This window comes from Heptranchias perlo, chromosome 35 (assembly GCF_035084215.1).
Source record: "Heptranchias perlo isolate sHepPer1 chromosome 35, sHepPer1.hap1, whole genome shotgun sequence".
Lineage (NCBI taxonomy): Eukaryota > Metazoa > Chordata > Chondrichthyes > Hexanchiformes > Hexanchidae > Heptranchias > Heptranchias perlo.
Genome location: NC_090359.1, coordinates 26,687,073 through 26,829,950, shown reverse-complemented (window position 1 = coordinate 26,829,950; position 142,878 = coordinate 26,687,073). Strand labels below are relative to the sequence as shown.

Genomic DNA, 142,878 nt, shown 5'->3' with positions numbered 1-142,878 from the left:
GCATATGGGATCCTTGGCTTTATTAATAGAGGCATAGAGTACAAAAGCAAGGAAGTTATGCTAAACCCTTTATAAAACACTGGTTAGGCCTCAACTAGAGTACTGTGTCCAATTCTGGGCACCGCACTTTAGGAAGGATGTCAAGACCTTAGAGAGGATACGGAGGAGATTTACTGGAAGGGTACCAGGGATGAGAGACTTCAGTTACGTGGAGAGACCGGAGAAGCTGGGATTGTTCTCCTTAGAGCAGAGAAGGTTAAGGGGAGATTTAATCGAGGTGTTCAAAATCATGAACGGTTTTGATAGAGTAAATAAGGAGAAACTGTTTCCAGTGGCAGAAGGGTCGGTAACCAGAGGATACAGATTTAAGGTAATTGACAAAAGAACCAGAGGGGAGATGAGGAAACACCTTTTTTTATGCAGTGAGTTGAGATGATCTGGAATGCGCTGCCTGAAAGGGCGGTGGAAGCAGATTCAATAATAACTTTCAAAAGGGAATTGGATAAATATTTGAAGGGAAAACATTTACAGGGCTATAGGGAAAGAGCGGGGGAGTGGGACTAATTGGATAGCTCTTTCAAAGAGTTGGTATAGGCACGATGTGCCGAATGGCCTCCTTCTGTGCTGCATCATTCTATGATACTATAAAATTCGTTATGGTCTGTTTCCCGCCACTTCTGGCGAGCGCTCGAACTCAGGGAGGCCCGAGTACAGTCCTAAATTGGTCCATTTCCTACATGACAACAGTGACTACACTTCAAAAGTACTTCATCGGCTGTAAAGCGCTTTGGGACGTCCTGAGGTGGTGAAAGACGCTGGAGAAATTCAAGTTCTTTCTCGTTTTTTTTCACTTTGTTGTAACAGTGCTAATTTCACTCCCATTCCACGCGATTGTTTTTCAAAAAAAGATAAAACTTCAAAACATTTAACCAAAAAAATAGAATGGTTTCCAGGGACAACGTGGCCTACTAGGCCTGAGGTGGGCAAGGGGTCAGAGTGCGAATGAAACGGTTTCCCGCCAATCAGAAACTCTGTCTCATATTTTCACCTCTAATCTAAGGCACAGGCAATTGTGGCCTTGAGCCAACCAGGTATTCCGCAAGACAATGAGTTTTGGTGGCTCCCTGGTCATGGGGCAGTTTGAAGGGGGCACTTTATTGCCCGCTTTTCCAGTCCCCTTTGACAGAACGAGAATGAAATCGTCTGTTGACTGGGCTGACTTCGAGTTCCTACGCCTGTGGTTACCTCCACTTCCTGTCTGCTTTTATCGTTCCCTACCATCAATCAACCTAGCACGGCTGGCTTCCTGTTGTCACAGCCGTTGCCTGGCGATGCATCACGATAGTGTGTGGTAAGGGCCTAGGCCGGGCTGCTTATTCAAATGAAGGCAGTGCAGTGCTCTGACATAGTTCCATTGAGCTGCGATGTCAGAGTGTGCCTTTGAAATTAAAACAGCTTTTGCAAACTTACGGTGTCACCTACTCACTGTACCTTTCATTTCTGCTTCTAACCATACAGAATCTCAACCAGTGAAGCACAAAAGGGAACTTCAAAAACGATGTTAATTATGCTCACTTCTGAGGTTGAAGATGAGGAACATGCTTCAGACAGTGTAGAGGGAGCTTTACTCTGTACCCAACCCGTGCTGTACCTGCCCTGGGAGTGTTTGATGGGACAGTGTAGAGGGAGCTTTACTCTGTATCTAACCCGTGCTGTACCTGCCCTGGGAGTGTTTGATGGGACAGTGTAGAGGGAGCTTTACTCTGTATCTAACCCGTGCTGTACCTGCCCTGGGAGTGTTTGATGGGACAGTGTAGAGGGAGCTTTACTCTGTATCTAACCCGTGCTGTACCTGCCCTGGGAGTGTTTGATGGGACAGTGTAGAGGGAGCTTTACTCTGTATCTAACCCGTGCTGTACCTGCCCTGGGAGTGTTTGATGGGACAGTGTAGAGGGAGTTTTACTCTGTATCGAACTCCTTTCTATTCCTCCGATGGGAACATGTGATGTCGAGACCAGAGGTAAAAATGAAAGAAAAATCTCGGCCACAGAAAACAAAACACATTTTAATGACAAATCGATACAGAGAATCAGAGGGAGAGAAGGGTGTCTATTGAATGGCAAACTCTGCCTCCTGTTCTCACAGCGTGATGAGTACACCAATTGTAATTAGGACAAAATTAGCATTAGGTGAAAACCGCGAGTGAATCAAGGCCTCGTCGACAGGAAATCATAATGACTGTGGCTGCCTTAATGTGAGACAGCTCAGACACACACCGATCGAGTATGGCCCCTGGACAGGCTCGGTGTAAAATGTAATCATCCTATGCCTTAGATTGGTGCTGTGCCCTGGGGCTGAGACACACCACAAGCCAGCAAGGCCCCAGGCTTGGTCTCCCGGTCAGTGCAGATTCTGATCTCAGCCTGGGCAATCGTTCCACTGCTACAGTTGCACTCAGAGCCTCTTTGCACACCTCAGGAGAATCAGCTGTGGGACTGGGCCCTTCCCTCTTCACTTGGCGCCCTGCCCTGTGGGAGTGGGCCTTCCCCTGGTGCCCTGACCTGAGATTTGAGAGGTTATGGAATTCACTTCCAAGGTTTGTGGTTGAGGCAAAACCGATGTCAACATTCAAGATTAGAAAGAACTTGTATTTCAACAGCACCTTTCACCACCTCAGGACGTCCCAAAGCGTTTCACAGTCAATGAAATACTTTATGAAGTGTAGTCACTGTTGTAATGTAGGAGATGTGGCAGCCAATTTGCGCACAGCAAGATCCCACAAACAGCAATGTGATAATGACCAGATAATCTGGTTTTTAGTGATATTGGTTGAGGGATAAATATTGGCCCCAGGAGAACTCCCCTGCTCTTGTTCAAATAGTGCCATAGGATCTTTTACGTCCACCTGAGAGGGCAGACGGGGCCTCGGTTTAAAGTCTCATCTGAAAGGTGGCACTGAGTGTGTCAGCCTGGATTTTGTGCTCAAGTCTCTGGAGTGGGACTTGAACCCACGACCTTCTGACTCCAAGGCAAAGAGTGCTACCCACTGAGCCACTGGAGTGGGAGGCCGTGTAAAGCGATGGGTTAATTTCTCTCCATTAGATCGAAAAGCCAGCATGGAAAAAAAAAAATCAAAATTGGGCAAGGAGCCCAAACAAAGTCCTCAGGGCACCCGGGGGCTAGAGGCAAGCCCAGGGAACACTCAGGCTAAATTTAAAGAGAGATGGAATTGTTCACCAAAAGGAGCAGAACATGGACAAGTGCCAGTCAGAAGACATTCACAGCGCCTGCATTTGTGGAAACAAAGGCACAACTCCCACAGCTTGTGTCACAGGCTGTAGAACTCAACCAAGGCAGCCTGTGGTTTTTCTGCTTAAGTACTGCAGTGCATCTCGCAATATCCTGTGCTAGAATCTGCACGGGGCCAAGAGTACAGCTTCCAGGCCACGCTCAGTTAACTGCAGGCCATGGCAGTTTCCCACCTGCGCACAGCTGCTCCCGGGCTGACTCTCAACCAGGCCGAAAGGGCAGCGATCGGGAGGCTGGGCAAACATCACTCAATCTCATCTTGGTTTCCGCTAATTGTGCCCCTTCCTCTCCTCTCCAGAAGGTGTTCATTCCTTGTTGGGGTCTGGGCACTGGGCACCTTCTGCCATCTCCCCAACTGTCCATTCTTCATGGTTCAACTATTTGACTGTAAGGGGCATCACAGCTGAGCCCAAACCTGTTCTCACCACACACACCTTTTTGCAAGGCTCTCTGGATGGTGATTAGAGGCAGGAAGCCCGGCTGATTTTTCCTCCCTCCCTAGCCCAGGAGAGCTGTGTCCCTGCCTCAGCTGTGCTCAGGTAACTGCACCCAGACCAGGGACTGCATCTAGGACCTTCAAGTCTATACAGGGGTCGCCAACCCCTCCAGGATTGGCCTGGAGTCTCCAGGAATTGAAGATTAATCTCCAGGACACTGCTGCCAGCAACAGCCGGGAGAAATATCGTAGGGGCGTTAAAAGAAATTGTTTTTCATTTCCTTTGAACACTTTCATTTATTAGTTATTATAGAAATATTGGAGTCGGGGAAAAGGTTGTTTGACAGTCAATAATTATCCCATTGAGTCATGAAGAGTCTGTTCGCTTTCCAATTGGCCTTGGGAAGATGGTGTGCCGTGACGATGGACGTGTTGGGTGACCAATGGCAGGAGTGTGGGGGTGGGGCAGTGGGAGGTGGGAGGTCATGCGCTGAAACCTCCAGGAATACATCCGACCAGAGTTGGCAACCTCAAGTCATACCTGGCACAAAGGAAGATGGTAGTGGTTGTTGGAGGCCAATCATCTCAGCCCCAGGGCATTGCTGCAGGAGTTCCTCATGGCAGTGTCCTAGGCCCAACCATCTTCAGCTGCTTCATCAATGACCTTCCCTCCATCATAAGGTCAGAAATGGGGATGTTCGCTGATGACTGCACAGTTTTCAGTTCCATTCACAACCCCTCAGATAATGAAGCAGTCCGTGCCCGCATGCAGCAAGACCTGGACAACATCCAGGCTTGGGCTCATAAGTGGCAAGTAACATTCGCGCCAGATAAGTGCCAGGCAATGACCATCTCCAACAAGAGAGAGTCTAACCACCTCCCCTTGACATTCAACGGCATTACCATCGCCGAATCCCCCACCATCAACATCCTGGGGGTCACCATTGACCAGAAACTTAACTGGACCAGCCATATAAATACTGTGGCTACGAGAGCAGGTCAGAGGCTGGGTATTCTGCGGCGAGTGACTCACCTCCTAACTCCCCAAAGCCTTTCCACCATCTACAAGGCACAAGTCAGGAGTGTGATGGAATACTCTCCACTTGCCTGGATGAGTGCAGCTCCAACAACACTCAAGAAGCTCGACACCATCCAAGATAAAGCAGCCCGCTTGATTGGCACCCCATCCACCACCCTAAACATTCACTCCCTTCACCACCGGCGCACTGTGGCTGCAGTGTGCACCATCCACAGGATGCACTGCAGCAACTCGCCAAGGCTTCTTCGACAGCACCTCCCAAACCCGCGACCTCTACCACCTAGAAGGACAAGAGCAGCAGGCGCATGGGAACAACACCACCTGCACGTTCCCCTCCAAGTCACACACCATCCCGACTTGGAAATATATCGCCGTTCCTTCATTGTCGCTGGGTCAAAATCCTGGAACTCCCTTCCTAACAGCACTGTGGGAGAACCGTCACCACACGGACTGCAGCAGTTCAAGAAGGCGGCTCACCACCACCTTCTCGAGGGCAATTAGGGATTGGCAATAAATGCCGGCCTTGCCAGCGACGCCCACATCCCGTGAACGAATAAAAAAAAAAGAAGTCCATAGCACATTACATTAGGCAGTGCACTAAACCACAACATTTAAGGAGGCTTCACTTGTACCAAACGTTAGTTAGGCCACAGTTAGAGTACTGAGCACTCCATTGTAGAAAGGACATTAAAGCCATAAGACAGCATACAGTGTAGATTCACAAGGATGATGCCAGGGATTTGAAACTCTATTTATGAGGTTGTGAGAGCATAGAAAATTGGATAAATATTTCAAATGCAGAGTCAAGGGGAACAGTGGGATTAGTTTGGGATTGATACAGGGCTATGGGGAGAGAATGGGGCAGTGGGATTAGTTTGGGATTGATACAGGGCTATGGGGAGAGAATGGGGCAGTGGGATTAGTTTTGGATTGATACAGGGCTATAGGGAGAGAGTGGGGCAGTGGGATTAGTTTTGGATTGATACAGGGCTATAGGGAGAGAGTGGGGCAGTGGGATTAGTTTGGGATTGATACAGGGCTATGGGGAGAGAGTGGGGCAGTGGGATGAGTTTGGGATTGATACAGGGCTATGGGGAGAGAGCAGAGCAGTGGGATTAGTTTGGGATTGATACAGGGCTATGGGGAGAGAGCAGAGCAGTGGGATTAGTTTGGGATTGATACAGGGCTATAGGGAGAGAGTGGGGCAGTGGGATTAGTGTGGGATTGATACAGGGCTATGGGGAGAGAGTGGGGCAGTGGGATTAGTGTGGGATTGATACAGGGCTATGGGGAGAGAGTGGGGCAGTGGGATGAGTTTGGGATTGATACAGGGCTATGGGGAGAGAGCAGAGCAGTGGGATTAGTTTGGAATTGATACAGGGCTATGGGGAGAGAGTGGGGCAGTGGGATTAGTTTTGGATTGATACAGGGCTATAGGGAGAGAGTGGGGCAGTGGGATTAGTTTGGGATTGATACAGGGCTATAGGGAGAGAGTGGGGCAGTGGGATTAGTTTGGGATTGATACAGGGCTATGGGGAGAGAGCAGAGCAGTGGGATTAGTTTGGGATTGATACAGGGCTATAGGGAGAGAGTGGGGCAGTGGGATTAGTGTGGGATTGATACAGGGCTATGGGGAGAGAGTGGGGCAGTGGGATTTGTTTGGGATTGATACAGGGCTATGGGGAGAGAGCAGAGCAGTGGGATTAGTTTGGGATTGATACAGGGCTATGGGGAGAGAGCAGAGCAGTGGGATTAGTTTGGGATTGATACAGGGCTATGGGGAGAGAGTGGGGCAGTGGGATTAGTTTGGGATTGATACAGGGCTATAGGGAGAGAGTGGGGCAGTGGGATTAGTTTGGGATTGATACAGGGCTATAGGGAGAGAACGGGGCAGTGGGATTTGTTTGGGATTGATACAGGGCTATGGGGAGAGAGTGGCCCAATATTTATCTGTCAACCAACATCACTAAACAGACTAACTGGTCATTTATTTCATTGCTGTTTGTGGGAGCTAACAGTCCTCAGGAAGGATAGATTGGCTTTGGAGGGGGTGCAGCACAGATTCACCAGAATAATACTGGGGCTAAAAATGTTAAATTATGAGGACAGGTTGCATCAACTTGATTTGTATTCTCTTGAGTATAGAAGATTAAGGGGTGATTTAATTGAGGTGTTTAAAATGTTAAAATGATTAGATAGGCTAGATAAAGAGAAACAATTTCCTCTGTTGGGGAAATCCAGAACAAGGGGACATAACCTTAAAATTAGAGCCAGGCCGTTCAGGAGGGAAATCAGGAAGCACTTTTTTCACAGAATGGGTAGTGGAAATCTGGAACTCTCTCCCCCAAAAGGCTGTGGATGCTGGGTGTTAACTGAAATTTTCAAGAATGAGATGGATAGTGTTTTGTTGGGTAAGGGTATCGAGGGATATGGAGCTAAGGCGGGTGAATGGGGTTGAGGTGCAGATCAGCCACGATTGAATTGAATGGCAGAGCAGGCCCGAGGGGCTGATGGCCTCCTCCTGTTCTGATTCCTATAATCTTCAATCAAATGCGTTTACCAGATATTGCTTCCAGTCTAAAGGCGATAACCAAAAGAACATTAACTGGTTTAGGTGAGAGTTCATTCACCTAACCACTGCTTCTCTAGCTGTGAGCCTAGACAGGCTGGATATTCAACCATAGAAGGCATCACAGCACAGACACAAATGTCCTCCTTCTGTGCTGTAAATTTTTATGCTCACAGTGAGAACAGAGAGAACTCTCCTGCTCTTCTTCAAAATAGTGGCCACAGAACATTTTAACTCTACCTGAGAGGGTCTTGGTTTAATGTCTCATCTGGCCAACAGTGCAGCACTCCCTTAGTACTGGGAGTGTCAGCCTGGATCTTGTGCTCAAGTCTCTGGAGTGGGACTTGAACCCATGACCTTCTAACTCAGAGGCATGAGTGCTACCCACTGAACCACGGCCGACACACTCGAGGAATTGGAAGAGTGAGGGAGGTGAGGAGTTGCACCTGGGAAAGGATGAGCTGGAGTCGAAGATGGTGCAGTAGTGGGGAAGAGTGTGTAGGATGGGATGTTTGGACTGCAGAAAGAACAAGAGAAGAAAGTTCAGAGCAGTGCTGACCAGGAGTATCATCGATCAAATCAGGAAAGAAGAAAGGTTAAAAAAAAGAGGAACAAACTTGTATTTCTATCGGGCCTTTCACAGCCTCAGGACCTCCCAAGATGCTTTACAGCCAATGAAATACTTTTTGAAGTCAAAATCAAAATACTGTGGATGCTGGAAATCTGAATACTTTTTGAAGTGTAGTCACTGTTGTAATGTAGGAAACGCGGCAGCCAATTTGTGCACAGCAAGATCCCACAAACAGCAATGTGATAATGACCCAGATAATCTGATTTCTTTTTAGCGATGTTGGTTAAGGGCAAAATAATGAAGAAATCCCCCTGCTTTTCTTCAAATAGTGGCCATGGGATCTTTCACGCCCACCCGAGAGGGCAGACGGGGCCTTGGTTTAATGTCTCATCTGAAGGACGACACCTGTGACAGTGCAGCACCCCAGAGAGGAACGGCCCACGAGGCGATGAGCAGCTCTTGGCCGACAGTACAATCACCGTCTGCTTCGCTAATCAGAGATTAGGTCAATTCTGTGGCACTTCCGTCACTTCCTTCAGACAAACCCAATGCGATGCAAAGTACCAGACAACAAAAACAGGCAGGCCGAGGTTTGGGGAACGTATCTTCCTGCATCTGCCACACAATGCAGCAAATTCACTTTGTTGATACTTAATCTTCAGGTCAGAGGGGCAATGGTTAAGATGTTCTTAACTCCCTTTCCTGGTTGAGCATCCTGAACTGAAGTGAGGTTTTTCTAAGTGGTTCGTTTGAAAATAAAATGTTGTCAGATTGAAACACAGACACCTGTGAAATATTTGATTTCATTTTTGTTATAATTCGGAGGGTCGGGGCAGGGAGGGATGCAATGATTTTAAGAGTATTGTACCATGAAAAGAGAAGAGTGAAGCAGACAGAAGGGAGAGTGGGCGAGGCTACAACGTACTTCTCCTGAGCTGTTAGCCTGATGCTTAATACGGCACGGTCCTACCTGAACTTTGGGGAGTCCTTCAAACACTCGTCGAAGTCCACAGAGATGGTCATCTTGGCCAGTGTACGTGGGACAAAGAGGTAATGGGAGAGGTCTTATCTTCAACAGTCCATCTTCTCCAGAGAGAGGTTGTAGAGTGTGGGTTCTGGGCGGTTGAATAGTTTCTTGCAAGAGGAAGGGTAGTGTGGGCGGGACAGGACTGGTTACCACATCCTGGAAATACAGAATCAATTTAGTCAAACTACGGAACAAAAGTCAACATTTTCAGATAGTACAAAGACAGTGCCATCTACCGAAGCCGTCTCAGAAATCCGTCACGCAGTGTGGAGCTTGTGTCTAGTCGGTCGACGTTCAAAGCTACAAAACTGCAGTTTTGGACAATCTGTTTCTGAGCTCAAGGTGAAGGAAGTCAGTACTGGAGAACAGAACAGAAGGAAGAAAGAAAGAACTTGCATTTATATAGCGCCTTTCATGACCTCAGGACATCCCAAAGCACTTCACAGCCAATGAAATACTTTTAAAGTGCAGTCACTGTTGGAATGCGGCAGCCAATTTGCGCACAGCAAGATCCCACAAACAGCAATGTGATATTGACCAGATAATCGGTTTTTAATGTTGTTGGTTGAGGGATAAATATTGGCCCCAGGAAACCGGGGAGAACTCCCCAGCTCTTCTTCCAATAGTGCCATTGGGTCTTCTACGTCCACCTCAGAGGGCAGACGGGGGCCTCGGTTTAATGTCTCATCCGAAAGACGGCACCTCCGACAGGATTAACGGTGAGCATTTCCAGGGCAGGTACAGCACGGGTTAGATACAGAGTAAAGCTCCCTCTACACTGTCCCATCAAACACTCCCAGGGCAGGTACAGGGTTAGATACAGAGTAAAGCTCCCTCTACACTGTCCCATCAAACACTCCCAGAGCAGGTACAGGGTTAGATACAGAGTAAAGCTCCCTCCACACTGTCCCATCAAACACTCCCAGGGCAGGTACAGCACGGGTTAGATACAGAGTAAAGCTCCCTCCACACTGTCCCATCAAACACTCCCAGAGCAGGTACAGGGTTAGATACAGAGTAAAGCTCCCTCCACACTGTCCCATCAAACACTCCCAGGGCAGGTACAGCACGGGTTAGATACAGAGTAAAGCTCCCTCCTCACTGTCCCATCAAACACTCCCAGGGCAGGTACAGCACAGGTTAGATACAGAGTAAAGCTCCCTCCACACTGTCCCATCAAACACTCCCAGGGCAGGTACAGCACGGGTTAGATACAGAGTAAAGCTCCCTCTACACTGTCCCATCAAACACTCCCAGGGCAGGTACAGCACGGGTTAGATACAGAGTAAAGCTCCCTCTACACTGTCCCATCAAACACTCCCAGGGCAGGTACAGCACAGGTTAGATACAGAGTAAAGCTCCCTCCACACTGTCCCATCAAACACTCCCAGGGCAGGTACAGCACGGGTTAGATACAGAGTAAAGCTCCCTCTACACTGTCCCATCAAACACTCCCAGAGCAGGTACAGCACAGGTTACATACAGAGTAAAGCTCCCTCCTCACTGTCCCATCAAACGCTCCCAGAGCAGGTACAGGGTTAGATACAGAGTAAAGCTCCCTCCTCACTGTCCCATCAAACACAACGAGTCTAATTATGGATGATTCTCTGTGTCTGTCTGTCTGTCAGACTACCCACTTTACACACTCTCAGCAGCAGAGTGACATTAGCAGGACAGACAGTCTGACTCACCAATGATGTTGGGGCTTTTGATTGGAGTAATTGGCTCTATTGGCCTGGGAGTTGTTTCGAAGCCTCCTATTGGACAGGGCCTAAGGGGATTCTATTGCTGGAGGCTGATCTGATAATATAAGGGAGTTTGGAGATTGCTGGGGCTGTTTGTTGGTTACATTTAGCAGTGTGGGGGTTGGGGGAACTGGTGGGGAGGAGAGATGCAGTCTCTAGTTTCAGTGCTGCTGTTAGTTGGAGCTGTTTGCTCTGATAATTGGGAGCACTTGAAGCATCAGGAGTTTCTGAAGAGCAGGTTCCCTGCCTGGACTCCTGTCTCTATCCCAGGGAGTGCCTCCTTGTGGACTGTCACTGCCCAGTGTGGGGAAGGGCAGATGCTGGTGGTCGCCAGGCTGGACCTGTTTGGAACTGGCTGCCTGCTCCAGGCGGCAGACCTGACCCTGGGGCCTGCAGGCTGTCCCTTCACTGAGCTTGACCCTTGGACAAACACAGTCACCTTTCACTGTGGGCTCTCTGACTGTGGCACTGCTGTAATGGTGAGGCGAGTGAGTGGGACTGGTGGAACACCCTGCTCTATCAGGGAGTGTACTCCCTTTCTCCCCTTTCCCCTCCCCCTGCACCACCCCCCCCCCCCCCCCTTGGCTTTCTTCTCTTTCCTCTTTCACCCCCCCTGCCCTTCTTCCCCCTCCCCCCACCCTTATTAGAGAGTTCTACCTGTATGTGATGATGAATACTTTTCAGGTGACTGCAGACCACCTTCTCTACACCACCCACCTGTACTACACCCCAAGGCCATCTGGATCGGTCATTGTGAGAACCACATCAGCCGTTGTCCTCATCGAGTGCCGTTACCCCAGGTAATCTCTCCGGCCTCTCTCTGTGTGCATGTTGCTTTCCAGTATCTCAGTAGTGATGTGGGAAATTGATGGTCTTTCAACTCTTCTGGCAGGAAGAATGATGTCAATAGCCAGGCTGTCTGGCCCACCTGGGCCCCACTCATCTCTACACAGAATGGAGGAGGATTTGTGTTGTACTCTTTGCACCAGATGAATGGTAAGGACTGAAACCAATGTGAAGTGTAGCTGGAATTTGTCTAGTTGCTGGTTAAGGAGGTTTAACTAGTTCAGTAGTTCTCTGCTTTACTCATCTCCATTCCAGATGACTGGGATGCAGAGCGTGCCTCCAATGTCTATTATTTGGGCGAGTCGATCCACATTGAGGCCTCTGCCGTGACCATGCACCGTGGGCCAGTGAGGCTTTACGTCGACCTCTGTGTTGCGACACCGACTCCAGACCAGGACTCCACCCCCAGATACCAGCTCATTGACTTCAACGGGTGAGGGACTGTCTAGTTGGGCTGTGTGGCTCCAGTAATGGTAGCAGCACATTCTTGTAATGCCACAGACAGGATATGGGAGGAGAGTACTTGCCCAAGTTCTCTGGAATGTGTAATTTGATGGTCATTGTCAGGAAGGCTAGAGTTCAGATAAGGCAGAGTGCTGATACTACTGAGTTCGGAGAGCATGGGATGAGGTCCTGGAGGGATTTCAACATGATAATTTCATAATCAAGGTGCTGGTGGATTGGCAGCCAGGGGGTGATGGCTGAACAAGACTTACCCTGAGTTAGGATATAGGCAAGGGTTTTGGATGAGCTCAGTATGTTGAAGGTGCAAGATGGGAGGCTGGCCAGGAGAGCATTGGAATAGTCAAGTCTAGAAATAACAAAGGCATGGATGAGGGTTTCAGCAGCAGATGAGCTGAGGTAGGGGCGGAGACAGGCGATGTTACGGAGATGGAAGTAGGCGGTCTTAGTGATGGAGCTGATATGGGGTCGGAAGCTCATCTCAGGGTCAAATAGGACGCCAAGGTTGCGAATAGTCTGGTTCAGCCTCAGACTGTGGCCAGGAAGAGGAATGGAGTTGGTGACTAGGGAATGGAGTTTGTGGTGGGGACTGAAGACAATGGCTTTGGTCTTCCCAATATTTAGTTGGAGGAAATATTTGATGCAAGTTCAGGGCTAGGGCAGGGGGAACCATAGAAGTTTGGCTTGGTGGGCTAGGGGAGGGAGGGAAACAGCAGAGGCAGCTGAATGGATGATCTCAATCTTAGTGACAAAGTAGTCCATGAGTTCCTTGCACTTGGAGTTGAGGGTGGGGAGGGTGGCTTAAGAAGATTGTTTGTAGTGAAGAGAAGACGGGGGTTATCTTTGCAATCCAGGATGATCCTGGAATAGTGAGCAGTTTTGGCAGAGGAGAGCAGGACCCGATAGTGCTTTATGTGGTCCAACCAGATCTGGTGATGAATGGCTAAACCAGTTGTCTGCCATAAATGTTCAAGTCTGCATCTCTTGGACTTAATGGAATAGAGATGAGGGTGAAAGTAATGGTTTTAATGGGGATAAAAGCATCAAAGGTGGAGATGAGGGTGTGATTGAGCAGATCGGTAGCTGCAGAAATATCAGTGAATGGACGGCCAAAGGATAGACAGTTGGGAATTAGAAAGTGCTGTTGTAAGTGACTTGGAGTTTTTTGGTCCGGGGTGGACACAGAAGGGAGCCGGGATGTGGGAGGAGAGGGATACAAGGAAGTGATCAGAAGGCCTCATCAGTGATTGACCTGATGGAGTAGAGAGGCCACTTGAGGTGGCCAGGTCGAGGGGGTGGCCATGAATATGGGTAGGGGAGTTTATATGGAGGGTGAGATTAAGGGAGGATAGTAGGGCAGTGAACTCGAGAGGGGGTATGATGAGTTGAGATGGAGGTTGAAATCAGGAGAAGTTGCTTGGTGCTGAGGGAGAAAAGCAGAAGTTGTGGTCCATGTGGGTCCCTATGACATAGGAAAGAAAAGGGGTGAGGTCCTGTGGGCATCAATTCAGGAGCTAGGGAGGAAGTTATAAAGCAGGACCTTTTGGATTGCTCCCAGTGCCATGTGCTAGTGAGTACAGAAATAGGAAGATAAGGCAGGTTAATGTGAGGCTACAGACATGGTGCAAGAGGGAGGGCTTCAGATTCTTGGGACATTGGGACCTGTTCTGGGGCAGGAGGGACCTGTTCAAGATGGATAGTTTGCACCTCAACAGAGCTGGGACCAATGTCTTTGTGGGGAGGTTCAGTAGAACATAGAACATAAGAAATAGGAGCAGGAGTAGGCCACATGGCCCCTCGAGCCTGTTCTGTCATTCAATAAGATCATGGCTGATCTTTGACCTCAACTCCACTTTCCTGCCTGATTCCCATAATCCCTTGATGTGCTGTGTGTTGGGGGGTTTAAACTAATTTAGCAGGGGGATGGGCACCAGGATGTAGCATTAGAAAGGAGAAACAAGTGCACAAAGGATTGGGAGAGACAGAAAGCACAGGGTAAGAAACAGTACAGTATTAGGTGGGATCAGACTGAGACAATGAGAAGATCTAAGATAGGTTTAGAGTGTGTGTGTGTACACACCAAGTGTGGTAAATAAGGTTGGTGAGCTGCAGGCACAAATAGCCACATGGGAATATGTAGTGGTGAAAAGAACATAATAGGAGTAGGCCATATAGCCCCTTGAACCTGCTCTGCCATTCAATAAGATCATGGCTGATCTTCAATCTCAACTCCACTTTCCCACCTGATCCCCTGATAAACCTGATCGCCTGATTCCCTTGGTCCAAAAATCTATTGATTTCAGCCTTGAATATGCTCAAAGATCCTCAGCATCCACAGCCCTTGGGTAGAGAATTCAAAATATTCACAACCCTGAGTGAAAAAATGTTTCCTCATCTTGGTCCTAAATGGCTGACCCCTTATCCTGCAGCTGTGCCCCCTAGTTTTAGACTCTTCAGCCAGGGGAAACAGCCTCATCTACCCTGTCAAGCCCTCTAAGAATTTTATAGATTTCAATGAGATCAGCTCATTCTTAGAAACTCTGGAGAATATAGGTCCATTTTACTCAATCTTTCCTCATAGGAAAACATTCTCATCCCAGGAATCAATCTAGTGAACCTTTGTTGCACCCCCTCTAAGGCAAGTATATCCTTCCTTGGGTAAGGAGACCAAAACTGTACCCAGTACTCCAGGTGTGGTCTCTCCAAAGCCCTGTACAATTGCAGCAAGACTTCCTTACTCTTGTTACACCCTTGTTCAAAAAAGGAGTAAGGATAATCTTGGCAACTATAGGCCAGTCAGTTTGACCTTGGTGGTGGGGAAGCTTCTAGAAATGATAATCTGGGACAAAATTAAGTCACTTGGACAAGTGTGGAGTTACAAAGGAAAGCCAGCATGGATTTGTTAAAGGCAAATTGTTTAACTAACCTGATTGAGTTTTTTGATGAGGTAACAGAGGGGGTTGATCTGTATATGAACTTTCAAAAGGTGTTTGATGAAGTGCCACACAACAGGCTTGTCGGCAAAATTGAAGCCCATGGAATAAAAGGGGGCAGTGGCAGCATGGAAATGAAATTGGCTAAGTGACAGGAAACAGTAGTGGTGAATTTTTGGACTGGAGGGAGGTGTACAGTAGTGTTTCCCAGGGGTTGGTGCTGGGACCACTGCTTTTCTTGATATATATTAATGACTTGGAGTTGGGTGTACAGGGCACAATTTCAAAAATTTGCAGATGATGCAAAACTTGGAAATGCAGTGAACTGTGAGGAGGATAGTGATAGACTTCAAGAGGACATAGACAGGCTGGTGGAATGGGCAGATGTGTGGCAGATGAAATTTAATGCAGAGAAGTGCAAAGTGATGCATTTTGGTAGGAAGAATGAGGGTCAATATAAACTAAATGGTATCATTCTAAAGGGGGTGCAGGAACAGACCCCTGAGTATATTGGTTCACTAATGTCCTTTAGGGAAGGAAACCTGTTGCCTTTACCTGGTCTGGCCTATATGTGACTCCAGACCCACAGCAATGTGGCTGATTCTTAATGGCCTAGGAAGCCACTCAGTTGTTCAAGAACACAGCTCACCACCACTTTCTTGAGGGCAATTAGGGATGGGCAATAAATGCCAGCCTTGCCAGTGATGTCCACATCTCATGAACAAATAAAAAAAAGTGTGCAAATTTTTGAAGGTGGTGGAACAGGGTGAGCAAGCAGTTCAAAAAGCATATGGGATCATGGGTGATGGAGTTCAAAAGCAAGGTTATGTTGAATCTTTATAAAACACTGGATTGGCCCCAGCTGGAGTATTGTCCAATTCTAGGCACTGCACTTTAGTAAGGATGTGAAGGCCTTAGAGAGGGTACAGAGCAAATTTACTAGAATGGTACCAGGGATGAGGGACTTCAGTTATGTGGAGAGACTGGATAAGCTGGGGTTGTTCTCCTTAGAGCAGAGAAGGTTAAGGGGAGATTTGATAGTATTTAAAAGCATGAAGGATTTAGATAAAGTAAATAACGAGACTGTTCCCATTGGCAGAAAGGTTGAGAACCAGAGGACACTGATTTAAGGTGATTGGCAAAAGAACCAAAGGCAACATAAGGAAACATTTTTTATGCAGCAAGTTATGATCTGGAATGTGCTGCCTGAAAGGGTGGTGGAAGCAGATTCAATCATGGCTTTCAGAAAGGAATTGGATGACATCTTGAAGGAAAAAATTTGCAGGGCTACAGGGAAAGAGTGGGGGAATGGGACTAACTGGATTGCTCTTACATGGGCTGAATGGCCTCCTTTTTATGCTGTAACCATTCTGATATGCTCAAAGGAAGAGAAGGGGACAGATCCCCAAGGTGTGATTTGGTGATAAGGGCCACACCACCACTGGCAGTCTGGGCGGGGCAAGTGGTGGAAGATATAGGCAAGGAGGGAGGCTTCATTAAGGGGGAAGATATCATCGCCCGTCAACCAGCTTTGTGGCAAGGCCATGATGTTGTGCAATCATCCACAATAAGCTCATGGATGGCAAGGGCCTTGTTCACAAGTGAACGTACATTCTGGAGGGAGATGCGGAGAGGGGCGGTGATAGCTGGCCCGCTGGCAGTCCACAGTGTCAGCGCTGGGAGGGGTGAGTGGGACCTTGAAGGAGTTTGGAGAGATTAGCCTCTAGTGGGTGTGCTATGCAGAAAGGTTGGTGAGTAGGGTGGGGCAGTTGGGGTTGCTGCTCATAGAGGCAGTGACTCATGCCTCATAGAACCTTTGCGTAGGCTGCACTTTGCTTCAATGTGTCCCACAGCATGTACTCCTGGACCTTGGAGTGTGCCAGTCAGCAACACTCGGTTGTAGACAGCTCCTTCAGCTGGAAGACCAGCAGGGTTTGGGCGGACCAAAAGGCCTCCTTCACCGAGTTGATAGTCTTCCAGCTGCAGGTGATATCTGTCTTGGTGTGCGTCCTGGGGAACAGCCCGTAGAGCAGTGTCCTGTCACCGAACTGTTTGGGATGAACCAGAACAGATACCAACGCATCTCTCTCCGCACCCTCTGCGTGAGGGGGCAGCCCATCAGGAGGTGGACGACTGCCTCCTCCCTGCTGCAGCTTCGTGGGCATCTCGCGGTGGCGCTGAGATTCTGTATGTTGGGAGGGCCCTTCTCACCACCATCCAGGCTACATCCTGATGCCTGTTGGTCAGTTCTCAGGGTGAGATGTTTTGCCAAATGGCATAAACCCCCCCCCACCTAGTGCAAGGCCTGTTTAAGTTGCTCATTGGTAATTTGACATTCTCTCTCCAATCCCTTACTGAATAGCAAGGAGTGTCGTTGATACTGATGCAGTGAGCAATGCATGTCAAGAATTTGCCACATTTCTCACTACAGGTGTAGTTGCCTCAGCTTTTGGGCTGCCTATAATTTTTGGCTCCATACAGTGTCACTGGTAATGGCAGTAGCACAATCTTGTAAAGCCAATGACAGGACGTGGTCCAGTCATTCAGGCAGGCTATTGAGTTCAGAGACCGCCCAATTGCGGATGCACGGACTGGAGTTTCCTGTCGTGGACCTAGCTGTGTTTCTGATGCAAATTAAAAACGACAAAATGTATACTAAATTACAACAAATTCTAGTGACTTTCTGATAACAGTACATAATCTGTTTTCAAGCCAAATGTCAGTGCCATTGTAAAATTAAACAATTGCTAAATAAGATTCCTTTGAATTGCTTGCTCTATGCTGCTTTAATGACTTTACAAAAAAATGGTGTGTATCACAATACCAAGGAACTCTGGAGTTGACATCTTTAATTAGTGTCCGTCATGGTGGCACTATACAGTGGTCTCGGGCTCTGGGGACATGACCTGCTAACTGGTCTTGTTAATGTCTGGTTAATGCACTGACATATCCTGTGCCCCCCCCCTTCTTTCTAGCTGCCTGATGGACAGCAGAGCCAGTGACTCTGGCTCATCCTTTGTGACTCCAAGGACTCATCAGAACAAACTCCAGATCAAGCTGGGTGCTTTCCGCTTCTTGGATGCCGGGAGTGCGGTAAGAAGGGGGTCTGATTGATAGGGTGGCTGGAGCTGTTAAATAAACCAACATATTGCTGGGTTTGTTCTCAGCAGAGGAGGATGAGGGGAGGTTTAATAGAGGTCTTCAAAATTGAGGGGTTTCAATAGAAAATAAGGAGACTGTTTCCATTGGCAGGAGGGTCAGTAACCAGAGGACACAGATTAGGGTAATTGGCAAACAGAACCAGGGGGGAGGTGAGAATTTTTTTTACACAGTGAGTTATGACCTGGAATTCACTGCCTGAAAGGGTGTTGGAAGCAGATTCAATAGTAACTTTCAAAAGGGAATTGGATAAATATGTGAAAAGGAAACATTTGCAGGGCTATGGGGGGGGTAAAAGCTGGGGGGGGGGAAGAAGAGTGGGATTTTCGGAGCTGGCACAGGCACGATGGGCCGAATGGCTTTCTTCTGGATTCTATGAATTGAAGATTCTGTCTCTTGCAGATTTTCATCACCTGCCACTTGAAAGTTGCTGCAATAGATGGAAGACCAGATCCTGTCAACAAGGCTTGTTTCTTCCAGAAGCCAGCTAATGAGTAAGTGCCTCTCTCTGCTATTGCTGCAGATCACTGGTAGCAATTTCTCAGGCCTTAATCTTCTTTCAGGTGGGCTCCAGTAGAGGGACCTGGTGGGATTTGTTTGTGCTGTGGCCGGGGAAACTGCAGAGGTGGCAGGAGAGGGAGGAGCGTTGACTTCAGGCGGAGAGCAGCGGGTAGGTACCTCTGGGGGTAGGACATGTTTTGAGTTAATGTAGAACAAATGATCTGTGCTCGCTAACCTACATTGGCTCCTGGTCCAGCGATACCTCACATTTAAATTTCTTAATGTCTTCAAATCCCTCCGTGGCCTCTCCCTTCCCTATCTCTGTAACCGCCTCCTCCAACCTGGCAAGAACTCTACATTCCTCCAATTCTGGCCTCTTGTCCAACCCTGATTTCCATCGCTCCACCATTGGTGACCGTGCCTTCAGCTACCTGGGCCCTAAGCTCTGGAATTCCCTCCCTAAACCCCTCCACCCCTCTCTCCTCCTTTAAGACGCTCCTTAAAACCTCCCTCTTTGACCAAGCTTTTGGTCACCTATCCTTATGTGGCTTGGTGTTAATTTTTCTGATTTACACTCCTGTGGGATGTTTTACTGTGTTAAAGGTGCTATATAAATGCAAGTTGTTGTTGATTATAGTGTCTCAATTTGAGGATGACCAATTAAGGAAGGAAGGTGAGATCCAGATGGGACCCCTGGTAATCCTGGCTGCTGAGCCTGGGGACCAGGCTCCTACAGTGCGAATCGAAAGCCAGAATGCAACCAACAGGCCGGAGGCTCCTGAGCACAGTAAGGATGGAGAACCATCTGGCTTGTTCCAATCATCCCTCTACCCAAGGACTAACCAGCCTCTCTTTTGTTTACTTTCTCAGCTCATGTGCAGATGAAGACTGTGCTGATCCTGGTGGGGCTGGTGGGGGCTGTGGCTCTAATGCTGTCTGGGCTGATGGTGGGGGGGGTTGTGATCTGTGGGGCATTGACCATCTTCAATCTGTACAACAAGCTGACCTAACGCCCCAAGTGTGAAATCTTGCCTGGGATGTATTGTTTGATCCAGTCTGGCTTCATGTAGAGTGGCAATGCTGTACTGAGGCTTGATATAAAATATTTACCAAACTATATGGCTTGCTCTCCTTCCTGGCATTGTGGGTGACCAATCCAGATCAACTCAAATCTGATGGATGTGGTCTGCAACTTGATGGTTTTTATAGCTTAATCACAGGGCTGCTTCTTTTTCTCTCCCTCAATTCCCTCCATCCCCCTCTCCTTCAGTGCCCCTTCCCCTGTTCTGGCAATCCCACTCTGGGATTAGGAGGAGGGATCAAGAGGATGAAATAGGGGAGGCTTGCTCACATCCATCCCAACCCTCCCAATAAAGTGTACAGGCCCAGCACAATGTACCTGCAGTTCTGAAGAGCAGTGCATTTGGAGGCTGTTCTAGGATTGTCACCACCTACAGCAAGATCTGCAACCTACTGCCACAGTTAGCACTGGCAGTGTTAGTCAAGGTTGCTGCAGGCCTGAACCTCTTTGCCTCCAGCACCTTCCAGGGAATATCAGTAACATCAGTCAATCTGCCAAAAATGTGTTAAGCAGGTGACTGTTGCAATGTTTGCTAGAGCATCACTTCCTTCCCTACCATGGACAACTGGAAGCAGCAGGATTTCCCCCCAGGTCTAGGGCCTCATTGCCTTTGTGAATCACAAGGGTTTCCACTCTATTAATGTGCCACCTGGTGTGCAATTACCAGTATCACATCATGCAGCTGTGTACTATCCAGCTGCAGATATCTTGCACCAATCCTCCATTTGTCACCTCAGCCCCCCATTCCTTGCCCCTCTGCAGTGGGAGAGGCTGGCCTCTTAGAACAAGGGCCATCCCCAGCACACTTTGTTCATGACCCCTCAGGAACCCATGCTTGGCAGCTGAACCATGCTACAATCAGATACATGGATCAACCAGAGTCCTCACTGGACTGTACATTGGAAGTATTGAGCAATGATTCAGCTACCTGGTCATGGTGGCTTCCTGCAATACAGCCCCAGAGGCAGTGATGGTGGTTTGTTGCATAACTCTGCTCTGCAAAGGGGGTAACCTATGGAGGGCCCCATTGGGTAAGTATCTACAACATGATGAGGGAGAGGGCATTGACATAGAATAGCAAGGAAACAAGAGAGCTCCAATATGACTGTTAATGCAGCTCAGGAGCTCACTGAAGAGTGCTTCATCTGAACAATCCCTGCTCCCTTATATTAACATCTCTCACTCCTTCCCTTTTTTTGTTCATGGAATGTGGGTGTCACTGGTGAGGCCAGCATTTATTGCCCATCCCTAATTGCCCTTGAGAAGGTGGTGGTGAGCCACCTTGAACTGCTGCAGTCAGTGTGGTGAAGGTTCTCCCACAGTGCTGTTAGGTGGGGAGTTCCAGGATTTTGACCCAGCGATGATGAAGGAACGGCGATATATTTTGAAGTTGGGATGGTGTGTGACTTGAAGGGGAACATGCAGGTGGTGGTTTTCCCATGTGCCTGCTGCCCTTATCCTTCTAGGTGGTAGAGGTTGCGGGTTTGGGAGGTGCTGTCGAAGAAGCCTTGGCGAGTTGCTGCAGTGCATCCTGTGGATGGTACACACTGCAGCCACAGTGTGCTGGTGGTGAAGGGAGTGAATGTTTAGGGTGGTGGATGGGGTGCCAATCAAGCGGGCTGCTTTGTCTTGGATGGTGTTGAGCTTCTTGTATTGTTGGAGCTGCACTCATCCAGGCAAGTGGAGTATTCCATCCCACTCCTGACTTGTGCCTTGTAGATGGTGGAAAGGCTTTGGGGAGTCAGGAGGTGAGTCACTCACTGCAGAATCCCCAGTCTCTGACCTGCTCTTGTAGCCACAGTATTTACATGGCTGGTTCATTTAAGTTTCTGGTCAATGGTGACCCCCAATAAATTGAATGAGCCCAAGGAGCAGCATTGATATTTCAACTGACAGGTGGCAGCTGTGGCTCAGTGGGTAGCACTCTTGCCTGAGTCAGAAGGCCATGGGTTCAAGTCCCACTCCAGGGCCTTGAGCCCACAATCCAGGCTGACACTCCCAGTGCAGTACTGAGGAAGTGTTGCCCTGGTTGAGGTGCTGTCTTTTGGATGAGATGCTAAACTGATTCCCATCTGCCCCCTCAGGTGGATGTAAAAGATCCTAAAGCTCTATGTTGAAGAGCAGGAGAGTTCTCCCTGGTGTCCTGGGGCCAATATTTATCCCTCAACCAACATCACTAAAATCAGATGATCTGGTCATTATCATATTGCTGTTTGTGGGATCTTGCTGTGTGCAAATTGGCTGCCATGTTTCCTACATTACAACAGTGACTACACCTCAAAAGTATTTTGCTGTAAAGTACTTGCACCATTGGGAAAGGTGCTATAGAAACGCAAGCTTTCTTTCATACATGAGGACCAATATGATGGTGGCCATGCCATTGGTACAGGACATCATGCCCAGTGATTGGTTTACATTGTGCCCTTTTATGCCCAAAACAAGGTGAAATGTGCACCAATTTCTACCCATGTCCCCAAATAACTTTTGTTGAATATGGCCCATGCCAAGTGCCAGTAGGTCTGATCAGGCCCACTGTAAATGGAGTTTAACACCCTTGCTGTAAGCTCATCGCACTGTAATTGTATGGCATCAAAACTGATTTGTAACTTAGCTTCCTCCTGTACCTCACACACCGCTCTGTCAATCCAAGCCTCTGCATAGATAACACTGCTCACTCTACTCTGGGCTATTAGTGCCTTTACTTTCTCTCCCTTCCCTTTCTCATTTTACTCTTTCCACCTTATCCTTTTAATTCTAACTCTTCTCTCTCTCCCCCTCCTTCCTCATTTAACCCTTTCTCTCTCATTCTCCTCACTTAACTTTCCTCCTTCTGTTGCTTATTCAACTCCTTTAACCACTTGCGTTTCTTCCCGAGACCTTTGTTGGTATCTCGTTTGTAGCCACGGTGAACGGTTTCTGTCCTACCACAACTTCAGTCCTAAGCTTCTTTGGCTTATTCAGAAAACCCTGTTTAAGGATCTGGGCTAATTCCCTACATGGATCAGCTTTTCCCATCAGATCTCCTGTCTTCAGAGATTGTCCCACCAAGTGTGGGTCTACATATTACCCCAGGTCCTCCATACTAGTGTGCTGCTTGATTAGAGACGGCCAGTCCCAAACCAAAAGTGCTATTATTTCTGGTCCTTCTGTGGTCACTAATGTTTGGGTTTTTAGGATACTAGTTATCATTCCTCAATGCAGTTTCAAGGACCAGGAAATATTGATGCTTGATAAACACACATTACATCCCATTACATGTAGTGCCCATGAGACTGGTCCATGAGTGATATCAACTACTTAGGGACAATGAGTGCAACAATGTAACCTGTACTTATGGCATTAATTGCTTGGTCCAATATGCCATTACCATCTGTGTACATGTTATGTGGAGCTTCTATCATTCAATCTGCACATCAGTGACTGACTTGTAGGTTAATTGCACTCTGGGCATTCCCCAGGTATGAATACTCTTCCGATCTTTATTGCAAAAGGCATCTATTTCTGATTTACACGAGTCTGTTCAGCGATTGACATTCTATTCTCACTCCCTGCCAACCCCTGCTATGATGAGCCTGGTACATCTGTCTGGTGTTTTAACCTAACTAACCCCACAGTGCTCTCGCTCAACATGTATAATTCTATATAGTACGAACTAGATTATTGTATCCTTACATTCCCCTACAATCCTCCCTATCTCTAACCCCCTACAACCCTCCGAGATCTCTGCGTTCCTCCAACTCTGGCCTCTTGTGCATCCCCGATTTTAATCGCTCCGCCATTGGCAGCCGTCCCTTCAGCTGCCTAGGCCCTAAGCTCCAGAATCCCCACCCCCCCCCCCCCAAACCTCTCCGCCTCTCTCTCCTCCTTTAAGATGCTCCTTAAAACCTACCTCTTTGACCAAGCTTTTGTCACCTGTTCTAATATCTCCGTTTGTGGCTCGGTGTGAAATTTTGTCTGATGATCGTTCCTGTGAAGCGCCTTCAGATGTTTTATTATGGTGAAGGCGCTATATAAATGCAAATTGCTGTTGGAGACTGCCCTAAGGGGCTTCAGTGCACTTTTTATAGGGTTAATTGTCTCCCTAACATGACCTATTACATTGTGTCCGAGGTACATTTAATGAATACATTTACCTGACACATCTACCTGACACATCACCAGGTCCAGTGATGTTCCCTTAACATGCCTGTTCAATGCCTTTGATCTCTCGGGTGCAATCAAAGGGTGTCTTACTCTTGTACGAGGCAACCTTTCCTGGGATTGCCATCGAAATCAGGTACTTTCAAAATCCAATCTTTCCCTGACTCTTCAACTACCTCCTTCAGCATAGAATCATAGAATGATGCAGCGCAGAGGGAGGCCATTCAGCCCATCATACCTGTGCTGGCTTTTTGATAGCTGTCCAATCAGTCCTATTCCCCCTGCTCTTTCCCCGTAGCCCTGCAAACTTTTCCCCTTCAAGTATTTATCCAATTCTCTTTTGAAAGTTATTATTGAATCTGCTTCCACCGCCCTTTCAGGCAGTGAATTCCAGATCGTAATAACTCGCTGAGTAAATTTTTTTTTCCTCATGACTCCTTTGGTTCTTTTGCCAATCTGTGTCCTCTGGTTACTGACCCTTCTGTCACTGGAAACTGTTTCTCCTTATTTACTCATCAAAACCTTTCATGATTTTGAACACCTATTAAATCTCCCCTTAACTAAGGAGAACAACCCCAGCTTCTCCAGTCTCTCCACATAACTGAAGTCCCTCATCCCTGGGACCATTCCAGTAAATCTCCTCCACACCCTCTAAGGCTTTGACATCCTTCCTAACATGTAGTGCCTAGAATTGGGACACAATATTCCAGCATCGGGTACGGGCATAGTGGTAAACATGGACTGTTACATGTATAGGAATTGTTGATGGTACGGTAGCATAGTGGTTATGTTATTGGACTAGTAATCCAGAGGCCTGGACTAATAATCTGGATCATGAGTTCAAATCCTGCCACGGCAGCTGGGGAATTTAAATTCAATTAATTAAATAAAATCTGGAATTAAAAATACTAGTATCAGTAATGGTGGCCATGAAACTACCGGATTGTCGTAAAAACCCACCTGGTTCACTAATGTCCTTCAGGGAAGGAAACCTGCTGTCCTTACCCGGTCTGGCCTATATGTGACTCCAGACCCACAGCAATGTGGTTGATTCTTAATTGCCTTCTGAAATGGCCTAGCAAGCCACTCAGTTGTACAATCTCACCTTTTTAAAAAAAAGTCATAAAGAAACCAGGCGAACCACTAGGCACCGGACACGACAAAGGCAAAACAAGCCCAGTCGACCCTGCAAAGTCCTCCTCACTAACATCTGGGGACTTGTGCCAAAATGGGGAGAGCTGTCCCACAGACTAGTCCAGCAACAGCCTGACATAGCCATACTCACAGAATCATACCTTTCAGGCAACATCCCAGACTCTTCCATCACCATCCCTGAGTATGTCCTGTCCCATGGGCAGGACAGACTGACTAGAGGTGGTGGTACAGTGACATAGTCAGGAGGGAGTTGCCCTGGGAGTCCTCAACATTGACTCCAGACCTCATGGCATCAGGTCAAACATAGCCAAGGAAACCTCCTGCTGATTACCACCTACTATCCTCCCTCAGCAGATGAATCAGTCCTCCTCCATATTGAGCACCACTTGGAGGAAGCACTGAGGGTAGCAAGGGCATAGAACGTATCTGGGTGGGGGAACGTCAATGTCCATCACCAAGAGTGGCTCGGTAGCACCACTACTGACCGAGCTGGCCGAGTCCTGAAGGACATAGCTGCCAGACTGGGCCTGCGGCAGGTGGTGAGCGAACCAACACGAGGGAGAAACCTACTTGACCTCACCAATCTACCTGTCGCAGATGCATCTGTCCATGACAGTATTGGTAGGAGTGACCACTGCACAGTCCTCGTGGAGACGAAGTCCCGTCTTCGCACTGAGGACACCATCCAACATGTGTGGCACTAGCAGCTCAAAACTGGGCATCCATGAGGTGCTGTGGGCCATCAGCAGCAGAATTGTATTCCAGCACAATCTGTAACCTCATGGCCTGGCATATTCCTCACTCTACTAACAAGCCAGGGGATCAACCCTGGTTCAATGAGGAGTGTAGAAGAGCATGCCAGGAGCAGCACCAGGCGTACCTAAAAATGAGGTGCCAACCTGGTGAAGCTACAACTCAGGACTACATGCATGATAAACAGCGGAAGCAACATGCTATCGAAAGAGCTAAGCGATTCCACAACCAACGGATCAGATCAAAGCTCTGCAGTCCTGCCACATCCAGTTGTGAATGGTGGTGGACAATTAAACAACTAAGGGGAGGAGGAGGGTCTGTAAACTTTCCCATCCTCAATGATGGCAGAGTCCAGCACATGAGTGCAAAAGACATGGCTGAAGCGTTTGCAATCATCTTCAGCCAGAAGTGCTGAGTGGATGATCCATCTCTGCCTCCTCCCGATATCCCCACCATCACAGAAGCCAGTCTTCAGCCAATTCGATTCACTCCACGTGATATCAAGAAATGGCTGAGTGCACTGGATACAGCAAAGGCTATGGGCCCCGACAACATCCCGGCTGTCGTGCTGAAGACTTGTGCTCCAGAATTAGTCGTGCCTCTAGCCAAGCTGTTCCAGTACAGCTACAACACTGGCATCTACCCGACAATGTGGAAAATTGCCCAGGTATGTCCTGTCCACAAAAAGCAGGACAAATCCAATCCGGCCAATTACCGCCCCATCAGTCTACTCTCGATCATCAGCAAAGTGATGGAAGGTGTCGTCGACAGTGCTATCAAGTGGCACTTACTCACCAATAACCTGCTCACCGATGCTCAGTTTGGGTTCCGCCAGGACCACTCGGCTCCAGACCTCATTACAACCTTGGTCCAAACATGGACAAAAGAGCTGACTTCCAGAGGTGAGGTGAGAATGACTGCCCTTGACATCAAGGCAGCATTTGACCGAGTGTGGCACCAAGGAGCCCTCGTAAAATTGAAGTTAATGTGAATCAGGGGGAAAACTCTCCAGTGGCTGGAGTCATACCGAGCACAAAGGAAGATGGTAGTGGTTGTTGGAGGCCAATCATCTCAGCCCCAGGACATTGTTGCAGGAGTTGCTCAGGCCAGTGTCCTCGGCCCAACCATCTTCAGCTGCTTCATCAATGACCTTCCCTCCATCATAAGGTCAAAAATGGGGATGTTCGCTGATGATTGCACAGTGTTCAGTTCCATTCGCAACCCCTCAAATAATGAAGCAGTCCAAGCCCGCATGCAGCAAGACCTGGACAACATCCAGGCTTGGGCTCATAAGTGGCAAGTAACATTCGCGCCAGATAAGTGCCAGACAATGACCATCTCCAACACGAGAGAATCTAACCACCTCCCTTTGACATTCAACGGCAATACCATCGCCGAATCCCCCACCATCAACATCCTGGGGGTCACCATTGACCAGAAACTTAACTGGACCAGCCATATAAATACTGTGGCTACGAGAGCAGGTCAGAGGCTGGGTATTCTGTGGCGAGTGACTCACCTCCTGACTCCCCAAAGCCTTTCCACCATCTACAAGGCACAAGTCAGGAGTGTGATGGAATACTCTCCACTTGCCTGGATGAGTGCAGCTCCAACAACACTCAAGATGCTTGACACCATCCAGGACAAAGCAGCCCGCTTAATTGGCACCCCATCCACCACCCTAAACATTCACTCCCTTCACCACCGGCGCACTGTGGCTGCAGTGTGTACCATCCACAGGATGCACTGCAGCAACTCGCCAAGGCTTCTTCGACAGCTCCTCCCAACCCCATGACCTACAACACCTAGAAGGACAAGAGCAGCAGGCACATGGGAACAACACCACCTGCACGTTCCCCTCCAAGTCACACACCATTCCGACTTGGAAATATATCGCCGTTCCTTCATCGTCGCTGGGTCAAAATCCTGGAACTCCCTTCCTAACAGCACTGTGGGAGAACCTTCACCACACAGACTGCAGCAGTTCAAGAAGGCGGCTCACCACCACCTTCTCAAGGGCAATTAGGGATGGGCAATAAATGCTGGCCTCGCCAGCGACACCCACATCCCATGAACGAATAAAAAAAAAGCTGTGGCCCAAACAGTGTTTTATAAAGGTTGAGCATAACTTCCTTGTTTTTGTACTCTACGCCTCTATTAAATGTGCCTGACATTTAACTGTAAACAATTTTACAACACCAAGTTATAGTCCAGCAATTTTATTTTAAATTCACAAGCTTTCGGAGGCTACCTCCTTCCTCAGGTGAACGATGTGGAAGGAGGTAGCCTCCGAAAGCTTGTGAATTTAAAATAAAATTGCTGGACTATAACTTGGTGTTGTAAAATTGTTTACAATTGTCAACCCCAGTCCATCACCGGCATCTCCACAAGTGGATTGTGATATTTTGGCGTATCCCAAGATTCATGCTAATCGCAATCATCACCTGACTGATTGTGAAGATAACCTACCTCAAAAGAACTTGTTCAACAAGTACTTTCCCAATCGTCAGATCTGAGCTGGCAGAATAGCTTTGATCCCTTCAATGAAGGATTTGACACTACGGAAGTCTTTGTTGGCTGGGCCAGTTTAAGGGAGCTCGGTTGGCTGAAGATTAAGGCTCAGTTCACAGGGAACAGGGTTCAGGTAAGTGCAGCAAAGGCATAGGTTTAAGGTGATTGGCAAAAGAACCAAAGGTGACATGAGGTAAAAATGTTTTTACAGGATCTGGAATGCACCATCTGAGGGGCTGATGGAGGCAGATTCAATCATGGCCTTCAAAAGGGAACTGGATAAGTACTTGAAATGAAAAAATGTGCAGGGCTACGGGGATAGGGCAGGGCAGTGGGACTAGCTGGATTGCTCGTGCACGGAGCTGGCGCGGACTCGATGGGCCGAATGGCCTCCTTCCATGCTGTAACCTTCTATGATTCTAATTGTCAAGATAGGATCTCACATCATCCTCCACTGAGGCCACTAAGCCTCTTTTTAAAATTTATTCTCGGGATGTGGAGGTCACTGGCATGTCCGCCATTTGTTGCCCATCCCTAGTTGTCCTTTGAGAAGGTGGTGGTGAGCCGCCTTCTTGAACACTGCAGTCCGTGTGGTGAAGTTGCTCCCACAGTGTTAGGTTGGGAGTTCCAGGATTTTGACCCAGTGACTCTATGACTAGGTCAGGATGGTGTGTGACTTGGATAGGGAATTTGGTGTTCCCATGCACCTGCTGCCCTTGTCCCTCTAGGTGGTAGAGGTCGCGGGTTTGGGAGGTGCTGTCGAAGTAGCCTTGGCGAGTTGCTGCATTGCATCTTGTAGATGGTACACACTGCAGCCACGGTGCGCCGGTAGTGGAGGGAGTTTAAGCTGGTGGCTGGGCTGCCAATCAAGCGGGCTGCTTTGTCCTGGATAGTGTCGAGCTTCTTGAGTGTTGTTAGAGCTGCACTCATCCAGGGGAGTGGAGAGTATTCCATGCTTGGAGGCAATCAATGGACAGAATATCACAGCGCAAGTAAGCTGGTGACGGAGAGCGGAGGGTCTAGGATGGGCAAAGAGGTCGTCCTGATCCGAATTGAGGGATAAGGCGACTGAGCTGACTTTGACTGACCGATTTTCGTAGTTGGGAACGCCACACTTAGAGACTGTAATGCCAGGAGAGCAAAGATACCTTTTTAATGAAGAACAGAAAATCCATTTTGGCTGTTCTGGGGAGCCCTTGAATGGGTTAACCAGCACAGCATGCGTTTGTTAATTCTCCGCTTTCTCTCTGATCACCATGGATTTGGTAAAGATCCACTCAAAGTGCGGACAGTTAACATTTAAAATAATCTTTACGCTTAGCAGCGGAACTCAGCAAAAAGTTGTTTTCTAATGAACGTAAAGCAGATGCTCGGAAACATTTAAATCACACTGCCTGTGGAAGTAAAGAGTTTAACTTCTTGACAGCCCTGACTGTACAGAGACGGCCGGAGCCGGTTCATGGCAGGCAGCTTTCAAATTGAAAAGGAAACAATTGATTTAGATCCCTAATCTCAGACATAGGATAGGACATAGCCCACAACCGTGTATCCAAACTCCCCTTATTCTTGACTTTTTTTTCCCCTCTCTTTTGCACTTAACTTGAATATATCAATGGAAGATATCAGTGGACTGGTCAGGTGGGCAGAAAAGTGGCAAATGGAATTCAATCTGGAGAAGTGTGAGGTAATGCATTTGGGGAGGGCAAACAAGGCAAGGGAATACACAATAAATGGGAGGATACTGAGAGATGTGGAGGAACAGAGGGACCTGGGAGTGCATGTCCACATATCCTTGAAGGTAGCAGGTAGACAAAGTGGTTAAAAAGGCATGTGGATACTTTCCCTTATTATGCTAGAACTGTATAAAACATTGGTTAGGCCACAGCTTGAGTACTGCCTACAGTTCTGGTCACCACATTACAGAAAATATGTGATTGCACTAGAGACGGTGCAGAAGAGATTTAAGTTGCCAGGGCTGGAGAATTTTAGCTATGAGAAAAGATTGGATAGGCTGGGGTTGTTTGGAACAAAGGAAGCTGAGGGGAGATTTAATTGACATATATAAAAATTATGACTGGACTAGATAGAGTGGACAGGAGGACAGTGATCAGGGGGCATAGATTGTAAAGTAATTGGCAGAAGGATTAGAGGGGAGCTGAGGAGAAATGTTTTCAGCTGGAGGGTGGTGGGGGTCTGGAACTCACTGCCTGAAAGGGTGGTAGAGGCAGAAACCCTCAACTCATTTAAAAAGTACCTGGATGTGCACTTGAAGAGCTGTAACCTACAGGACTATGGACCAAGTGCTGGAAAGTGGGATTAAGCTGGATAGCTCTTTTTCGGCCAGCACGGTCACGATGGGCTGAGTGGCCTCCTTCTGTGCCGTAACTTTCTATGATTCTATGAACAGGGGGATAATGTGATTTATAAAAACCTACTGCAATCAATTTATTGTCAAAAAAATTTGCACAACAACAACTTGCATTTATATAGCGCCTATAACGTATTAAAATGTCCCAAGGTGCTTCACAGGAGTGATTATCAAACAAAATTTGACACCAAGCCACATAAGGAGATATTAGGACAGGTGACCAAAAGCTTGGTCACAGAGGGAGGTTTTAAGGAGCGTCTTATAGGAGGAGAGAGAGGGGGAGAGGTTTAGGGAGGGAATTCCAGAGCTTAGGGCCGAGGCAGATGAAGGCACGGCCGCCAATGGTGGAGCGATGAAAATCGGGGATGTGCAAGAGGCCAGACTTGGAGGAGCACAGAGATCTCGGAGGGTTGTTGGGCTGGAGGAGGTTCCAGAGATAAGGAGGGGCGAGGTCATGGAGGGATTTGAATGCGAGGGTGAGAATTTTAAAATCGAGGAGTTGCTGGACCGGGAGCCAATGTAGGTCAGCGAGCACAGGGGGTGATGGGTGAACGGGACTCGGTGCGAGTTAGGATACGGGCAGTAGAGTTTTGGATGAGCTGAAGTTTAGGGAGGGTGAAAGATCGGAGGCCGTCCAGGAGAGGACAAAGATCCTAATACTCTAAAGTCGCTGGTACGATTTATCCAATCAAATGCCTAAGAATTCATCCAAATACATTTCAGCCTCAATAAATCAGCCTAAAGTATGACTGACTTTCAAATACTTTTAGTGAAAACACTAGTTTTCCCAGTAGATTACATCTTATCTTCTTTCTTTATGAGCTGCCTTTGTCGAATAGCCTCCAAATCAACTGAATATAACTGAGGAAAATTTAGCGCTTGCAGGAAAAACAAAGATTGAAATATTCATGTTAACTAAACTAAGGTTTATGAAAGGGTCAATGCTGGAAAATGGGCAGGGCCAGCTGCAGCCACTGATCATTCACACATTTTTAAAGAGACAGTACACAGGAAAGAAAAGAATTCCTGTAGCTTTGTTAGCGTAAAATTTGGGCTGTTGGGTTAAAGGCAACGATGAAGTGACTATTGGGTACATGGCGGTGGTCTTTACCCTAAAACCACACTGAAATGCGCTTTGTGTAGATTAGACTAACCCTAATTAAAGCTTAAACATAACACTTGACTACTAACAAAATGGACACTACTAAACAAAATGGATTCTGTGACTGTGGGAAAGACAGTTAGAAGCGCTGAGTTTGTACATTCCAAAACTGGCTTACAGTCTGGGAATACAAAAGACATTTCACAACGAACTGATAAAACTATAGAACCAGACTGCGTGAAACAAAGGCATACTGTCTTAAGGTGATAACAGTTGTTTTAATTTGATTGGTTAATATGTAAGCAGTCCGTTGTTGCTATGCGAACTTAATTGGTTAATGTGTGTAATCAAGATTAATGATGTAAAAGCTACTGAAAATCTGTATTTCAAAGGTATAAAAAAGCATGACAACCATTTTAAAGTTGAGAAAGATGACTGCGTGCACTGCGGAGTGTCCAGCTGTTCTCCCAAAGCTTTGTCCAATAAACTGCATGTTGAATCTTTAAGTCTGACTCCGAGTGGTGATTTTTTCCCACAACAAATTGGCGTAGTCGGCAGGATCTCACTACTGGTGAGCTGATCGGTTGGCCTCGATCAGCGAACTGGAGTAGAGATCATTGAACTGTGGGAGTCAGACTAAGCCAACAGTGCAGTTAACACGGGGGGGGGGGGGGGTAAGTTAAGAGAATTTATGGGACTGTTGGGTATAACTAAGAGCTGGTTGCTTGTGCTGATCGACTAATTGTGAAGCACGAGTAACCAGAACCATCCGGTACCAAACTCTGTAGTGGCGAACAAACGCAGAGATTAGAGCATAAGTTAAAGCATAAGTTAATTTACGATGTGTATTGTCTGATCATATAACCTAGAACCGAACTCCATGGGAGGAAGCACATTACCAAACTGGTAATTGTGACCGTGAGTATATAGTTGCAGCTAAAAGTAAAATCTGGAGTGGAGTTCGGGCTGGGATTTCAGAAAGTTTTAGAAAGTTTGGGAGGGAAAAGTAAGTCTGGCGTGACCGGCAGTGCCCGGTGATTAAGGCTGGGTGTATAGATACACCAGCAATACCGACAGTGCCCGGTGATTAAGGCTGGGTGTACAGATACACCAGCAATACCGACAGTGCCCGGTGATTAAGGCTGGGTGTACAGATACACCAGCAATACCGGCAGTGCCCGGTGATTAAGGCTGGGTGTATAGATACACCAGCAATACCGACAGTGATCGGTGATTAGTATCCGGCGAAGTCCCGGGGCCAGGACCCGAAAGTTTGAGAGAAAAGAAAGTCCGGCGAGAGGCCGGGACCCGAAGGAGAGATATAGCGAGAGGCTGATATATCAGAAAAGAAAATCCGGTGTGAGACCGGGGCCCGAAAGTTTGAGAGAAAAGAAAGCCCGGTGGGTAGACCGTGACCCGAAGGATATAGCGAGAGCAGAGCACGATAATAAAGATGGCAAGTGAACAACCTAGATGGGGACCTGCAGGTTCCCTTATCGAGAAGTATATGACAGACAGACACTCGTTGATTAAGCAGATGCAAAAGGATGGCTGGGATATTTCTCAGACCTTAGAACAACAGAGAAAGTGGATAGACGGGGAAAAGAAGGATAAAACAAAAAAGGCAGGAGTATTACTAGTCCACCAACTACCTGGACTAATAGAACAAGTAGGCACCTCCACTAGAAAGTGGAGCGAAGATAAGGATAAAATTAGGGAATTAGAAACTAGGATAAGGGAATTAGAAAAAAGAATCAATTAAAATGTTTAAAAGACAGAGACCCGGAAAAGAAAGGGTGTACTGACTCTTTAAAAAGCCTGTCCTGATTGTGAGTGGTTTTCTTTCGGTGTTGTGGGCCATGCCCCCTTCTTACTGCGTCTTACGTGTTTATGTATTTGTTTTGTCTTGTGTTTAATTCTGAGATTGCTGAACTAAAATTGGAGTTATTGAGGCTAAGTGACCGATTAAATTCTGATTCTTATAAAATGTGAGCATGTCAAATTCCAGACATGGGATCTTCTAAAAATTGGCATTTTGAATTTTATCTTGTGATTGGCTGTGGTTAAAAAAAAATAATGGGACAGATACAAAAAAAAAAGCTATCTGGTATCACCGTGATAGGAAAAGTCGGAAACCTGGAACAGCTCAGAGAGTTGGTTATAATCAAACCCACTAAAACTATGTGAAAAAAAAAATGAATTGGAAAGCTATAGTTGTGTATGACGAGCAAATTATAAAACTTACGAAGACTAACTATAAACTAAAATGTACAATGGGAGATGTTGTTTCCCGGTATGAATTTAAAAAAAAAGAATTTGTGAAAATTATGTTGACGTATGCTTAGAAAAGTTTAACCTTTCCAAGGACACCGATATCTGTTTCCAATTCACCAAGACAAAATGAGGTTTTAATTGTAAAGAAAGATAAAGTGCAGATTTAAAGAATTACAAGTTACAATTGCAGGATGATCTCTAGTTATAAATTAAACTGATCTTTGAAGCATTTTGTGCTATTGTGATTGATTAAACACTATGATTGAAATAAATCCCAAAAATAGTGTGAAAAAGATAAAGTGAAAGCAATCCACAAATGTGAGAAGTGAAAAAAAAAATCAGTCAAACCTGTGTGAAGAGAAATTTTGATTGTGCAAACTTAATCTCAGAGGGAGTAGTATCAAATTACTCCTACCACAAGAGCAAGTTAATGTTAACCCCTTCCATCCTAAGAAGCCAGACTGTGATGCCAAGAGCAGTTCAAACAGATAGAAATGACCCAGTCGGTTGAGAACTGTCTGAGGCTAACCATTACACAGATGAACATGAGGTAACAATTGATATAGGTTATATTATTAAAGTTGACCCAATTACTCGGAAATGCCAAAGGCACCCAGACAATGCTACAGTGAAAAAAAAATTGATAAGAAAGAAATGTAAAACAAATCGGATCAAAAGAAAGCATAGGTTAGACAATTGGAAGTCCATTACTTGAGCTATGTACTGACACAGGGTACTAAACGCCTATCAGTTTTACCCCACCACAGTATGATAAGAAAGTTCGACAAGTTCGGGGGCTATTCACGAATAGTAGATACAATTCACCAAAATCTGACCAACGAGGGGAGACCTTCCCTGACAAATTATATAACTCGCGTTGAGAATGCTAAGAAAATTCAACAATTATATCAACACCTCCTAATTCAAGTATTAAAACAAAGCGAGACATGGAATGGAGGTGGATAATCGTAAAAGAGATAGATTTGGACATCTTGAAAACCCAGAGATTAGGACTTGGAGTTAGAAATTCCAGTCCGCAGTCCCACGTACATCTGTATGTGGGAGAGACAGGGTTTATTTCAGACAGGCTGCGTGCTCCAGAGAGAGAGAGAGAAAGAGAAAGAGACTAGGCAATTCCTCTCTCCTGTTTTGTTTTCTGATTTGGTTTCGGGTAAAGGGATTATTCCTTTGGACAAAATAAATAATAAAAAGATGATTTGACAAATTAACCCCTTGGGCTCTCAAGAAGAGCCGCAATGGATTTTCTGTGTTTCTTTTAAAACAGGTGACCCTGGTTTTTGGGACCACGTGAGTGTTGATGGTGCAGGATTACCAGGAGTAGTTCTTTGACATAAAATGGCTTTACAAAGTTACGGTGCAACCTTTGCTGGAGAGATTTGGTGCAGGAAACGATCCAGTGGTGTTAAAAATTTAAGACTTTAGCTGCAGACATCAGCAGATACCAAATGTCACAGCGTGGTGATATCAACCTGATTCTCTTCTTTTGAAAACATTTTGATTTGTTTTGTTTTAACCCATTTATTGTCTTCCAAGACAGAGTGCTCGAAGTGGGAAGATATGGGAGTTACATCCAAAAGTAATTACAAGTACTTCTGTCTCTACTATAAAACCACAAAGCCTGGACATAATATGTTTCTGAAATTGGAATTGATAAGAAAAATTTATATGAGTTGCTATTCAAGCACTCGAGAAAGGAAAGATTTACTTGTAATTTAAGGGGATAATCAAATTATATTTAAAATAAAAGAAGTCCAGTCTAAATGGTTCCTATTGAATGCTGTGTATCAAGGAAGAATTCTTTTCGAGAGGGAAGAAAAATTTTACATTGACAAGTCCTGTCAGTCCAACAATACTGCTCTCAAGTTGGGATAATTGTGAAATGATAGAAGGGACTCGGGCACAATATAATGGGATATTTTGGGAAATGAAAAGCGATTCAAGAAGAAATTACGTAAAATAAATAAATTTTGGGATATTGGAGCTGACTGTAAATATTGTATCGGACAGTAACAGTGATGAGTGGTGATTTTTTTCCCACAACAAATTGGCGTAAAATCACCACTCGGAGTCAGACTTAAAGATTCAACATGCAGTTTATTGGACAAAGCTTTGGGAGAACAGCTGGACACTCCGCAGTGCACGCAGTCATCTTTCTCAACTTTAAAATGGTTGTCATGCTTTTTTATACCTTTGAAATACAGATTTTCAGTAGCTTTTACATCATTAATCTTGATTACACACATTAACCAATTAAGTTCGCATAGCAACAACGGACTGCTTACATATTAACCAATCAAATTAAAACAACTGTTATCACCTTAAGACAGTATGCCTTTGTTTCACGCAGTCTGGTTCTATAGTTTTATCAGTTCGTTGTGAAATGTCTTTTGTATTCCCAGACTGTAAGCCAGTTTTGGAATGTACAAACTCAGCGCTTCTAACTGTCTTTCCCACAGTCACAGAATCCATTTTGTTTAGTAGTGTCCATTTTGTTAGTAGTCAAGTGTTATGTTTAAGCTTTAATTAGGGTTAGTCTAATCTACACAAAGCGCATTTCAGTGTGGTTTTAGGGTAAAGACCACCGCCATGTACCCAATAGTCACTTCATCGTTGCCTTTAACCCAACAGCCCAAATTTTACGCTAACAGCTTGTAACAGTGCAGAGTTACATAGGGTTACATAGAGTTACATAGGGTTACATAGGGTTACATAGAGTTACATAGAGTTACATAGGGTTACATAGAGTTACATAGAGTTACATAGAGTTACATAGGGTTACATAGGGTTACATAGAGTTACATAGGGTTACATAGGGTTACATAGAGTTACATAGGGTTACATAGGGTTACATAGGGTTACATAGAGTTACATAGGGTTACATAGGGTTACATAGAGTTACATAGGGTTACATAGAGTTACATAGGGTTACATAGAGTTACATAGGGTTACATAGAGTTACATAGGATTACATAGGGTTACATAGAGTTACATAGGGTTACATAGAGTTACATAGGGTTACATAGGATTACATAGAGTTACATAGGGTTACATAGAGTTACATAGGATTACATAGGATTACATAGAGTTACATAGGGTTACATAGAGTTACATAGGATTACATAGGGTTACATAGGATTACATAGGATTACATAGAGTTACATAGGATTACATAGAGTTACATAGGGTTACATAGAGTTACATAGGGTTACATAGGATTACATAGAGTTACATAGGGTTACATAGAGTTACATAGGGTTACATAGAGTTACATAGGGTTACATAGGGTTACATAGAGTTTCTGTGCTGTATTCTCGATCAGCATATCCGTCACCTTCATGTGTTTATTGAGCTTCCCCTTAAATGCATCTATTCTATTCACCTCAACTACTGCTTGTGGGAGCGAGTTCCACATTCTCACCACTCTCTGGGTAAAGATTTTTCTCCTGAATTCCCTATTGGTGACTATCTTATATTTATGACCTGTAGTTCTGGTCTCCCCCACAAGTGGAAACATTTTCTCTACGTCTACCCTATCAAACCTTTTCATTATCTTAAAGACCTCTGTCCGGTCACCCCTCAGTCTTCTCTTTTCTGGAGAAAAGGGACAGAATCTTCCCCTTTCTCCTCCTTTATTCCATCATTTATCCTCTTGTCTCTCATCTCACTTTTCAATCTCTGATGCCTGCGACTTAACCCAGTTTCACACTAATTTAAAATCTCATGTGGGAAAGACCCCTTCTCAAACGTGTATTGGCCCTTCCTGTTTAAATGTTTCCTCCACACTGATTCCTATCTCCTGACTCAATTCCTCCTCAATCAAATCTGAGGAGTTATCGCTGACTCTGAACCCACTGACCCCACCTCATAAAATGAGCACCACCCACGCCTTTCACCAGGAACATCCTGGACTGTCTGGTGACGAGGCGACTCCGAGGCCCCCTCCAGGTGTTAGCCATGGCTCAGTGGGTTGCACTCTTGAGTCTGAGTCGGAGGGTTGTGAGACCCATCCTAGAGACTTGAGCATAGTCCAGGCCGACACCCCCAGTGAAGTACTGAGGGAATGCTGCACTGTCGGGAGGGGCCGTCTTTCAGATGAGATGTTAAACTGAGGCCCTCTCAGGTGGAGGTAAAAGGTCCCTTTTTTGAAGAAGAGCAGGGCAGTTCACCCGGTGTCCTGGAGCCAATATTTATCCCTCAACCAACATCACCAAAAACAGACTCTCTGGACAGCAAGTCAGAGGCAGTTAATAATTAACAGACAATCAGCTATAAAGTTTCCCAACTAGGTGTTAATTACCGCAGCTGGAAGTTGAGTTCCCAATTGTAACTAGGCGCTGTCAGAGAGGTACAAAGTTCTTTGCAAAAGCACAGAACGTGAGCACAGAGGTTGTTAAAGGCAGAGAGTGAATCTTTAATGGAGGAATTGTGAACAGACTGAGGACTTTCAACTGGGAATTGGGTGAGTGAGGGGGAAGGAGGTGCTGAGCGATTTAAACCAAGGAATTATAAAGTAATCTTTCAACTTTTAAGACTTAAATTAAAAAAAATACACAAAATTAAAAAAAAAGACTATGTAATTAATTATTTTCAAATCAAACTAAATCCATTTACTAAATATAATCTACATCCCAAGTGATTCTAATAGTCCTACAAATAAACTACTGATTAAATAAAAACTAGAAATGGCAGTACAGGCTGTGTCGAGACTGTAATGTGTGGGAGTTTGTGGACAGCGAGACTGGCCCGATTGTCACATCTGCAGTAAATGTCTCCGGCTGGAGACAGTCCAGCTCAGAGAATTGGAACTGGAGTGCGAGTTAGAGACATTCCGACACAAAAGGGAGGGGGAGGTAGAGAAGGCAGTCCTGCCAACACTGGTCCTGTCCAACAGGCACGAGGTACTTGATACCCATGAGGATAAGGATGAAGGCTGCAGGGAGGATGCCCAGAATGCTAACCATGGCATCGTGGAGCATGAGGCAGTCCAAGGGGGATAGGATCAGAATAGAAAGATTGTAGTCATAGGGGATTCTATAATCAGGGGGATAGATAGTGTCCTTTGCTGTTGCGACCGAAAGTCCAGGAGTGTCGCCTACCTGGTGCAAGGGTAAAGGACATCTCGGAGCAAGTGGAGAGGAACTTGGAAAGGGAGGGGGAGGGTCCGGTTGTCATGGTCTATGTTGGCACCAATGACATAAGGAAGAACAAGACGGTGGTCCTGCTAAGGGGATATCAGAAGCTAGGAACTAAATTATAAAGCAGGATCTCACGGGTGGTAATCTCAGGTTTCCTACCTGAGCCATGTGCTATTTGGCATAGGGATAGGCAGATCAGAAAGGTGAATACGTGGCTGAAAGAGTGGTGTGGGAGGGATACCATTTTTTTTATTTGTTCATAGAATCATAGAAGTTTACAACATGGAAACAGGCCCTTCGGCCCAACATGTCCATGTCGCCCAGTTTATACCACTAAGTTAGTCCCAATTGCCTGCACTTGGCCCATATCCCTCTATACCCATCTTACCCATGTAACTGTCCAAATGCTTTTTAAAAGACAAAATTGTACCCGCCTCTACTACTGCCTCTGGCAGCTCGTTCCAGACACTCACCACCCTTTGAGTGAAAAAATTGCCCCTCTGGACCCTTTTGTATCTCTCCCCTCTCACCTTAAATCTATGCCCCCTCGTTATAGACTCCCCTACCTTTGGGAAAAGATTTTGACTATCTACCTTATCTATGCCCCTCATTATTTTATAGACTTCTATAAGATCACCCCTTAACCTCCTACTCTCCAGGGAAAAAAGTCTCAGTCTATCCAACCTCTCCCTATAAGTCAAACCATCAAGTCCCGGTAGCATCCTAGTAAATCTTTTCTGCACTCTTTCCAGTTTAATAATATCCTTTCTATAATAGGGTGACCAGAACTGTACACAGTATTCCAAGTGTGGCCTTACTAATGTCTTGTACAACTTCAACAAGACATCCCAACTCCTGTATTCAGTGTTCTGACCAATGAAACCAAGCATGCTGAATGCCTTCTTCACCACCCTATCCACCTGTGACTCTACTTTCAAGGAGCTATGAACCTGTACTCCTAGATCTCTTTGTTCTATAACTCTCCCCAACGCCCTACCATTAACGGAGTAGGTCCTGGCCCGATTCGATCTACCAAAATGCATCACCTCATATTTATCTAAATTAAACTCCATCTGCCATTCATTGGCCCACTGGCCCAATTTATCAAGATCCCGTTGCAATCCTAGATAACCTTCTTGACTGTCCACAATGACACCAATCTTGGTGTCATCTGCAAACTTACGAACCATGCCTCCTAAATTCTCATCCAAATCATTAATATAAATAACAAATAACAGCGGACCCAGCACCGATCCCTGAGGCACACCGCTGGTCACAGGCCTCCAGTTTGAAAAACAACCCTCTACAACCACCCTCTGTCTTCTGTCGTCAATCCAATTTTGTATCCAATTGACTACCTCACCTTGGATCCCGTGAGATTTAACCTTATGTAACAACCTACCATGCGGTACCTTGTCAAAGGCTTTGCTGAAGTCCATGTAGACCACGTCTACTGCACAGCCCTCATCTATCTTCTTAGTTACCTCTTCAAAAAACTCAATCAAATTCGTGAGACATGATTTTCCTCTCACAAAACCATGCTGACTGTTCCTAATCAGTCCCTGCCTCTCCAAATGCCTGTAGATCCTGTCTCTCAGAATACCCTCTAACAACTTACCCACTACAGATGTCTGTAGTTCCCAGGCTTTTCCCTGCCGCCCTTCTTAAACAAAGGCACAACATTTGCTACCCTCCAATCTTCAGGCACCTCACCTGTAGCTGTCGATGATTCAAATATCTCTGCTAAGGGACCCGCAATTTCCTCCCTAACCTCCCATAACGTCCTGGGATACATTTCATCAGGTCCCGGAGATTTATCTACCTTGATGCGCGTTAAGACTTCCAGCACCTCCCTCTCTGTAATATATACACTCCTCAAGACATCACTATTTATTTCCCCAAGTTCCCTAACATCCATGCCTTTCTCAACCGTAAATATCGATGTGAAATATTCATTTAGGATCTCACCCATCTCTTGTGGTTCTGCACATAGATGACCTTGTTGATCCTTAAGAGGCCCTACTCTCTCCCTAGTTACTCTTTTGCCCTTTATGTATTTGTAGAAGCTCTTTGGATTCTCCTTTGCCTTATCTGCCAAAGCAATCTCATGTCCCCTTTTTGCCCTCCTGATTTCTCTCTTAACTCTACTCTGGCAATCTCTATACTCTTCAAGGGATCCACTTGACCAGCTGCCTATGCATGTCATATGCCTCCTTCTTCTTTTTGACTAGGGCCACAATCTCCCGAGTCATCCAAGGTTCCCTACTTCTACCAGCCTTGCCCTTCACTTTATAAGGAATGTGCTTACCCTGAACGCTGGTTAACACAATTTTGAAAGCCTCCCACTTACCAGACATCCCTTTGCCTGCCAACAGACTCTCCCAATCAACTTCTGAAAGTTCCTGTCTAATACCATCAAAATTGGCCTTTCCCCAATTTAGAATTTTAACTTTTGAGCCAGACCTATCATTCTCCATAGCTATCTTAACTGGGATGTGGGCATTGCTGGCGTGGCCGGCATTTATTGCCCATCCCTAATTGCCCTTGAGAAGGTGGTGGTGAGCCACCTTCTTAAACCGCTGCAGTCCGTGTGGTGAAGGTTCTCCCACAGTACTGTTAGGAAGGGAGTTCCAGGATTTTGACCCAGTGACGATGAAGGAACGGCGATATATTTCCAAGTCGGGATGGTGTGTGACTTGGAGGGGAACGTGCAGGTGGTGTTGTTCCCATGTGCCTGCTGCTCTTGTCCTTCTAGGTGCTGTCGAAGAAACCTTGGCGCGTTGCTGCAGTGCATCCTGTGGATGGTACACACTGCAGCCACAGTGCGCCGGTGGTGAAGGGAGTGAATGTTTAGGGTGGTGGATGGGGTGCCAAACAAGCAGGCTGCTTTGTCTTGGATGGTGTCGAGCTTCTTGAGTGTTGTTGGAGCTGCACTCATCCAGGCAAGTGGAGAGTATTCCATCACACTCCTAACTTGTGCCTTGTAGATTGTGGAAAGGCTTTGGGGAGTCAGGAGATGAGTCACTCGCCGCAGAATCCCCAGCCTCTGACCTGCTCTTGTAGCCACAGTATTTATATGGCTGGTCCAGTTAAGTTTCTGGTCAATGGTGACCCCCAGGATGCTGATGGTGGGGGATTCGGCGATGGTAATGCCGTTGAATGTCAAGGGGAGGTGGTTAGACTCTCTCTTGTTGGAGATGGTCATTGCCTGGCACTTGTCTGGCATGAATGTTACTTGCCACTTATGAGCCCAAGCCTGGATGTTGTCCAGGTCTTGCTGCATGCAGGCTCGGACGGCTTCATTATCTGAGGGGTTGCGAATGGAACTGAACACTGTGCAATCATCAGCGAACATCCTCATTCCTGACCTTATGTTGGAGGGAAGGTCATTGATGAAGCAGCTGAAAATGGTTGGGCCTAGGACACTGCTCTGAGGAACTCCTGCAGTAATAATGATGATTGGCCTCCAACAACCACTACCATCTTCCTTTGTGCTCGGTATGACTCCAGCCACTGGAGAGTTTTCCCCCTGATTACCATTGACTTCAATTTTACTAGGGCTCCTTGATGCCACACTCGGTCAAATGCTGCCTTGATGTCAAGGGCAGTCACTCTCACCTCACCTCACCTCTGGAATTCAGCTCTTTTGTCCATGTTTGGACCAAGGCTGTAATGAGGTCTGGAACCGAGTGGTCCTGGCAGAACCCAAACTGAGCATCGGTGAGCAGGTTATTGGTGAGTAAGTGCCACTTGATAGCACTGTCGATGACACCTTCCATCACTTTGCTGATGATTGAGAGTAGACTGATGGGGCGGTAATTGGCCGGATTGGATTTGTCCTGCTTTTTGTGGACAGGACATACCTGGGCAATTTTCCACATTGTCGGGTAGATGCCAGTGTTGTAGCTGTACTGGAACAGTTTGGCTGGAGGCGCGGCTAGTTCTGGAGCACAAGTCTTCAGCACTACAGCCGGGATGTTGTCGGGCTCATAGCCTCTGCTGTATCCAGTGCACTCAGCCATTTCTTGATATCACGTGGAGTGAATCGAATTGGCTGAAGACTGGCTTCTGTGATGGTGGGGATATCGGGAGGAGGCCGAGATGGATCATCCACTCGGCACTTCTGGCTGAAGATGGTTGCAAACGCTTCAGCCTTGTCTTTTGCACTCACATGCTGGACTCCGCCATCATTGAGGATGGGGATGTTTACAGAGCCTCCTCCTCCCGTTAGTTGTTTAATTGTCCACCACCATTCATGAATGGATGTGGCAGGACCGCAGAGCTTTGATCTGATTTATTGGTTGTGGAATCGCTTAGCTCTGTCTATAGCATGTTGCTTCCGCTGTTTAGCATGCATGTAGTCCTGAGTTATAACTTCACAGGTTGGCACCTCATTTTTAGGTACGCCTGGTGCTGCTCCTGGCATGCTCTTCTACAATCCTCATTGAACCCTGGCTTGTTGGTAATGGTAGAGTGAGGAATATGCCGGGCCATGAGGTTACAGATTGTGGTGGAATACAATTCTGCTGCTGCTGATGGCCCACAGCGCCTCATGGATGCCCAATTTTGAGCTGCTAGATCCGTTCTGAATCTATCCCATTTAGCACGGTGGTAGTGCCACACAACACGTTGGATGGTGTCCTCAGTGTGAAGACGGGACTTCATCTCCACGAGGACTGTGCGGTGGTCACTCCTACCAATACTGTCATGGACAGATGCATTTGCGACAGGGAGATTGGTGAGGACAAGGTCAAGTAAGTTTTTCCCTCGTGTTGGTTCGCTCACCACCTGCCGCAGGCCCAGCCTAGCAGCTATGTCCTTCAGGACTCGGCCAGCTCGGTCAGTCGTGGTGTTACCGAGCCGCTCTTGGTGATGGACATTGAAGTCCCCCACCCAGAATACATTCTGTGCCCTTGCTACCCTCAATGCTTCCTCCAAGTGCCAAAAGAACCAAAGGCGACATGAGGAAAAACGTTTTTTACACAGCGAGTGGTTAGGATCTGGAATGCACTGCCCGAGAGGGTGGTAGAGGCAGATTCAATCATGGCTTCCAAAAGGGAACTGGATAAAGACTTGAAGGGAAAAAATTTGCAGGGCTATGGGGATAGGGTGGGGGAGTAAGACTAGCTGGATTGCTCTTGCAGAGAGCCGGCACGGATTCGATGGGCCGAACGGCCTCCTTCCGTGCTTTAACCATTCTATGATTCTATGTAATATATTTGGATTTTCAAAAGGCCTTCTATGAGGCACCACATAGTAGACTCATGACTAAGGTCAGAACATATGGAGTCAGGGGACAAGTAGCAGAATGGATAGCAAGATGGCTACAAAACAGAGAACAGAGAGTAGGGGGTAAAGGTAGTTACTCAGACTGGCAAATGGTGGGAAGTGGTGTTCCACAAGGATCGGTGCTGGGACCACTGTTATTCACCATTTACATAAATGATTTGGACTTGGGAATCGGAAGTACAATTTCAAAATTTGCGGACAACACCAAACTGGGGGGTGTAGTTAATACTGAGGAGGACTGTGACAAAATACAGGAAGACATTAATAAACTTGCAGAATGGGTGGGTAATTGGCAAATGAATTTCAATTTAGATAAGTGTGAGGTATTACATTTTGGTAGGAAGAATGAGGAGGCCACATACTGCTTGGATAATAAGAGTCTAAATGGGGTTGAGGAGCAAAGGGATCTGGGGATATAGATACACAAATCACTAAAAGTAGCAACACTGGTTAATAAGGCCATAAAAAAGGCAAACCAAGTACAGGGTTCATTTCTAGAGGGATAGAATTGAAAAGCAGTGAAGTTATGTTAAACTTGTATCGAACCTTGGTTAAACCACACTTGGAGTATTGTGCACAGTTCTGGTCTTCATCTTATAAAAAGATATAGAGGCATTGGAGAGGGTGCAAAAAAAAATTACTAGGATGATACCAGAACTGAGAGGATATAACCATCAGGAAAGATTGAAGAGACTGGGGCTGTTTTCTCTCGAAAAGAGAAGACTGAGGGGTGACCTGATAGAGGTCTTTAAGATTATGAAAGGGTTTGATAGGGTAGACGTAGAGAAGATGTTTCCACTTGTGGGGGAGACCAGAACTTGGGGCCATAAATATAAGATAGTCACTAATAAATCCAATAGGGAATTCAGGAGAAACTTCTTTACCCAGAGAGTGGTGAGAATGTGGAACTCGCTCCCATAAGGAGTAGTTGAGGCGAATAGTGTAGATGCCTTTAAGGGGAAGCTGGATAAACACATGAGGGAGAAAGGAATAGAAGGATATGCTGATAGGGTGAGATGAAGTTGGGAGGGAGGAGCCCCGTGTGAAGCATGAACACTGGCATGGACCTATTGGGCTGAATAGCCTGTTTCTGTGCTGTACATTCTAGGTAAGGACAGAGGTGGGTTTTAAGGAGCCTCTTCATGGAGGGAAGGAAGGCGGAGAGGTTTAGGGAGGGAATTGCAGAGATTAGCATCTAGACAACTGAAGGCACGGCCGCCAATGGTGGGGTAAAGGAAATCGGGGACATGCAGGATGCCAGAAATGGACGAATGCAGATTTCTCGGAGGGTTGTAGGGCTGGAGGAGGTTACAGAGAAAGAGAGGGGCGAGGTGTCAGGTTGAGAGACCTAGGGGAAGGGCCAAATCACATAGTGTAGGACACCATGTTACTCAGAGGTCTGGACCAATAAGCCAGAAAATGTGAATTCAAATCGCACCTTGGGCAGTTTCAGATTTTGAATTCAGTTTTTAAAAAAATCTGGAAATAAAAACCTGGTCTCAGTAAAAGTGACCATGAAGCTGCCGGATTGTCGTAAAAACCCAACTGGTTCATTGATGTCCCTTTAGGGAAGGAAACCTGCCGTCCTCACCTGGTCTGGGCCTATATGTGACTCCAGTCCCACACCAACGTGGCTGACTCTTAACTGCCCTCTGGAGTGGCCTAACCAGCCCCTCAATTGTATCACCACCTTCTCAGGGCAACTAGGGAGGGGCCGTGAATGCCAGCCTGGCCAATGATGCCCACATCCTGAGAATGAATTTTAAAAAAACATTACCAAGGTTGAAAAGGAAAGAAGTGTTTAAAGTGCACCAGAAATCAGACCTGTGAACAATGATCCCAGCTCAGAAACTGAAGATTATTTTCAGTGTTTCATCAATTAAGAAATAACATTCCAGTAAATGGAGCAAATTTACACACTGGAAATGTGGAGATTTTATTCCCGTCCCGCTGCTGCCATTGGGAAATTCACCTACGTTTGCATTAATTTTCTGATTGTCAATTTGGGTTCTGCTTTCCAGGTGGAAGAACTGATCATTGTCAGCTCCAACTTTCACATCACACTGACAGAGAGGGAAAGAACCGCAGCACGTAGACAATCAGGAAGTGGAGAAAAGTCATTGAAGGCCTGGAGCCAGGGCGAGAAACAGAATGTGGTCGGTGGATTTAACTGTTGGGAGGGTTGGTTGGTTAGTTGGTAGATTTGGTTGGTAGGTGGGTTTGGTGAGTTGGTGGGTTTGGTTGGTTCCATGGGTTTGGTGAGTTGGTGGGTTTGGTTAGTTGGTGGATTTGGTTGGTAGGTGGGTTTGGTTGGTTCGATGGATTTGTTTAGTAGGTGGGTTTGGTTAGTTGGTTGGTTTGGTTGGTTCCATGGGTTTGGTTAGTTGGTGGGTTTGGTTGATTCCGTGGGTTTGGGTGGTTGATGGGTTTGGTTAGTTGGTGGGTTTGGTTGGGTCCATGGGTTTGGTTAGTTGGTGGGTTTGGTTGGTTCCGTGGGTTTAGTTAGTTGGTGGGTTTGGTTGATTCCGTGGGTTTGGTTAGTTGGTGGGTTTGGTTGGTTCCGTGGGTTTGGGTGGTTGATGGGTTTGGTTAGTTGGTGGGTTTGGTTGATTCCGTGGGTTTGGTTAGTTGGTGGGTTTGGTTGGTTCCGTGGGTTTGGTTGGTTGGTGGGTTTGGTTAGTTCCATGGGTTTGGTTGGTTCCGTGGGTTTGGTTGGTTGGTGGGTTTGGTTGGTTCCATGGGTTTGGTTAGTTGGTGGGTTTGGTTGGTTCCGTGGGTTTAGTTAGTTGGTGGGTTTGGTTGATTCTGTGGGTTTGGTTAGTTGGTGGGTTTGGTTGGTTCCGTGGGTTTGGTTGGTTGGTGGGTTTGGTTAGTTGATGGGTTTGGTTAGTTCCATGGGTTTGGTTGGTTCCGTGGGTTTGGTTGGTTGGTGGGTTTGGTTAGTTGGTGGGTTTGGTTAGTTGATGTGTTTGGTTGGTTCCATGGGTTTAGTTAGTTGGTGGGTTTGGTTGATTCCATGGGATTAGTTAGTTGGTGGGTTTGGTTGGTTCCATGGGTTGGTTGATTCCGTGGGTTTGGTTAGTTGGTTCCGTGGGTTTGGTTGGTTCTGTGGGTTTGGTTGGTTGGTGGGTTGGGTTAGTTGGTGGGTTTGGTTAGTTGATAGGTTTGGTTGGTTCCGTGGGTTTGGTAGGTTCCGTTGGTTTGGTTAGTTGGTGGGTTTGGTTAGTTCCATGGGTTTGGTTAGTTGGTGGGTTTGGTTGGTTCCGTGGGTTTGGTTGATTCCATGGGTTGGTTAGTTGGTGGGTTGGTTAGTTGGTGGGTTTGTTTAGTTGGTGGGTTTGGTTGGTTCCATGGGTTGGTTAGTTGGTGGGTTTGGTTGGTTCAATGGATTTGATTAGTTGTTGGGTTTGGTTGGTTCCCTGGGTTTGGTTAGTTGGTGGGTTTGATTTGTTCTGTGGGTTTGGTTAGTTGGTGGGTTTGGTTGCTTCCATGGGTTTGGTTAGTTGGTGGGTTTGGTTAGTTGGTGGGTTTGTTTAGTTGGTGGGTTTGGTTGGTTCCATGGGTTTGGTTAGTTGGTGGGTTTGGTTGGTTCCATGGGTTGGTTAGTTGGTGGGTTTGGTTGGTTCCATGGGTTGGTTAGTTGGTGGATTTGGTTGGTTCCATGGGTTTGGTTAGTTGGTGGGTTTGGTTGGTTCCATGGGTTGGTTAGTTGGTGGGTTTGGTTGGTTAGTTGGTGGGTTTGGTTGGTTAGTTGGTGGGTTTGTTTAGTTGGTGGGTTTGGTTGGTTCCATGGATTTGGTTAGTTGGTGGGTTTGGTTGGTTTCATGGGTTGGTTAGTTGGTGGGTTTGGTTGGTTAGTTGGTGGGTTTGGTTGGTTCCATGGGTTGGTTAGTTGGTGAGTTTGGTTGGTTAGTTGGTGGGTTTGGTTGGTTAGTTGGTGTGTTTGGTTGGTTCCATGGGTTGGTTAGTTGGTGGGTTTGGTTGGTTAGTTGGTGGGTTTGGTTGGTTATTTGGTGGGTTTGGTTGGTCATGCGACAATGATCAAGAAGAGGAACCTTGGCCAAATTTCCTCTCCCCATCTGTGGGTTGAGACCAATTGCGATTCCCCAACTTCCTGGGATCTGACTGAATAAATCTGAGATGATAGAGGATCAAATCTGGGACCTTCAGGTCCATGTGATATGGTGCTACACCAGAAGGTGCCTTTACACACCAAGCCATACATTGTCCAATATCTCCTACTCCAGTATTCATGGCCGATTCACTGTCCTGATGGCCCTGCTAGAAGGGGCAGGTGAATGGCGCTTGAATCTGATTCCTTGCAAATGTATGGGAGAGGAAACTGACGAGTCCCTCAGATGTTTTTTTCTGGTCACCACTTGGACTCTGCTGTCATTGCCATGTGGAGTGGTACTGAATGCAGCCTGTCTCTTGCTCCAAGGGGTAGTGCAGCAAGGACCCCTAGCACTAGCCAGTTGACTGCCTCGTCCGCACTACAACCTAAAACACCACAGCAAGGACTTAAATTTATAAAGCGGCCTGAATGTAGAAACACAAGCCAAGGTGCTTCAGAGCTGGAATGAAAGCAAGAAGCCAAATCAAAGCAGGAGACATTAGGAAGGTTGACCAAACGTTATGTCAAAGAGTTGGGTTTTAAGTACGGTGTTAAAGGAGGTAGAGAGGCAAAGGGTTTTAGGGAGGGACTACCAGCGCCTAGTGACTGAAGGCACAGCCGCCAATGGTGGGGCAAAGGGAGGTGGGGACGGACAAGAGCCAGAATCGGAGGAATGGAGAGGTCAGGAGGTGTTGTAGGTTACAGAGGTAGGGGCAAGGCCGTGAAGGGGTTTAAGCCCAATTTGAGGTGTTGGGACTCTGGGAGTCAATGTAGGTCAGCAAGATCAGGGTTGATGGGTGAGTGGAATTTGGTGCTTGATAGGATACGGGCTGCAGAGTTTTGGATGAGCTTATGGTGAGTGGAGGACAGGAGGGTAGCCAGAAGAGCATTGGAATAGTCAGCTCTGGGAGTGACAAAGACATGGATGAGGGTTTCAGCAGCAGATGGGTTGAGGTGGGGCAGAGATGGGCGATGTTACAGAGGTGGAAGTGGGCGTTCTTTTTGATGGAGAGGATATGGGGTCGGAAGTTCAGCTTGGGGTCGGATAGGACGCCAAGGTTACAAACAACCTGGTTCAGCCTGAGATAATGGCCAGGGATGGGGATGGAATCGGTGGCAATGTTATGGACTTTGTGGCGGGGGGGCTGAAGACAATGGCTTTGGTCTTCCCAATGTTTAGCTGGAAGAAATTGCAGCTTATCAAAGACAGGATATTGAACAAGTATTAACGGTATGGGAATGGGAAGAGAATCCATTGCTGGAAATGCTCTGACTATAATTGGATCGATAAGAGTGGAGCCCAGCGAGATCTGTCCCTCTGAGCTGAAAGAGAATGGTGTGGTGGACCATGTTAAAGACTGCAGAGAGTTCATGAAGGAGGAGAAGAGATAACACACCATAGTCACAGTCACAGGGGATTCCAGCTGTGAATTTTGCTTGGGGCTATTTTAGTGCTGTGAGAGGGGTGGAAATCTGATGGGAGAGATACAAATTAGGGAGCTGAGGGAAGAATGGGCATAGATTTGGAAGGTGACAACACATCCAAGGGAGAGTGGAGATGGGGCGGTGGTTTGCAAAGATAGAAGGGTCAAGGGTGATCTTTTTGAGAAATGTAATGATGACGACTTTCTAAGTCGTCATCAATAGATCTCCCGCGCAACAATCGCCAAACAGGAGGGTTCCCTCCCAGTCGGGGAACACTTCAGCAGTCATGGACATTCATCCACCGACCTTCGGGTAAGCGTACTCCAAGGCGGCCTTCGAGACACACGACAACGCAAAATCGTCGAGCAGAAATTGATAGCCAAGTTCCGCACCCATGAGGACGGCCTCAACCGGGATCTTGGGATCATGTCACGCTACACGTTACCCCACCAGCGAACAAATGTTATCTGTTTTTAATATAACGGGTCAGTTGCTGTCTTTTCTATGTTTCTACCTCTCTATCTCTGTTTTTTTTTGTTTGTTGTTTTTTTTTGGTGATTTGTATATTCTGTGAGACCTGGCAGGTAACACCTGTCTGTCTGCACACTGATTGCCTTGGCAACAGGCAGTTGAAAAAACTGTCTGTACTCACCAAGCATTGTTCTGTGAATTATAAATGCGACTTCATTTCGAGGATTTCATTTTCACATCGTTCACCTGACGAAGGAGGAAGCCTCCGAAAGCTTGTGAATTTAAAATAAAATTGCTGGACTATAACTTGGTGTTGTAAAATTGTTTACAATTGTCAACCCCAGTCCATCCGGTACCGGCATCTCCACATTATGACTTTCTAAGGGAGGGGGGAGAGTAGCTGAGGAGAAGCATTTACTGTGTACCATGGAGGTCAGGAGGAGAAGTTGGGTGGTCAGCAGTTTTGTGGGAATGGAGTCAAAGGAACAGGAGGTGGGTCTCATGGATAAGATGAGCTCGGAGAGGGCATGAGTGGAGATAGGAGGTCTGGAGTGAGGGCAGAGTGGAACCTGGGGGGAATGGGGAAGCAGCAGTCCACTGATTGGGGGGTGTTTCTCTCAGTTTACTTGCAGCACTCTATTCCCATCAAAGTTAACCTCCTAGTTGGTCCTTTGTAGAGCATTGTACTGTACTCCTGGCTCGTCCCTAGGATATTCTAACTCCTTTGTGAGTCATTTACCTGATGATCTGTTTGCTTTCCCTTCTTGTACATCTAGGAAGACAGGATTTGTAACTTGTCTGATGATAGTGGTTGGTGTTGGAGTTTTGCAATTCTACTCTTTCAAATCCAAACCTTTCAAGAATTCTCTTCGTTATCCAAAAAAAGTGGACAAAATACCATATGCGCCCAAAGCAATCTATCGCAGACAATCCGTAAATCTGATTGACGGCAAGTACACATTCTCACTGAACCTGACCCGCTACCAAGAGGTATATCCCTACATGCAGCATTACAACTGCAAATTCAACACGAGTGAGGCTAAAACCTGCCCATCACTAAAGTCCGGCTCGCTGCTTATAATCGCTACAAACTCCCAACCGACTTCATTTTACAGGCGGTCAGCCCTGCGACGGAGCTGGGCACAAAGCCAACAACTAAAGGACTACATGGTCATCACGTTTTTTATGGTGGCGATGACCAGGAATGAGAAGTTGATGGCGTTGGTTGCTTACGAGTCACGTGAATACGGAGACATAATTCTTTGGGATTTCGAAGAACAGCGTGCCAATTTAACCCTGAAGATAAGGTGTCTCCTGCAGTGGTTGAATGATGAATGTACATCAGCAGACTTTGTACTTAAAGGTGAGTGCACTGATTGGTTCGCTGCTAGGTTGATGGGTTTGTCGGGTGGTGAGTCCATTGGTTGGTGATGGATTGAATGGGTGGGTAATTGTTGGTGGCGACTCTTGATGAATGGATTGAATGGGCGAATTTTTTTTTGGCGAATGGATGGATACAGTCTTTTTTCCCTAACTCCTACCCTGTATTATCCATGTTGGCATCCTTCACCTTCCTTCTTCAGTTCATGGAGCTCCTCTTCCCTGATTCAACCCAGCTTTAAGCTGAGGCAACTTGGATCAGGTACTGAACTGTGCTGCACATTGCGGAGTGGAATTTCCAACTTCTTCACCCACTGCCTCCCGTTCAGTAACGGCCAGGACTAGCTCCTTGGAGACAGTAAGGGCTCTGATGTACCACGGGGGTAGGAACAGCTGCCAAGATCCGTCTGCGTCAGTGTCCATCTGCAGCCCGCCCCCCCCAACCCCGCCCATGACTGTGACTGTCTGTCTGTGACTGCCTGCCTGTCTGTCTTGTCTGTCTCTGCGTCGGTCTGTCTTGTCTGTCTCTGTGTCCGCCTGTCTGGTCTGTCTCTCTGTCTGTCTGTCTCTGTCTTTGTGTGCACCTGTGACTCTGTCTGTCTCTGTCTCTCTGTGTCCGTCTGTCTCTCTGTGTCCGTCTGTCTCTCTGTGTCTGAGTTTACTTGGATTCTCTTTGTTCTCTTGAAGTTGACGACGATGAATTCGTCAATCCTGAGGCGGTCGTGAACTATATCAATGGAGACAAAAATGCAACAACGGCCATTTCGGGCAATGTCCACCGGCACCCCATGGTTTACCGAATCGGCAGCAACAAAGTGAGCACGTACCTCCATCCCAGCGACATCTACCCAGACTTTGCATCCGGTGGAGGATACCTGGTGCCCAGAGCATTCATTCCTGAGCTTTACCGACAATCCAAGCGTTTGCCCGTTTTCCCCGTGGATGATGTCGACATGGGATATTTGGTGCTGGCCAGCAAGATCCCACTGAGACACCAGAATCAATTTCATATGTGGGGCCTCGAGTACACGGTGAAGAAGTTTAAGGAAGCCTTTGTTGTACACAGTTTAGCTCCGCAACAGGTGATAGAAATGTGGAATAACCTACAGAAGGAAAAAGAGGAAAAGAAACAATAGTTGGAAAGAGGTCTTGTTTGGGGGAGGGCCGGGGTTTGGGTGAGAGGGGAACCTCCACCTTTACGTATTGGTATCAGGGTTCCCAACCCTCCAGGATTGCCCTGGAGTCTCCAGGAATTAACAATTAATCTACCGCACATGGCTGCGAATAACCTGGGAGAAAAATCATTAAAATTGTGTGTTTTTTTAACACTTCCGTTCATTAGTTATAAAAAAACATCAGAGATGGAGGGGAAAAGAAGGCTGTCTGACTGACAGTCAAAGATCATCCAAAATCGGGTAACAAAGAATCTGTTCGCTTTCCAATTGGGCGTGGGAAGGAGGTTGGGGGAGGGGCGCTGTGAGGATGAACGTGTCAGCTGATCGATGGCGGGTTCATGGGGGCGGGGCGATTGGAGGTGGGAGATCATGTGACGAGATCTCCAGGAATACATCCAGCCAGAGTTGGCAAACCCTCTGGTTAGACACATTCCAGTTGCCGGAAAATGCCAATTACAACAACAACTTGCATTTATGAGGTGCTTTTAACGTAGTCAAATGTCCCGAGGCTCTTCGCAGGTGGGATTATCAAACAAAGTTTGACACCGAGCCACATGAGGAGATATTAGGACAGGTCTTGGTCAAAGAGGTAGGTTTAGAGGAGCGCCTTAAAGGAGGAGGGAGAGAGCGAGAGAGGTGGAGAGTTTTAAGGAGGGAATTCCAGAGCTTAGGGCCTAGGCAGCTGAAGGCACGGCGATGGTGGAGCGAAAAAAACCGGGGAAGCACAAGAGGCCAGAATTAGAGGAGCGCAGAGATCTCGGAGGATTGTGGTTCAGGGACCAGCCTGTTTCTGTGCTGTACATTCTATGTAATTGGTATCTATTGACAACTGAACTGCGTCAAACTCACCCCACCCAGCCCCATTCCAACACCAGGCACTTTGCTGGTGGCTAATCAGAAAATCACTGGAAGAACTCAGCAGGTCAGGCAACATTCCACGCAGAGAGGAAAGTAGGATTAAACTGCCAGGTTGGTGACCTTGTTTCTGATGAAAGGTCATCGACCTGAAACACCAAGCCCCTCTTTACCTTCTTTTTTTCCCACAGATGCTGCCTGACCTGCTGAGTGCTTCCAGCATGATCTGGTTTTATTTCCGATTTCCCGTATCTGCCATCTTTTGCTGATTTGATTATCCTGACCACTGATTCTTGGAGACATGCCAGTTACAAATGAGGAAATGATTAGTCACTAGGTGGGGAGGGAGAGTGTGGGGAACTCTGGGTTTCACTGCAGACAGATTCCAGAATGTAATGTCTTGGGGTGCAACTAGACCACAGAACGCAGACAATCCTTTACGGCTAAACGGTTTCAAGCTGCTACTTGGGTCTGACTGGGTATCAAGGTCCCATATTGCATTGGCCGTATAACTAGCCCAGTAGGGACTGTTACAGACCCCACGGCCCCAGTCTCCCACCTTGTGTGTAGGGTTACCAACCCTCCAGGATTGATCTGGAGTCTCCAGGAATTAAGGGGTAACCTCCTGGACAATGCTGTCAGCAACACCTGGGAGAGAAATCATGGGGCCATTTAAAAAAAAATTGTGAGTTGTTTACATTTCCTTTGAACACTTTTGTTTATTAGTTATTGAGATGTTGGAGATGGGGGGGAAAAGAAGGCTGTTTGATTGGGTGAGGTGGAAGGACATGTGATGGAGCCCGAGGAATATGTCCTACTACAGATGGCAAATCCTACCTGGGTGTTACATAGAAACATAGAAAATAGGAGCAGGAGTAGGCCATTCGGCCATTCGAGCCTGCTCCGCCATTCAATATGATCATGGCTGATCCTCTATCATCTCAATACCATATTCCTGCTCTCTCCCCATATCCCTTGATGCCTTTTGTGTCTAGAAATCTATGTAGCTCCTTCTTAAATATATTCAGTGACTTGGCCTCCACAGCCTTCTGTGGTAGAGAATTCCACAGGTTCACCACCCTCTGAGTGAAGTTTTAAATGTCCTGCCCCGTATCCTGAGACTGTGACCCCTTGTTCTGGACCCCCCAGCTAAGGGAAACATCCTCCCTGCATCCAGTCTGTCTAGCCCTATCAGAATTTTATATGTTTCAATGAGATCCCCTCTCATTCTTCTAAACAACGAGTGAATACAGGCTTAGTCGACCCAATCTCCCCTCATACAACAGTCCTGCCATCCCAGGAATCAGTCTGGTGAACCTTCGCTGCACTCCCTCTATGGCAAGTATATCCTTTCTTAGGTAAGGAGACCAAAACTGCACACAATACTCCAGGTGTGGTCTCACCAAGGCCCCGTATAACTGCAGTAAGACATCCTTGCTCCTGTACTTAAATCCTCTTGCAATTAAGGCCAACATACCATTTGCCTTCCTAACTGCTTGCTGCACCTGCATGTTTGCTTTCAGTGACTGGTGTACAAGGACACCCAGGTCCCTTTGTACATCAACATTCCCCAATCTGTGTTGATTTATACCCAACACGGGTAAAAAAAAATATATTCCAATCGGGAAAAACACTCCAGGGTCATCTCCTACGGTTAGCTCGTGTCGTCTGGCCCGGCAACCAGGGGGACTGCTGTACTCCTCATTCGGGGGGGGGGGGTCCCCAGATCTCCACTCGCTTCAATCAGACACAGAGGGGCAGGGAGTCTGTAAATTTCCCTCATTTCAGAATGACTTGGTGTTGTTTTGATCAGATTCTACCTCCGCTGTTGGATGTTTTGTTATCACTGTTTGGCACTTGTTGGAATATTGGATTTATTCGATTTGTAACTTTGACTTATTAAAATCTTTCAAAACTATTTGTCATTCAGTTTATGAACAGTCGCCAATTCCACCAACTGATGCACCATAGTAAACAATTTTACAACACCAAGTTATAGTCCAGCAATTTTATTTTAAATTCACAAGCTTTCGGAGGCTTCCTCCTTCCTCAGGTGAACGATGTGAAAATGAAAACCTCGAAATGAAATCGCATTTATAATTCACAGAACAATGCTTGGTGAGTACAGACAGTTTTTTCAACTGCCCGTTGCCAAGGCAATCAGTGTGCAGACAGACAGGTGTTACCTGCCGGGTCTCACAGAATATACAAATCACCAAAAAAAAACAACCAACAAACAAAAAGCTCCTGAACATTTACCTGAGGAAGGAGGAAGCCTCCGAAAGCTTGTGAATTTAAAATAAAATTGCTGGACTATAACTTGGTGTTGTAAAATTGTTTACAAAAAAAAAGAGATAGAGAGGTAGAAACATAGAAAAGACAGCAACTGACCCGTTATATTAAAAACAGATAACATTTGTTCGCTGGTGGGGTAACGTGTAGCGTGACATGATCCCAAGATCCCGGTTGAGGCCGTCCTCATGGGTGCGGAACTTGGCTATCAATTTCTGCTCGACGATTTTGCGTTGTCGTGTGTCTTGAAGGCCGCCTTGGAATACGCTTACCCGAAGGTCGGTGGATGAATGTCCATGACTGCTGAAGTGTTCCCCGACTGGGAGGGAACCCTCCTGTTTGGCGATTGTTGCGCGGTGTCCGTTCATCCGTTGTCGCAGCGTCTGCATGGTCTCGCCAATGTACCATGCTCTGGGGCATCCTTTCCTGCAACGTATGAGGTAGACAACGTTGGCCGAGTCACAGGAGTATGAACCATGCACCTGGTGGGTGGTGTCCTCTCGTGTGATGGTGGTATCTGTGTCGATGATCTGGCATGTCTTGCAGAGGTTACCGTGGCAGGGTTGTGTGGTGTCGTGGACGCTGTTCTCTTGAAAGCTAGGTAATTTGCTGCGAACGATGGTCTGTTTGAGGTTGGGTGGCTGTTTAAAGGCGAGTAGTGGAGGTGTGGGGATGGCCATAGCGAGGTGTTTGTCCTCATTGATGACATGTTGAAGGCTGCGGAGAACATGGCGTAGTTTCTCCGCTCCGGGGAAGTACTGGACGACAAAGGGTACTCTGTTGGTTGCGTCCCGTGTTAGTCTCCTGAGGAGGTCTATGCGATTTTTTGCTGTGGCCCGTCGGAACTGTCGATCGATGAGTCGAGCGTCATATCCCGTTCTTACTAGGGCGTCTTTCAGCATCTGTAGGTGTCCATCGCGTTCCTCCTCGTCTGAGCAGACCCTGTGTATTCACAGGGCCTGTCCATAGGGGATGGCCTCTTTGACGTGGTTAGGGTGGAAGCTGGAAAAGTGGAGCATCGTGAGGTTGTCCGTGGGCTTGCGGTAGAGTGAGGTGCTGAGGTGCCCGTCTTTGATGGAGATTCGTGTGTCCAAGAAAGAAACTGATTCTGAGGAGTAGTCCATGATGAGCTTGATGGTGGGATGGAACTTGTTGATGTTATCGTGTAGTCTCTTTAGTGATTCCTTGCCGTGGGTCCATAGAAAGAAAATGTCGTCGATGTATCTGGTGTATAGTGTTGGTTGGAGGTCTTGTGCAGTGAAGAAGTCCTGCTCGAACTTGTGCATGAAAATGTTGGCGTATTGGGGTGCGAATTTGGTCCCCATGGCTGTTCCGTGTGTTTGGGTAAAGAACTGGTTATCGAAGGTGAAGACATTGTGATCCAGGATGAAGCGGATGAGTTGTAGGATGGCGTCTGGAGATTGGCTGTTGTTGGTGTTGAGTATTGATGCTGTCGCAGCGATGCCGTCATCGTGGGGGATACTGTTGTATAGTGCCGAGACGTCCATCGTGGTGAGAAGTGTTCCTGGTTCAACTGGTCCATGGGTACTGAGTTTTTGTAGGAAGTCTGTAGTGTCGCGACAGAAGCTGGGGGTTCCCTGTACGATGGGTTTCAGGATGCCCTCGATGTATCCAGAGAGGTTCTCACACAGGGTTCCGTTGCCTGATACGATAGGACGTCCGGGTGTGTTGGCTTTGTGTATCTTTGGGAGGCAGTAGAAGTCTCCCACGCGGGGAGTACGTGGGATGAGAGTGCGTAGGATGCTTTGAAGGTCTGGATCGAAGGTCTTGATCAGTTTGTTGAGCTGGTGGGTGTGTTCTTTGGTCGGATCTGCGGGTAACCGTCTGTAGTGTTCCTGGTTGTCCAGTTGTCGGTATGCTTCTTTGCAATAGTCCGTTCTGTTCTGTATGACTATGGCTCCTCCTTTGTCCGCTGGTTTGATGACGATGTTGCGGTTGGTCTTGAGAGCGTTGATGGCGTTGCGTTGTGCTCGGGTGACATTCTGGACTGTCTTCTGAGTGCGGCTGATGAATCTGGCATTGACGCATTTCCTGACAGCTTGAGCATACATGTCCAGCTGAGGGCAGCGACCCTCCGGAGGAGTCCAGTTTGACTCTTTCCTCTTCGGTTGCTGTACCGCGGATCCCTCTGTCTGCTGTTCCGGATCGTCGATTGTCTCATTGGGTTCGCTGCTGAAATCTTGGGGTTTGTGGTAGAATTCCCGGAGCCTCACGATGCTCCACGATGCTTCACGGACAACCTCACGATGCTCCACTTTTCCAGCTTCCACCCTAACCACGTCAAAGAGGCCATCCCCTATGGACAGGCCCTGCGAATACACAGGGTCTGCTCAGACGAGGAGGAACGCGATGGACACCTACAGACGCTGAAAGACGCCCTAGTAAGAACGGGATATGACGCTCGACTCATCGATCGACAGTTCCGACGGGCCACAGCAAAAAATCGCATAGACCTCCTCAGGAGACTAACACGGGACGCAACCAACAGAGTACCCTTTGTCGTCCAGTACTTCCCCGGAGCGGAGAAACTACGCCATGTTCTCCGCAGCCTTCAACATGTCATCAATGAGGACAAACACCTCGCTATGGCCATCCCCACACCTCCACTACTCGCCTTTAAACAGCCACCCAACCTCAAACAGACCATCGTTCGCAGCAAATTACCTAGCTTTCAAGAGAACAGCGTCCACGACACCACACAACCCTGCCACGGTAACCTCTGCAAGACATGCCAGATCATCGACACAGATACCACCATCACACGAGAGGACACCACCCACCAGGTGCATGGTTCATACTCCTGTGACTCGGCCAACGTTGTCTACCTCATACGTTGCAGGAAAGGATGCCCCAGAGCATGGTACATTGGCGAGACCATGCAGACACTGCGACAACGGATGAACTGACACCACGCAACAATCGCCAAACAGGAGGGTTCCCTCCCAGTCGGGGAACACTTCAGCAGTCATGGACATTCAGCCACCGACCTTCGGGTAAGCGTACTCCAAGGCGGCCTTCGAGACACACGACAACGCAAAATCGTCGAGCAGAAATTGATAGCCAAGTTCCGCACCCATGAGGACGGCCTCAACCGGGATCTTGGGTTCATGTCACGCTACACGTTACCCCACCAGCGAACAAATGTTATCTGTTTTTAATATAACGGGTCAGTTGCTGTCTTTTCTATGTTTCTACCTCTCTATCTCTGTTTTATTTTGTTTGTTGGTTGTTTTTTTTTGGTGATTTGTATATTCGGTGGCCCTGTGGGTAACACCTGTCTGTCTGCACACTGATTGCCTTGGCAACGGGCAGTTGAAAAAACTGTCTGTACTCACCAAGCATTGTTCTGTGAATTATAAATGCGATTTCATTTCGAGGATTTCATTTTCACATCGTTCACCTGAGGAAGGAGGAAGCCTCCGAAAGCTTGTGAATTTAAAATAAAATTGCTGGACTGTAACTTGGTGTTGTAAAATTGTTTACAATTGTCAACCCCAGTCCATCACCGGCATCTCCACACCATGGAGACCACCAGAGACTCAGGGACTCAGTGAAAGGTGTCTAGACACGGCCTGATTGGCTGGCGGGAGGGGGCCGCTGATTGGCTGGCGGGCGGGCAGGGGGCCGCTGATTGATTGGCTGGCGGGGGCCTCTGATTGGCTGGCGGGCGGGCAGGGGGCCGCTGATTGATTGGCTGGCGGGGGCCTCTGATTGGCTGGCTGGCGGGGGCCGCTGATTGGCTGGCGGGCGGGGGTCGATGATTGGCTGGCTGGTGGGCGGGGGCCGCTGATTGGCGGGTCCTTGCTGCAGTTCCTCCTCCGGCCGCGGGCGCCGCTGCGGGGAGCCGGAAGTGTCACCCGTTCAAGGTTCCCCCACGGGGGGGGGTAACACTGAAATGTTTCCCCCGGGGAGGCCGCCAAGATGGTGGAGAAGAAGCGCGAGAGCTCGGGTAAGAGGGAGGGGAGAGACCGCGGCCCGGCCTCGATTCTAGCCGGGACTCGTATCGGAGCCGCACCGCCAGTGAGGGCCCGGCCTACGCTCCGGTCCCGGGTTGTGGGCCTCAGCCCCGGAGCAGCCTGACGCCACTGGCCGAGGGCCTGGGCGCTGCCTCCGACTCCACTCACCGAACCCCTCTTGTGTTCAGGCAGATCCCAAGATGCCGGACAGCGGCGGGTCCTGGACCAGGCCACCCGGCAGCGGCGGCTTAACCGGCAGCTCGACGCCCTGGAGAAGGACAACTTCCAGGACGACCCGCACGCCAACCTCCCGCAGCTGAAGCGCCTGCCGCAGTTTGACGACCACACGGAGTCCGGTAAGGTGGAAGGGAGAGCTCTGAGTGAGGAGGAGGGGGAGTGAGGAGGAGGGGGAGGGAGGAGGAGGAGGGGGAGGGAGGAGGAGGGGGAGGGAGGAGGAGGAGGGGGTGAGAGGGAGGGAGATGGGAAGAGGAGGGGGGGTGAGGGGAAGAGGAGGGGGGGTGAGGGGAAGAGGAGGGGGGGTGAGAGGGAGGGAGAGAGGAAGAGGAGGGGGGGTGAGAGGGAGGGAGAGAGGAAGAGGAGGGAGAGGGGAAGAGGAGGGGGGGTGAGAGGGAGGGAGAGAGGAAGAGGAGGGAGAGGGGAAGAGGAGGGGGGGTGAGAGGGAGGGAGAGAGGAAGAGGAGGGAGAGGGGAAGAGGAGGGGGGGTGAGAGGGAGGGAGAGAGGAAGAGGAGGGAGAGGGGAAGAGGAGGGGGGGTGAGAGGGAGGGAGAGAGGAAGAGGAGGGGGGGTGAGAGGGAGGGAGAGAGGAAGAGGAGGGGGGGTGAGAGGGAGGGAGAGAGGAAGAGGAGGGGGGGTGAGAGGAGGGAGAGAGGAAGAGGAGGGAGAGAGGAAGAGGAGGGAGAGGGGAAGAGGAGGGGGGGTGAGAGGGAGGGAGAGAGGAAGAGGAGGGGGGGGTGAGAGGGAGGGAGAGAGGAAGAGGAGGGGGGGTGAGAGGAGGGAGAGAGGAAGAGGAGGGGGGGTGAGAGGGAGGGAGAGAGGAAGAGGAGGGGGGGTGAGAGGGAGAGAGGAAGAGGAGGGGGGGTGAGAGGGAGGGAGAGAGGAAGAGGAGGGGGGTGTGAGAGGGAGGGGGAGAGGAAGAGGAGGGAGAGGGGAAGAGGAGGGGGGGTGAGAGGGAGGGAGAGAGGAGGAGGAGGGGGGTGGGAGAGAGGAAGAGGAGGAGGGGGGTGGGAGAGAGGAGAGGAGGAGGTGGGGTGAGAGGCAGGGAGAGGAGGAGGGGGGGGGTGAGAGGGAGGGAGAGAGGAGGAGGAGGGGGGTGGGAGGGAGAGAGGAGGAGAAGGGGGGTGGGAGGGAGAGAGGAGGAGAAGGGGGGTGGGAGGGGAGAGAGGAGGAGAAGGGGGGTGGGAGGGAGAGAGGAAGAGGAGGAGGAGGGGGGTGGGAGGGAGAGAGGAAGAGGAGGAGGGGGGTGGGAGGGAGAGAGGAAGAGGAGGAGGAGGAGGGGGGTGGGAGAGAGGAAGAGGAGGAGGTGGGGTGAGAGGGAGGGAGAGAGGAAGAGGAGGGGGTGTGAGGGGGGGAGGGAGGAAGAGGAGGGGGGGAGAGAGGAAGAGGAGGGGGGGTGAGGAGGGGAGGAGAGAGGAAGAGGAGGGGGGGTGAGGAGGGGAGGGAGAGAGGAAGAGGAGGGGGTGAGAGGGAGGGAGAGGAGGGGGGGGGTGAGAGGGAGGGAGAGGGGAAGAGGAAGGAGGGAGAGAGGAAGAGGAGGGGGGGTGAGAGGGAGGGAGAGAGGAAGAGGAGGGGGGAGGGAGGAAGAGGAGGGGGGTGAGAGGGAGGGAGAGGGGAAGAGGAGGAGGGGGGGTGGGAGGGAGAGGGGAAGAGGAGGGGGGGTGGGAGGGAGAGAGGAAGAGGAGGGGGGGTGGGAGGGAGAGAGGAAGAGGAGGGGGGGTGGGAGGAGAGAGGAAGAGGAGGGGGGGTGGGAGGGAGAGAGGAAGAGGAGGGGGGGGTGAGAGGAGAGGGGAAGAGGAGGGGGGGTGAGAGGGAGAGGGGAAGAAGAGGGGGGGTGAGGGAGAGGGGAAGAGGAGGGGGGGTGAGAGGGAGGGTGAGAGGAAGAGGAGGAGGAGGGGGGTGGGAGGGTGAGAGGAGGAGGAGGGGGTGGGAGGGAGAGTGGAAGAGGAGGAGGAGGGGGGTGGGAGGGAGAGAGGAAGAGGAGGAGGAGGAGGGGGGTGGAGGGAGAGAGGAAGAGGAGGAGGAGGGGGTGGAGGGAGGGATGAGAGGTGGAGGGGGGAGGGAGAGGAGAGGAGGAGGTGGGGTGTGAGGGAGGGAGAGGAGGAGGGGGGGTGAGAGGGTGGGTGAGAGGAAGAGGTGGTGGGGGGGTGAGAGGGAGGGTGAGAGGAAGAGGAGGAGGGGGGTGAGAGGGAGGGAGAGAGGAAGAGGAGGAGGGGGGTGAGAGGGAGGGAGAGAGGAAGAGGAGGAGGGGGTGTGAGAGGGAGGGAGAGGTGAGGAGGAGGGGGTTGAGACGGAGGGAGAGAGGAAGAGGAGGAGGGGGGTGGGAGGGAGAGAGGACGAGGAGGAGGGGGTTGAGACGGAGGGAGAGAGGAAGAGGAGGAGGGGGGGTGAGAGGGAGGAGAGGAGAGAGGAGGAGGGGGGTGAGAGGGAGGGAGAGAGGAAGAGGAGGAGGAGGGAGAGAGGAAGAGGAGGAGGGGGGGGAGGGAGGGAGAGAGGAAGAGAGGAGGGGGGGTGAGAGGGAGAGTGGAAGTGGAGGGGGTGGGGAGGGAGTGGGGAAGAGGAAGGAGGGAGAGAGGAAGAGGAGGGGGGGGTGTGAGGGAGGGAGTGAGGAAGAGGAGGGGGTGAGAGGGAGAGAGGAAGAGGAGGGGGTGAGAGGGAGGGAGAGGGAAGAGGAAGGAGGGAGAGAGGAAGAGGAGGGAGGAAGAGGAGGAGGGGGGAGGGAGGAAGAGAGGAAGAGGAGGGGGTGAGAGGGAGGGGAGGGGAAGGGAGGGGGGTGGGGGGGGAGAGGGGAAGAGGAGGGGGGTGAGAGGGAGGGAGTGGGGAAGAGGAGGGGGGATGAGGGAGGGAGTGGGGAAGAGGAGGGGGGATGAGGGAGGGAGTGGGAAGAGGAGAGGGGAAGAGGAGGGGGGTGAGAGGGAGGGAGGGGGGAGGGAGAGGGGAGAGGAGGGGGGTGAGAGGGAGAGGAGGAGGGGGGGGAGGGAGAGGGGAGAGGAGGGGGGTGAGAGGGAGAGGAGGAGGGGGGAGGGAGAGGGGAGAAGGAAGGGGGGCAGAGAGAGAGAGAGGGGGGGAGAGGGGAGAAGGAAGGGGGGCAGAGAGAGAGGGGGGGAGAGGGGAGAAGGAAGGGGGGCAGAGAGAGAGGGGGGGGAGAGGGGAGAAGGAAGGGGGGGAGAGGGGAGAAGGAAGGGGGGCAGAGAGAGAGGGGGGAGGAAGGGAGTGGGGATGAGAGGAGGTGGAGGGGGTCAGAGAAGGGACGGTGAGAGGTCGGACGGGGAGAGAAGGGCGGAGGGGGATAGAGTGAGAAGGGGAGGGAGGGGGCGGAGAGGGATGTGGAGGGAGACATGAATGAGGGAGGGAGAGGGTGAAGAGAGGATGGGAGGGGGCAGAGAGGGAGAGAGCGAAGGGAGGGAGGTGATTATTGACTTGCCAGAGTGCTGGTGACGACTGTCAATGTGTTTCAGCAAAGAAGAAGAAAAAACCCGAGGGGATCACTTCAAGCTGCGATTCAGAAAGAATTTCCAATCCCTGTTAGAGGAACAGGTAGAATTTAATGCCAGTTTGTATCCCATCCGCGCCTGTGTGGGGAGTGGGGACGTCCATCTGGGGGGGGGGAGGGGGGAGGGATGGGTGTGTGTGTGTGTGTGTGTGTGTGTGTGTGTGTGTGTGTGATGGGTTTATGGGCTAGTCATATATCCTTACCTTTAATATAATTCGAGGACAAGGAATACTGCGATGATCTGATTGATATCTTTTATTTATCAAAATATTGATACAACTCATTACACGCACTGCACATGAGACTGGCACTGAAAGATCTCACGTGCAATGGGCTCCTCGGGGGTCATTAGCGACTTGTCTTAACTGCACACGCTAGCTTAAGCAAGAGTAGGTAAAAGTCCCACAGGGGTTCTGGTGCACCGTATCTTTATAGGGTTCATAACCTCTCCCTAACGTGATGCTATTACATTGGTGCATCTTATTTACATCTAGTGAATGGGTGGGTGCGTTTACCTTGCATGTCGTTGCGTCAACTACAGTTTCCTTAACACACCTGCACAATGCCATCGATCTAGGGGTCTAGGAGCAGGAATAACCTGTAACCACACCTGCCATAACATTGTTGATTATATTTCACTGGCAGCTCTAGTCATGCATCACAATTCCTACCATTGCCTGCACATCTGACATGCCCATTCAAGAATATTCCTTTCTCATCTCTTCCTACATGCTCTTACTGAATCATGCCTGTCGCAACATTCAGTCACTGACTGTCTTCTGATTCACCCCTACAACTACTGCCGAGTTAGTATAATGTGTACACCTGCTTATAGCTCGCATGCCTACAGTTACAGGGGGCAGTGCCCTCCCGTGCCCGTGTGGGGAGTGTCCCACCCGGGCCAACGGAGGGGATGGGGTGTCTGTGTGTGGGGAGGGATCGTGTCTGTGTGGGGGAGCCATAAATCTGTGTATCAGGGCCCCCGGCTGGATTCCATCCTGACCCAGACTACAGCTGCTAGCTCAGGCCAATCCTGCCCGGTTCCCATCCTCTGTCCAGGCTGCTGGATAGATTGTAATCTACAGATTTGTGAAGAAATTAACATTAATTTAATTTCCGTTGAAACAGAACCTGAGTGCGAGTGACGGGCCGAACTACCTGACCACCTGCACCCCTCCCTCCAAACTGCCCCAGCGTCATTTCTGTGCAGTCTGCGGCTTTCCATCCAACTACACCTGTGCATCGTGTGGGGCCCGCTACTGCTGTGTCAAGTGCCTGGGGACGCACCAGGAAACCAGGTACGGTCCAGAGGTGGATCTCTCTCTCCGGTGGCCACACCCCCAAGACACTCTGTCTGCATCAGAGCGCGGGTTAGATACAGAGTAAAGCTCCCTCTACACTGTCCCATCAAACACTCCCAGGGCAGGTACAGCACGGGTTAGATACAGAGTAAAGCTCCCTCTACACTGTCCCATCAAACACTCCCAGGGCAGGTACAGCACGGGTTAGATACAGAGTAAAGCTCCCTCTACACTGTCCCATCAAACACTCCCAGGGCAGGTACAGCACGAGTTAGATACAGAGTAAAGCTCCCTCTACACTGTCCCATCAAACACTCCCAGAGCAGGTACAGCACGGGTTAGATACAGAGTAAAGCTCCCTCTACACTGTCCCATCAAACACTCCCAGGGCAGGTACAGCACGGGTTAGATACAGAGTAAAGCTCCCTCTACACTGTCCCATCAAACACTCCCAGGGCAGGTACAGCATGGGTTAGATACAGAGTAAAGCTCCCTCTACACTGTCCCATCAAACACTCCCAGAGCAGGTAGAGCACGGGTTAGATACAGAGTAAAGCTCCCTCTACACTGTCCCATCAAACACTCCCAGAGCAGGTACAGCACGGGTTAGATACAGAGTAAAGCTCCCTCTACACTGTCCCATCAAACACTCCCAGGGCAGGTACAGCACGAGTTAGATACAGAGTAAAGCTCCCTCTACACTGTCCCATCAAACACTCCCAGGGCAGGTACAGCACGGGTTAGATACAGAGTAAAGCTCCCTCTACACTGTCCCATCAAACACTCCCAGGGCAGGTACAGCACGAGTTAGATACAGAGTAAAGCTCCCTCTACACTGTCCCATCAAACACTCCCAGAGCAGGTACAGCACGGGTTAGATACAGAGTAAAGCTCCCTCTACACTGTCCCATCAAACACTCCCAGGGCAGGTACAGCACGGGTTAGATACAGAGTAAAGCTCCCTCTACACTGTCCCATCAAACACTCCCAGGGCAGGTACAGCATGGGTTAGATACAGAGTAAAGCTCCCTCTACACTGTCCCATCAAACACTCCCAGAGCAGGTAGAGCACGGGTTAGATACAGAGTAAAGTTATTTCCTTCACTGACCATGCTTTGCCTCTCTGTGAGGGCCATTTTAATGCTAAGTTACAACCTGGTTCATACTGTGGACCCATTCCCTCTTGGGACAGGACTGAAACTGCCTGACCCTTCCATTTACTCAATGCAGACGCCCGTGAAGCCTTCAGTCAGACCTGGCTTTGAGCCGAGCTCCCGGAGTTGGCCGGTCAGTAAGAGGTCCCACCCAGCTGTCAGTGTGGATTGATGGGCGAATGAGGACACTGATTGCTGGCAGGTCATTCAGCGCCAGGGGTCATCAGACCTCACCTGACCTCAAATGGCTTTGGGGTCAAGGGTCGCTGGCTAGATATAAACCCCTGAAATCCTGGCTGGTCATTTTCCCAGCCTGTAGTCCAGGGACAGTTTGTGTGCCCGCTGTCGCCCAGACAGACCAGCTGACCCCTTTGCAAAACCAGGCGTCGACAGTTGGCACTGCTCCGATACTCGAGCCCCATTCTCCGCCGAGCCAGCAGGGGGACGTGGCTGTTCCCAACGTTTGAATGGTGATTTAAGATAACCAACAGTGGTATCCTGCAGCTTAACAAGGACTCGATTTCATGATCTTCTCTGGTGTAGGTGCCTGAAGTGGACGGTGTGAAGTCGGAGACCTGGAGCTTTTCTGCAGCCAGAGTCCAGCAGAACGTGACAAGTGGCCGTTGCCTGAATTATGGAACTGACTGTCCTCATAATCGCATCCACCTTTCAGGGCTGGTTTCAACTTGACTGCAGCCCAGGGGCCCAGGAAATGCCTCATGTGATGTTGCTCACATCTGTACAGAGGCTGCAGACGGACGATTGTCTCTTACAAATATATGGGTTTGGATGACGAAACCTCGGGTAACGTACCAACCCTGCCGGCTTCAGGTTACAGCTTCAGCACCGACCTGAACAGGCAGACGGGGCCTCGGTTTAACATCTCATCCAAAGATAGTGCAGTACCGCCCCTCAGTACTGCATTGAAATATCAGCTAAGGTTACGACCCCCCCGACCCGGACTGGGGCCCGAGCCCGCGGCCCCCCCCCGACCCGGGCCGGGGCCTGAGCCCGCGGCCCCCCCCCGACCCGGGCCGGGGCCCGAGCCCGCGGCCCCCCCCGACCCGGGCCGGGGCCCGAGCCCGCGGCCCCCCCCGACCCGGGCCGGGGCCCGAGCCCGCGGCCCCCCCCGACCCGGGCCGGGGCCCGAGCCCGCGGCCCCCCCCCGACCCGGGCCGGGGCCCGAGCCCGCGGCCCCCCCCCGACCCGGGCCGGGGCCCGAGCCCGCGGCCCCCCCCCGACCCGGGCCGGGGCCCGAGCCCGCGGCCCCCCCCCCCGACCCGGGCCGGGGCCCGAGCCCGCGGCCCCCCCCGACCCGGGCCGGGGCCCGAGCCCGCGGCCCCCCCCCGACCCGGGCCGGGGCCCGAGCCCGCGGCCCCCCCCCGACCCGGGCCGGGGCCCGAGCCCGCGGCCCCCCCCCGACCCGGGCCGGGGCCCGAGCCCGCGGCCCCCCCCGACCCGGGCCGGGGCCCGAGCCCGCGGCCCCCCCCCGACCCGGGCCGGGGCCCGAGCCCGCGGCCCCCCCCGACCCGGGCCGGGGCCCGAGCCCGCGGCCCCCCCCGACCCGGGCCGGGGCCCGAGCCCGCGGCCCCCCCCCGACCCGGGCCGGGGCCCGAGCCCGCGGCCCCCCCCGACCCGGGCCGGGGCCCGAGCCCGCGGCCCCCCCCGACCCGGGCCGGGGCCCGAGCCCGCGGCCCCCCCCGACCCGGGCCGGGGCCCGAGCCCGCGGCCCCCCCCGACCCGGGCCGGGGCCCGAGCCCGCGGCCCCCCCCCCCCCGACCCGGGCCGGGGCCCGAGCCCGCGGCCCCCCCCCCCGACCCGGGCCGGGGCCCGAGCCCGCGGCCCCCCCCCCCCGACCCGGGCCGGGGCCCGAGCCCGCGGCCCCCCCCCCCCGACCCGGGCCGGGGCCCGAGCCCGCGGCCCCCCCCCCCCCGACCCGGGCCGGGGCCCGAGCCCGCGGCCCCCCCCCCCGACCCGGGCCGGGGCCCGAGCCCGCGGCCCCCCCCCCCCGACCCGGGCCGGGGCCCGAGCCCGCGGCCCCCCCCCCCCCGACCCGGGCCGGGGCCCGAGCCCGCGGCCCCCCCCCCCCGACCCGGGCCGGGGCCCGAGCCCGCGGCCCCCCCCCCCCGACCCGGGCCGGGGCCCGAGCCCGCGGCCCCCCCGACCCAGACGTGAGCCACAATCAACTGAACCAAGTTAACACTTCCTTTGGAGTGGCTGATTGAACTCCTGATCTCTCTCTCTCTCTCTCTCTCTCTCCTCACACACATGATAGTTTCAGAAGGGAGAGGCTCGGGCGTCTGGTACCAGCTGTCTCTTTGCTACTATTTGTAGTCACAAGCAAGCTGTAAAGGATTAGTTGCATTTACCTTCAGTGATGGTTGCAGCCCTCACTTGTCACGTGATTGTACTCCAGCCTTCTGTGTCCATACACTTTATTTTGTTTTTAAAGAAGTGTTTCCCTCTTGGTGCAGACTAGCGATGGAATCTTGGACCTCGGAGGCTGCTTGACTCTGTGCCTCTCTGTGCAGTGTTTTGTCCACTAGTGGCAAGGCTAATCTGCTTGGTTAACTGAGTAGAGTTTACCTGAATAAAGTTCACCAGACCCAATACAATGCAGTTAAGTGGGATCTGTTGTATCTGAGGTCTGCATTCACACTTGGTGTAAGACGTAATGTGTGTAAAAGATTCCTGTTTGCGCACACTGATCAACTCTTGTGTGTTTTTAGGTTACTGTCAATTTGTCCTGTGTTTTTGTTCATCACTCTAGAGGACCCTAATATGAGTGACAGATGCAGAAATTCAGCCAAATGAGCAGATGATATCAAACTAGGAGGGGCAGTGGAATTGGTGGAGGCAGCTCCGATATTACAGAACGTGTTTGGACAAAGTGTGGAAGTAGACAGAACAATGGCGGATGAAATGTAATGCAGACAACTGTAAAAGTTCCACATGTGAGAGAGAAAAATGGGCAATGTTCGTATCTCAGGAATGGTGTTGAATTCGCTAAAAGAGACTTTCTCCAGGGCCTTTCACGACCTCAGGACGCCCCGAAGAACCTTACAGCCAATTAAATACTTTTGAAGTGTGGTCACTGCTGTAATGTAGGAAACGCAGCAGACAATTTGTGCACAGCAAGATCCCACAAACAGCAATGAGATAAATGACCAGATAATGTTTTTTTTAGTGATGTTGGTTGAGGGATAAATATTGGCCCAGGACACGGGGAGAACTTCTCCTGCTCTTCTTTGAAATACTGCCATGGGATCTTTTATGTCCACCCAAGAGGGCAGACGGGGCCTCGGTTTAACATCTTATCCGAAAGACGGCACCTCCAACAGTGCAGCATTCCCTCGGTACTACACTGGGACTATCGGCCTGGATTATGGGCTCAAGTCTGTGGAGGGGGGCTTGAACCCATGACCTTCTGACTCTGAGGCGAGAGAGAGCTCCCCACTGAGCCCCGGCTGACACCTTTTTGTAACGATCTTCTGATCTTGTGAAAGGATTTCTTATTTACAAGCAGCAAATCACCAGCGAGTATTCAACAACGACAATAACCTGCATTTATACAGTGCCTTTAACGTAGTAAAACGTCCCAAGGGGCTTCACAGGAGCGATTATCAAACAAAGGTTGACACTGAGCCACATAAGGAGATATTAGGACAGGTGACCAAAAGCTTGGTCAAAGAGGTAGGTTTTAAGGACCGTCTTAAAGGAGGAGAGAGAGGCGGAGAGGTTTAGGGAGGGAATTCCAGAGCTTAGGGCCCAGGCAGCTGAAGGCACGGCCGCCAATGGTGGAGCGATGGAAATCGGGGATGTGCAAAAGGCCAGAATTGGAGGAGAGCAGAGATCTCGGAGGGTTTTAGGGATGGAGGAGGTTACAGAGAGAGAGGGAGGGAGCGAGGGCCATGGAGGGATTTGAAGACAAGGATGAGAATTTTAAAATTGAATCGTTGCTGGACGGGGAGCCAATGTAGGTCAGCGAGCACGGGGTGATGGGTGAACGGGACTTGGTGCGAGTTAGGATACGGGGCAGCAGAGTTTTGGATGAGTCAAGGTCTGTGCAGGACGGAAGATGGGAGGCTGGCCAGGAGAGCATTGGAATAGTCGAGTCTGGAGGTAATAAAAGCATGGATGAGGGTTTCTGCAGCAGATGAGCTGAGGCAGGGGCGGAGACGGCCGATGTTACGGAGGTGGAAGTAGGTGGTCTTGGTGATGGAGCAGATATGTGATCAGAAGCTCATCTCAGGGTCAGATAGGACGCCAAGGTTGCAAACGGTCTGGTTCAACCTCAGACATTCAGCTGATTTGTCCATGTTTGGACCAAGGTCTGGAGCCGAGTGGTCCTGGCGGAACCCAAACTGAGCATCGGTGAGCAGGTTATTGGTGAGTAAGTGCCGCTTGATAGCACTGTCGACGACACCTTCCATCACTTTGCTGATGATTGAGAGTAGACTGATGGGGCGGTAATTGGCCGGATTGGATTTACTATTAAAACATTCAGTGTTTCATTGTGGGCAGGCACATCAGAGCAGCCATTTTCGGTTTCATTATGGGAGGGAGCTCGGGGGTTGCCAACTCTCCAGGAATTAAAGATTAATCTTCGGGACACTGCTGCGAGCAACAATTCCTGAAAGAAACATCACGGGTGTTTTTAAAAAAAAAAAATTGTTTTTTAAAAAAAATTTGCTTTGAACACTTTGGTTATTGGTTATATCTGAGGTGGGAAAAGAGGGTAACAGTCTGTCCACTTTCCGATTGGCCGTGCTCCGCAAGGATTAACACGTTGGGCGACCGATGGCGGGAGTGTGGGGGCGGGGTGGTTGGAGGTGGAAGGTCATGTCATATGACACCTCCAGGAATACGTCCAATCAGAGTTGGCAACCCCATGGTGAGCGCATCTCTTTGCCCATCTCCAGTGAGGGCATGGGGGGGTCAGCATGTGAGCCCGACTGGGTAAAGGTGGCAGGTTTCCTTCTCCGGGCATCAGTGGGGCAGTTGGGTTTTAACGGCAGTTCTTGTGGCAGTTTTTCTGGTGCCAACCCACAACGTGCCCAGATTTATTGAGTTATAATTTCACGACTTGCCATAAATTCAAAACTCAGGAAGGATAGATTGGCCTTGGAGGGGGAGCAGTGCAGATTCACCAGAATGATATCAAGGCTTAAAGGGTTAAATTACGAGGACAGGTTGCACAGACTGGGCTTGTATTCCCTCGAGTGTCGAAGATTAAGGGCTGATCTAATTGACATTTGATGGGATAGATAGAAACTATTTCCTCTGGTGGGAGAGTCCAGAACAAGTGGGGCATAACCTTAAAATTAGAGCCAGGCCGTTCAGGGGTGATGTCAGGAAACACTTCTTCACACAAAGGGGAGTGGAAAGCTGGAACACTCTCCCCCAAAAAGCTGTTGAGGCTGGGGGTCAATTGAAAATTTCAGGACTGAGATTGATAGATTTTTGTCAGGCCAGGGTAGGGTATTAAGGGTTATGGAACCAAGTCGGGTAGATGGAGTTAAGAGAGAGATCAGCCATGATCTAATTGAATGATGGAACAGACCCGAGGGGCTGAATGGCCTCCTCCTGTTCCTAACTGCTGAAATACAGGAGGGGCATTTATACAGCGCCTTTCATGACCTCAGGACATCCCAAAGCGTTTTACAGCCAATGATGTACTTTTGAAATGTGGTCACTGTTATAATGTAGGAAACGCAGCAGCCAATTTGTGCACAGCAAGATTCCATAAACAGCAATGAGGTAAATGACCAGATTATCTGTGTTAGTGATGTTGGTTGAGGGACAGATATTGTCAGGATCCCGGGCTGTTCTTCGAATAGTGTCACGGGATCTTTTACGTTCACCTGAAAGAGCAGACGAGGCCTTGGTTTAACGTCTCATCCGAAAGACGGCACCTCCGACAGTGCAGCACTCCCTCAGTACTGACCCTCCGACAGCGCAGCGCTCCCTCAGTACTGACCCTCCGACAGCGCAGCGCTCCCTCAGTACTGACCCTCCGACAGTGCAGCGCTCCCTCAGTACTGACCCTCCGACAGCGCAGCGCTCCCTCAGTACTGACCCTCCGACAGCGCAGCGCTCCCTCAGTACTGACCCTCCGACAGCGCAGCGCTCCCTCAGGACTGACCCTCCGACAGCGCAGCGCTCCCTCAGTACGGACCCTCCGACAGCGCAGCGCTCCCTCAGTACGGACCCTCCGACAGCGCAGCGCTCCCTCAGTAGAGCACTAGGAGTGTCGGCCTGGATTCTGGACTCAAGCCTCTGGAGTGGGGCTCGAACCCACGACTTTTGGACTCGGGCGCGAATGATACCCACTGAGCCAATTGAAAGACGAGGTTGCCTGATTCACAACCAGACGGGTCACAACTCAAGAAAAGTACTGCCTGTACAGAGATCAAAATGTCAAGTCTGTTGAAGAAAAGCCCATCAGTTTATTAGAGATATAATTAAATTTATTGAAAAGTGCACAGATTATTTCATCATGACAATATACATTCACTTTACATGCGTAATATACAACGCTTCTGAACTGAATACTTCAATGGTGAAGAGGCATTGTCTGATGTGGTGTCAGTGGATTCTCACTGGCAAGATTCCTGTACTCCAGTGCACCTCCCAAACCAGTGACCTCCACCACCTAGAAGGACAAGAGCAGCAGGCGCATGGGAACAACATCACCTGCACGTTCCCCTCCAAATCACACACCATCCCGACTTGGAAATATATCGCCGTTCCTTCATCGTCGCTGGGTCAAAATCCTGGGACTCCCCACCTAACAGCACAGTGGGAGAACCTTCACCTCACGGACTGCAGCGGTTCAAGGGGCAACTAGGGATGGGCAATAAATGCCGGCCTTGCCAGTGACGCCCACAGCCCCGAGAATGAATTATAAAGAAAGATTGAGTTGGTACTGTGGGAAGCAAACGTAGTGGGAGTGACCATCACAGGACTGTCTGAAATTTACACTACCATTTCTAAATGACTTCCGTATTTTTTTTCGAGTCGCTGTCAGATCCCCTGTGGCGTTGCTCACGTTAAGTGTGACAGCATAGTTGTGTTATAACGACAGGAGGGTCACACCCCATGTTACGCACAAGGTGGTATTCTGCTGCTCTGGTGCAGCTGTGCTTAAAGTGGCCTCGCCCCCTTTAAGGCCACAACGCCTCGTCGTTGTAGGTAAACACAGCCTGAGGACAGCTAGAGGCTAATTGCCGTTGCTGAGGGAAGTTTCTGTGGATTGGCGCCTGCTTGTAAACCCCCACACCGCCCCTTGGGGAGAGGCCTGGTTAGCAGGAGGTGAGTGAGTTTCTTTCCCTTGATATTGAAAATGCTATTTCTTCATTACTAGCTTCCTTATATGTTCATTTGCTGTTTTATGAATGTTATTGGAGCTAATTAGATTCAAGTGTGACACTTTCAAATATGACAGATATACACTAGGACTCAAGCCAGTTGTGTGCACATCTATTTATCTCTAAGTATGTATAAGATAGAAAGAAGGACTTGCATTTATATAGCATCTTTCACATCCTCAAGATGTCCTAAAGCGCTTCACAGTCAATTAAATACTTTAAGTGTAGTCACTGTTGTGATGTAGGAAACACGGCAACAAAATTTCACAGTGAGGTCCCACGCATAGCAACGAGAGAATTACCAGATCTGTTTGGCAGTGGTGATTGGGGGATAAATGTTGGGCAGACCACTGAGATAACACATCAGTTCCTCTTTGAAATAGTCGCCTTGGGATCTTTTGTGCCCATCTGAGAGGGCAGACGGGGCCTCGGTTTAACGTCACATCCGAAAAACTGCACCTCCGTCGGCGCAGCGCTCCCTCGGTACCGCCCCTCCGTCGGCGCAGCGCGCCCTCGGTACCGCCCCTCCGTCGGCGCAGCGCGCCCTCGGTACCGCCCCTCCGTCGGCGCAGCGCTCCCTCGGTACCGCCCCTCCGTCGGCGCAGCGCTCCCTCGGTACCGCCCCTCCGTCGGCGCAGCGCTCCCTCGGAACCGCCCCTCCGTCGCGCAGCGCTCCCTCGGAACCGCCCCTCCGTCGGCGCAGCGCTCCCTCGGTACCGCCCCTCCGTCGGCGCAGCGCTCCCTCGGTACCCCCCCCTCCGTCGGCGCAGCGCTCCCTCGGTACCCCCCCTCCGTCGGCGCAGCGCTCCCTCGGTACCCCCCCTCCGTCGGCGCAGCGCTCCCTCGGTACCGCCCCTCCGTCGGCGCAGCGCTCCCTCGGTACCGCCCCTCCGTCGGCGCAGCGCTCCCTCGGTACCGCCCCTCCGTCGGCGCAGCGCTCCCTCGGTACCGCCCCTCCGTCGGCGCAGCGCTCCCTCGGTACCGCCCCTCCGTCGGCGCAGCGCTCCCTCGGAACCGCCCCTCAGTCGGCGCAGCGCTCCCTCGGAACCGCCCCTCCGTCGGCGCAGCGCTCCCTCAGTACTGCCCCTCCGTCAGTGTCAGCCTGGATTTCGTACTCAAGTGTCTGGAGTGGGGGCTCGAACCCAGACCTTCTGATTCAGAGGTGAGAGTGCTGAGACCACACACACGCACACATCAACCTCCCGTGACATTGCACATGGGCAGTCAAGTCTAAGTGTAGTCTTCCATCTAGTGTAGGGTTTGGGGACCATTGGATCGGGGGCACAGATGTGATTCAGTCCCCATTTTAGAGTCACACATTGTATCCTTGTTTTCAGATAACCCCATTATAAATTCTTTTGTCCCCATTTATAATGGGAGCTGCTCATACAAACTCGTCACACTGTAACCCCAGTGTTGTTACCATGTTAAAAATCCCAAAATGTATCAGACACTGCCTCTTCAAAAAAGCACAAAAAACACTTAAATAAATAACTTTACAATATATATCTCGGAGAAGAATATCTTTCACAGGAAAGTTCAGGGGACAGAGAGTTTCATTTCAGTGTTATAATGAGGGGGGGAACACAGCTGTACCGGTTAGTGTGCTCGTGCCCAAGCTACCTTGCACTACTCTAGTGAGTGGGGGTGGTGTAAGCATATGCAAAGACATTTAGACACGATGCGTTGGTGGCTAATGAAATGGTGCTAAACCCACCAGGGATCAGCTTTCTCACTAATGGTCTTGCGTTACAGGATCCCCATAACCTTATCCTCAAGTTATACTGAGACGAGATTTCCTTTTGGAAATGTACATTTAAGGATGTATTCCTCCCAAACTCAACGGTGATTGGGTAATGGCCAGATTCGGGGACGGGGGGGGGGAGAGGAATGTGAGGCAAGGGTCCTTCCCAGAGTGCTTTCGTGCACCCCCAGCTGACTGGTTTAAGAACAGCACCAATGGAATCTGGGGGCGGGTTGCTGACTGCAGATATCGGGAACTTGCATTTCTATAGAGCCTTTCACCACCTCAGGACGTCCCAAAGTGCTTTACAGCCAATGAAATACTTTGAAGTGTAGTCACTGTTGTAATGTAGGAAACGCGGCAGCCAATTTGCGCACAGCAAGATCCCACAAATGGCGATGAGATGATGACCAGATCATCTGTTTTTAGTGATGTTGGTTGAGGGATAAATATTGGCCCCAGGACACCGGGGAGAACTCCCCCTGATCTTCTTTGAATAGTGGCTGTGGGATTTTTGTTACATGCACCCAGATGGGGCCTCAGTTTAACATCTCATCCGACAGACGGCACCTGCTCAGTACTGGCACTGGGAGCGTCAGCCCGGATTAATGTACTTAAATCTCTGGAGCGGAACTTGAACCCACAATCTTCTGACTCAGATGCAAGAAATGCTACCCACTGAGCCACAGCTAACACGGCCCAGATTTTACAGTTCCGGGTGGATTTTTAAACTTAAATAAATCAGCCAGTAAAACACAAAATGCTGGAAATACGCAGAGACTCGATTAGTCAATAAGCGGGGAATTGTTCAGCTGACACCCTGTCTGAAAGCTCCTTTTATGATATTTTTGAGAAGGATGTCAGTGCTGGGGAATGAAAACTCATCCCATTTCTGCGCTAATCATGTATAGAGAAATTAGATGCTGTCCTTAAAACCTTTGTGCACCAATCTGTATGAGTTTTTGCACCGGTAGGAGCACGGAATGGGCTGCGTGCAATTAGTGACAGCGGAGGAGGAAACTAGTGAGACCCAAGTGAAAACGGGTCTCTGAAACTGTCGGAACTTCAGAGGTTTATGTGTATGTGCACGTGCGTAACATTTGTGTACGTGCACGTATGTATACGTGCAAATGTGTGTATGTGCATGTATATGAGTGTACGCACGTGTGCATGGTCGCGGATGTGAAGTGAGGATGGGGTCAGGCCTGGCTGTGATTCCCTCCCTCCCATGGTCAAATATCTTGCTGACACTCACATGATGAGCAGCAACTTGGGTGAGACACCAGAGGGCAGTTGGTGCCCGTGGAATCTTTCCTCGGGAATAGTTAGTGCCTTCAGGAGGTGAGGGGAGGGTGTGGGAAGGGAATGAGGGGGTGGGGGAAGGGGAGATTGGGAGGGTGAGGGGGTGGGGAGATTGGGAGGGGGTGGGAGAAGGGGAGAGAGTGGGAGGGTTGGGGTAGGGGAGAGTGGATGGGGAAAGGGAGAGGGAGGAGGGGGGAGCGGAAGGAAAATAAAGCCAATGGAAATTGTCCAACTCCCCCCTCGTGCCCAATGCTGACCACACGTGAGGTAAATGAATGTTCAAGAGCAATGGCCACAGTGAGATTTGCACTACTGAAGCAAGTTATGTGAGTGAGCCACGGGAAAAGTCAGGGGCACCATTGAAAGGCAGTGCCAGTCACCCTGGCAACATTTTACGATGGGTACAGAGGGTCATGCAGTGCCACTGGGAACTAGCCTGGGTCTCTGGTCAATATCGGAGTCTGCTCTCTGCCTCAGCGGGGGACCTGGAGTGTGGGGTCACAGGTTGGCACAGCGCTCCTGCCTGCTGTAATGGTCAAACTGGTTCTTCCAGTGCATCATGTAGGAGCTCCACCGATGGAATTCCAACTTCCATTGGCGTTCCGCCTCGTCGATGGTCTCTGGAAGGGAAGGAAGAGAAAGTGAGTTGTGCTTTACCCGCTTAACATAGGCAACAGACGCCAGCTGGTCAACAGGTGTCAGCCGTGGCTCAGTGGGTAGCGCTCCCGCCTCGGATCTAGAAGGACGTGGGTTCAAACCCCACTCCACAGACTTGAGCACAAAATCTAATCGCGGGGTTCGGGTGGTCTATATATAGAATTACAGATACCTGGGAGTGAGTTATAGGCTGGAATCGAATTGAGGGGTTCAGGTTGATTATATATGGACTAACACTTGAAGTGTAGTCACTATTGTAATGTAGGAAATAGGGCAACCAATTTGTGCACAGCAAGATCCCACAAACAGCAATGTGATAATGACCTAGATAATCTGTTTTTAGTGATGTTGGTTGAGGGATAAATATTGGCCAGGACACCAGTGAGAACTCTCCTGCTCTTTGAATAGTACCATGGGATCTTTTACGTCCACCTGAGAGGGCAGACGGGGCCTCAGTTTAACATTTTATCTGAAAGACGGCCCCTCTGACGGTGCAGCACTCCCTCAGTACTGCAGTGGGAGTGTTGGCCTAGATTTTGTGCTCAAGTCTCGGGAGTGGGGCTTGAACCCATGACCTTCTGACTCAGAGGCGAGACAGAGTGCTTCCCACTGAGCTACGTGACCTCCTGAGCACTGAGCGTCGATGAGCTATTCGATCAAGGGGGGAGTCGGAGCTAAGTCCGATCCAGTGCAATGCTCATTCACCCTCTCCAGCCAGTTGTCAGCGATCAGGAGCAGGAACCCTGGATGAAGTTTCTCGCTCTTTCTCTCTCTCCCTGGCTCTGTGACAGGTTGCAACGCCCAAACCTTTCACTCTGACCTCTACCTCAACACAGACTAGCGTTTCTGTGGCACTTGCTGGTTTGCCTTTCACTTTGTTACCTCCAGACTTGACGATTCCAATGCTCTCCTGGCTGGCCTCCAATCTTCCACCCACCATAAACTTGAGCTCATCCAAAACTCTGCCTCCCATATCCTAACTCGCACCAAGTCCCGTTCACCCATCACCCCCTGTGCTTGCTGACCTACATTGGCTCCCGGTCCGGGAATGCTCGATTTTAAAATTCTCATTCTTGTGTTCAAATCCCTCCGTGGCCTTGCCCCTCCCTATCTCTGTAACCCCCTCCAGCCCAACAATCCTCCGAGATCTCTGCACTCCTCCAATTCTGGCCTCTTGCGCATCCCCCAAATTTAATTGCCCCACCATTGGCGGCTGAGCCTTTAGCTGCCTAGGCCCGAAGCTCTGGAATTCCCTCCCTAAACCTCTCCGCCTCTCTCTCCTCCTTTAAGATACTCCTTAAAACTTAACTCTTAGGACAGGTGGCCAAAAGCTTGGTCAAATATCCCCTTATGTGGCTCGGTGTCAAATTTTGTTTGCTCCTGTGCCTTGGGACTTTTTTCTATGTTAAAGGCGCTATATAAATGCAAGTTATTCTTGTTTGCATGGCTCTGTACCATCGCAGCTGGTTCAAACCTCCCCATGAGCCATATTTAAACAATGCACATGGAATGTTATTAAATGTGGGAAGACTGAACCCAGGATGTGGGCATATAGGGTACCCACAGGGTTTGCAGACACCCTTTTATTGACAATATTTTCACATGCAGAAAGTAGAGAACATACAGAGAACACCCAAACTATCAGGACAGAAAATCAGATGTGAATTTTATATGTAAACTTATAATAAAATAAATCGTACAATCGTATCACTCAAAAATAAAACAAAATGCCACAGGGAGATTACCAGAGGCACCATGAAAAATACAAATCATACCATAAATAAAATAGCAACTTCATATAGAGAAAGCAAGTGTTTCTTTTTTAAATTGGAGTGGAAGAATCACATAATGTTTTGATCTCTGAGGGGAGATGGAAAAAGAGAGACAGCACACGGAAAACAAATAAAGGGGGAAATAAAACAAGAGGAGAGAGAAAAGAACAAGTGTGATAGAAACGGAGAGAAGGAGAAAAAAGGAGCAAGGGAACGAGGGAGAGTGGAGAATGAGAGAGAAAATGAGCATGACCGAAGCCAAGTGAAAGAGAAAAAAGGAGCAAGGGAATAAAAGAAAAACAGAGGAGAAGAAGAAAGAAAGAGAGTGGGGGAAATGAGTGAGAGAGACACAGAGAAAGCAACAGAAATGGAGAGAGAGAAACACCGAAAACAAGACAGAGAGAAAACAACTGAACGGGACGATGTTCCAGTTAATCGTCTCTCTGTTTTGCTCCCTTCCAAAAACAGATTGCAAGGTTCTGTACTTTAAGGAAAGAGTCAGGGATTTAGTGAACACAGTTTAAACAGCACCTAACACTGAACTGGAGTCCATCAGCACATGACCCGTGTCTGTTATGGGGACACGACAGTATTGGTTGGTTCTGCTCTCTCAATCCCATATTGCCTCCTCTCTTGCCATAGACACATCCTCTCGTCGAGATGGTCAATCGCCTAATTACCATCGTGGCCGTAGTCAGTCCACCCCGCGGCTGTGGCAGTGCCCAAGGTGAAGGCTCTTCCCTCTTGCCGCTGTGGTAGTGCGTGGCTCACATCTGATAGGACAGCTCCCTATCCCTTGATACCCTTACCCAATAAAAATCTATCGATCTCAGTCTTGAAAGCTCCAACTGACCCCTAGCATCCACAGCTTTTTGGGGGAGAGAGTTCCAGATTTCCACTCCCCTTTGTGTGAAGAAGTGCTTCCTGACATCACCCCTGAACGGTGTGGCTCTAATTTTAAGAGTATGTCGCCTTGTTCTGGATTCCCCATCAGAGGAAATAGTTTCTCTGTGTCTAGGCAATCGAAACCTTTTAACATTTTACAGACCTCAATCAGATCACCCCTCAGTCTTCTAAACTCAAGGGACTACGAGCCAATTTTCAACTGGCTCACTGCGCATAAAGGTGCAGCTTTCAGCCTCCACACCTTTACACTCTTGAACTCCCTTTCTATCTGTCCCGCAGCCCCCCGCCTCCCCCCCATCGGCTGCTTGGCATCATCTCGATCCTCTTGCAAAGTTTTAGTTAGATGCAAAGCATCATCTCACTGGAAGCTGTCGTTGGTCCTCTCTTTGCCACATCTGCTTCCTGGTAGACGGAGGGAAAGTTATCATGTGGGCAATCACAAGCACGAGCTCAAATCCTTCACTGACGCAGTGGGAGCTCCCTATTCCTGCTTCCTCCTCTCTGTAAAGCACCATCAGATACTCCTTCCGTATCTGCTGCTGCTCCCCGACTATCGCTACGATTCGTTTTCACCTTGCATCGTAACCTCCCCCCACCCCAGGGCTGATCGGGAATAATCCAAATGAGGTCAAACTAAACCTGGGTCAATGGAGCTTACCTTACAGTTTCCTACAAGGGAGCTTTATGTTCCAATTCTCCACAAGACAACTGCTGAATAACGAAGCTAGATCTTTCAACAAGACGACACAATTTTCAATCCCAGTCTCAAACTGATACTCATACAGGGGAGTACCCTACATTGTATGTGGGATCTTGCTGTGCGTAAATTGGCTGCCGCATTTCCCCAGAGTGACAACACGTCAAAAAAAAGTACTTTGACGTGTTGTCACTCTGGGGAAAAGCGTTTTGGGACGTCCTAAGGTCATGGAAGGTGCTATAGAAATGTAAGTTCTTTCTTACAGAGGAGGTTTTACACCCGTCAGCGAGGGGTGGGGGAGAGAGGAATACTGGTCTGTGTGGGATCAATACACAGGTACATTGTACTCGCTCTTTCTTACTTTCTCCTCCTCGGCCAAGGTGATTGTAGCTCTCGTCCTGTCCGATCGCCTGGCTGATGGGCCTCCATTGCTACGCGTTCGGATTGCTAACTCTGGTTGGGCGTATTCATCACATGACTTCCTGCCCCCACAGTCCTGCCATTGGTCGCCCAACCTGTCCATCCTCGCGCTGCCCTGCCTTCCCACGGCCAATCGGAAAACAAATCGACTCTTCGTTACCTGACTGGTTGATTTTTGACTGTCGGTCAAACCGCCTTTTTCCCATCTCAGATAATTTTTAGAACCTATTACCAAAGTATCAGAATCATAGAAATCATACAATACAGAAGGAGGCCATTTGGCCCATCGTGCCTGTGCCGGCTCTTTGAAAGAGCTATCCAATTAGTCCCATTCCCCTACTCTTTCCCCGATAGCCCTGCAAATTTTCCCCCTTCAAGTATTTATCCAATTCCCTATTGAATCTGCTTCCACCGCCCTTTCAGGCAGTGAATTCCAGATCATAACACCTCTCTGCATAAATTTTTTCCTCTCATCTCCCCTCTGGTTCTTTTGCCAATTCCCTTAAATCTGTGTCCTCTGGTAACCGACCCTCCTGCCACTGGAAACAGTTTCTCCTTATTTACTCCATCAAAACCCTTCATGATTTTGAACACCTCTATTAAATCTCCCCTCAACCTTCTTTGCTCTAAGGAGAACAATCCCAGCTTCTCCAGTCTCTCCACATAACTGAAGTCCCTCATCCCTGGTACCATTCTAGTAAATCTCCTCTGCACCCTCTCCAAGGCCGTGACATCCTTCCTAAAGTGTGGTGCTCAGAAAATTTGGTGTTCAAAGACATTTTTTAGAAACACGTTTTTTCAATGGCTGATTCCACACGGCAGGTGTTCTGCCCATTCTCCCTCATCCTAACGCCCCGAAAATGGGACATCAGGATGAGGAAAACTGGTCCCAAGATTGGATAGTCATTCCAATATTAAAAAAAACAGGGAAAGTTGACGCAGTCTTGAAGTTCTGTCACTCCGTGTCAGTGTCACATTCATTAAGAACTTGTGCTCCCGTGTTGAGCATCACCCTCCTGCAGCATATATCGGGAAATCGGCTGAGGAGGTCAGTGAGTTTTTAATGTGCAAGATTTTTCCGACTAGGTTATAATATCAGGCAATACTATCCTGCTCCAAGACTGATTGAAAGAACTTACATTTCTACAGCGCCTGTCTCAACCTCAGGACGTCCCAAAGCGCTTTACAGCCAATGAAGTATTTTTGAAGTGTAGTCACTGTTGTAATGTAGAAAACACGGCAGCCAATTTGCGCACAGCAAGATCCCACAAACAGCAATGTGATAATGACCAGATAACCTGTTCTCATGATGTTGATTGAGGAATAAATATTGGCCCAGGACACCAGGGAGAACTCCCCTGCTCTTCTTCGAAATAGTGGCCGTGGGATCTTTTACGTCCACCTGGCCTTGGTTTAACATCTCATCCAAAAGATGGCATCTCTGAGAGTGCAGCACTCCCTCGGTACTGGTTTTTGTGCTAAAGTCTCTGGAGTGGGACTTGAACCCACAACTTTCTGACTCAGAGGTGAGAGTGCTACCCACTGAGCCACACCATAAAGCTTAAAACATTGGAGGAATGGAGGCCTGTGAAACCCCTATAAATGCAGAAATTTACAGCACAGAAGGAGGCCCTTCAACTCACAATGTTTAGGCTAGTACTTTGCTAGAGCAACTCGAAATCAGTCCCACTGTCCTGCTCTCCCCCCAAAGTCTTGAATCTTCCTCTGCTTCAAATATTGATCTACTTTTCCTTTGAAAGATGCAATGGTTTCTGTCTCAATCACTCCCTATGGAAATGCCCTCTGTCCTAGGTTCTAGATTCTCCTAATCTCTCTCCTCACTCTCAGTGACAATTTTAAATTGATGATCTCCAGTCAGAGGAAATAGTCTTTTGCCCATTCACACTACCAAAACTCCTTATAATTTAAAAGAAACTCAATTAAATCTCCTCTTGGCCTTCTCTGCTCCACACATCTGTAACATGCAGGATTGTACATGTAGAATCCCCTTGCCTTTAATATCATTTCTTTTTTTTTGCCTCCCAAAATGCATTTAAAGAGAAACTGTGAAAGGGTGTTTTAAAGGTAATCTGCCCACAAGGTAAGTTTTGGGAGTCAAATGGATATTGGAATGAATTCTTAGTTTGGGTTATTGTGACAGAACATGCACGACAGAAATGAAACATGTTTATCCACAATATTCTATGGTTTCGGCTTCTTTCATTGTTAAACACCAGCTTCACGCAAACAGAATTTGCTCCAGTATCATTTTGATGCAGCTGTTAACAAGTAGTCATTTTTGCTTAGCCAGTTGTTTGAGGGAGGGGCCAAACTATTCAATTCAAATACAAACATCTTGTGGGATTGGTTTTAATTATATTTGACAGACTCTTTTTTTGTTACTTAAATCCCGTCATTTTCTGGAAAGTATTTCTAAGTTTTGGTTAGTTCTCTGGGAGTTTATATGAAGATTACTTTAATAAGTACTTGAAACGAAAAAATGTGCCGGGCTATGGGGATAGGGCGGGGAAGTGGGACTAGCTGGATTGCTCAAGTATAGAGCCAGTGCAGACTCGATGGGCCAAATGGCCTCCTTCCGTGCTGTAACCTTCTATGATTCTAAGCCTTCATAGAGTGACAGTCAGGACTGAGGAGATGGAAAAGTCAGGTAACAAGAATTGGAGAAGCTGGGATTGTTCTCCTTAGAGCAGAGAAGGGTTTTGATGGAGTAAATAAGGAGAAACTGTTTCCACTGGCAGGAGGGTCGGTAACCAGAGGACACAGATTTAAGGTAATTGGCAAAAGAGCCAGGGAGGGAGATGAGGAGAATTTTTTTTTTACTCACCGAGTTGTTATGATCTGGAATTCACTGCCTGAAAGGGCGGTGGAAGCAGATTCAATAATAACTTTCAAAAGGGAATTGGATAAATACTTGAAAAGGAAAGAATTTACAGGGGTATGGGGAAAGAGCAGGGGAGTGGGATTAATTGGATAGATCTTTCAAAGAGCCAGCACAGGCACGATGGGCCGAATGGCCTCCTTCTGTGCTGTATCATTCTATGATTCTATGACTTCAGAGCAGCAGTCATAGTATCATCGTAGGGACAGCACAGGAAAAGGCCATTCGGCCCATCGTGCTTGTGCCGGCTCTTTGAGAGAGATATCCAATTAGCCCCATTCCCCTGCTCTTTCCCCGTAGCCCAGTCATGACTATTTATTATTTTCGACTTTGGCATTTGGTGTTGAGGAAGCATTTGGGTTCAGAGATTATTTGGGTTCAGGGAGTATTTAGCATTAAGGGAATATTTGGGTTCAGAGAGTATTTAACATTAAGGGAATATTTGGGTTATGGGGGTATTTGGTTGAGTGAGTTTTTCTTTCATTCCGGGGATGTGGGCTTTGCTGGCAAGGCCGGCATTTATTGCCCATCCATAGTTGCCCTGTGGCGGTGGTGGGCTGCCTTCTTGAACTGCTGGGTAATGGTTTTGATACAAAAAAAAATGGAGTGGCTTACTAGTCCACTTCAGAGGGCAACCTTGTTGGTTGTGGGACTGGAGTCACATATAGGCCCAGACCAGGTAAGGATGGCAGGTTTCCTTCCCTAAAGGACAATAGTGAACCAGTTGGGTCTTTGCAACAATCCAACAGCTTCATGGTCACTTTTACTGATAACAGATCTTTATTTCCAGATTTTTTTAAACTGAATTCAAATTCTCAAACAGACACGGTGGGATTTAAACTCACGTTGTCTGGATTACTGGTCCAGAAACATAACCACTAGACTACCGTACCCTGGATTTGAGCTGGGAAAGTATTTGGCTTTGTGGGGCTATTTGGTTTGTCGTTTCCCCCAGTTGTCACTCCCTCGATTTTTAACATAATTGAACCTGCGGGTCAGAGAACCTGCGGGTCAGAGTTCCACAATTCGTTGCGTCCCACAGGCCCCACTACAGGACCTCGGGTTAAAACCAAAAGTTGACATCAGTTCAGAATGCGAAGAATGACCGGTTTAATCAGAGAAGCACCCAGTGTGAAATTTCCATTTCCCACACCAGCCACCCTATAGATCTGAATTATCCTCCCACCAGCCATCCTATAGATCTGAATTATCCTCCCACCAGCCATCCTATGGATCTGAATTATCCTCCCACCAGCCATCCTATGGATCTGAATTAACCTCCCACCAGCCATCCTATGGATCTGAATTAGCCTCACACCAGCCATCCTATAGATCTGAATTATCCTCCCACCAGCCATCCTATGGATCTGAATTAACCTCCCACCAGCCATCCTATGGATTTGAATTAACCTCCCACCAGCCATCCTATGGATCTGAATTAACCTCCCACCAGCCATCCTATGGATCTGAATTAACCTCCCACCAGCCATCCTATGGATCTGAATTAACCTCCCACCAGCCATCCTATGGATCTGAATTAACCTCCCACCAGCCATCCTATGGATCTGAATTAACCTCCCACCAGCCATCCTATGGATCTGAATTATCCTCCCACCAGCCATCCTATGGATCTGAATTAGCCTCACACCAGCCATCCTATAGATCTGAATTAAACTCCCACCAGCCATCCTATGGATCTGAATTAGCCTCACACCAGCCATCCTATAGATCTGAATTAAACTCCCACCAGCCATCCTATAGATCTGAATTAACCTCCCACCAGCCATCCTATGGATCTGAATTAACCTCACACCAGCCATCCTATGGATCTGAATTAGCCTCACACCAGCCATCCTATAGATCTGAATTAACCTCACACCAGCCATCCTATGGATCTGAATTAGCCTCACACCAGCCATCCTATGGATCTGAATTAGCCTCACACCAGCCATCCTATAGATCTGAATTAACCTCACACCAGCCATCCTATGGATCTGAATTAACTTCCCACCAGCCATCCTATGGATCTGAATTAACCTCCCACCAGCCATCCTATGGATCTGAATTAACCTCCCACCAGCCATCCTATGGATCTGAATTATCCTCCCACCATCCATCCTATGGATCTGAATTAACCTCACACAAGCCATCCTATGGATCTGAATTAACTTCCCACCAGCCATCCTATGGATCTGAATTAGCCTCACACCAGCCATCCTATGGATCTGAATTAACCTCCCACCAGCCATCCTATGGATCTGAATTAACCTCCCACCAGCCATCCTATGGATCTGAATTAGCCTCACACCAGCCATCCTATGGATCTGAATTAACCTCCCACCAGCCATCCTATGGATCTGAATTAGCCTCACACCAGCCATCCTATGGATCTGAATTAACCTCCCACCAGCCATCCTATGGATCTGAATTAGCCTCACACCAGCCATCCTATGGATCTGAATTAACCTCCCACCAGCCATCCTATAGATCTGAATTAACCTCCCACCAGCCATCCTATGGATCTGAATTATCCTCCCACCAGCCATCCTATAGATCTGAATTAACCTCCCACCAGCCATCCTATGGATCTGAATTAGCCTCACACCAGCCATCCTATAGATCTGAATTAGCCTCACACCAGCCATCCTATAGATCTGAATTAGCCTCACACCAGCCATCCTATAGATCTGAATTAGCCTCACACCAGCCATCCTATGGATCTGAATTAGCCTCACACCAGCCATCCTATGGATCTGAATTAACCTCCCACCAGCCATCCTATGGATCTGAATTAACCTCACACCAGCCATCCTATGGATCTGAATTAGCCTCACACCAGCCATCCTATAGATCTGAATTAACCTCACACCAGCCATCCTATGGATCTGAATTATCCTCACACCAGCCATCCTATAGATCTGAATTAGCCTCACACCAGCCATCCTATGGATCTGAATTAACCTCACACCAGCCATCCTATGGATCTGAATTAACCTCACACCAGCCATCCTATGGATCTGAATTAACCTCACACCAGCCATCCTATGGATCTGAATTAGCCTCACACCAGCCATCCTATAGATCTGAATTAACCTCACACCAGCCATCCTATGGATCTGAATTAGCCTCACACCAGCCATCCTATAGATCTGAATTAGCCTCACCAGCCATCCTATAGATCTGAATTAACCTCACACCAGCCATCCTATGGATCTGAATTAACTTCCCACCAGCCATCCTATGGATCTGAATTAACCTCCCACCAGCCATCCTATGGATCTGAATTAACCTCCCACCAGCCATCCTATGGATCTGAATTATCCTCCCACCATCCATCCTATGGATCTGAATTAACCTCACACCAGCCATCCTATGGATCTGAATTAACTTCCCACCAGCCATCCTATGGATCTGAATTAACCTCCCACCAGCCATCCTATGGATCTGAATTATCCTCCCACCAGCCATCCTATAGATCTGAATTAACCTCCCACCAGCCATCCTATGGATCTGAATTAGCCTCACACCAGCCATCCTATAGATCTGAATTAGCCTCACACCAGCCATCCTATAGATCTGAATTAGCCTCACACCAGCCATCCTATAGATCTGAATTAGCCTCACACCAGCCATCCTATGGATCTGAATTAGCCTCACACCAGCCATCCTATGGATCTGAATTAACCTCCCACCAGCCATCCTATGGATCTGAATTAACCTCACACCAGCCATCCTATGGATCTGAATTAACCTCACACCAGCCATCCTATGGATCTGAATTAGCCTCACACCAGCCATCCTATAGATCTGAATTAGCCTCCCACCAGCCATCCTATGGATCTGAATTAGCCTCACACCAGCCATCCTATGGATCTGAATTAGCCTCCCACCAGCCATCCTATAGATATGAATTAGCCTCACACCAGCCATCCTATAGATCTGAATTAACCTCCCACCAGCCATCCTATGGATCTGAATTAGCCTCCCACCAGCCATCCTACGAGTTAGCCTCAGCATTCGGTGCCAAACTGCGTTGATTTGGGTGAGATTGTGCCAATTCATTTCACATTGAACTCCGACAGCTGGGAGAGAGAGAATGAGGGAGAGAGAAAGAGGAGGGAGGGAAGAGACAGAGAGGGAGGGGTAACTTTCACCTCAGAAAGCCTGGGCCTGATTGGCACCCAGGACAGAGAAACTGTCGGGGTGGGGTAATGGATGGCATGCTCACAATTTCCCCAACGAGTACCCTCGGACGGGCGAGACTTGGCGCCGAGAACGGGCATTGGGAAAATTTACCGGCGAGTGTGAGACTTCTTACTCAGCGAAGCAGCTTTGAGATGTGACGGTGACGAGTCGAAGAGCAAAGACTCGGGGGGGGGGGGGGGGGGGAACGGGGACAGGTTAATCTGTTAATGAATGACCTTGAGAAACAGGTCAGTTCCTCGGGGTCCAAATCGGGCCAGAGTTAAGGACACATTGCAAGGTTTCAGGCAACTGTTGCTGCAGGAACACACGATAGAATTATTTCATTATAGCACTGCTTGGAGATTACTACAGCTGCAGCTTTCAACAGGGAAGCAAGGGAGACAGTTTAAAAATGAAAGAACTTGAGTTCAGCCAAGATTCAGAGTAGTTTATGAAGGTTAAAATTAAAAGTTAAAATGAACTGGTTGTTTAACAGGAGTTTTCTGGTGGTTTGATTTTTATAAAACAACTCCATATTTTAACGCCCTTTGTATTCCTGTGCTGTGTGTGGGCCTGTAGTATTTGGAGACTCTGGTACTAACCCCCACTAAAGGCTGGGGGAGGCACGGTTACCAGCCCGTCGCACCTCATCTCCTTCTGGGCAACTGAGAGCAGCAACGGGCCTAGGACTAGGCCTCAAACCAGGCCTGTCCTTTAATGCCACAGCAGGTAGGAGAGCAAATATAGGGATTTACACTCTCAGGGGAGCAAAGCAAACGGGGCTGTCCTTTTCTTTTTGTTAGCGTCTCCTTGCTTCTTCGGCTAATCCCCACCCCCTCCTATTCCAGACAATATTCCCAGCCAGGAAAGAGAGTCCAGTTGCAGGCCGGTGATGACGTTGCCCTGCAGGAGGGGCGCGGGAGTAAGAATGATGCCCCCTTCTGGTTTCAGAGTCAGGGAACGGCCTCCTGCCTGCAGGGCCAATATTTTTGGGTGAATGGTTCTAAGGAGGGCCTTCTGCAGGCAATGCAGAAGCTCGGGGGGGGGGGGGGGGCGGGGGGTAACTCCCAACGGGCCTACCCCTTGTCTTCGTTCGCTGGGAGCAAGGAGGAGGAGCGGGAGCAGCCCTGTATCTCCGGGAGCTGGGGAGGGGGGGCGGGGGTTGATTTCAGTCTGGTGCGCTAGGCCTGAGAGGCCCCAAACCTCATTAGTATGCAGCCAGTGAGTGGTCCAACAATCCGGGAGGGTGGGAAATGGGGGGAGTGGGGATGGAGGTGATCCGGGAGGTGGGGGGGGGGGAACTAAAAGACCAGAATATTATTGTGGGGCCAGAAATAAGGGGAAAAATATGTTGGGACTGTTTTTGGCCTGCGGCCCTTTAAGGACCACTGGTCAGGCTGTTCGTCACCAAGGACCAATGGGGTGGGGCCCGCGCGCGCATGACCCGCCCCACCGGTTCATGAAAATCACCTCTGGTGGGAAAAGGGGGGTCCTACATTTAAATAACACCCCCACCTCTTCCAGGAGGGAAGGATGGCCACCCATCCCCAGGACTGCTGGAAAATCGAGTCGGGCGGGCCTCCGGAGGCCAACCGGCAGCACTTGCGTTTTTAAATTTTACGTTTGCCTATCGCCCCGTTTCGCAATGTAAGCGGGGTGGTAGACTTACGAAAAGCACCAATCACCCCCGCCCCCAACATCTCACAGTCTGGTTGTCCATCATTGGACGCTCAGAGGCTCTTGGAGCAGCCTGTCGACTGAGGCCTAGGAGGGAAGGAGGTTCCTGAATCCCCAGCCCTGGGTCTGTGTTCTGAATACCACTGGCCTGTACCTTTCACAAACTCCTGATAAACAGTCTCCCCTTTCACCCTTTCTCACGCCAGGTTGGACTTTACACGTCTCTGGGTCTTGCTTAGCGAAGAGAGAAGCAGAGAAGGGATAGGAAAAAAACACAGAGACTGTTCCCCTTATAACTAGGTGTCCCGTTGCTAGAATGTCCTCCATCACATGCTAAAATAAAAAGGGAAGAAGAATTAAATTAACTCAAAATATAAAACTAAAACAATTATATAATTAGGAGAAATAAATTAAGATTCTTTAAGTTACAGGAATGTCTCCCCGTTAATGTCATGTGAAGGATCTCCTTTCCTTTCCTTTCCCTCCGATTTGTCAGCCTCTCCCACGCCGAGGTGGTGCCTCGTTGCTGGGGCAACGCCACCCCCCACCCCCTTTCTGGTACCCCATCAAACGGCCATTCTTCACGTGTGAGCGTAGACACTGAGTGCCAACCGGCTGTTTGGATGTGGAAGGCATCACGGCCGAGCTCAATCCTGCCCTAACCTCACACCCACACTTTCCAGCTAAGTTTCCTCTGCCCTAACCTTAATCACCCCTTAAACTTCTATACTCCAGGGAGTAAAAGCCCAACCTACTGAACCTTTAAGTGTTTTACTACTGGTTGTTGTACAGCAACTCCCTCTTCCCCCTCCCCTAGAGAGGCTTCCTGAAGTACAGTCACAAAGTATGTTCAGAAGAGGCAGCTTGCAGTTCGAGGATAGCCACTGAGGAAGGAATGGCCCTTTCGGCCTTCCCTTGGGAATAGGCTGTGAACCACTAAATGGACGTACAGTGGGAGCTGTTCATATTGGATCAGTTGATGGCGCATGGTTTGTCTGTAATAAACGATTGTCCACCCAGGCATAGAGTACAAAATCAAGGGAGGTTAGGCTTAAATCTTTATAAATCACTGGTTAGGCCTCAGCTGGAGTATTGTGTCCAATTCTGGACACCGCACTTTAGGAAGGATGTCAAGGCCTTGGAGAGGGTGCAGAGGAGATTTACCAGAATGGTACCAGGGATGAGGGACTTCAGTTATATGGAGAGACTGGAGAAGCTGGGCTTGTTCTCCTTAGAGCAGAGAAGGTTAAGGGGAGATTCAATCGAGGTGTTCAAAATCATGAAGGGTTTTGATAGAGTAAATAAAGAGAAACTGTTTCTAGTGGCAGGAGGGTCGGTAACCAGAGGACACGGATTTAAGGTAATTGGCAAAAGAGCCAGATGAGGAGAAATTTTTTTTACGCAGTGAGTTGTGATGATCTGGAATGTGCTGCCTGAAAGGGCGGTGGAAGCAGATTCAATAATAACTTTCAAAAGGGAATTGGATAAATACTTGAAAAGGAAAAAATTGCAGGGCTATGGGGAAAGAGCAGGGGGGAGGGAGACCAATTGGAGAGCTCTTTCAAAGAGCCAGCACAGACAGATGGGCCGAACGGCCTCCTCCTGTGTTGTAGATTCGATGATTCTACTACTCCAGAATGGAATTATCCATCAGCCCAACACAACGGGAGGTAATTTTCAACGTCGTGGCCTTGGTGATAATGTGTCGGAACGGATCGGCCACACATTCTAGAACTTGTCCGATTTTCATCCCATTCTATGACAGGCGGGCGATCCGATCTCAGGAATTACTGCCCAGGCAGTGAAGGTGAAAATTACCTTCCGTCTCAGTGATACAACTTGAAAGAGGCACTGTGGATGTGTCTGTCAGAGCCCTACTGAAATAAATACCAGGTTATAGAACCCCACTGAGGTAAATACCAGGCTCTAGAACCCCATTGAAATAAATACCAGGCTCTAGAACCCCATTGAAATAAATACCAGGCTCTAGAACCCCGCTGAGGTAAATACCAGGCTCTAGAACCCTATTGAGGTAAATACCAGGTTCAAGAACCCAATTGAGGTAAATATCAGGCTCTAGAACCCCATTGAGGTGAATACCAGGCTCTACAACCCCATGGAAATAAATACCAGGCTCTAGAACCCTACTGAAGTAAATACCAGGCTCTCGAATCTAATGAAATAAATACCAGGCTCTAGAACCCTGCTGAGGTAAATACCAGGCTCTAGAACCCCGCTGAGGTAAATACCAGGCTCTAGAACCCCGCTGAGGTAAATACCAGGCTCTAGAACCCCGCTGAGGTAAATACCAGGCTCTAGAACCCCGCTGAGGTAAATACCAGGCTCTAGAACCCTGCTGAGGTAAATACCAGGCTCTAGAACCCTGCTGAGGTAAATACCAGGCTCTAGAACCCTGCTGAGGTAAATACCAGGCTCTAGAACCCTGCTGAGGTAAATACCAGGCTCTAGAACCCTATTGAGGTAAATACCAGGCTCTAGAACCCTATTGAGGTAAATACCAGGCTCTAGAACCCTGCTGAGGTAAATACCAGGCTCTAGAACCCTGCTGAGGTAAATACCAGGCTCTAGAACCCTGCTGAGGTAAATACCAGGCTCTAGAACCCTGCTGAGGTAAATACCAGGCTCTAGAACCCTATTGAGGTAAATACCAGGCTCTAGAACCCTATTGAGGTAAATACCAGGCTCTTGATCAGCACTAAGCCTCAAACTACTATCTTAGCAAATTCTTAAAAACATTACTGCCCATTTTTATTACACCATAACACCTTTTTTAGACCTTTTAATGTTCACGTGGACAAATTACCCACAAAACTGAAACACGGGTGAAAACGGCTCCCCCGGTGGTGTGGACAGTAACTTCCCTGCACAGTGTGGAACTGAGTCACACGGGGGAGGTCCCAGCTTCGAATCTCAGCCTGTGCTGAGTGAGCTGGGCCCCAGTGAGGGGGAAGGGGACTATAACTGGCCCCCTTCCTGAGTCAGAGAGGGGCAAAAATCAGCCAGGCTTCAACCCTGCCCACTGACCCCCACCCCCCGCCACCCCCCCCCCCCCGCATGGGCACAGGGAGCCATTGGGCCCCACCCTCGCCCACAAGGATGGCACGGAGGGGGGGGGGGGGGGGTGAACAGGTGGGCGAGGTACCAGAGAGGGGCCGCAAAGCGGGATCGAACCCAGTGCCTTCGGGAGGGAGCGGCGGGCGGAGAACATCAGTAAAACTCAGCAAGACCTTACGTTTCATCGCAGGTTAGGACCTGGTCGTGCTGAGGGTGGAAACAGGTTACCTGTGGCATTGAGGAGCTTTGGGAGGAAGTGGTTCCAAAACGCACACATCTGAACTCGCAGGCCTTTGTTGACCTTGATGGGCTCCACATTGAGGTCAATGAACTTCTGGTCACTGGTGGTGAAGGGCGGCCATCTTTTTTTCTGCGTGTGAGGCTCGTTTGGGTTTCTGGAGAGAAGAAAAAACAAGAGCAGATGCTTGTTGGATGGAAATGTGCGTTCAGAGTACTGTGCTTCAATGGGATAGGAACAGGAGGCCATTCGGCCCCTCGAGCCTGTTCCACCATTCAATCAGATCATGGCTGATCTCTACCTCAACTCCATTTACCCGTCTTTGCTCCATATCCCTCGATACTCTTACCCAATAAAAAAATCTATCGATCTCAGTCATGAAAGCTCCAATTGACCCCCAGCCTCATAAGCTTTTTGGGGGAAGAGAGTTCCAGATTCCCACTCCCCTTTGTGTGAAGAAGTGCTTCCTGACATCACCCCTGAACGGCCTGGCTCTAATTTTAAGGTTCTGCCCCCTTGTTCTGGACTCCCCCCCACCAGAGGAAATAGTTTCTCTCTATCGACCCTATCAAATCCATTTATCATTTTAAACACCTCGATTAGATCACCCCTCAACATTTTGTACTCGAGGGGAATACAAACCAAGTGGATGCAACCTGCCCTCATAATTTAACTCTTTAAGCCCCGGTGTCATGGCCCAGATGTCTGGGTGTAGCTTTGTTACAATCAAGTACAGAGAGAGAGATTTCACCCCAGTCTGTTAGCCAATTGCTGAAATGAGCACAGAGAGGAATTTCTGGAGCTTCCTATCAAATTATGACTAGTTTCTGATGTAGAGTCCGTGTCAAACTCATTCCATCTGCACATCTGGCAGACCAAGAGGCTGCCGACTTAGATTTGAACCTGACCCCACTAAACTATGGTACTATGGTGTAGTGGTTATGTTACTGGACTATTAGTCTAGAGGCCAGGACTAATAATCCAGAGAACTGAGACTTCAAATCTCACCATGGTAGTTTGAGAATTTGAATTAAGCTTTTTAAAAAAAAAAGCCGGTATCAGTAAACATGACCATGGCTGTGATTCAGTGGGGAGAGCACTCTCTCTCTCTCTCTCTCTCGCTTCTGAGTCAGAAGGTCGTGGGTTCGAGCCCCTCTCCAGAGACTTGAGCACGTAATCCAGGCCGACACTCCCAGTGCCAGTACTGAGGGAGCGCTGCACTGTCGGAGGTGCCTTCTTTCGGATGAGACGTTAAACCGAGGCCCCGTCTGCCCTCTCAGGTGGACGTAAAAGATCCCACGGCCACTATTTGCAGGGGAGTTCTCCCCGATGTCCTGGGCCAATATTTATCCCTCAACCAACATCACTAAAACAGATTATCTGGTCATTATCTCATTGCTGTTTGTGGGATCTTGCTGTGCGCAAATTGGCTGTTGCGTTTCCTACATTACAACAGTGACTACACTTCAAAAAGTACTTAATTGGCTGTGAAGCACTTTGGGACGTCCTGAGGTCTTGAAAGACTCTGTAGAAATAAAAGTCTTTCTACAGGAAAATGGTGTAACTTTTTTTTTGTGAATTCCAGTATTGTGTATCTAGTCTTACCCAGTTCTAGCGAACGTCGACCAGTAGCGCATTATCTTTCTGCTCAACAGCTCCTCCTCCTCCGTGTAGTTTAGTTGCTTCTCCAGAGGCAGCCCAAAGACAAACTCAATCTCATAGCCGTGAATGACCCCCATCCATTCTGGCCAAGCCAGGTTGGAGGCTCGGTGATCGAAGAAGTACATGTAGATACCATTGCCAAATTCAGAGTACTTGTAGGCAAAGTGAATCAAGGGGCAGATGACGTTGTGATCTCCTACAATGTCATCCATCGCGTCTCTGTTCTTTATACCATTGTGCTCGTCCATCCAGTCAGTGTACTGGAGGGCAACAGCCTCCAGCCCCAAGTCGCTGGCGTGAGGGACGATGAGCTTGACTCCTTCCGTGAAGTCTTCGCGAGTGATGATGCTCTCCGAGTCCTTGCTGAAACCCGGGGCGCCGTACAGGAGGAAGAAGGAACCTTCATCCTTGTTGACTCCCAACAAGACCTGCGTTTTCTTGAAGCTGCCCGAGTTCAGCATGGCATCCAGGGAGTCCGGAAAGAAGTCCCCATCGATGATCGGAACGAAGGAAAACCTGAAGACGCTGTTATAAGGGAGGACTGACCACTCCTTGTCAATCAGCTCTTGAGGCTCTTTTGCCCGAAGACAGTCGACTAACTCGTCATCACTGTTGATGTTGCAGTTGAGGAGTCTTCCTAATTCCACCGCCCTCCTGCGACCTTCAGCGATGGAGATAGTTGCCCATGGACAATTCGGCGAGCCGCTCTGAAGGACGGCCCTGTTGAAGAGGTCCCGGCTTCCCGGGGAGAGCAGGTGCATGCCGACGGAAGCTCCACCAGCACTCTCTCCGAAGATGGTCACCGTCTTCGGGTTTCCACCAAAGAATTGGATGTTCTCCTGCACCCATTGCAATGCCAGCCTCTGGTCCAGCAGCCCAACGTTTCCTGGCGCCTCCTGGCTTCCGTGTAGGGCGAGAAAACCAAAAGCGCCAACCCTGTAGTTCATGGAGACCAGCACCACCTTCTCAGTGTAGGCAAGATACTTCCCATTGTAGACGTCCAACGTCGAGGCCCCACTGTAGAAACCACCTCCGTAGACCCAGACCATGACTGTTGCGTTTTTCGGCCTTGGGGAGGGGACCCACACGTTGAGGTATAAACAGTCTTCACTCATCTCTTTATTGGGATTCCACATCTCCGAGCCGGGAAATCCGGGGAACTGAGTGTCGACGTATTGCTGGCAGTTCTTGGGATAGGAGGAAGCATTCCAGGTCCCCGACCACGGTCTTTTGGCCTCGGGTTTCTTGAACCTCAAGTTCCCGACGGGTGGTTCGGCGAAGGGTATTCCGAGGAAGGCGCTGATGTGGCTGGACAGGACGGGCATTCTCGTTCCCATGACCTTGCCCGACTTGGTGCTGACCAGAAGCTCCGTCTGATGTTGCGATTGGCACAGGGCTATCAAGAGTGGAAGCACGGCCAGCAGAGAGGTGGCAAGCGTCTTCATTCTTCTTGCGGCTTGGTGGAACTGAAAGGAAAAAATGAGGCGAGAGAGGAAAAAGTTCCTGAATTTCTGGGCTACAGTTAAATCTTTGGAACAACAACTACTTGCATTTATATAGTGCCTTTAATATAGTAAAACCGTCCCATAGCACGTCACAGGAGCAGAAATCAGACAGAAATTTGACATCGAGATATTAGGACAGGTGACCAAAAGCTTGGTCAAAGAGGTAGGTTTTGAGGAGGAGAGAGAGGAGAGGTTTATGGAGGGACCTCCAGAGCTTTGGGCTAGAAGGCCAAAGGCACGGCCACCAATGGTGGGGCAAAGGGATTGGGAATGGACAAGAGGCCAGAATTGGAGGAGCGCGGAGATCTCGGAGGGTTGTCCACACGGACTGCGGCGGTTTAAGGTGGCTCACCACCACCTTCTCAAGGGCAATTAGCGAGGGGCAATAAATGTCGGCCTTGCCAGCGACGCCCACATCCTGAGAATGAATTCTTCAAAATCTCAATTTACTGATACTAACAGGTCTGATTTGGGATTTACCCGCCAACGAGGCATCAGTGCTGAATGCAGCCCTCTCCAAACCTCCAGGGCCAAAATCTAAGGGAAAATAGGACTGAGTTGCCTTGTTTTTGAGGGGCAGTTTGTCAGGGCTCGGGAATTGTATGTGGTTCTAGAACCTGCAGGTTTGAAGCAACCAAGGAGCAGGTCTTTGTGTAGGTCTCATGTCACGATATCATTGGTGAGAAATGTATAGTCATCTGGCTTGTTGGATCTCACTGTCAAGGCTCATATACGAAGAATGGCAACTGAGGGAGTGGTAATGTTACTGGACTATCTGCGGCTCAGTGGGCCACTCTCTCTCTCGCCTCTGAGTCAGAAGGTCGTGGGTTCGAGTCCCACTCCAGAGACTCGAGCACAAAATCCAGGCTGACACTCCCGGTGCCAGTACTGAGGGAGTGCTGCACTGTTGGAGGTACCGTCCTTCAGGTGAGACGCCCTCTTGGGTGGACATAAGAGATCCCACGACACTATCTTGAAGGAAGGGAGAGTTCTCCTGGCCTGGCTAACATTTGTTTCTCAGCCAACAGGTGATCTGGTCATTATTTCATTGCTGTTTGTGGGAACTTGCTGTGTGCAAATTGGCCAGTGTACTTCCTACATTTCAGGAAAAGTACTTCATTGGCCCTGAAGCGCTTTGGGTCATCCGGAGGTCGTGAAAGGTGCTTTAGAAATGCAAGTTCTTTCTTTTAGTAATCCCAAGACCTGGACTAATAATCCAGATGATGTGAGTTCAGATCCCATCACGGCAGTTTGAGAATCTGAATTCAGTTCAAAAAAATGTTGAAAAATCGGGTCTCAGTAAAAGTGACCGTGAAGCTGTCGGATTATCGTTAAAAACCCAACTGGTTCACCAATGTAATTTAGGGAAGGAAACCCGCCGTCCTTACCCGGTCTGGGCCTATATGTTACTCCAGTCCCACACCAACGTGGTTGACTCTTAACTGCCTTCTGAAGTTGCCTAGCAAGCCCCTCAGTTGTATGAAACCGCAACAGAGAAGGCCGAGTTTTACCTTCTGAGGGTAACCAGAGAATGTCGGCCTTGCCAGTAACGCCCACATCCCGGGAATGAATATACATATATGTACCCGACTGTCCCACGGAACACGAGGAGAAAACAATATCAGGTGTTGGACGATGCAAAGAGCTCTCCCGTGTGTGGCGTCACAGTGGAATAGCCGGCCTGTCATCGCTCCCCACTCTGTAATACCAGTTGCCAACGGCATCCATAACATGGCTTATGGAAATAGCCGCGGGTAAATGTATCTTCGGAAAACCTGACGTGGGCAGTTTCCAGGAGATGTCAAGTAGACGAGCGGGAATAATATGTGACACAAGAAGTGGAGAGCCAGCTGTTCGCCTTGTAATGTGTGACAGTATATGGACGGGCAGCCGTATAGTTACAGTCTATAAAGGTTCAATTTAACTTCTGAAAACGACATGAGGTGCAGGTGGGATGAATGTATTTTGCTGTTATCAGTGTGAGGGGGTATCAGTGCGAGCAATGGAACAACTTTATCAAGTACAATTCCAAACCAAAGCCCATTCGATTCTGCACCTTAACCGCAGTCTCATTAGACCATCCCCTGCTGTACCCGGGTGACACTCCCACTATCCCCCACCTCCCGTCTCTCAGACTTTGAAAGTCAATTCAGCCGAATTGAGAGTGGATTATAGCCAATGGACCAAACCACCTCCGATTCACCCCCACAGTATAGAATCCCAATGGACCAAACCCCCTCCCATTCACTCCCACTGTATAGAATCCCAATGGATCAAACCCCCTCCCATTCACTCCCACTGTATAGAATCCCAATGGATCAAACCCCCTCCCATTCATCCCCATTGCATAGAATCCCAATGGACCAAACCCCCTCCCATTCACCCCCATTGTATAGAATCCCAATGGACCAAACCCCCTCCCATTCACCCCCACTGTATAGAATCCCAATGGACCAAACCCCCTCCCATTCACCCCCATTGTATAGAATCCCAATGGACCAAACCCCCTCCCATTCACCCACACTGTATAGAATCCCAATGGACCAAACCCCCTCCCATTCACCCCCACTGTATAGAATCCCAATGGACCAAACCCCCTCCCATTCACCCCCATTGTATAGAATCCCAATGGACCAAACCCCCTCCCATTCACCCACACTGTATAGAATCCCAATGGACCAAACCCCCTCCCATTCACCCCCATTGTACAGAATCCCAATGGACCAAACCCCCTCCCATTCACCCCCATTGTATAGAATCCCAATGGACCAAACCCTTTCCCAGTCACTCCCACTGTATGGAATCCCAATGGACCAAACCCTTTCCCAGTCACTCCCACTGTATAGAATCCCAATGGACCAAACCCTTTCCCAGTCACTCCCACTGTATGGAATCCCAATGGACCAAACCCCCTCCCATTCACCCCCATTGTATAGAATCCCAATGGACCAAACCCCCTCCCATTCACCCCCATTGTATAGAATCCCAATGGACCAAACCCCCTCACATTCACCCCCATTGTATAGAATCCCAATGGACCAAACCCCCTCCCATTCACCCCCATTGTATAGAATCCCAATGGACCAAACCCCCTCCCATTCACCCCCATTGTATAGAATCCCAATGGACCAAACCCCCTCACATTCACCCCCATTGTATAGAATCCCAATGGACCAAACCCTCTCCCATTCACCCCCACTGTATAGAATCCCAATGGACCAAACCCTTTCCCAGTCACTCCCACTGTATAGAATCCCAATGGACCAAACCCCCTCCCATTCACCCCCATTGTATAGAATCCCAATGGACCAAACCCCCTCCCATTCACCCCCATTGTATAGAATCCCAATGGACCAAACCCCCTCACATTCACCCCCATTGTATAGAATCCCAATGGACCAAACCCCCTCCCATTCACCCACACTGTATAGAATCCCAATGGACCAAACCCCCTCCCATTCACCCCCATTGTATAGAATCCCAATGGACCAAACCCCCTCACATTCACCCCCATTGTATAGAATCCCAATGGACCAAACCCTCTCCCATTCACCCCCACTGTATAGAATCCCAATGGACCAAACCCTTTCCCAGTCACTCCCACTGTATAGAATCCCAATGGACCAAACCCCCTCCCATTCACCCCCACTGTATAGAATCCCAATGGACCAAACCCCCTCCCAGTCACCCCCATTGTATAGAATCCCAATGGACCAAACCCTTTCCCATTCACTCTCACTGATATCCTGGCCAATATTTATCCCTCAACCAACATCACTAAAAACAGATTATCTGGTCATTACCACATTACTGTTTGTGGGATCTTGCTGTGCACAAATTGGTTGCTGCATTTCCTATATTACAACAGTGACTACATTTCAAAAAAAGCATTTCATTGGCTGTAAAGCGCTTTGGGACATATTGAGGTCATGAAAGGTGCTATATAAATGCAAGTTCTTTCTCTCAGGGCTTGTGCCCTCCAGAACTCGATACGTCACTGATTATACACCAACTAAATGCCAATCTATGTGCTTTAACAAACGTGAGGACAGGTCTATTGCAGGTAGGTCCCCAGTAGTAGAGGACCAGACAAACAAAATTTGATCCCGCCACCATCTGAAATTGCTCCATTAAATTCCAGCGGACACGGACTGTAATTCACTGAAAGTGGAAAATAGACCTCCATCTAAAATGACCAGTTTAGAATCTGTTATCTTTGTTCAGACTGAACCAGCGGATGAATTATTTTATAGCGTGTGGTACTAAGATTTGCAAACTGGCTATTTATATCTGGAATTTAGGGAAAGTGCTCTCATTGCTCATCCCCGCTGTGCATTTCCTGATATATTTAGCTGCGGATTTATTGAGATGCACTCTGGTCACATTAAGTTAATTTCAATCTGCTGGAATTGACCTGCAAGTGATTTCGATGCGTTATCTCGTCACCATTCCTTTTGGGATATTCTGGTGGATCTATTTGTCCTTCCCTGAATCCTCCTCACTCTCCTTTTACCAGCTGGGATTCTGCTTAAGCTGGAAGGATCTTTCCCGACTCCTGTCCCCATGCTTTTTGTAACTCATTTCCATCACTGTTGGAAAACACGCAAATATGAGCCCATGACCCCTCTTTTAATGACTGACTGGACCAGCCCAACTAACAACCCATCGGTAAAACTGCAGAATGTGCGGCTTTAAAACATCCAGTTTCTCAGGATGCAAATTTGTTGGCAGATCATTAATTTTGTTGCAAAAAGCAGTGACTCTCCTGTTTTTCATTAAAGGAACAAATTCATCCCTGAAGTTTTACATCTATTATAGCAATAATGTAGTTTCCTACGTTACAACAGTGACTACTCTTCAAAAGTACTTCATTGGCTGTAAAGCGATTTGGGACATCCTGAGGTCGTGAAAGATGCTATAGAAATGCAATTTCTTTCTACGTGTACTTCCTGTCTGAAAAACTTTATTTCAGATGCTACATTTTTGTGTCAATTTTCTTTTCCATTATAAATTCCTATGTCCATATTTCTAATGGAAACTTCCCATGTAAACTTGTCACACTGTAATTACATCCTTCCACCAGTGGCAGGCACTGTAGTCCCTCAGTTTTGCATCCCCCAGCTCCAGTGTGCTCCAAACACAGGAGTTCAGTCTCGGCGAATGGGAGAAGAGTCTCCCTCTACCGGCTGAGACGATCGTGAGACATCCCATGTCAGACGAGTTGGGGAGGGCTGCAGACCAGTTCCTCTTGGCCACGGCCCAGAGCTCATATCTGGCAATGATGTGTCTCCCAGCATCTTACCAACGGTACCAAGCTTTTAACTGGCTGATGCTGTGTCAGGTGCCCTCAGATACAAGCCGTCAGTCCTGAGCGGACTTTGGACAGAGCAGATTGCACAGTGCAAGATCCGTGGGAGGGCCAATCCTGCTCCCAGCTGTGAATATTTAACCTGCCTTTCTGAGCAGATGGGGAGCAGGAGGAAGCCACTCAGCCCCTCGAGCCTGTCCCGCCCATTCACCCAGATCATGGCCGAGCTGCAGCTCAGCTCCACTTACCCGCCTAGGCTCCCTTAACTCGACAAAAATGTACCCATCTCCCAAATGGTGAAAACATCAACCGAGCCAGTGTTCACAGCCAGAGAGAAAGAGGGACAAACCAACTCACTCGGTCTGAAGTGCAGCCCTGGTTAGTGGCATCGAGTTAAGCTTCAGTCAGAGTTTCCTGGACGTTGTACAAGGTTCCCTGTTGCACGCTGGTCCAGCTCATTGAACTCAATGACTCTGGGCAAGGGCGAGTTTGACTCATCCAGTCAGCCGATAATTAATTTGTTCTATAACTGAGCTAACGAGATAAGGTAACATTCAGGTCATGGTGTCGGACGCATTACAGAAACAAACATAGGAAGCCTCTCCCAGCTGGTGACATATTACGTAGGTCACACGATGATCCCATTTAAATGGCATCAAATTTTTTTTTTAAATTCGTCCCCCTCCCCCTCCCCGGCCACTCCTCTCCTGGAGGGTTCGCCTCCCCTCTGCACCAGCAGCTCTCGATTACCGTGCTCAAGTAACTGACCCTCATGCCTGGACATACTATTTGACCATGGGGTTCGGAGGGTGGAATATCACAGCTGGATCCGCTCCTCACCCGACAGCCAGCAGGGGGTACTGGGGGAGTGGGGAGAAAGAGATTTCTCCAGGGCCTTTCACCACCTCAGGACGTCCCAAAGTGTTTCACAGCCAATAAAATACTTTTTGAAGTGCAGTCACTGCTGTAATGTAGGAAATGCAGCACCAATTTGCGCACAGCAAGATCCCACAAACAGCAATGAGATAATGACCAGGTAATCTGCCACGTGGAGTGGTTGAGGCGAATAGCATAGATGCATTGGAGGGGAAGCTGGATAAACGCATGAGGGAGAAAGGAATAGAAGGATATGGTGATAGGGTGAGATGAAGTAGGGAGGGAGGAGGCTCGTGTGGAGCATAAACACCAGCACGGAGCAGATGGGCCGAACGGCCTGTTTCTGTGCTGTACATTCTATGTAGTTAATCTTCAGTTGCTGGAGACTCTGGGACAATCCCAGGAGGGTTGGCCACCCGGCTGCCTAGAATCATACAGCACTGGGACTCCATTTGGCCCATCGTACCTGTGCCAGCCCTTTGAAAGAGCACGCCGAGGCGCCAGAAACTGGCAAGGGCTACAAACCTCGAATCAAACGTGAGTCAGCGCCTTGTGGAGGGGACGAGAGGTACGTGGGAAAATAAAAGCTCAAATCAGCAAAGGCCCATCCGCCGCCCGTACACCGGGTAGAACATTAACCGGGATTAGCAGCGGCTTCCAGCTAATCACCCTTGTTGCCTCACACAGAGCAACTCATTTATAAATCAACGGTGATAACAACTTGCACTTATATCACGCATTTAACGTAATAAAACATCCCAAGGTGCTACAAGGGAATTCACTCTGGGCAAGGAAAATCCCTGGATGTGCACCTGAAGAGCCGTGACCAGAGGGGCTACGGACAAAATGCGGGAAAGTGGGATCAGGCTGGGTGGTTCGTTTCTCAGCCGGCGCGGACACGATGGGCCGAATGGCCCTTCTTCGGTGCCGTAAATTTTCTGTGATTCTCTGGAATTCCCTTCTAATTCCCTCAGTGTAGATTATTTCCTGATGGTAAACTCAAAGATCCTTTGGCAACTTGAAGGGCAGAGACTGAGCAAAGATCAGGGTTATTGTTCAACAGTAGCGTTCCACTGTTAAACAGCTCACTGCTCTGTTATTTGCCTTTTTTTTATGCCTCACAGTTTCTTAAACATTCCACTAAATGTGCACATTCTGCATCCAATCTCCTCCTAACAACTACCTGCATTTATATAGCGCCTTTAACATTGTAAAATGTCCCAAGGCGCTTCACAGGAGCGATTATCAGACAAAAACTAAAGAGATATTAGGACAGGTGACCAAAAGCTTGGTCAAAGGGGTAGGTTGTATGGAGGAGAGATGGAGAGGTTTAGGGAGGGAATTCCAGAGCTTAGGGCCCAGGCAGCTGAAGGCACGGCCGCCAATGGTGGAGCGATGGGAATCGGGGATGAGCAAGAGGCCAGAATTGGAAGCGCGCAGAATGCAGGGTTGTAGGGCTGGAGGAGTTTACAGAGATAGGGAGGGGGCGAGGCCACCGAGGGATTTGAACACAAGGATGAGAATTTTAAAATCAAGGCGTTGCCTCACTGGGAGCTAATGTAGGTCGGCGAGCACAGGGGGTGATGGGTGAACGGGACTTGGTGCGAGTTAGGATACGGGCAGCAGAGTTTTGGAAGGGCTCAAGTTTACAAAAGGGTGAAAATGAATGATTTCTCCACGCACAGACCGTAGGAACAGAGAGGTTGTGGAGAGGTAGCAAAATGGTTGAGCCATCTGTTCAGAATCACTCTCAAAATCCCGTTGCCAGTGTTAAAATGTGGTATTGGGATTCATGGGAGGTAAAGACGAGGCCTTACTCTTTCCAGTGGCAGGAGGGTCGATAACCAGAGGACACAGATTTAAGATAATTGGCAAAAGATCCAGGGGGGAGATGAGGAGAATTTTTTTTTTACGCAGCGAGTTGTTCTGATCTGGAATGCGCTGCCTGAAAGGGCGGTGGAAGCAGATTCAATAATAACTTTCAAAAGGGAACTGGATAAATACTTGAAAAGGAAAATGGGGAAAGGGCAGGGGGGGAGTGGGACTAATTGGATAGCTCTTTCAAAGAGCCGGCACAGGCATGATGGGCCGAATGGCCTCCTTCTGTGCTTTTAAGTGACGGACACTGGGAATCTGAAATCAAAACAGAAAATGCTGGAAACACTCAGCAGGTCAGTCAGCTCCTGTGGAGAGAGAAACAGACAGGTTAACATTCGAGACAGTGGTTCCCTTCTCCAGAAACACAAAACTGTCTGTTGTCTCCAGGGATACTGAAATGAAAGAAGGAACAAACATATATTTATACAGCGCCTTCCACAACCTCAGGATGTCCCAAAGCGTTTCACGGCCGATGAAGAACTTTTGAAGTGTGGCCACTGTTGTAATGTAGGAAACACAGCAGCCAGTATGCGCACAGCAAGATCCCACAAACAGCAATGTGATAATCACGAGATAATGACCCAGAATTTGCTGTCAAAATAACGGTGAGGCTAATGGTACAACAACTTCAGGCGAGGTTAAACTCAGAAGTTGCTGTCCGAGACGCGCTGCTCGGCCGTTAGCTTCACGAAAACGGCATCTCGCTGTTTGACTCACCGTTCAAATGCCCAGAATGAGGTGAAGTTCCTGTATTTACACGGTAGATACAAACTAAACTCGCCACTGATAGACTGGATTGGGCAGGACTTAACCAAGTACTCTTTTAGCAGTGTGATAACTGCTAATTACTGCCAATCAACCTCTCTGACATTGTAAATTAACGATTACAAGTGTGGACTCTCATTCCTTCAGATTTTAATTGTTGGAGATTTTTTAAAAAGTAACATTTTAAATTAATTTTTTTATAAAACGTTTCCTCTCTCTCTCTCTGTACCTGATCTGACATTGGTTCACCCATTCTAATTTACACTTCCTTTGCTGTTAAATCCTCAATCCTGTGATCTGATCGATTAAGGCGATACCTGGTTATGTGTCGTGTTCACTCAGGTCCCAGATGCCCGGTTTCCCTCGCTGCCACGTTATCAGCTCACAATTTCAGCAACTTGCCACCCAAAAAATTTAAAACCTAACCATGCAGGGGCAAGTCTAACCAAGGGCAGATCTGTCACAATCTGTTCTTTTAGTGATGTTGGTTGAGGGATAAATATTGGCCCAGGACTCCGGGGAGAACTCCCCTGCTCCTGTTTGAAATAGTGGCCGTGGGATCTTTTGCGTCCACCTGAGAGGGCAGACGGGGCCTTGGTTTAATGTCTCATCCAAAAGACGGCACTGCTGACAGTGCAGCACTCCCTCAGTAGAGTACTGGGAGTATCAGCCTGGATTTCGTGCTCAAGTCTAGAGTGGGACTTGAACTCACAACCTCCTGACTCAAGAGGCAAGAGTGTTACCCACTGAGCCACGGCTGACACCTCACACTCACACACAATTGTCCATTGAGGACAGGACGAGGCTTGGCTGCGATGCCACCCACAGTCAAACAGCCTGCTGACACGGATCATGCCTGCACTCGAGCAACAGTCTGTGCTTCCTGAAGCGGCATTGGGAGAAAACTGGCCTCAAAATGCAGCGCCTGGAGGTAAATTAGCCCCGGGCTATTCGACTGCAGGGGGATTAATCCGAGCGTGATTCTGCTCTCAGTTCGGAAACGGCACAGGTGCCCTTTCCAGCAGAGGTTAGTGGCTAATGATCTGGAGCAGGAACGCCAAAGGATCATCCCCTCCCTATCACAGAGGCACTTAGGCTAATAGGATTGTTGTGTTAGCTGAGATCAGCCAAATAAGAACGAGGGGGACTTCCTGGACCTGCGTGATTTGGTGACACATCGCCGTTATCAACTGAGCCTTTGGCACGACTGACCAGGCCCTCCTGTTTTTAAAAATGGTGCGTCTTTCGGATGAGACTTTTAATCAAGGCGTGTCTGTAAAAGATTCATTCTTTCCCCTCAGAGAAGAGCAGGGGAGTTCACCCTAGTGTCCCAGCCGACATTTTTCTCTCAATCAACATCGCCAAAAAGAAATCAGATGATCTGGGCCCAGCATCGCATTTGTTGTTTCTGGACTCTTGCTGTGTGTGAATTGGCTGCCGTGTTTTCCTACATAACAATAGTGAGTGCGCTCCAGAGGCAATTAATTGGCTGCGTGGCGCATCTGGACGTCCTGAGGCCATGAAAGTGCATCGGACGTCCTGAGGCCATGAAAGTGCATCGGGACGTCCTGAGGTCTTTCTTTAATTGGGAGACCCACCCTTAAAGTAGGGGGGAGGGGGGGAGGGAGAGCAGAATCCCATTTGAGGGGGTGCCATTATTTATTTTGGTTGGAAGAGGGGGATTTTCTGCGTTTACTATTTGTCGTGAGCTCGTGAAGACGGGCGTGAACAAAGGGGATGAAACTGGGCTTCAGGCGCAGTGTAAAAATGGGCGTCTGATTCGCTAGCACTCGTCTTGCGCTACCACCCCTAGTCGAATTTCACCCAAACCGAGGAAATCTCCCCCCTCAGGATCTCAAAAGCAAGAAGGGATGAAAGTGATTGTTGGATTCTGAAGCGATGTATGGACTGCGTGAGAGGGAGATTGATTGGACCTCTGGGACCCATTCAGAAACAACACTTGCACAATTACATCCCAAACATTATTCATCAGAGCTACTGAGTGTCAGCAGAATAGATGGGAGTTGGCAGGCCGGCTAATAACATTGGTATTCAATATGGGGCTACCAGGCCCTGCTGCTTCACTCAGTAGACCTTCCTGGGAGGCTATTTCCTCCCCTAAAGGCATTTGCTTATACTGGGATACCATTACCTCACCCAAGTAAGTGAAGCTAGACATGGAGCATCTGCAGGCTATTTGACTGCAGGGGGCAACACATAAATTTTCTATTTTTAAAAGCGCCTGCGAGAATGGTCGGTTAGACACCGACCTTTCACCTTGGTCGGGGGGGGGGGGGGGGGGGCGAGGGTCAAATCTACTCTCAACTGCTCCTGAAACTAGGCCGTTAGGAAGATGTCACCTGCACGTCACCAGTTTACGATCTTGTTACGATCTTTGAAATCTGGAATTCCCTTCCCTCTAAAAGCTGTTGAGGCCGGAGGTCAATTGAAAATTCCAAGACGGAGATTGATTAATCAAGGGCATCGAGGGATATGGAACCAAGTGGAATAAAGATACAGATCAGCCGTGATCTAATTGAATGGTGGAACAGGATTGAGGGGCTGAATGGCCTCCTCCTGTTCCTAGAGTTCTAAATCTTCTAAGTACGCCCTGGCAGTGGGGGATTGTACCAGTTGCCAGTGTATACGGGAAACCTGTGCGCATGGATATTAGAACCATAGAGAAGATACAGCACAGAAAGGGGCCATTCGGCCCATCGTGTCCGCACCGACTCGAAGAACAACCAGGTGCTCATTCTAATCCCACCTTCCAGCACCCGGTCGATCGCCCTGCAGCTTACAGCACTCTGGGTCTATCGATTATCGTATATTCGACTATCACATTAAACGGATGGCAGATCACAGGCAGGTGGATGTAAAAGATCCCACGGCCACTCTGTGAAGATGAGCAGGAGAGGTCTCCCCGCTGTCCTGGGCCAATATTTATCCCTCAACCAACAGCTCTAAAAATCAGACTATCTGGTCATTATCACATTGCTGTTTGTGGGATCTTGCTGTGCGCAAATTGGCTGCCGCGTTTCCTACATTACAACAGTGACTACACTTCATTGGCTGGTCATGAAAGACGCGATATAAAAGTTCGATCTTTCTCTCTTTTTTTGCTCTTTCACTTGTCGATTTATCTAAAGTTGTGAAGAACACGCTTAAAAAACCCCTGGAGATCACCGTTAACAGCTCTAACCCCCTTCCCCCTCATTGACTCCTATAAAATAAAGAGGTTTACCCTGAATTACAAACGGCTGGCATGGGCTGTAACCCGCTGGTCAGTGGTGACAATTTCTGGGATTAAAACATTCCTCGGGACAAGATAAAGAAATCAGTGAGGGCTTTTTCTCCTCATGCTCCCTCCCCCCGGCCAACCTTCTTAGAATCGTAGAATCTTACAGCACAGGTGGTGGTTATTTGGCCCATCGTGCCTGTGCTGGCTCTTTGAAAAGAACTATCTAATTAGACCCCCTCCCACCCACTCCTGCTCTTTCCCCATAGCCCTGCAAATCTTTTCCTTTTCAAGTATTTATCCGATTTCCTTTTGAAAGTTATTATTGAATCTGCTTCCACCGCCCTTTCAGGCAGTGAATTCCAGATCAAAACAACTCGCTGCGTAAAAATAATTCTCCTCATCTCCCCCTCTGGTTCTTTTGGCAATTATCTTAAATCTTCTGGTTACCGACCCTCCTGCCACTGGAAACGGTTTCTCCTTATTTACTCTATCAAATCCTGTCATCATTTTGAACACCTCGTTTAAATCGCTCCTTAACCTTCTCCGGTTTAAGGAGAATAATCCCAGCTTCTCCGTATCTGCTCTATCAAAACCCTACCTTCTCCCCGGTGTCCCCCTGATAATCGATACTTATAGAGACAGAAGAAAAATGAATGAGAAGAGGACACATACCACACCTCGATACCAGCTGTCAGAGTCGCCTCCAGCCCCCTCGACCAGCTGAAGCTATTTAAAAGCTCCAGCTGTCTCTCAGGAACACACTAGGGTTTGAACGCTGATGCAAATCAGGTGGGGGTGGTGGGGGGGGGATGGAGATTTAGTGCCTCGTAATAAGGGGGTGTGAGGGTCCTCCAGCCAGAGAGAGGCTGCACTGTTTTAAAAGTGACAGGGTCTCTTTTGTTGCTCTGGCCACGCTATATTCCAAAAAGCCGTCAAGAGAAATGTAACTTCCTAACCCCTCGACTGACCTCCGACATCAAATCGTGGCTGACATTTGAGTGTATCGTGTCAATTAAATGTCTACTGAATGTATTAAAATGGTAAAACACAGCTGGAATCTGCAGGACAATATCCTACTTAGAATCTTTAACAATTTCTTTTTAAAAAGAAAGAACTTTTATTTCTATCGTTCCTTTCACATCCTCAGGATGTCCCAAAGCGCTTTACAGCCAATGAAGTACTTTTTGAAGTGCAGTCACTGTTGTAATGTAGGAAACGCGGCAGCCAATTTGCGCACAGCAAGATCCCACAAACAGCAATGTGATAATCACTAGTTCATCTGATTTTAGTGATGTTGGTTGAGGGATAAATATTGGCCCCAGGACACCGGGGAGAACTCCCCCTGCTCTTCTTCCAATAGTGGCCGTGGGATCTTTTACGTCCACCTGAGAGGGCAGACAGGGCCTCGGTTTAACATCTCACCTGAAAGACGGCACCTCCAACAGTGCAGCACTCCCTCAGTACTGTGTCGGCCTGGATTTTGTGCTCGAGTCCCTGGAGTGGGGCTCAAACCCATGAACTTCAGACTCAGGCGAGTGTGTTACCCTCTCCCTGTAACTCCCTCCAAGTGTTTCCCTTTTTCTCTCTCTGTGTTTCTCTCTCTCTTTCTGTGTTTCTGTTTCGCTCTCTGTCTCTGTGCCTCCATCAGTCTGTCCTTGTATCACTCCTTGCTGTTCTCAACATCAATTAAACCTGGCCATCTAAAGGCAGTTCAACTCCTGCCCACTTTTATTATTAGGCTCACAAATCTCCTCCTCAGTCCCTTATCTGTATCATTAGGGTTTATAACCCCCTTTGCTTGTTTACTTATGATGTGGAGATGCCGGTGATGGACTGGGGTTGACAATTGTAAACAATTTTACAACACCAAGTTATAGTCCAGCAATTTTATTTTAAATTCACAAGCTTTCGGAGATTTTCTCCTTCCTCAGGCAAATGTTTCAAGGGCTCCTTGAAGCCTACGCATTTATACATATAGAACTAGTTTATTTATACATATAGAACTAGTCTATTTATTTATACATATAGAACTATTTATTTATACATATAGAACTAGTCTATTTATACATATAGTTCTATATGTATAAATGCGTAGGCTTCAAGGAGCCCTTGAAACATTTGCCTGAGGAAGGAGAAAATCTCCGAAAGCTTGTGAATTTAAAATAAAATTGCTGGACTATAACTTGGTGTTGTAAAATTGTTTACACTTGTTTACTTAATCAGGGACACTGTGACGAGGTGTTAGGAGCCGAGCTGGCTGCCACAATCCACTCCCCATTGTCCCAGTGCCCTAGAAACACAGGAGTGGGTGTGTACTTCATTACATCATCGATCTGGAACTGCCTCTCTACCTATTCATGACAGTTTGTCTGGTGTCAGCTGTGGCTCAGTCGGTCTGAGTCAGAAGGTGTTGAATTCAAGTCCCACTCTAGAGACTTGAGCACATAATCTAGGCTGACAGTACTGAGGGGGTGCAACACTGACGGAGGTGCCACCTTAAGGATGAGACGTTAAATCGAGGCCCCATCTACCCTCTCAGGTGGACGTAAAAGATCACATGGCACTATTTCAAAGAAGAGCAGGGGAGTTCTCCCCGGTGTCCTGGGCCAATATTTATCACTAAAACAGATGATCTGGTCATTATCTCATTGCTGTTTGTGGGATCTTGCTGTGCGCAAATTGGCTGCTGCGTTTCCTACATTACAACAGTTACTATACTTCAAAAGTAACTCGATGGCTTTGCGACGTCCTGAGGTTGAGAAAGGCGCTATATAAATGCAAGTTTTTCTTTTCAGAGATGCCTTACGGACGTCCCTGTTTACCTGTGTGTCCTCAGAAATACACTGGCTGAATTATCCCCAACAAAACACTGCAGGAAAAGAGAACCTGCAGATGGAAAGGACACGTGTTTACAATCAGCGAGGCACTGCAGTGCACATCTTTCTCTGAATTATTGGTGGGATATTAATGGAGAGATAAGACCCGAGCTGGGCTAATTATACCGGGGTGGTGGGGGGAGCTGGGAGTGTAACAATACACCCTTGTGCCTTTCTGCGTAAATAGCATCAGGATTCTTTCCGGTGACATTTCACCAAGTATTCCGCTTGGCCCGTCTCTGACACCCCATGCTGTTCCGATGCGGAGGTCGGATTCAGTGAGTGGAACAACAGCTGTCATCGCTCGCCGTGAATCTAGAGGGTCTCACGATTAAATTTTCCAATTGGAGTTCACCCCTCGCGTGTGAGTTAATCCTTTCCCATCACTCCCAGTGGTACAGATGATAATTTTGCTGTTACTCAGTTCTACACGGTGATTTTATTTTAAGATCTGCTATTTCAAGGTTAAATTTCCCTCACGGTGTTTTGATTTTTATCTACATTAAACTCGCCGTTAATAATAGTTTGCTAAAATATCTCTCCCTAAAGCCATGGATTAAAACAAAGCCCGCCAACACTGCAGGTGTCAAATAAACAGTGACTCACACAGCACCTCTCTCCCCCAGGGCTGGTCTCAGACCTGTGGCTTTAGGGTATCAACTGCAGCTGGCTGGACCAGAGTTATACTGAGGGCTGTGAATCAAACTCTGCCTTAGGAGTGAGCTCTCGCTGTCAATCTATCTTATCTTTGTCATTCTCTTTATTTGTATCCATCTTTGTGTCTGCCTTTCTATTTCTGTCTCTCTCTCTCTCTCCATCTCTATTTCTGTCTATCTCTATTTCTGTCTCTCTCTCTCTCTCCATCTCTATTTCTGTCTATCTCTATTTCTGCTTGAATATTGCTATCTGTTTCTCTCGATTCCTGTCTGACTGCCTCTCTCGATTCCTGTCTGACTGCCTCTCTCGATTCCTGTCTGACTGCCTCTCTCGATTCCTGTCTGACTGCCTCTCTCGATTCCTGTCTGACTGCCTCTCTCGATTCCTGTCTGACTGCCTCTCTCGATTCCTGTCTGACTGCCTCTCTCGATTCCTGTCTGACTGCCTCTCTCGATTCCTGTCTGACTGCCTCTCTCGATTCCTGTCTGACTGCCTCTCTCGATTCCTGTCTGACTGCCTCTCTCGATTCCTGTCTGACTGCCTCTCTCGATTCCTGTCTGACTGCCTCTCTCGATTCCTGTCTGACTGCCTCTCTCGATTCCTGTCTGACTGCCTCTCTCGATTCCTGTCTGACTGCCTCTCTCGATTCCTGTCTGACTGCCTCTCTCGATTCCTGTCTGACTGCCTCTCTCGATTCCTGTCTGACTGCCTCTCTCGATTCCTGTCTGACTGCCTCTCTCGATTCCTGTCTGACTGCCTCTCTCGATTCCTGTCTGACTGCCTCTCTCGATTCCTGTCTGACTGCCTCTCTCGATTCCTGTCTGACTGCCTCTCTCGATTCCTGTCTGACTGCCTCTCTCGATTCCTGTCTGACTGCCTCTCTCGATTCCTGTCTGACTGCCTCTCTCGATTCCTGTCTGACTGCCTCTCTCGATTCCTGTCTGACTGCCTCTCTCGATTCCTGTCTGACTGCCTCTCTCGATTCCTGTCTGACTGCCTCTCTCGATTCCTGTCTGACTGCCTCTCTCGATTCCTGTCTGACTGCCTCTCTCGATTCCTGTCTGACTGCCTCTCTCGATTCCTGTCTGACTGCCTCTCTCGATTCCTGTCTGACTGCCTCTCTCGATTCCTGTCTGACTGCCTCTCTCGATTCCTGTCTGACTGCCTCTCTCGATTCCTGTCTGACTGCCTCTCTCGATTCCTGTCTGACTGCCTCTCTCGATTCCTGTCTGACTGCCTCTCTCGATTCCTGTCTGACTGCCTCTCTCGATTCCTGTCTGACTGCCTCTCTCGATTCCTGTCTGACTGCCTCTCTCGATTCCTGTCTGACTGCCTCTCTCGATTCCTGTCTGACTGCCTCTCTCGATTCCTGTCTGACTGCCTCTCTCGATTCCTGTCTGACTGCCTCTCTCGATTCCTGTCTGACTGCCTCTCTCGATTCCTGTCTGACTGCCTCTCTCGATTCCTGTCTGACTGCCTCTCTCGATTCCTGTCTGACTGCCTCTCTCGATTCCTGTCTGACTGCCTCTCTCGATTCCTGTCTGACTGCCTCTCTCTCTCTATCCATTTCAATCTCCCTATCTGTACCTCTCTATCTGTCTGACCCTCCTGATTTGACTCTCTATTTGTATCTACTTCTATCTAACCTTGTCGACTGATATCTTTCTGTCCTTGTTATGTATCCTGTTATCCAGTTATAGCAAATCTGCAATTGTCTTTGTAATTACTCAATATCATCACTGAAGTTAGAAACCCAGTGCAAGTGAATCATTGGATGTTTATTCGATACTCCTGCACGATTCTATGAACTCACTCCCTCAATTCTCCTATCAAGGGGTGGACGAATGCAGCGTAACTGGATTAAGTGAAGCTAAGCTACCCAGGACTGAGTTACACAGCAGTGTAATTACATTTCCAGTAACACAGCCTTCCATGGGAGAGAGAGAGAGTCATCTATTAATAAAATCAGAGGATTTACATATTGCCATTCACAGGGTGCTGAGTTTAGGGGAAACATTACGGCCCCTTGGTAACAAAATCTAACAACCTCCATTTATATTAAGTGGCTCTATTTAAAATCTGTTGGATGGTTCTCCGGTTTCACTGAAGATGATATTAGGAGCAGAGGTGAGAGACTCTGCTCCGAGTGGGATCTGTACGTCGAGGATCCGTCCAGTTCCCTTGCCTTTATTTTCAAACTGACAAAAGGTCCGCAAAGGTAACGACCTGGGTTTGGGGCCCAGGACTGACTGAGATCAACTGATAAAAATAACTCGGGGCTTCCCTTACTGTCCCAGGACCGTGAACAACGCGGTTATGTAGTGCCTTTAACTTTGTGAAACGTCCCAAGGCGCTTCACCAGAGCCAAAGGAGATATTAGGGCAGGTGACCAAAAGCTTGGTCAAAGAGTTGGGTTTTAAGGAGCATCTTAAAGGAGGAGGTGGAGAGGCTTAGGGAGGGAATTCCAGAGCTTAGGGCCTAGATAGTTTACTTATATATGTCTGACTCACATATGAACGTACACATTCATAGTGACAATATATGAATGTAGTATAATATATTCATGTATGCGTCCTGTTTCATGTATCTATTTTAGATATTTGAATCTATGAATAATATTTATTTGTTATATATGCAAAAGTTGGGTAATATCCACAAGTGGTATATACACACATGAAATTTGTATATATTTGATATACCAGGTAAAATATATATATTTATGTAAATTTATATAGAATCTTAAAATTGTACAGCACAGGAGGCCATTCAGCCCATCGTGCCTGTGTCGGCTCTTTGAAAGAGCTATCCAATTAGTCCCATTCCCCCTGCTCTTTCCCCATAGTCCTGCAAATTTTTTCCCTTCAAGTATTTATCCAATTCCCTTTTGAAAGTTATTATTGAATCTGCTTCCACCGCCCTTTCAAGCAGCGCATTCCAGATCATCACAACTCGCTGTGTAAAAAAAATTCTCCTCATCTCCCCCTGGTTCTTTACCAATGACCTTAAATCTGTGTCCTCTGGTTACCGACCCTTCCACCAGAGGAAACAGTTTCTCCTTATTTACTCTTATCAAAACCTCTATTTACTTTGAACACCTGTGTTAAATCTCCTCTTAACCTTCTCTGCTCCAAGGAGAATAATCCCAGCTTCTCCAGTCTCTCCACATAACTGAAGTACTGTGTAAACATGCAGTGGTGGACATGTATATACATATATCCCAACTGATCGATCAAAGGCTGCCTCCCCTCCTCCTTGTTCAATAAAGCCAAACCTTCCCCCCCTGCCTTAGCCCTGAACCCACGTCTTTGTCTCGTTTCTCTCCCGTCCCCCCTCAGAGCTCCTTTTATCCATGAGACCCACCTCCTGCTTCCCCCATCTCATTCCCACTGAACTGCTGAACCATTCAACTTCCCTTTCAGGCTCCCGCACTTGCTGACATTGTAGATGGTTCCCTCTCTTCAGGCACTGTCCCTCTGCCTTTCAAAGCCACCGTCGACACCCCCCCATCTCTTTACAAACTACCGCCCCATCTCCAACCTCCTTTCCTCTCCAACGTCCTTGAACGTGTTGTCACCTCCCAAATCCGTGCCCATCTTTCCTGCAACATCACGTGTGAATGTCTCCGATCAGGTTTCTGCCCCTATCACAGCACTGAGACAGCACCAAAGTTATAAGTAACATCCTCTGTGACAGTGACCATGGTGCACTATCCCTCCCCATCACCTTGACCTCTCTGCAGCTTTAGACATTGTCAACCACACCATCCTCCTCCAATGCCTCTCCTTCGTTGTCCAGCTAAGTGGGACTGCCCTCACTTGGTTCCACTCTGACCTATCCAAACAAAACCACAGCATCTCCAGGAATGGCGTCTCTTCCGTCCCTGTGCAATTACCTCCGCAGTTCCCCAAGAATCTATCCTCGGCCCCCTCCTCTTCCTCATCTACATGCTGCCCCTTGGCGACATCATCCGAAGACATGGGCTCAACTTCCATATGTAAGCTGATGACACCCAGCTCTACCTCTCTCGACCACTCCACTGCCTCGGTGTTGTCAGACTGTTCTTGACTAAGGCCCCTACTCCCCCTCCATCCCCACCTCACCCTTTCTTTCCTCAACAATATCCTGCATTTATACAGCGTGTCTAACGTAGGAAAACGTCCCAGGGAGCTTCACAGGAGCGATTATCAAACAAAATTTGACACCGAGTCATATAAGGAGATATTGGGTCAGGTGACCAAAAGCTTGGTCAAAGAGGGAGGTTTTAAGGAGCGTCTTAAAGGAGGAGTGAGAGTCGGAGAGGTTTAGGGAGGGAATTCCAGAGCTTAGGGCCGATGCAACTTAAGGCACCGCAGCCAATGGTAGAGCGATGAAAATCGGGGATGCACAAGAGGCCAGAATTGGAGGAGCGCAGAGGCCTCAGGGGATTGTACAGCAGGAGAAGGTTACAGAGATAGAGAGGGAGCGGGGCCCTCTATCACATCGATGGACACGGACTCCCTCTCCACACATCAGGGCAAAAGCATTTGCAGCTGGCTCTGAATGGACAGCTGGTAAAGTGATTCTGCTGTTGGGCTGAACATGGTCCTCTAATATCAGAGTTCAATAAAGTCCTCACCTCATCACTTCAGCCTCACATTCACACTGGTCAGACCCCACCTGGAGATACTGAGTTCAGTTCTGGGCACCGCACCTCAGGGAGGATAGATTGGCCTTGGAGGGGGTGCAGCGCAGTGTCACCAGAATGATACTAGGGCTAAAAGGGTTAAATTATAACGCCAGGTTCCATAGACTAGACTTGTACTCCCTCGAGTATAGAAGATTAAGGGGTGATCTAATCGAGGTGTTTAAGATGATTGAAAGATTTGATAGGGTCGATAGAGAGAAACTATTTCCTCTGATTGGGGAATCTAGAACAAGGGGGCAGAACCTTAAAATTAGAGCCAGGCCGTTCAGGGGTGATGTCAGGAAGCACTTCTTCACACAAAGGGGAGTGGGAATCTGGAACTCTCTCCCCCAAAAAGCTGTTGAGGCTGGGGGTCAATTGAAAATTTAAAAACTGAGATTGATAGATTTTTGTTGAGTCGGGATACTAAGGGATATGGAACCGAGGAGGTAAATGGAGTTAAGATACAGATCAGCCATGATCTAATTGAATGACGGAACAGGCTCGAGGGGCTGAATAGGTTTTGAAGGTGTAGGAAGATAGGAACAGGAGTAGACCAAAGGACCATTGAATTGCTAACAGCTTAAGGATGGAATGAGAAAGACCATTCAACCCATCAAGCCCCTTCCTTTCATGGACCACGAAGACCCCATTTGGGATACCCTCACACATCAACTTTAACATTGAAAGGAGATGGTTTCTTGCTTTGTTGGGAAGTTGATGTGTGAAGCTTAGAGTGGGATCAGCCAGCTGGCTCCCTGGAGTATACATTGGGTTACATGGGCCCCGATATTACCAGGGAGGCGGGTTGGCAGCGGGGTGGGGGGGGTGGGGTGGGGTGACTGGGCGTGTGGGTAACCCGCCCAGTGAAATCCGTCCATTCCCCACGTGATCGCGGGTAAATTGAAGCCACTTAACGTGGCATCTGGGTTGGGAAAGCTGCGCAGTGGGCTGACTGCACACCCGCATCACAGGCTGTCAGCTGGAGGAGCTCTATTTAAAGGGGCAGTCCTCCAATGACTGATCCTGCAGCAAAGAACTACACAGGACCATGGGACAGCCCAGGGGGAAGGCTGTCCCCAGGTTTAATGATGCCTCACTCCAGGTCTTACTGGATGGGGTGAGGAGGAGGAGGGATGTCTTTTACCCGGCGGACGGGAGGAAGTGGCCTGCCTCTGTCACCAAGAAGGCCTGGCTCGAGGTGGCAGAGGAGGTCATCAGCAGCAGCAACGTCACCCGCATCTGGATCCAGTGCAGGAAGGGTTTCAATGACCTAACTAGGTCAGCCAAAGTGAGCACACTTACTGATTCTCCTACACTCCGTCTTCCACATCACCGCCCCCACCCCACAACTCCTTCTGCACTGCCAACACTACTCTATCACATCACTCCTCACACCCACTCAAACCTCATCCTCATCTCACCTGCACTTACTCACCTCCCCAGTACTCATCCCACCACTACCACTCAACCCAATCCTCATACAATCTCATGGCTCTATCTCATACTCACCCTCTGATGCATCTCTTTCACGGTCAGCCTCACCCAAACCAATGCATTCAGCGGTTGGCCACGTCACCATCACTCACTCACACCTCTCTACTTTCTTCCCTTATAGAAGAGAACACAGAATGCACAGGAGAGGGCGAAGACCGGAGGGGAGCAGGAGGCTCTTGAATTGAGCTGCACCCTCGAGTGCCTGTCCTTTGGGGACGCTGAGACTGCCACCCGACAAACGGCTGCTGACAGAACTTTAACATTCAGCACTCACAATAGCAATTGATGTTAACATGCCTTGCCATCTTCAGCACCTCAACATCTGTCATCATGCTTAATATTGCCTTCTGTTGTCTTACAGGGCCTTCAGCAGCCGCTGTGATGGCAGAAGGCGATTCCTCAGAGGACCTGCTGGCCTCTGAGGGGGCACCGTCACATCTGAGCGAGTCATCCACCAGCGCACATACACACACCTCGGTGGGACCCCGTCCTCAGTTAGTTGGGTTGGCACCTGGTGAGTCACCACATACGTGAGCACGAGCATACACTGGTGGCAGGGGGCAGCTGTGGAGAGTCCGCCTCAGTGGGAGCACTCTTCTCCAGGCTCTGCTCAGCTGGACACAGATGCTGAACCCCGGGGGCCATTCTTTAAAAGGAGAATCATCGAGGGGCAGCAGCACATTTGCGAGGTGCTGGAACAGGTGCCACGCGCAGTCTCCACAATCGCGCAGAGGATGGAGGAGTCCAACTCCTACATGAGTGGAATGGTGGCACAGGTACAGGAGGGAATCTCTGAGATACTGTCACAGGGAAGTAAGGGCATCTCTGAGATAATGTTGTGGGTAAGTGCGGGAATGTCTGCAGTGGAGGGAAGGCTAGCATCCATGGAGCTTCAAGCATGGCTCACCAATGAGTCCATTGAGGCCCTGACAACGGCCCTTCGGACTTGGGGTAAGCAACTTTCTGCCGCCTTAAACAGGCAGGCAGATACACTAGCACTGGCCTGACATGGCTTCACACATGTCCTCCAAACTGTCATCCAGGAGTGATGTGGGCCTGGCCCAGGGGAAGGATGATACAGAAAGGGGACATGGAAGTGGGGACGCCACTCAAAGCGCTCCCACGTCTCACCCATTACCCCCCTCTCAACCAGTATCCGCAATGCTGCCTCCTCTCCAGGTGGCCGAGTCTGCCCCTGCACAGGTGCAGGTGGAACAGTCTTTGGAGGGGCCCTCACAGGCACCGAAACCAAGAGAGCGTAGGCCCAAAGCATCTAATCAGTCAGGGCATGACCAAGAGCAACCTGCCACTACCTCTGCTGCAGCCACAGGGGATGCACCATGTAGGAGTAGTAGGAAGCGTAAGGCGAAGGTTTTGTCATGTTTTTTTATTTATATTTGATTTTGGTTCAAATCACATTAAATATTATATTATCACCACTCCTGCCACGTCTTGGCCATTCTTGACTGGCTTGTGTAATAAGTCCCTTTCATGAGGTTCACCATGAACACCCACACTTGATGCCACCCATTGGGTCACCCTACAGTGGGTGTATGTGTAGTTGCACGACTATTTTGTGCAGGTGCCTGTGGTGCAGCACTGTGTTGTGGAGCTCCACGTGGTGGAGGTGGACGGCGTGCCTGGCAAGGCCGGTGATGTTGCTCGTCCTCGGATGAAGTGATGAATGCAGCCATGGCGTCCCCCATCCTGACGGTGTGAGTTTGAGGGGGTCCACAAAGTCGGTAAATGTGTTTGCACAGCAGAGTTTAGGGTATAAAGTAATTATTTTGAGTGGAAAGACAAAGGTGCCAAAACTTTGTCTGAAGTGACAGAGTGCCTTGCCGCAATAAATGAGGTTTCCCCCCAACTGTCAAAAAATCCTTTGCCTCTCCCACTGGCTGCTGACTGAAACACGTCTGCTCCAACAGGGAGTGTTTCCCACAGCACGGGAAACACGCTGAGGATCCATGAAAATTGCACCCCTGCCAAAATCTCCTGTCAATGAGGTCTGTCAAGTACCTCAACTAGCTATATAAGTATCTAAATGATCATCCTGCCGGCTTTAATTGCCAGTGAGAGCCCCGCATGCGGGCAGCCCAACACATCGTTGGGGAACGCGGAAGTGAGCGGGTTGGAGGCGGGCTCTGAACCCGCTCCGAGATTCCGCCATTTTAGGAGCCCCCCGCCCCCGATTGGCCATCCGAAAATCGGCCCCATTGTGTCTACAGGCCATTCGGCCCATCTGGTTTATGCTCCACACGAGCCTCCTCCCTCCCCTCTTCATCTCACCCTATCAGAATATCCTTCTATTCCTTTCTCCCTCATGTGTTTATCCAGCTTCCCCTTAAATCCATCTACACTATTCACCTCAACCACTCCTTGTGGGAGCGAGTTCCACATTCTCACCACTCTCTGGGTAAAGAAGTTTCTCCTGAATTCCCTATTGGATTTATTAGTGACGATCTTATATTTATGACCCCTAGTTCTGGTCCCCCCCACAAGTGGAAACATCTTCTCTACGTCTACCCTATCAAACCCTTTCATCATTTTAAAGACCTCTATCAGGTCACCCCTCAGTTTTCCCTTTTCTAGGCAAAAGAGCCCCAGCCTCTTTAGTCTTTCCCGATAGTTATAACCTCTCAGTTCTGGTAACATCCTTGTGAATCTTTTTTGTACCTTCCCTGATGCCTCTATATCCTTTTTATAATATGGAGACCTGAACTGTACACAATACTCCAAGTGTGTAGAAGTTTGAGGGGTGATCTGATTGAGGTGTTTAAAATGTTAAAAGGATTTGATAGGGGAGATATACAGAAACTATTTCCTCTGATGAGGAATCAAGAATGAGGGGAAATAATCTTAAAATTAGAGCTCGGCCGTTCAGGAGGGAAATCAGGTAGCACTTTCTCACACAAAGGGGAGTGGAAATCTGGAACTCTCTCCCCCAAAAGGCTGTGGTCACTGGGGGTCAATTGCAGCTTTCAAGACTGAGGTTGATAGATTTTTATTGGGTAAGGGTATCGAGGGATGTGGAGCAAAGGCGGGTAAATGGGGTTGAGGTGCAGATTAGCCATGATCTAAATTAAATGGCGAAGCAGGTTCGAGGGGCTGAATGGCCTCCTGTTCCTAATGTTGCTAGTAGGACCTTTGCTTTGCATCCTCTGATCTGGGAGTGCATGATGCTGACACTAGGTATCTGAGATGGAGAGTGCTCCATCTTTCACCTTGATCAACGACAACAAATAAAATCAACAAAATTATTTTTAAAAAATAAAACTCTTATAAGTTGCATTAAATTAAAAGGAACAATCTACTCTCTACTGTAACCAGGCAGCAGTTTCTATCAGAGGGAGCAATCATTCTACAGAAAGCAGTATCTCCATCCAGAATACCCTCCTCAGTCTGTCCCTTCCAGTGTAGCCATTTGGAAAAATGCCTATTTTTTGCATTTCACTTAATTACCAAACACACGGATGCAAAATAATCTATTAAACTTCTTGCACAAGAGTGCACCCTTCCTGCAAGTGTCACACTCACTTCCTGTAACATGCTCCTGGTCACACTTTGGTCATCAACACTACTATCAGGAGGAGCAACTCCACCAGAGGGCTGCTAGTGGCCTGACAGCCCGTTTAACAACAGTCACTGGACTCCAGTCCCAATTCATTGTGTGAAAGCCCCTCATGGGATAAGGCAGTGAGACTGAAAAAAATTACCCAACCAGCAAACGTTTGTACCTGTTTGTACCATGACCCCCTTGGTCGCTTATTGAAATGGAATCATACAATCATAGAAAGGTTACAGCATGGAAGGAGGCCATTCGGCCCATCGAGTCAGTGCCGGCTCTCTGCAAGAGCAATCCAGCTAGTCCCACTCCCCCGCCATAGCCCCGTAGCCCTGTACATTTTTTCCTTTCAAGAACTTATCCAGTTCCCTTTTGAAGGCCATGATTGAATCTGCCTCCACCACCCCCTCGGGCAGTGCATTCCAGATCCTAACCACTCGCTGTGTAAAAAAGTTTTTCCTCAGGTCACCTTTGTTTCTTTTGCCAATCACCTTAAATCTGTGTCCTCTGGTTCTTGACCCTTCTGCCAATGGGAACAGTTTCTCTCTATCTACTCTGTCTAGACCCTTCATGATTTTGAGTACCTCTATCAAATCTCCTCGCAACCATCTCTGTTCCAAGGAGAACAACCCCAGCTTCTCCAGTCTATCCACGTAACTAAAGTACCTCATCCCTGGAATCATTCCAGTAAATCTCTTCTGCACCCTCTCTAAGGCCTTCACATCTTTCCTAAAGTGCGGTGCCCAGAACTGGACACAATACTCCAGTTGTGGCCGAACCAGTGATTTATAAAGGTTCATCATGACTTCCTCGCTTTTGTACTCTGTGCCTCTATTTATAAAGCCCAGGATCCCGAATGCTTTTTCAACCACTTTCTCAACCTGCCCTACCACCATTAACGATTTGTGCACATATACCCCCAGATCCCTCTGTTTCTGTACCCCTTTTAGAATTGTGCCCTCTAGTTTATCTTGCCTCCCCTCTTTCTTCCTACCGAAATGTATCACTTCGCATTTCTCTGCCACATCATTTACTCATAGAAGCAAAAATTGGTCTTCTAAAAAGAGCAGGCAGACATGCAAAGAAATAAGGCTGATGCCTGCGTTAAAATAGCGCACGGAGGAATCTCTTAGGGACGTGGGCTTCAGTGCATACAAGTAACAGTGTAGGTCCCAGGTCCCAGCAGCCAGAAACTGTTCTAACGTGCTGGGGATTTGGGGAGAGTTATATTTAGCAGCCGTTTCCATTACCTGCTGCATTCGCACGTTACAGAAGCACGCAGCACTGGAGCTTAAAAATAATAATAAACTCAGTCTTTTTTTAACAACAGGGCGAAAAAAAAAATCCACAAATAGAACAGGCGCCTTATTATTGTGGGGTTGCCATGGGCACCGAGGGGATCGATTGCTTCCTGCCTCCGTCTCTCTTGCAAGGTGATGCGTTGCAAATTTTTAGACGGTGCACACACTGAGTCAAATGGGATATTGCAGATTCTTGCATGTTTCTGCTAAACAGCACGGATCCCTTTTAAATGTCGTGCAAAAAAAACACACACACACACACACACAATGAAATAGCTGCTGTGAATCAATTGCACAGCGGCTGACTGTCTGTGATGTTAATATCACATTGCCCAAAACAACAGAGAAGGAGACACAAAATAAGATGCTCAGGATCATTAAAATCCGCATGCATTCTTCCTGCAGAATGGGGAGATTACATATATAGGGAAGGTGCGAGAGAGGCCTTACCTGTGTGTGAATGGGCGAGCCCCACACTGGACGGGCAGTTGCAGGTGGTCTCACGATCAGCTGCAGTTTGCTGTTTGATCCAAGGATTTTGCCGGTGGGGGGGGGGGGGGATGATGGTGAGCTGATGGGAAGAGTCTCGCGATGTTTGCTAAGGGACTGCGGGGGCCGAGTGTCCGCATTTGTCCATGGAAGGGGTGGGGAGGGAGGGAGGGGGGGAGATGGGGATGGGGAGGGCTGACCGCTTTCTATCAGAGATGGTGCATTCGCCACCTGTCAGTCCCCAGCGAACCGCTGCTCCTCGCTTCCATGTGGGAGGAGAAATCAGTGCCACATTCAGAATTCTATTTTTAAGACTTATTGTGCACAGCAAAAGATATTTTGCTCCTTAAAAATGATTAATTCCCAATGAAACTCACATTTGCAATTTTACACCGTGCACAGAATGATGCGTTTGATGTCTCCCTTTTTTTCTGTTTGTCTTGTAATCAATTATTTTTCCTTTGAATTCCTTGATTTCCATCCTGATCCTGCCTCTCTCTGCCTTGTCTGCTGGAGATTCTTTCTATTTTTTTTTTGCAAAATTTGGGACACAACAGCCTTGTGCAGATCCCAGTTCTGTACTTAACTTTTCAAGAATTAATTACACCTTCAAGTTCAAAAATAAGCTTGCCGTACAATTTTTTTGAAAAACGAAAGAAGTCTCCAGGGTTTAGACATTACTCTGCCCACTCCTCCCACTTCTGAGACCGATGCACATAAAAAATAAATTGCATTTATATAGCGCCTTTCATGACCTCAGGACGTCCCAAAGCACTTTACAACCAATAAAGTAGTTTTGAAGTGTAGTCACTGTTGTAATGTAGGAAACGCGGCAGCCAATTTGCACACAGCAAGATCCCACAAATAATGACCAGATAATTTTTAGTGATGTTGGTTGAGGGATAAACATTGGCCCCAGGACAACAGGGAGAACTCCCCTGCTCTTCTTCAAAATAGTGTCATGGGATCTTTTACCTCCACCTGAGAGGGCAGACGGGGCCTCGGTTTAATGTCTCATCCGAAAGACGGCACCTTCGACAGTGCAGCACTCCCTCAGTACTGCACTGGAATGTCAGCTTAGATTTTGTGCTCAAGTCTCTATAGTGGGACTCGAAGCCACAACCTTCTGACTCACAGACGAGAGAGAGAGAGACATCCACTGAGCCACGGCTGACATATTTACGACAGATTGTGGCAGAGAGAAGGACGATCACAACAGATTATCAATAACTAATGTAGCCGGAGAATATTTTACTGTGCAATTAACAGGAGTGTGTCCAAGAATTGCACACTTGTGTGGACCAGAATGTGTCCCTGTGTACTCGCTTTTAGTTGTGCGTTAAATGCTACAAAAAAGTCTGAGTGAATATAAAACAAAAAGACAGTAATTAAGCATAGCATTAAATCTTTTACATCCGTCTAATGGGAGTAAAGTCTCAGATTTAACAACTTTTAAGCAATGAGTGCAAAAAAGTCTTGTGAGATTTTGATCAGAGCCTCCAAATGGAAAAGATGGGGAATACTAAAACTGGAATCTGTAGAGTATGTGCGATATATGCTTGTATATACAATGCAAGCCCACGTTTAAGGTGTATGCTAATTTATATAATATGTATGCTAATTTATATAACGTGTATGCTAAATCAAGTCAATATCTCCTCTCCCTGGGTTACCGAATGTTAAATAACAAGCACGGGCCAACTGCTCGTTTGCATTTTGTACTCCGTTAAAGGAAGGAAGCCTGCTTTTTTCTTTAAAAAAAACATTTTTATAGGGACAATGTTAATTAAATTAAATGGCGAGACCAGGAGGAATTCATTCGAAGGCTTTACTTCCAAGTAAATCAATTATAAACTGTAAACCTAATCCAGTCTGCCAAGGATTGAGAAATATAAAGTGGTTTTCAGGAGGAAGAAAAAACCTACTGTGAGGACAGAGCTGATGGGCAGGTTCACTCGAGGATGTGCTGACTCGATTCTGTACGATGCACTTAATCTGCAGGCTCAGTGCTGACTTTTTGGGAAATGATATAAAGGTGTAGTGTGTTCCAGTGCCCTCTCAGAACAGATCTGGTGCAGCATCAGCCACAGAAGTTTGCAGCACAGAAGGAGGCCATTCAGTCCATTGCGTCTCTGCTGGCTCTTTGCCGCAGGAAAAAAAGAACTTGCATTTCTATAGCGCCTTTCACCACCTCAGGACGTCCCGAAGCCCTTCACAGCCAATGAAGTACTTTTCGAAGTGTAGTCACTGTTGTAATGTAGGAAACGCGGCAGCCAATTTGCGCACAGCAAGATCCCACAAACAGCAACATGATAATGACCAGATAATCTGTTTTTTTAATGATGTTGGTTGAGGGATTAAATATTAGCAGAACATAGATCCATGGGATCTTTTACATCCACCTGAGAGGGCAGATGAGGCCTCGGTTTAATATCTCATCCGAAAGACCGCATCTCTGACAGTGCAGCACTCCCTCAGTACTGGCACTGGGAGTGTTAGCCTAGATTTTGTGGTCAAGTCTCTAGAGTGGGATCATGAATCCACGAACTTCTGACTCACAGGTACGAGCGCTACCCACTGAACTACAGTTGAAGCCTTACAGAAGACAATGAGGAGGAGCTGTGATGGACAATAGTCTGTGTACAATCACTATCTAGGTGCCCTGATGGAGAGTGCCCACTTGGGCAAGTTAGTGGAAAGCTGCCAGATGGTTGAGGATCTGTGCCCTGGAGGAGTTAATCCTTTCAGGAGAAGAGATTCAATGTTATTTTGTCGTTTTCCACAATTCCACACATTGTTCAGTTCTATAAAATGTTTAATTGTTTAATAGTCATCAAAAATCTCAGCTCAGGGATGAGGGACTTCAGTTATGTGGAGAGACTGGAGAAACTGGGGTTGTTCTCCTTAGAGCAGAGAAGGTTAAGGGGAGATTTAATAGAGGTGTTCGAAATGATGAGGGGTTTTGATAGAGTAAATAGGGAGAAACTGTTTCCAGTGGCAGGAGGGTCGGTAACCAGAGGACACAGATTTGAGGTGATTGACAAAAGAATCGGGATTGGGAGTGGATGAGGAGAATTTTTTTTACGCAGTGAGTTGTGATGATCTGGAATGCGCTGCCTGAAAGGGCGGTGGAAGCAGATTCAATAATAACTTTCAAAAGGGAATTGGATAAATACTTAAAGAGGAGAAATTGCAGGGTTTGGGGGAAAGAGCAGGGGAGAGTGGGACTAATTAGATAGCTCTTTCAAAGAGTCAGCACAGGCACGATGGGCTGAATGGCCTCCTTCTGCGCTATATGATTCTATAATCCAAATCTCCCTTCTGGGCATGTACAGGAAATGAACATAAATACCAATTGTTAACTGTAAAACAAAAAAATTACTTTTTTGCTTTGAATTATTGGGTCAGAAAAAATCTAAAAGAAAGCCTTCATTTCATTCACACTCATCTCCCAGGCTATGGGCTTTTTTGTTGATGGCTGGGATTATCCTCTCGATGTGACAAAAATGAAGCATTTTTAATCCGAGTATTGGCTTCTTTAATTCTGTCGCGCTATGCAAGGAGCTAGAAACCCGTTTCACTCACAGGAAAACATTTCCTAGCTTATTGTGCATATAATAGATGCAACACTAGTGTCTGAGGGAGGAGCTCTGACATTCAATTCAAATACAAACAGCTTGTGGGGTTGGTTTTAATAATGGTAAATTGGCAACTTCTTTTAGGGGTTTAACAGACAGTTATTTAAATCTGCTTGGTCCCATTTGTTATCTAGAAAGTATTTTCCCGCCTGCCTGGTTGGACTGTCTGAAGCCTTTGCAGAGTGATAGGCCTGATAACTTCCTAGGACAGTGGGAAAAGGAAAGAAACAGCCACAAAAGAAGACAAAGTGCTGCAGTCATGACTATTTACTATTTTCTTATTTACTTGAGGAGCTAGTTGAGGTGTCAGCTGTGGTTCAGTGAGTAGCACTCGCACCTCTGAGGTAAGATGGTTCTGGGTTCGAGCCCCACTCCAGGATTTGAGCCGCATAATCCAGGCCGACACTCCCAGTGCAGCACTGAGGGAGTGCTGCACTGCCGGAGGTGCCGTCTTTCAGATGAGACGTTAAACCGAGGCTCCGCCTGCCCTCTCAGGTGGGCGGAAAAGCACTATTTCGAAGGAGAGCAGGGGCGATCTCCCTGGAGTCCTGACCACCATTTATCCCTCAAACATCATCACTAAAACAGATTCTCTGATCATTATCACATTGCTGTTCACGGGATCTTGCTGTGCACAAATTAACTGACATGTTTCCTACATAACAACAGTGACTACACTTCAAAAGTACTTCATTGGCTATAAATTGCTTTGGGACGTCCTGAGGTGGTGAAAGACGCTGTAGAAATGCAAGATCTTTCCTTCCATCTTAATCACTACTGATTCTTTTACTGTTTAATCATTTTTTTTGAGAGTTAAAGCCTATGTCACAGTCTGGTACAGTGCTGTTCTGGTGCCTTCCAAAGTTAAGGAAGATCATGTCAGGACCTGTGGTAACAGCCCTCAGACAAAATAAGGTGAAGGGGGTTTTCTGTTTTCTAATTTAATTAGGGAGTTGAAAGGACCAACCTGACTCCAGCTCCCTGAGGTGAGAACGCAGTGGGCTGACCCACTGAAGCAGCCAGCCCAGTTACGAATGGTCGATGACTTCATCCCTTCAGAGCTGCAATAGAAAGATGTTTTCTAAGTCGCGAAAAGTGCAAGTTCAGTTCATTCGAACTTCTCGATTCAGCGGCTCAGCAGAGTGTGATCTCCCTGTAACGAACTGCCTGACGTCCTTTTCTATTTAATCCACAAGAAGCGTAAATCAATGTCATTGGATGCACTTAGCTGCCTTTCCAAATATCTTTGCTAATTAACAAAATTGCTTTTCGATCTTGTTCAAACACAACTGCTGAAGACGGGGAAATATTTGATAAATGGTCTTCCTTTCATTAAAAAGCTGCAGATCGTCTAAAAAAAAGGACTGGACGCTCCTCTCCACAATATCCATCTTTATATCTAAAATATATTAATCATCTTACGTCAGCAGGTATGCTTTTATCCATTATGAATTCCTACGACCACTTTTATAATGGCACTGCAAACTTGCCATGTTGTAAATACACCCTCCCACCAACAGAGGTGCCATTGGTCAGAGAGTTTAACAACAGCGTCGTGTTTACATAGGCAGTTCCTATTGTAAATCTAGACAACGGAATTCATAAGATAAAAATAAGGACCGAATGCATGACTTCAAAGTGGATCTGAATTTTGTCTGCACGTCTTGGGCCAATTAACCCTTGCCCTTTAACCCCACTTCACCTGAAGACTTATTTGGCCTTAACTCCCTGTGCGCAATGCCAGGGGAGATCGGCGAACCCCTTAGACCTATCATTCTACATTCTAATTTAGGTTCTGATACTAATTTCACACCCATTGCTGTTCAACTTTGCACCTTATTTTCACCTCAGCGCAGTGCGTACAATATTACTCTTCAAAGAGGGATTCCAGGACCTGGAGGGAAAAGGATGGTAGAACCAGAGAGGTTCACACCACAGCAGGAGGCCATTCGGCCCGTTGTGTCCATGCCGGCACTTTACTAGAGCAATCCCGTACTAATCCCACCGCCCTGCTCTCTCCCTATAGCCCCTGTGTCGGCCTCTGCTTCAAACTCTTCCATTGTTGTACAGTGTAGAGGAATAAAATCAGGAGATGGATTTGATCATTTGATCTCAATAGCTTGGCCTTGCTTCAATTTAGTCGATTTGAACCTGAGATGGCCTCGGCCCCCCCAACCCCCCATCTCTGCAGCCTCCTCCAGCCCTATGACCATCCGAGATCTCTGCGCTCCTCCAACTCTGGCCTCTTGCACATCTCCCATTTCCTTCGCTCCACCATTGGCGGCCGTGCCTTCAGCTGCCTCGGCCCTGAGCTCTAGAATTCCCTCCCTAAATGTCTCCATCTCTCTCTCCTCCTTTAAGACGCTTCTTAAAACCTACCTCTTTGGCCAAGCATCTGGTCACCTGTCTTAATATCTCCTTATGTGTCAAATTTTGTTTGATAATCGCTCCTGTGAAGCTCCTTGGGACATTTTACTACGTTAGAGGCGCTATATAAATGCAAGTTGTGGTTAATCAGTGCACTCTTAGAGATATCTTCGGGTATTATGTTCTGTGACCTTTGGTCGGTACGATCTTGACCCTGGATAATTGATAAAAACATTACAATGAATGATTCCCAAGTTGACACACAAATATAAATCCCCGTTTTAAGCCACTGAGAGTTTCATAGGAAATGTTCTGTGGAGAATAATGTAGATGGGATTCTGAATCCTCTGCCCCCAAGTGAACTGGTTCAGCCTCCTGGCTGGAATTTTGTTACTCACTGTAAAATCAGGCTATTCAGGTTAAGCACTGGCTACTGTGGGCTCTGTTGCTCATCTCTGCTGATCTGTAGCCCTTTGTCCTAAAAGTTAATAAAGATTAATAAAATTATTGGCCCTATTATTGTCACCAGCTCACTCCAGGTCCAGCTCACTCCGGGTCCAGCTCGCTCCGGGTTCAGCTCACTCCGGGTTCAGCTCACTCCGGGCCCAGCTCGCTCCGGGTTCAGCTCACTCCGGGCCCAGCTCGCTCCGGGTCCAGCTCGCTCCGGGACCAGCTCGCTCCGGGTCCAGCTCGCTCCGGGACCAGCTCGCTCCGGGTTCAGCTCACTCCGGGCCCAGCTCGCTCCGGGTCCAGCTCACTCCGGGCCCAGCTCGCTCCGGGTCCAGCTCGCTCCGGGTCCAGCTCGCTCCGGGTCCAGCTCGCTCTGGGTCCAGCTCAGTCCGGGTCCAGCTCGCTCCGGGCCCAGCTCGCTCCGGGCCCAGCTCGCTCCGGGTCCAGCTCGCTCCGGGTTCAGCTCGCTCCGGGTTCAGCTCACTCCGGGCCCAGCTCGCTCCGGGTTCAGCTCACTCTGGGCCCAGCTCGCTCCGGGTCCAGCTCGCTCCGGGACCAGCTCGCTCCGGGTTCAGCTCGCTCCGGGACCAGCTCGCTCCGGGTTCAGCTCACTCCGGGCCCAGCTCGCTCCGCGGAGGTCCAGCTCACTCCGGGCCCAGCTCGCTCCGGGTCCAGCTCGCTCCGGGTCCAGCTCGCTCCGGGCCCAGCTCGCTCCGGGTCCAGCTCGCTCCGGGTCCAGCTCGCTCCGGGTTCAGCTCGCTCCGGGTTCAGCTCAGTCCGGGTTCAGCTCGCTCCGGGTCCAGCTCGCTCCGGGCCCAGCTCGCTCCGGGTCCAGCTCACTCCGGGTCCAGCTCGCTCCGGGTCCAGCTCGCTCCGGGTCCAGCTCAGTCCGGGTCCAGCTCGCTCCGGGCCCAGCTCGCTCCGGGCCCAGCTCGCTCCGGGTCCAGCTCGCTCCGGGTCCAGCTCGCTCCGGGTTCAGCTCGCTCCGGGTTCAGCTCAGTCCGGGTTCAGCTCACTCCAGGTCCAGCTCACTCCGGGCCCAGCTCGCTCCGGGTCCAGCTCGCTCCGGGTTCAGCTCAGTCCGGGCCCAGCTCGCTCCGGGCTCAGCTCGCTCCAGGTTCAGCTCGCTCCTGGTTCAGCTCGCTCCGGGCCCAGCTCGCTCCGGGTTCAGCTCGCTCCGGGTCCAGCTCAATCCGGGCCCAGCTCGCTCCGGGTTCAGCTCGCTCCGGGTCCAGCTCACTCCGGGTTCAGCTCAGTCCGGGCCCGGCTCGCTCCGGGCTCAGCTCGCTCCGGGTTCAGCTCACTCTGGGCCCAGCTCGCTCCGGGTTCAGCTCACTCCGGGCCCAGCTCGCTCCGGGTTCAGCTCGCTCCTGGTTCAGCTCGCTCCAGGCCCAGCTCGCTCCGGGTTCAGCTCGCTCCGGGTGCAGCTCGCTCCGGGTTCAGCTCGCTCCGGGTTCAGCTCGCTCCGGGTCCAGCTCGCTCCGGGTTCAGCTCGCTCCGGGTTCAGCTCGCTCCGGGCCCAGCTCGCTCCGGGTCCAGCTCGCTCTCTTGCTTTCATTGTTACCGTCACAATCACTGTTAGAGATGCACAATCACTGTTAGAGACGTACAATCACTGTTAGAAACACACAATCACTGTTAGAGACATACAATCACTGTGAGAAACACACAATCACTGTGAGAGACACACAATCACTGTTAGAAACACACAATCACTGTTAGAGACATACAATCACTGTTAGAAACACACAATCACTGTTAGAGACACACAATCACTGTGAGAGACACACAATCACTGTTAGAGACGCACAATCACTGTTAGAGACACACAATCACTGTTAGACACACACAATCACTGTTAGAGACACACAATCACTGTTAGACACACACAATCACTGTTAGAGACACACAATCACTGTGAGAGACACACAATCACTGTGAGAGACACACAATCACTGTTAGAGACGCACAATCACTGTTAGAGACGCACAATCACTGTTAGAGGCATACAATCACTGTTAGACACACACAATCACTGTTAGAGACGCACAATCACTGTTAGAGACACACAATCACTGTTAGACACACACAATTACTGTTAGAGACACACAATCACTGTTAGAGACACACAATCACTGTTAGAAACACACAATCACTGTGAGAGACACACAATCACTGTTAGAGACGCACAATCACTGTTAGAGACACACAATCACTGTTAGAGACACACAATCACCATTAGAGACACACAATCACTGTTAGAGACACACAATCACTGTTAGAGACACACAATCACTGTTAGAGACACACAATCACTGTTAGAGACGCACAATCACTGTTAGAGGCATACAATCACTGTTAGACACACACAATCACTGTTAGAGACGCACAATCACTGTTAGAGACTCACAATCACTGTTAGACACACACAATCACTGTTAGAGACACACAATCACTGTTAGAGACACACAATCACTGTTAGAAACACACAATCACTGTTAGAGACACACAATCACTGTGAGAGACACACAATCACTGTTAGAGACACACAATCACTGTTAGAGACACACAATCACCATTAGAGACACACAATCACTGTTAGAGACACACAATCACTGTTAGAGACACACAATCACTGTTAGAAACACACAATCACTGTTAGAGACACACAATCACTGTTAGACACACAATCACTGTTAGAAACACACAATCATCGTTAGAGACACACAATCACCGTTAGAGACACACAATCACTGTTAGAGACACACAATCACTGTTAGAGACGCACAATCACTGTTAGGGACACACAATCACTGTTAGAGACACACAATCACTGTTAGAGACACACAATCACTGTTGGAGACACACAATCACTGTTAGAGACACACAATCACCGTTAGAGACGCACAATCACCGTTAGAGGCACACAATCACTGTGAGAGACACACAATCACTGTTAGAGACACACAATCACTGTTAGAGACACACAATCACTGTTAGAGACACACAATCACTGTTAGAGACGCACAATCACTGTTAGGGACGCACAATCACTGTTAGAGACACACAATCACTGTTAGAGACGCACAATCACTGTTAGGGACGCACAATCACTGTTAGGGACACACAATCACTGTTAGAGACACACAATCACTGTTAGAGACACATAATCACTGTTAGAGACACACAATCACTGTTAGAGGCACACAATCACTGTTAGAGGCACACAATCACTGTTAGAGACACACAATCACTGTTAGGGCCACACAATCACTGTGAGAGACACACAATCACTGTTAGAGACGCACAATCACTGTTAGAGACACACAATCACTGTTAGAGACACACAATCACCATTGGAGACACACAATCACTGTTAGAGACACACAATCACTGTTAGAGACACACAATCACTGTTAGAGACACACAATCACTGTTAGAGACACACAATCACTGTTAGAGACGCACAATCACTGTTAGAGGCATACAATCACTGTTAGACACACACAATCACTGTTAGAGACGCACAATCACTGTTAGAGACACACAATCACTGTTAGACACACACAATCACTGTTAGAGACACACAATCACTGTTAGAGACACACAATCACTGTTAGAAACACACAATCACTGTTAGAGACACACAATCACTGTGAGAGACACACAATCACTGTTAGAGACACACAATCACTGTTAGAGACACACAATCACCATTAGAGACACACAATCACTGTTAGAGACACACAATCACTGTTAGAGACACACAATCACTGTTAGAGACACACAATCACTGTTAGAGACGCACAATCACTGTTAGGGACGCACAATCACTGTTAGGGACACACAATCACTGTTAGAGACACACAATCACTGTTAGAGACGCACAATCACTGTTAGGGACGCACAATCACTGTTAGGGACACACAATCACTGTTAGAGACACACAATCACTGTTAGAGACACATAATCACTGTTAGAGACACACAATCACTGTTAGAGGCACACAATCACTGTTAGAGGCACACAATCACTGTTAGAGACACACAATCACTGTTAGGGCCACACAATCACTGTTAGAGACACACAATCACTGTTAGAGACACACAATCACTGTTAGGGACACACAATCACTGTTAGAGACGCACAATCACTGTTAGAGACACACAATCACTGTTAGAGACGCACAATCACTGTTAGAGACGCACAATCACTGTTAGAGACACACAATCACTGTTAGGGACACACAATCACTGTTAGAGACGTACAATCACTGTTAGAGACACACAATCACTGTTAGAGACGTACAATCACTGTTAGGGACACACAATCTATGTTAGAGACACACAATCACTGTTAGAGACACACAATCACTGTTAGAGACACACAATCACTGTTAGGGACACACAATTACTGTTAGAGACACACAATCACTGTGAGAGACACACAATCACTGTTAGAGACTCACAATCACTGTTAGAGACTCACAATCACTGTTAGGGACACACAATCACTGTTAGAGACTCACAATCACTGTTAGAGACTCACAATCACTGTTAGAGACACACAATCACTGTTAGAGACTCACAATCACTGTTAGAGACACACAATCACTGTTAGAGACGCACAATCACTGTTAGAGACGCACAATCACTGTTAGAGACACACAATCACTGTGAGAGACACACAATCACTGTTAGAGACGCACAATCACTGTTAGAGACACACAATCACTGTTAGAGACACACAATCACCATTAGAGACACACAATCACTGTTAGAGACACACAATCACTGTTAGAGACACACAATCACTGTTAGAGACACACAATCACTGTTAGAGACGCACAATCACTGTTAGAGGCATACAATCACTGTTCGACACACACAATCACTGTTAGAGACGCACAATCACTGTTAGAGACACACAATCACTGTTAGACACACACAATCACTGTTAGAGACACACAATCACTGTTAGAGACACACAATCACTGTTAGAAACACACAATCACTGTGAGAGACACACAATCACTGTTAGAGACGCACAATCACTGTTAGAGACACACAATCACTGTTAGAGACACACAATCACCATTAGAGACACACAATCACTGTTGGAGACACACAATCACTGTTAGAGACACACAATCACTGTTAGAGACACACAATCACTGTTAGAAACACACAATCACTGTTAGAGACACACAATCACTGTTAGACACACAATCACTGTTAGAAACACACAATCATCGTTAGAGACACACAATCACCGTTAGAGACACACAATCACTGTTAGAGACGCACAATCACTGTTAGGGACACACAATCACTGTTAGAGACACACAATCACTGTTAGAGACACACAATCACTGTTGGAGACACACAATCACTGTTAGAGACACACAATCACTGTTAGAGGCACACAATCACTGTGAGAGACACACAATCACTGTTAGAGACACACAATCACTGTTAGAGACACACAATCACCGTTAGAGACGCACAATCACCGTTAGAGGCACACAATCACTGTGAGAGACACACAATCACTGTTAGAGACACACAATCACTGTTAGAGACACACAATCACTGTTAGAGACGCACAATCACTGTTAGAGACACACAATCACTGTTAGAGACGCACAATCACTGTTAGGGACGCACAATCACTGTTAGGGACACACAATCACTGTTAGAGACACACAATCACTGTTAGAGACGCACAATCACTGTTAGGGACGCACAATCACTGTTAGGGACACACAATCACTGTTAGAGACACATAATCACTGTTAGAGACACACAATCACTGTTAGAGGCACACAATCACTGTTAGAGACACACAATCACTGTTAGAGGCACACAATCACTGTTAGAGACACACAATCACTGTTAGGGACACACAATCACTGTTAGAGACACACAATCACTGTTAGAGACACACAATCACTGTTAGAGACGCACAATCACTGTTAGAGACACACAATCACTGTTAGAGACGCACAATCACTGTTAGAGACGCACAATTACTGTTAGAGACGTACAATCACTGTTAGAGACACACAATCACTGTTAGAGACGTACAATCACTGTTAGGGACACACAATCTATGTTAGAGACACACAATCACTGTTAGAGACACACAATCACTGTTAGGGACACACAATTACTGTTAGAGACACACAATCACTGTTAGGGACACACAATCACTGTTAGAGACTCACAATCACTGTTAGAGACTCACAATCACTGTTAGAGACACACAATCACTGTTAGAGACTCACAATCACTGTTTGAGACGCACAATCACTGTTAGAGACGCACAATCACTGTTAGAGACGCACAATCACTGTTAGAGGCGCACAATCACTGTTAGAGACGCACAATCACTGTTAGAGACACACAATCTTCGCACCTTCGGAAGGACATATTGGCCTTGGAGGGAGTGCAGCGTAGGTTTACTAGAATGATACTGGACTTCAAGGATTAAGTTACGAGGAGAGATTACACAAATTGGGGTTGTATTCTCTAGAGTTTGGAAGGTTAAGGGGTGATCTGATCGAAGTTTATAAGATATTAAGGGGAACGGATAGGGTGGGTAGAGAGAAACTATTTCCGCTGGTTGGGGATTCTAGGAGTAGGGGGCACAGTCTAAAAATTAGAGCCAGACCTTTCAGGAGCGAGATTAGAAAACATTTCTACACACAAAGCGTGGTAGAAGTTTGGAACTCTCTTCCGCAAACGGCAATTGATACTAGCTCAATTGCTAAATTGAAATCTGAGATAGATAGCTTTTTGCCAACCAAAGGTATTAAGGGATATGGGCCAAAGGCAGGTATATGGAGTTAGATCACAGATCAGCCATGATCTTATCAAATGGCGGAGCAGGCTCGAGAGGCTGAATGGCCTACTCCTGTTCCTATATTCCTATGTTCCTATAATCACTGTTCGTGACACACAATCACTGTTACAGTCATACTATCACTGTTAGTGACAAACTATCACTGTTACAGTCCACTATTACTGTGAGTGTCAGATAATCACTGTTACAGTCACACTATCACTGTTAGTGCCAGACAATCACTGTTACAGTCACACTATCACTGTTATGGACACACTATCACTGTTACAGTCACACTATCACTGTTAGTGCCAGACAATCACTGTTACAGTCACACTATCACTGTTATGGACACACTATCACTGTTACAGTCACACTATCACTGTTATGGACACACTATCACTGTTACAGTCATACTATCACTGTTAGTGCCAGACAATCACTGTTACAGTCACACTATCACTGTTAGTGCCAGACAATCACTGTTACAGTCACACTATCACTGTTAGTGCCAGACAATCACTGTTACAGTCACACTATCACTGTTAGTGCCAGACAATCACTGTTACAGTCACACTATCACTGTTATGGACACACTATCACTGTTACAGTCACACTATCACTTGTATGGACACACTATCACTGTTACAGTCATACTATCACTGTTAGTGTCACACTATTGCAGCATAGTTGTGAAACAGGGGCTTGACTGGACTCCTCCTGTGTCATTGAACTGAACACTTCCCTTTTTAAATCCAAGATCATGACAAAGTAAAGACGACCTTTGTGCATGGACCTGTGCTCGACAGAAAGTGGACCAGGAGTGCACAAGTCTATTCACATTATTGTCACTGTCAGGAGAGGAAGACAAAGAAAGTGAGGATAAGAGAGAGACAGATCAAAAAAAAAGAAGGGAGAATAAGAAAGAGGAGAAAAGAAGCAGCTAGAAGGAGAAAGAGACAGAAAGAGAGGTAGATAATGAAAGGAGGGAATGAAATTGTTATAAATGGAAAAGAGAGACAGAAAGAGAGATAGAAAGTGATAGAGCGAGATTTAGATAGTTATAAACAGAAAGGAGAGAGAAAGAGAAAGCAAGATGGAAAGGTAAAAAAGAGAAAGGGAAGAGTGTGTCAAAAAGGAGGAAAAGAGAAAGGGACGATGGCTTGAAATGATGCAAAGTGAGAAGACAGTGATGTGACGCAGTCTGCCACAGTGTTTTGTACCAAAGAAGCGCAGGGATGTTGGGCCAATAGCAGAACGTATGCAGAAGATGGCATTTTGAAATAATTACATTTAGATCCTAAAGCCTGTCCTCGTGAGAGACGCCTTTAGCTCAGTCACAATCAGCGGCAGGACTTTTAATGCTGCTGTTATTGATTTACTGTCTGGGCTTCAAGTTCTGAGCCTGGGAGGGAGGCAGCAGTTGTAATATCAAAATTCATTTCCTTTAATAATTGACAGGTGATTTGTAAATTATTATTCATAATGGCCCTTTACACAAATTATTAACTGGTAGAACGAAACTACGTAAGTACAACCAACAGTCCAATCCGTGTAAAGGGACTTTTTGCAACATGTGGGTCGATTTACATGAAGTGAATTACTTTACGAGTTTTTAATTCCATAAGAACATAAGAACACAAGAAATAGGAGCAGGAGTAGGCCAATCGGCCCCTCGAGCCTGCTCCGCCATTCAATAAGATCATGGCTGATCTGATCCTAACCTCAAATCTAAATTCATGTCCAATTTCCTGCCCGCTCCCCGTAACCCCTAATTCCCTTTACTTCTAGGAAACTGTCTATTTCTGTTTTAAATTTATTTAATGATGTAGCTTCCACAGCTTCCTGGGGCAGCAAATTCCACAGACCTGAGTGAAGAAGTTTCTCCTCATCTCAGTTTTGAAAGAGCAGCCCCTTATTCTAAGATTATGCCCCCTAGTTCTAGTTTCACCCATCCTTGGGAACATCCTCACCGCATCCACCCGATCAAGCCCCTTCACAATCTTATATGTTTCAATAAGATTGCCTCTCATTCTTCTGAACTCCAATGAGTAGAGTCCCAATCTACTCAACCTCTCCTCATATGTCCGCCCCCTCATCCCCAGGATTTACCGAGTGAACCTTCTTTGTACTGCCTCGAGAGCAAGTATGTCTTAGAGTTATACAGCACGGATAGAGGCCCTTCGGCCCATCGTGTCCGCGCCGGCCATCAAGCCCAGTCTACTCTAATCCCATATTCCAGCATTTGGTCCGTAGCCTTGTATGCTATGGCATTTCAAGTGCTCATCCAAATGCTTCTTGAATGTTGTGAGGGTTCCTGCCTCCACAACCCTTTCAGGCAGTGAGTTCCAGACTCCAACCACCCTCTGGGTGAAAAAGTTCTTTCTCAAATCCCCTCTAAACCTCCCGCCTTTTACCTTGAATCTATGTCCCCTTGTTATAGAACCCTCAACGAAGGGAAAAAGCTCCTTCGTATCCATCCTATCTGTACCCCTCATAATTTTGTACACCTCAATCATGTCCCCCCTCAGCCTCCTCTGCTCCAAGGAAAACAAACCCAATCTTCCCAGTCTCTCATCATAGCTGAAGCGCTCCAGCCCTGGTAACATCCTGGTGAATCTCCTCTGCACCCTCTCCAAAGCGATCACATCCTTCCTGTAGTGTGGCGACCAGAACTGCACACAGTACTCCAGCTGTGGCCTAACCAGTGTTTTATACAGCTCCATCATAACCTCCTTGCTCTTATATTCTATGCCTCGGCTAATAAAGGCAAGTATCCCATATGCCTTCTTTACCACCTTATCTACCTGTTCCGCTGCCTTCAGGGATCTGTGAACTTGCACACCAAGATCCCTCTGACCCTCTGTCTTGCCTAGGGTCCTCCCATTCATTGTGTATTCCCTTGCCTTGTTAGTCCCTCCAAAGTGCATCACCTCGCACTTTTCCGGGTTAAATTCCATTTGCCACTGTTCCGCCCATCTGACCAACCCATCTATATCGTCCTGCAGACTGAGGCTATCCTCCTCGCTATTTACCACCCTACCAATTTTTGTATCATCAGCGAACTTACTGATCATACCTTTTACATTCATATCCAAGTCATTAATGTAGACCACAAACAGCAAGGGACCCAGCACCGATCCCTGTGGTACCCCACTGGCCACAGGCTTCCAGTCACAAAAACAACCTTCGACCATCACCCTCTGCCTTCTGCCACTAAGCCAGTTTTGTATCCAAAGTGCCAAGGCACCCTGGATTCCATGGGCTCGTACCTTCTTGACCAGTCTCCTGTGCGGGACTTTATCGAAGGCCTTACTGAAATCCATGTATACCACATCCACTGCGTTACCCTCATCCACACGCCTAGTCACCCCCTCAAAAAATTCAATCAAATTAGTCAGACATGATCTTCCCTTGACAAAGCCATGTTGACTATCCCTGATTAATCCTTGCTTCTCCAAGTGGAGACTAATTTTGTCCTTCAGAATTTTTTCCAATAATTTTCCTACCACTGATGTTAGGCTCACTGGCCTGTAGTTCCCTGGTTTTTCCCTACTCCCCTTCTTGAATAATGGTACTACATTAGCGGTTCTCCAGTCCTCTGGCACATCCCCTGTGGCCAGAGAGGTTCTGAATATATGTGTTAGAGCCCCCGCAATCTCCTCCTTTGCCTCACACAGTAGCCTGGGATACATTTCGTCCGGGCCTGGGGATTTATCCATTTTTAGGCCTGCTAAAACCGCCAATACCTCCTCCCGCTCGATGTTAATATGTTCGAGTATATCACAGTCCCCCTGCCGTATTTCTATGTCTGCATCGTCCTTCTCCATAGTGAAAACAGATGCAAAAAATTCATTTAGAACCCCTCCTACATCTGCCGGCTCCACACACAGATTGCCATTTTTATCCCTAATGGACCCTATTTTTTCCCTAGTTATCCTCTTACCCTTTATATACTTATAAAACATCTTAGGATTTTCCTTTATTTTACTCGCCAGTGTTTTTTCATGGCCCCTCCTTGATCTCCTAATTTCCTTTTTAAGTATCCCCCTGCACTTTTTGTACTCCTCAAGGGCTTCCTCCGTCTTTAGCCTTTTGTATCTGCCAAAAGCCCTCCTTTTTTTCCTAATCCATTCTCGTATATCCCCTGACATCCAAGGTTCCCTGGAGTTCTTGGAACCACCCTTGACCTTTACGGGAACATGTTGCCATTGTATGGTCTCAATCTCCCTTCTGAAAGACTCCCATTGCTCCGATGCGGATTTTCCTACAAGCAGCTGATCCCAGTCCATTTTGGCCAGATCCTGCCTTATCCTATTAAAATCGGCCTTCCCCCAATTTAGAACCTTTATTTCCGGCCCCTCCCTGTCCTTTTCCATGACCACCTTAAATCTCACCGAATTATGGTCACTGTCACCAAAGTGCTCACCTACTAGCACTTCTTCCACTTGGCCGGCCACATTCCCTAGAATTAGGTCCAGTACCGCCCCCTCTCTTGTAGGACTTTCTACATGCTGGCTCAAAAAGCTCTCCTGGATGCACGTTAAGAATTTTGTACCCTCTAAGCATTTTACACTCTGAGTATCCCAGTTAATATTGGGGAAGTTGAAATCCCCCACTATTATTACCCTATTATTTGCACAATTTTCTGAGATTTGCCTACATGTCTGTTCCTCTATCTCCCCCTGACTGTTTGGGGGCCTATAGTACACTCCCATCAAAGTGCTTGCCCCCTTTTTGTTTTTAAGCTCCACCCATATGGCCTCATTAGAGGAACCTGCTAATATATCATCCCTCCTTATGGCAGTAATTGATTCTTTAATTAATATTGCGACCCCCCCTCCTCTTATACCTCCCCCTCTGTCTCGCCTGAAGATTCTGTACCCCGGAATATTGAGCTGCCAGTCTTGCCCCTCCCTCAACCATGTCTCTGTGACAGCAACAATATCATACTCCCATGTGTTTATCAACACCTTCAGTTCATCCACCTTATTCGCAAGACTCCTTGCATTAAAATAGATGCCATCCAGCCTTGCCCTCACATATTTGCCCTGTCTTCCAAGCTGACTTGTTTTTTTCTCTATATTTGGCTGCACATCACCCCCTATTGTAGCTCCACTCTGTATCCCATCCCCCTGCCAAGTTAGTTTAAACCCCCCCCAACAGTGCTAGCAAACCTCCCCGCAAGGATATTTGTCCCGCTCTGGTTCAGGTGCAACCCGTCCGACTTGTACAAGTCCCACCTTCCCCAGAAGCAGGCCCAGTGATCCAGGAAACTGAAACCCTCCCTCCTGCACCAACTCTTTAGCCACGCATTCATCTGTTCTATCCTCCTATTTCTATACTCACTAGCCCGTGGCACTGGGAGTAATCCAGAGATTACAACCTTTGAGGTCCTGCTCTTTAATCTGCTACCTAGCTCCCTAAATTCTTGATGCAGGACCTCATCTCCCTTCCTACCTATGTCGTTGGTCCCAATGTGGACCACGACCTCTGCCTGCTCACCCTCCCCCTTGAGAATGCCCTGAAGCCGCTCAGTGACATCCATGACCCTGGCACCAGGGAGGCAACAAACCATCCTGGAGTCACGTTTACGGCCACAGAAACACCTGTCTGTTCCCCTTACGATAGAATCCCCTACCACTATAGCTCTTCCACTCTTTTTCCTCCCAGCCTGTGCAGCAAAACTGTATGCAGTATTCCAGGTGCGGTCTCACCAATACCTTATATAACTGCAGCAATACCTCCCTGTTTTTATATTCTATCCCCCTAGAATATTTCCTAAGAACCTTATCTCACCTGGGCGCACACACGCACACAAACACACACACACACACACACACACAAACACACACACATAAACACTCACACACACACAAACACTCACACACACACACACAAACACTCACACACACACAAACACACACACACACACAAACACACGCACACATACACACACACACAAACACTCACACACACAAACACTCACACACAAACACTCACACACACAAACACTCACACACACAAATATACATGCACACAAACACACACACACACA

General features: G+C 48.4%; 6 protein-coding genes across 12 annotated transcripts in view; 3 read left to right on the top strand and 3 right to left on the bottom strand.

The window, feature by feature from the left end:
* The window catches only part of LOC137302521 (arf-GAP with coiled-coil, ANK repeat and PH domain-containing protein 2-like), a 67,884-nt gene extending 58,810 nt beyond the window's left edge, over positions 1–9,074 (bottom strand). Inside the window, exon 1 of the mRNA XM_067972248.1 lies at positions 8,895–9,074. Coding sequence (XP_067828349.1) covers positions 8,895–8,947 — 53 coding nt within the window. The 5' untranslated portion in view covers positions 8,948–9,074. The remainder of the gene's footprint in view (positions 1–8,894) is intronic.
* A 1,752-nt stretch (positions 9,075–10,826) lies between these two features.
* On the top strand, positions 10,827–19,701 carry LOC137302518 (zona pellucida sperm-binding protein 3-like). Its single transcript, XM_067972244.1, has 9 exons — positions 10,827–11,175; positions 11,381–11,496; positions 11,589–11,692; positions 11,798–11,975; positions 17,913–18,030; positions 18,499–18,590; positions 18,660–18,766; positions 19,235–19,384; positions 19,468–19,701. Exons 1-9 carry the CDS (start codon positions 10,843–10,845, stop codon positions 19,605–19,607), a joined length of 1,338 nt encoding a protein of 445 aa, XP_067828345.1. The 5' UTR covers positions 10,827–10,842; the 3' UTR covers positions 19,608–19,701.
* An 8,554-nt stretch (positions 19,702–28,255) lies between these two features.
* Positions 28,256–55,764, top strand: LOC137302519 (acetylgalactosaminyl-O-glycosyl-glycoprotein beta-1,3-N-acetylglucosaminyltransferase-like). Of its 3 annotated transcripts, none has more exons than XM_067972246.1 (4): positions 28,256–28,370; positions 46,448–46,582; positions 51,213–51,799; positions 52,504–55,764. In XM_067972246.1, the coding sequence occupies exons 2-4, from the start codon at positions 46,578–46,580 to the stop codon at positions 52,950–52,952; spliced, it is 1,041 nt and encodes a 346-aa protein (XP_067828347.1). In that variant the 5' UTR covers positions 28,256–28,370; positions 46,448–46,577; the 3' UTR covers positions 52,953–55,764. The 3 variants fall into 3 exon arrangements, with proteins under 3 accessions (XP_067828347.1, XP_067828346.1, XP_067828348.1); XM_067972245.1 differs by lacking the exon at positions 28,256–28,370 and adding an exon at positions 38,351–38,461; XM_067972247.1 differs by lacking the exons at positions 28,256–28,370; positions 46,448–46,582 and adding an exon at positions 47,171–50,450.
* Positions 55,765–60,003: 4,239 nt separating this feature from the next.
* znhit1 (zinc finger, HIT-type containing 1) lies at positions 60,004–65,056 on the top strand. Its single transcript, XM_067971854.1, has 4 exons — positions 60,004–60,108; positions 60,304–60,471; positions 63,808–63,886; positions 64,971–65,056. Exons 1-3 carry the CDS (start codon positions 60,081–60,083, stop codon positions 63,876–63,878), a joined length of 267 nt encoding a protein of 88 aa, XP_067827955.1. The 5' UTR covers positions 60,004–60,080; the 3' UTR covers positions 63,879–63,886; positions 64,971–65,056.
* A 7,689-nt stretch (positions 65,057–72,745) lies between these two features.
* On the bottom strand, positions 72,746–123,569 carry LOC137302517 (acetylcholinesterase-like). Of its 5 annotated transcripts, none has more exons than XM_067972239.1 (4): positions 123,484–123,569; positions 94,845–96,367; positions 93,230–93,396; positions 72,746–77,333 (listed from the first exon to the last, which is right to left on the bottom strand). In XM_067972239.1, exons 2-4 carry the CDS (start codon positions 96,344–96,346, stop codon positions 77,212–77,214), a joined length of 1,791 nt encoding a protein of 596 aa, XP_067828340.1. In that variant the 5' UTR covers positions 96,347–96,367; positions 123,484–123,569; the 3' UTR covers positions 72,746–77,211. The 5 variants fall into 5 exon arrangements, with proteins under 5 accessions (XP_067828340.1, XP_067828343.1, XP_067828339.1 ...); XM_067972242.1 differs by lacking the exon at positions 123,484–123,569 and adding an exon at positions 109,147–109,180; XM_067972238.1 differs by lacking the exon at positions 123,484–123,569 and adding an exon at positions 102,072–102,190.
* LOC137302319 (zinc finger CCCH domain-containing protein 13-like) lies at positions 112,233–115,999 on the bottom strand. The gene is made up of 2 exons (XM_067971957.1): positions 115,900–115,999; positions 112,233–113,566 (listed from the first exon to the last, which is right to left on the bottom strand). The coding sequence occupies exons 1-2, from the start codon at positions 115,997–115,999 to the stop codon at positions 112,233–112,235; spliced, it is 1,434 nt and encodes a 477-aa protein (XP_067828058.1).
* Positions 123,570–142,878: the final 19,309 nt, after the last annotated feature.

Coding starts and splice junctions, on each gene's coding strand:
- LOC137302517 (XM_067972239.1), bottom strand. CDS start 96,346: ATGAAGACGCTTGCCACCTCTCTGCTGGCCGTGCTTCCACTCTTGATA. Junction 93,397..94,844: donor TCGACGTTCGCTAGAACTGG/GTAAGACTAGAT, acceptor TCTTCTCTCCAG/AAACCCAAACGAGCCTCACA. Junction 77,334..93,229: donor AAAGCTCCTCAATGCCACAG/GTAACCTGTTTC, acceptor CTTCCCTTCCAG/AGACCATCGACGAGGCGGAA.
- LOC137302319 (XM_067971957.1), bottom strand. CDS start 115,999: ATGGAAGTTGAGCCCATGTCTTCGGATGATGTCGCCAAGGGGCAGCAT. Junction 113,567..115,899: donor ATTCTTGGGGAACTGCGGAG/GTAATTGCACAG, acceptor TGAAATGGATAG/AGAGAGAGAGGCAGTCAGAC.
- LOC137302519 (XM_067972246.1), top strand. Junction 51,800..52,503: donor AGCAGACTTTGTACTTAAAG/GTGAGTGCACTG, acceptor GTTCTCTTGAAG/TTGACGACGATGAATTCGTC.
- znhit1 (XM_067971854.1), top strand. CDS start 60,081: ATGGTGGAGAAGAAGCGCGAGAGCTCGG. Junction 60,109..60,303: donor GAAGAAGCGCGAGAGCTCGG/GTAAGAGGGAGG, acceptor TCTTGTGTTCAG/GCAGATCCCAAGATGCCGGA. Junction 60,472..63,807: donor TGACGACCACACGGAGTCCG/GTAAGGTGGAAG, acceptor AATGTGTTTCAG/CAAAGAAGAAGAAAAAACCC.
- LOC137302518 (XM_067972244.1), top strand. CDS start 10,843: ATGCAGTCTCTAGTTTCAGTGCTGCTGTTAGTTGGAGCTGTTTGCTCT. Junction 11,176..11,380: donor ACTGTGGCACTGCTGTAATG/GTGAGGCGAGTG, acceptor AATACTTTTCAG/GTGACTGCAGACCACCTTCT. Junction 19,385..19,467: donor GCCGGAGGCTCCTGAGCACA/GTAAGGATGGAG, acceptor TTACTTTCTCAG/CTCATGTGCAGATGAAGACT.